Below are 136278 nucleotides of genomic sequence, written 5' to 3' on the forward strand. Positions count from 1 at the left end.
CAAGTGCATTTCAAATTCATTTCCCATCCCTGTGCTTGGACCTCAGTGGACTCTCAGACAGTGAGGGATCCATTGGATAACTGGGTTTTCTGGCAGCTGGAAAGTGAGGCAGAGATGCTGATGATCTCAGATGAATTCCAATTACACTGCTCGAGTGGTTTCTGCACCCGAGGCTGAGAGGCAAAAGCCATATGCTACATGTGGGACGGGTCATCATCCCACAGGAAACAATGGTGAGGGTGACGGAGAAGAGCTTAATGAAGGGCTGTTTACAGAGGTATGGCAGATTAAGCAGACCAGTACGGTGTGACGAAGTCCTTTGGGGCTAGTAATATGGAGGAGCTGTTTTTTATCAGCTGTGCACAAAAGATTCTGTCCCTCCCAAACCCAAAAGAACAAAAACAACCAAACAGAAAAAAGAGGGGTGGGGGAGGGAGGAGGGAGGGAAAGAGCTATTGCCCTGCCTGGGCCTGGGGCTGTGGCATGAGCAGAACTGTCACACTTAGAGGGAGCTGAATGGCCAAACAGTGCCAGCTCTTTCCTCCCACGTTTGTATCACATTTAGTGCCTCCTTTTGCTTGGTGCATTGGAATCCGGAAGAGGAAAGGGGCCTGCCGGGTTATGTGGTCCAAGGGCTTCAGACTCCAGGACATACAGTGGGGTAAAGGGGTGTGGTGTTATCATTTACAACATGAAACAGCTTCAGTCATTGTCCCTGTTCTTAGCATAGAACTCACCAAAACTTCAGGAATTTCTGAAGTTATCAGAGGGATAAAGATGAAAATAATAAACCTTTTGAACTCCCTTAAATTTATGCTAATAAGCTGTTTTGAAAAGTCCCGCAGGAAGAAGGTTGGTTGCCTGGGAGACGACCACTTGACCAGAGGTTCACCTTTCAACCTTCCCCTTAGAGGGATGAGAGGGGAAGGAGATGAACTGGATCAACACTAGCCCAGGATTCAGTTAGACCCATGCAAGGAAGCCTCAGAAACCAAGCGTCACAGAAGTGACCACAAGTAGGAGTCAGGAGGGAGCATACCTGGGCAGGAAGCAGAAGCTCTGAGCCACCTCTTTGCCACCCCCAAACTCTGTCACATCTTTCTTTGGAGGTTCAAAGAATGATACTCCTAAAACAAGGTGATTTCTTTTTCTTTTTGGAATGTTGAACGATTTTGTCAGACAGAAATGAAAAGTCTTTTGAAAAGTGTGAATCCAGATTCCTACCACTCTGGTATTCCCCATCCTAGCCCTGAGAGAAGCCTTCCTCAAATGACTCTCATCCTATCTGGATTCTCCCAGACAAGAACTGTGTGGCGACCAGTCTTCTTACTGCAATGTCATTATCTATAGAAAAAAAAAAAAAAGACTTGGTCTGTCAACACACCTGGACAAATGCTTGCCAGAGACATTTGCCCTCTGTTTCCATCCCACATTAAATAATGTGCAAACTGTTGTCTGTTTGATGGGCCAAATGTAGTCCGAGGCCATTATGTATTCTCTAACCCAGTTCAGCTTCTCCCTCCAGAATCATTCACTACTCCCTTGATGGTCCCCAACTCCTGCCTCTCCTACAGAAAAATGGCATCTACTGGGCAAGTGAGCTAACCACACTGCAATGGTCTCCAACAAAACAATATATGTCTGACTTTTCTCCAGGATTTGCTTTTTGTCATTTTTATGCCACTGGATCTTCTGAGGACAGAAGGAAATTTCCCTCTTATCTCTTCTGTTCTTTTTCCCTTCCTCTGGTCTTGTCTCTACCCCCTCCTCCCTCTTTCTTCTCACCCCTCCTCTCCCTCCCTCCCTTCTCCTCCTCCTCCTCCATTTTCCTCTTTCCTTTGTCTGTCTCTTACACTTTCTAAATAGCCATATGTCTCCAGGCCAACCTTGAACTCACTATGTAGCTAAAGTTGACCTTAAGTTTCTGATCATCTTCCACCTCCTGGTTGCTGGGGTTTGCACCATCTTGTGGTCTATGTGATGCTGGGGACTGACACTGAGCCACATTCCCAGCACACTCATCTTTCTACTTGATTGTGTGCTAGTTTTGCTTTTTTGTTTGTTTGTTTGGTTGCTTTGAAACAGGGTCTCGACATAACCCTGGCCGGCCTTGAACTCACAGAGATCCACCTGCCTCTGCCTCCCTAAGGTTAAAGATGTGGGCCGCCAAGCCTGGCTCATGTGCTACTTTTGTATTACTGTAACAAAATCTCATAATCAACTTGAGAAGGTTCACTTATCACAGTTTCAGAGGTTTCAGTCTGTGGTTCCTTAGCCCAGGCTTTGCCCACATTGTAAAGCCATGATGCATGGTGGGGGCAGTGGTGAAAGAAGCTGCTTCCCTGGTGGCATCTGGGAAGCAAAAAGAGGGGGATGTCTGGGGATGTGTGTTCTAGGTCCCAGTGTTCCTTTCTAGGGCGTATCCCCATATAACTAGGAAACTTCTAACTAGGCCCCATCTTTGAAGGATCCTCCTGTTAGTGCCAATGCTGGGGACCAAGCCTTCAACACGTGGGCCTTTTGGGAACATTCCAGATCTGAACTGTAGCAGGCTGCCCCTAGTCTTTGCCCTTCCATGATAAACTAGTGTTTTAATAGCCTGCTGTCCTGGGTTCTCAGGGTTGTTCTTACATATGGGCACACTTGGGAGGGACTCAGGCTCCTTGGTTTAGAGCCACCCAGTCAGAAGCAGAAACAGTCGGCTGGACTTCCTTGTGGTCCTGGAGTAGGGGATGATTTTGTGGGACTGGGACCTGGGAAACAATGAAATGGGGGTGGGTAGAGGGGGAAAGAGCTGTCTCTGGGCAGCAGAATTATCTCTGTGAAGCACAAAATTGAAAATTAAACCAAAATTTCTAGAGGGGAAAGAAAGCAGGGTTGGTAGTTGGGGCTGAGTTTGAAGTAGGCTCAGTATCATTTATTGAGTATCTACTGTGCACCAGACTCTGTGTTAAATGTATACATCATCACAAACCTGCCAGGAAACCTGCAATTTTCATCTAACTGGTCTAAATGAGGTCCAGAGATTCTCAACACCTTGCTAAACATAGAAATAGTACTGAAACTCAAGATCACCCAGCTGCAGAGGCCAAATACTTCGACTCCAGTGGCTGCCCTTTGGATGCTACAAACTCCTTTTGACACCAACCCCCCTCCAGAATTTCTAAAGAACCTTTAAGGCAGAGATTAACTTCCCCAGACAGCATGTTTACACATAAAATCCTAGCTATCTGACACCTGTGGAAAAACTGGAGGTTTGGAAATCTTGGCCAACATGCAGCTGTTGTCGGCAACTGAGTGATAGCTGCTCCAGTTATATGGGAGATTTGTTCTAACCCTTGCCGCAGACCCCACCACTCTCTATTGTTCCAAATACTAAGGATAAGTTGCCATTTCTTATCCGGTCTGAATGTGTGCTCCTGTATGTGTGTTCTTGGGTGCATGTGTACATGTGCCTATGAGTGTGGAGGGAACATGACAACCTCACTGTTGTTCCTCAGGAGTAGCCCACCTTAGATTTTGAAACAGAGTTTCTCTCTGAGTCCCAGAGCTCACTGACTAGACCAGCCTTGGCCAGTAGGCCTCAGGTTTCCTCTCGTCTCTGCCTGCCAGTTGCTAGGATTACAAGTGTGTGCCACTTTGGCTTCCATCTTTTCCCCATAGATCCTGAGGACTGAACTTAGATCCTCAGGCTTTCAAGGAAGGCACTTGACCTTTCAAACCATCTCCCTAGACCCATTTATTTATGTTGTCTTCTTGGTTTCAGGAGACGCTTGGCTCCAGTCTCCAACATATCTACTTCCCTAAAGTTATAAGATCATCTGTTGGAATTTGAGCATGCATTGGACCTTCATTTATGTATGGCTTCCTTCCCTTTCAATGTTTACTTTCGTGTTTTATAGTATTCTTACTATTGTGATACAACAGTCATGGTTAGAATTACAGGTAAATTGCGCATGCACCTTGGCCATGTACGCTCAGAAGCATTTCTCCCATAGGACTCTGAGACAGGCTTTGAAATCCCTATCTTTAAAATATCTGTGTAAATCTCTGAAAATATCTTCAGTTTTGCAGGCTTAGTCTACTGGAGATTGAACCCAATGGCTCATACACACTAAGCAAGCAAGCACTTTACTACCGAGTTCAATCCCAGCCCCTTTGATTCATATTTTCTATTTTAACATGAAGTCTCACCAAGTTGCCCTGAGTTGGCCTCAAACTCAATCAAGGCAGGCCTTGAATTGGAAATCCTCTTGCTCCACCCTCCCAAACCACTGGGATTACACATCTGTACCACTAGGACTAGATGAAGATTTTGGTGCTACTGTTGCTGTTGTTAGTGGTGGTGGTTTGTTTTGTTTTCTTTTATCTGGATGATGGAGGTATTGATATGATCTATAGGAAAATTATTTCAAAAATCGAAACCCGAGCAAACCATCAAGTGCCTCTCTGAGACAAGCCAAGGGGTACACTATGTGGTGGCTGGTCTTGAAGGGTGACTGGAGACTCCAGAGGGTGTAAAGCCATAAAGTCAGGGCTGCAGTGCCACACGATGCCACTCAACCAGCAATAATGATTGAATCTCGGGTTCACTACTACTGTGCATGTGTCCTAGGACAGTGGCAGCCTTGCTCTCATTAAAAGAGCAAGCATTAACCTTCCTCGTCTGCATTCATCTCCCTCCTTCCCTCAGCCTGCACCTGCTTTCCCAGAAGGAAGACTCTCCGGTCCTTCATCCCAAAGTTCTCTGTTGTCCATGGATTCCTTCTGGTCCAGGAGAGCCAGGATTGACTTAATGGAGATAAATTGAGGTGAGGGTGTCAGTGGAGTGCATACTCTAGTTATGGTCATGGCTTTCTTCCACCCCAAAGGGAAACAGGATCCCTGAGACCAGGCATTTGGCATCTTCTCAAGGAGGGGCTCATCATCCTCATGGTGAGAAGACCCACATGTGGGTAGGATCTCTGTGGTAGGATGTCCCATGTCTGCCCTTTTGCTATCCCAGTGGCCAAGCTTCTGTTGAGATGTCTCTCAAATCCTCAAGGTACAGGGGAGTCAAATCAGCCAGGAGTGAAGCCTGTGAGGGAGCAGAATGAAGATGAGCAAATGTCCTCTGCTCAGGACAAAGGACCTTCAGTGTTAAAGCTGGGACTATCAGGGCAAGGTTGGGTGACTAGGGATCCTGGATGGTGCTGAAATTCAGACTCAGTAAATACTGTCCAAAATACACTGTGAATTGGACTTAGGGTCTGTGGAAAGTCAGAGAGCCCCAGAGGAGGAATCTGGTGTGGGCAGAGTTCACTGTGCAGATGTTTCTCCCTGCGCTTTCTCTTATGGGACAGGAGAGACTAGAGAGATGGTGCTAGATCAGACTCCAGCAGAAGGGGCTATGGTGTGTGCTTCCTCAGAGGCATGCCTTCCGGAGCAACTTCACATATGACTCAAGTCCCTAACCCTAGTAGACTATGGTTTGAGAGGCTTGTGTCAGTGTCCCCCAGACAAAAAGTGCTAGAGCTTGCCCTTGACCTCTGATCTGTTTGCTTTCAGTGCCTATACGCTTGGCCACCATTTCTCCAGGTGGGCTTTCTTAACACAGAGATACTTTCAAATCATTATTGCTGAAACTCAGAACCTGGGCTTTGTTCAGTCTTTCTGTGCCGTTTGAATACTTGATTTTGCACTATTGGTTGGTTGGGGGTGTGACTGAATGTAGGGAGAGGGGGCCAAATGTCAGTGTCTTCTATTTCTAACTTATTAACACCAGCTCAGGAGAGAAGGTCAGAGCTGTCAGTGTAATTGAGGTATTTGTGAATTTCAATAATCTTATAGAACTCCCCACTCCCAGTGCAGACAGTCTATGGCTAAGTCTAGTCTAGAATCCAGGAGCAAGGCATTCTATCTGAAGCACATCTCAGCTTCTGTGTGTAGAGGGATGGCAGGTGATGTGCATAGTCTTAATTTTATCAAAATTAAAATATTACTTAAAATATTTGTGCATATAAGTCACTTACCTTGTTGCTGTGACAAATGCCTTGTCAACTTGTACACAAATGCCTTGTCAACTTGTACAAGTTGAAACAAAGCAACTCAAAGGAGAAAGGGTTTATTTTGACTCACAGTTCAGGGTACTGTCCATGATGGAGGGAAGTCTTGTGGCATGGGCCTGAAATGGCTGGTCTCACAGCCTCCACAGTGAGGAAGCAGAGTACTGAATTCTTAGTGCTCAGCCAACTTTCTCTTTTAAATGGTCCAGGATCCCCCAGTCCATTAAATGGCACTTCCCACATTTACTATGTGTTTTCCTATTTCAATTACCCTAAGTAATCAGATTATCCCTCACAAATATGCGAAGAGATGATGCTAGACCCTGGCAAGTTGATAAAATTAGCCATTGTAATGAGAGAGACTAGTAATCAGGTGAGACTTTGCTGACTGTGATCTATACTACATTGTTGGGAAATCCTTTGAGCAGAAGGTATTCTTACAACTAAAGGAAATCCATCTACCCATTCAGTCATTCTACAGGCAATTATCAGATGTCTCTTATGAGTCAGGCACCATGGTGGGTGGAACTGAGATGTGGAACTGAGACTAACTACAGCCTTTTCCTCATGCTGTTCCCAGGCCAGCTAGCAACTGATAGGTTATTGAAGAAGGGGTGCACATTCCAGGAAGATCACAACAGCCAAGATCTTGTATGTAAAATTGTGTGTGCTTGGGACTAGGGAGAGACTGGTTTGGCTCACAGAGCACAGAGAGAAACAAAGAAATACAGAAGAAATCTCCAGGAAGAAAAAAGAAGGAAGGAAGAAAGGAAGGCAGGGAGGTAGGGGGAGAAAAGGAGGGAGGGAGGAAAGGAAGAGGGGAGGGAGGGGGGGAGGGAAGAAGGAAGGAAGGAAGGATCCTTTGATGTACAGAATTAGACATTTGGAAGGTTTAAGGGTCAATGACAAGAGTTAAATGTTGTTAAAAGTCCCAAGAATGATGCAAATTTGGGAGTTGCCAAACCTAGGGCACCAATGATGAGTTCATAAGTTCATCCAAGAGCTTAGTATGTGCTATAGATAAAGTGCATTTCCTGGACAGAGATGGAATTCATCTAGAGATGGGCTTCAGAGAATGGGAAGAACTTCAGAGATTGTAGAGAAAAGCAAAGGATACTTCACTAGCTTTCCATGACTATAACAAATAACTAAGACAGTAACCTTATAAAAGGTCTATTCTGACTTGCAGTCTTGGAGGCGACAGTCCATGATTGGTTGCTTTGGGACCTGGGGTGAGGTAGCATATGTTGGCGGGAAAGTATGGCAGAGCAAAACTGCTTATCTCATGGCCAGGAACAAAACAATATGGGGCTAGGGTCTCACCATCCCATTTATGGCTGGACCTCAAATGACCCTAAGGCCCTCCCCTATGCTCCCCTAATGGCCCCACCTCCTATAGGATCCACTGATTCCTAAGAATGCTACTCTGAGGTCAGCCTTTAACACATGGACCTTTGTAGAACACTTAAGATCCAAAATGTATTCCAACAGTGGAACTTGCCTGAGATTGGCAGAGCAGTGGAAAACAGGCTAGCTTTAGGTAGGCAAGTCAACTTTGTGAGCTGTGTAAAGACAGAACTACAGAACAGAGCATGCTATATAGTCTCTTTTTCTCCAGACAAGGGTCAGATCAGTGAGACAAAAAACACATGAGGTTTGAGAGGCAAAGGGATCTGATACAGTTATTTATGGGTTATTTGTTCTCGACTTTCCTCTACTTTGGTTTCTTCATCTGCAGATAGGCCTCAGCCAGACTTCCCCAACAGAGCTGTGAGGGTTGGAGCTGGGGAGCTGTGCAAGCAGGCTGTACAGCTTTTTCTTTTGCAGCTATGGGGAGCACTTCCTCTTTAGGTGACAAAGTGGAAGGCAGGTACTATTTGGGGAAAGAAGAAAACTGGGCCCTATCACAGCTTTTTGGATGTGTGAGATTTTTACAGAAGCCCTCACAGGTCACATGCCTACTTCTAGAAGAACTACTCATGATAAAAGAGTTTCTTGACTTTCCTGAGACCAGTCAGGTAAGCCTCTGGAGCTGAGGAGTCTGGCTGTTGAGGTTATCAAGGTCCCTAGCAGGATGTTGCTTGAACCCAGTACTTGAGGAAGGAGCAGGTACCTGCTAAGCATCCCAAAGTGCCTGCTTTAGAGATGTTTCACAATATACTGGTGCACAGTGGATTCTCTGCCTGACGGAATTAACACTAGGGCTTTGGCAGATCATCACAACCAGGTCTGGTGTGAGTAGCCACAGCCAGCCAGGTTCAAGGTGCCTTTCTTTAATCCTATCTGGAGCCAATAAACTTCTAATAAAAAGGAGAGGAGAGAATGAAGTAAGATTTTTAAGGCAACAGGAGCAGCTCAGGGTGGCTGGCTGGTATCAAAATCATAGAGTCATCTACAAAGTTCGTTTGAATTTATATTGCATTTGACTTTTTAAAACCTGTAACATGAATCTCTGATTCTCCAGTGTGTAATGCCAAGCTCCATTTCATTTAGTGCCCACAACCATCCTGGATCCTAACACCGAAGGCATGGAGTTCTGACAGCTCCTTTGACAGCTTGAGGATATCTGCAGTCAGTGCCCACAGTGAGTGGGAACATGGTAAGGGAATCCTGAGAACCCTGGCAAGCTGGCCTCCCTCTCATCCAGAAGCAGCAGCACCTAGCTCTTTAGGTTGTTGTAATGATGAAGTTTGGTTTTCCCCATGAGACAAAAGATAGGGAGAGCTTTTGGAAGTGAGTAGATTGGATCCTTGCCACTTTCTGCGATCTCTCCAAAGAGCAGAACGTAGAGTGTGACTGTGTGAAGAGAAAGGATGAACCCTTCACAAAACTCAGGCACTCCACAATTTAAAGAGATGACAGCATTGCTGCTTAGCATGGCAACAAGATATAAATAGGTGCTAATAAGGAAAATCAGGCTAATTGCTGAAAAAAGTACATCTCATAATAAGCCTGCTTTACATAAATGTTTGCACACCCTAAAATCATTTAATACCTATAGACTCTATCTTATCAGCATGGAAAATTGCCAACTTTGCCACTATCAGTGATGGGATTTCAGGCAACTTTCTTCATTTGCCTGAGGCTCAATTTCATTTGCCATAAAATGAGACTAATAATTAACTTATAAAAATGGACCAGCTGAGGCAATGCGTAGGAAGGGCCTTTAAAAATCGGGAAGCTCTGTAGTGAGCTGTTTAGCAGTAATTGTTATAATAATTGAGCACTTCCCCCAAGAATAGTCTAGAATCACTATATATTAAACTCCTGTTTTTCTTTACAGTAGAGTCTATAATTTAGAGGCATCTAAATCTAATCTCTTTCTTTGCACACTGTCCTTTCACTACATCACCTTTGGTGCTTTGGTATCTTCAGACACCAACTCGTTTCTGAAAGAAACCTGGATGGTTCAAACTTGTAGGTTAAGATAGGTCTCCTTATGAATATATCTTCAGGGTAAATTTAAAAAATAGATCAAAACAAGCACTTCATTGTGGACAAAAATAATTGTTCTGTGGGATGGACTGAACTATTCAAAATCTAACAAACACGGATTCCTTATTTCCTTCTAGGAGTTCTGCTCTCTGAAGCCAGGCCCGTTAGTTCCCCATTCAAGTTCATTTTTTGGCTAAAAGCAACCAATGGCAGACCCCTGCTGGCCTAGAATGGTACTGTATAGGGGAACACTCCAATTCCTATTAATGGAGATGTCGGCTAGAGATGTTAGACATGAGATGTCAGATGTTTGGGGCTCCCCCACCTCTGTCTCTGTCTATGTGTGTGTACCTGTGAAGAATGGCAAGTATCTTCTCCAATTGTTCATTTTGAAGAAAATTAATCATTGTATGTGTACATATGTGTGGTGAGTGCATTCATGTGTACATGCATGTATAAGCCTGTAGAGTTCAGAAGAAGTTGGATCTGAGAAATTACGGGCAGTTATAGGGTCATGGGAATTAAACCTGTGTCTTCCACAAGAGTGTTCTTACCATGGCACTATCTCTGCAGCCCTCACCTTCTTTTTTGATACTGAGTCTTGCCACTAAATCTGAAGCTTGCTGTATCAGCTAGGTTGCCTGGCGAAGGAGGTCCAGGGATCGGTCCTCCTGTCTCTGCTCCCTTCCAGTGGCAGGGTCACAGATGAGTGACCTTGCTCAACATTTTATGTGGGTGCTTGGGATGCACATTTAGGTCGTTAGGCTTGCGTGACAAGCACTTTACCCACTGGGTCATCTCTCCAGCACTACCTCCATTTCTAAGTGCCTGTATTTGTCAAAAATATGCTAAAGTGGGGGCAAGAAGAAAAGGCTGGGATTTTTCTACAATGGAGGATGGCTCTTTAAGGGGAATTATGGATCTCAGTCTCCCAGTAGGGTAGTTAGGACTTGGATTTCTGTCCTCACAGCTTATGCTCTGTTGCTAACAATGGCTTATAGGCAGTGCTTGAGTTTTCAAATGTGTTCACACTCATTTGCTCAGTGCATATTCTAACCCTATCAGGCACAGCTTTCTCTCTCAAATGCAAGGAAGGGCACTATGGCGGGTCAAGGGCAAATGCAGTGTTCAAGGATACATGTAAGGGGGATCAAAATAGAAACTAGAGTCTGCAGGATAAGGAATGCCCAGGACTGCATTTTTTTCCTTTTTATAATCTCTATTTCTTCCTCTTTCATGGAACTGGAATAAAATGAGATCCACTCCAGTGAATCCCGGGGAAAGGAAGCACAAGGTAGGCCAAGAACAGGGAGAACCCAAGAACTTCTGAAGAGCATAGGTCTTATCTGGGGACATGGTTGTTGGATGCCCCTCTGGATGAAGGACACTGGAGGTAACAGTAATGAGGTTAAGACAGTACAGGCAGTCAACATCACTTGTTTCCATGGCCAACTTTGGTGTTAGTCTCCAGAAAACAGAGCCTGAAGAACAGACCAAAGCAGGAAGAGCAGAGCTGGAGGGAGGGGTCATGACCTGCCCCATCTCTGCTTGAGGTCTCACAGATGACCTTCTCTTTTTCCCCTCACAGTAGAACAGGCTAAGGAGGTTTGCCGATGACCAGAAGTCAGGACCTTCACTCGATTACCCCACCCAATACCATGTGTACCATGACCCAGGGTATCTTTTGCCCATGCCCCTTTCTCTTTTTCTCTGCAGGGCTTGGTGTCTCTGGTTTGGCTTGAATGACACAAACCCACTCTTCACAAGTCAACTCTTCAAAACTCAATCATCACTTCATTACAATTCCAGAGAAAGTTCTATGATTCCACAAAGGCAAGCTGTGATTGCCAATCCAGACAAAGAAGTGATTTTTGGAAGTGCTGTTGGCCAAGTCAGCAGGCAGAGGAAACCCACTCTGGTGTTCTGCAGTGCTCTTCCATACGGTGAACTCTAAGATTCATAGCCTACTCCCTGTTGAGAACAATTTCCATCATTATCACATTTTTTTGTCACTAGTAACAATGTTACATAAATATTCCTATGCAAAAAACTCTTGCACATGTTAAGTTTTTAAAGAGGTTTAAGTATTTGTTTTTAATCTTACTTTTGGTTTTTTGAGACAGGGTTTCTCTGTGTGTAGCCCTGGCTGTCTTGGAACTTGCTCTGTAGACCAGACTGACCTCAAATTCAGAGATACACCTGCTTCTTCCTTCCAAGTGCTGGGATTATAAACATGTGACACCACTACCCAGCAAGTATTTGTTTTTACTATCTTTAATTATGTTTGTTTCCTTGTGTGGTATGTATGAATCCCATGTGGAAGCCCTAAGTGTTACGTTTCCTGGACACACAGCTCGAAGTTTTCTGATGGAACAGGGAACAAATGGCAGGAGCAGAATGTGTTCTTAATCACTGAGACATTGTTCCAGCTCAGATAAACACATTTCCAGGAATACAATTGGCTATTTGCTGATTTTCTCTTCCAAAATACCTGCTTTTATACCTCACTAATAATTTACTAAAGTAATGCTATTATCCATAACTATCCAATTAACCTACAGATCATTTAACTTCTGTAGATTCTGCTTGAAATGTCTTTTCTGTCACAGCTTTGAAAAGCATCATGAAATGAAATGATGAGCTCATCCAATGTCAGGCCACATGTGCTGTGCATTCCTAAAACCAAGTCCCCATGTGTTCCTGCACAAACATGAATACAAGCATAAATGTACACATTCATACATATGTACATATACATACAAACACGTCAAGTCTCTTGAGAAGTGTGACCCCACATAAGTGAACATCACTCTGTCAACAGCTCTGCCTATGTGTTCCTATCATTTAAGAACTACAATGGGTAATGTTTGCCTGTCCCTGGAGACAAAGGGGAGGAGTGGTCCAAGGATACGGGTGAGAGAAAGGGAGCAGAGAAAAAGACAGCTGTCCCTGCAAGTGGGGCTATTTATTCTTTACCATTGCTAAATCCTCCCGTGACATTCCAGAGGGTCTTAATAATCTTCTAAGAAAATACCATCCTTGTGTCTCTTTTTACATGGAAGGGCATGAACTCTCTACTAGACAGCCTATAACTACATGGAGGGGGGGAGTTGTGATGTGTGTGTCACACGCATTTCTATAAGAGGAATGGTGTCCTGAATGACCAATCACAAACACACACACACACAAAACCATATTATACGATTTGTCTCTTGGTGTAAAAGAAAGGTGGTGCAAACACTTTACTTAAATTATAATGAGGTGGCAAGAATTATTTCCAAGAATGCCTTTCAGGGAAACAGTTGTATGAGGTTGCAAGAAATCCTTTGAGAGCCATTTGGAAGAGGGTGGGGTAAGACCCCAGGAAGGATAGGCTGGACTAACAACAGATGGCTGCTAAGTGGTCTTCTAAGAAGGGGTTAGAGCTTTTGGTTGAGTGTGGTGTGCAGGTGCAGCATAGCTCTAACAACAAACACCCCAACTCTTCATGCTGCCTCCACCCTCTCCTTTAAATAAACGTTGACCTAATGTTGAAAGAACAGCAGGTTGGAGGGGCACAGAGCCATTTCTCTTCCTGATGTGCACATATTTCCCTCTGGCGTTGAGTGCACACACTCTCCAGCACCTCCCACCCACATGCTGCTGCTTGTCATGCCAAAGCTTGTGTCTGAAGGTTCTCCTGTGGCCTCAAGAGTAACATATTAGTAAAGACATGGGAATGGTTAATGGCCAATTCTGTTAGAAGCAAGACAAAACCAGTTCCTCCTCCTCCTCCTACTTGTGGTATTGGGTCTGAATCCAAGTAGGACACTGCACATGCTTGGCAAACAACCACTGAGCCCCATGCCCAGTGCCAAATTCTCATCTTTGATAAGTTTGCACTTAGGCTTCTAGTCCAGAAAATGGATGTAAACTAAAATTGGGGTAAAGGAGGCCTGCTTGGAATATTCATAAGGTAGAACCCTTAAACAGGCCCATCTGGTATTTAGCTGACATAGAATAAGAGCCCTAGCTGAAGCCTGCGTAAGATTTACTAAGATTTTACAGTTGCAGAGCTGGAATAGAATGGAAAATCTTCATCTTAGAGGACTCCACCTTTATTTTAGGAGTATATTAGCACAGTGACTCATTATCAAAAGCTACCGGTTTTTGTTTTTTTAAGGCTCAGTGTGTGTTCCAGCCCTATACTAGGTCCTGAATATTATTGCTTGTTTTCTTCCTAAGTTAGGAAAGGACATACTACTAGAACCAAGACCATTTACTTCTGAAACCCAGGCTCAGGAGCAAGCCTCACTTCATGTTCCAAAGGCAGAAGACACATGGTATTTTTTCCCAGAGACATCACAGTAGCATTAAGCAGCAATTCCTGCTAACTGTCCTCTGCTCTGCCACAACCCCAAATATCTAGGTCTCAATTCTGTTTTTCGTTTCATTCCATCACTCTTTGTTCCATCCTCTGGAGACTCTCTTCTACTGACACACAAAACCAATTACATCACATTATCTAATGCTAGTTGTGTTTATAACATAGAAGGCGAAGAACATTTTTATGAGTAGAGATTTTGTCTATTGTTACTTCTCAAGGGAAACAAATACTTTCTCTGGATCTGGGCAATGTGTGTGGTTTGGGAGCTGAGTTGACAAAGGGTTGGGTCCACACCTTATTTTCTCTTCTGTGAAAGGATCTTAGCTATTCTACCCCACCCAAACCAAATCTTTTTTTTTTGTTTTTTTTTTGTTTTTTTTTTGTTTTTTTCGAGACAGGGTTTCTCTGTGTAGCTCTGGCTGTCCTGGAACTCACTCTGTAGACCAGGCTAGCCTCGAACTCTTGAACTCAGAAATCCGCCTGCCTCTGCCTCCCAAGTGCTGGGATTAAAGGCGTGCGCCACCACCGCCCGGCTCAAACCAAATCTTCTTACTACAAAACATTGACCCAAACTAAGAAATTTCCCAAACTTTTGAAACCTGAGAATGTGTCACGGGGGTCCTTGAAGTTCATGGTTTCCAGATGGAGAGACTGGAAGAAGGGGTAAAGGAGTGGAAGGAGGTAGGTGGGTATAAGATGGGGGAAGCCTGAACTCTGGCTCACTTCTGACTGCTGAGGTGTCTTCCAGCTGATGATGTACCAGGCGAGGCAGCAGTCCCTCTGAGACTCACCAATGACAAGGAGGAAGCAAGTCATTGTAAAATTGTCTTCCCCAGGGCACTGATGGCCTTCAGCAGCACAATGGAAAAGAATGCCCATGGCTTGACTCTCAAGAATGGAGTAAACATTCTGCTAAACAATCTGCATAGGCTTTCCCATAACCCCACAAGTGGTAGTCCCCAGGGTGAGTGGTTCTTTCTCCATGACTTGTCCCCTTGCCAGAGGTGGGGGAGGGCTTAGCAAGCAACTGTAGTAAATAACAGGCAAGTATATTTGGAAAAATGAGGGATAAGCATGATTTCAGTAGGAAATCCCTACTGGAAAGAACCCTTGTTCTTTGTTTGATTTTGTTTTTTGTCCTTGTTTTGCCTTGCTTCTGTAAGCCCAGTCTGGGCTTGACCTCAGAGTCACCCCCTCATCTTGCCATGAATGGATTTGGAAATGGAAAGTATGTAAAGTGAAATGCATTCAGAGAACTGTCTTTTCACTCGTAGGTACAAACTAAAGAAGTCAATCTTGTAGAAAAAGGGTGGGACAGAGGAAATACAAGTTAAAACTAAGAAATGAATCTTGTAGAAAAACAGTAGAATATAGGTAGAAATTAAAGAAATGAATCTGAGAGAGAGAGAGAGAGAGAGAGAGAGAGAGAGAGAGAGAGAGAGAGTGAGAGAGTAGAATAGAGGAACTAAAGGTAGAAACCAAAGAAGTGAATGTCATAGACAGAGTAGAATGTGGAAACTAAAGTCTGTAAGGGTAGAGAATACAGCTTGGGGACCAAAACAGTTATATTAGGAGCAGTAAGGTTTGGTCTTTTGTACCACAACAGGTAACTATAGTTTATAACAATCTGCTGCCCATTTTAACAGGAGAAAATGCCCACTTCATTGCTATTAGTGGTTTGTCATTTCTACCCAAAATCATCCCCCTCCCCTTGTCACCATGACTACTGTCTTAAGTATAGTCTCCTATGGTAGTTCTGGTCTCTTGGAATAGGTTGAATTTAATTCTAGAATAAAGCCTACACCTGGGTACAAAAGGTCTCTTAACAGGTGTAGAAAAAAAGTTACTTTCAGTTAACCCGACAGCTTGATGCTATAATAAATAGAATGTAGCCAACAGCTACATACTTGGACTTAATGTTCTCAAACTCTCAAGCCTCTTCTGAACCTGATATCCTGGCCTGGGACACAGGAATGTTTTAAAGTGCCCCGGTTTAGAGATGTAAACAATTTCCTGTAGTGACATGCCTGCAGACCCACCTTACCCTGAGGTCAAAGAAACCACCTCTGCAAGCTGAGTGGTGCCTAGACTTTTTTGGAGGATATGAATCTGTGACCTGGGACAGGCATTATCATTGGGAAAACATGGACATTTTCCACCTTTCTTCTTTCCTGTTGCTGACTGTATGGTTCTGATGTGAATCTCTTCTACAAAAGGTATATAGAATGTTGGTTGCAAAGAAACAATGAAAAATATTTAAGTAGAAGAAAGATGGTTGACATTACAGTAAAAGACAAAATTCTGATCATAACCAACAGCAAAACCTACGTATTGAAAAATCCTTGCTGGTGCACAAACAGTGTGAAACTGTTTAATACAACTCTTTCTATACATAACCAAGGCGAAACAGATTCTGTAACATGCCATATTCACTGGAAGGACAGACAGTTCCACTTGACTGTTTCTGAATTTGGAAAAAAAAAAGTTTGGGTCATCAGTTCAGGGCCAGGTTACTCCAAAGTCCCCAATGACCCACAAGAAATGAACTGAATCTTCATTCCATCTTAGAAGTCAACTACCTTTGGTTGATGGCTCTAACATAGGTCAGAATGGCTCTGCAGACAAAGTTCTATAGGAACGGAATGCTATCCGACTCCATGTTCTTTGCTTCTGAATTCTACAACTAGCCAACAGTTTTCTAGGCTGATATTATGTTGCATAGTTTGATTATTCTTGTAGCACAGACTTGGAGAAATAGAAGTGAAAATCTGTTATTACAGGTTAAATTGTGTTACACTCAATTTGCAGAGAGGGTCTGGCTTCTTTTTATTATACTTCTGATTTTGTTGTAATGACTATTGCCTAAAATAAATGGGCAATCGACAGAGGCTTAGGGATGCCTAAGTGATTTTTATAATAGCAGTATTTGTTGTTGCAGAATTTGACCTGTATTCTGGTTATTAGTTTTATTCATCACACTGAAATCTTGGCACTTCTATTGTTCATGCTATTATATGCAAAGCACTGTAGCATGAAAGTCACTTATGAAGCTAGAGAAAAAGCCTCACTGAACAGAAGAGTCTCACGGAACAATGAACCCTCAGCTAAGTGGATGTACATTTAGTTTAGCTAAATGTTCAGGATTGTCAAAGGTTTATTCCTTTTAATCCCAAGGTTTTCTTTCTTCTTTCCTTTTCTCTTTTTCTTTCTTTATAACCATCTGTGTTATAAGCATTTAAAAAACACTTGCTTTACAAATACCTTTGAATCTCTCTTTTTCTCTGTGTATTGCTCAGTCATTATTTTGAATGTGCTGAATTGGTACTTGCTTGGAACTAAGTGTCTTCTATAAATGAGATTTGAGATCCTTTGGCCCACCTGACATTTTGTCTATTGCTGTCACTTTTTTCCCCCTGACTTTGGTTTCTCTGGAAGTCTGTTCCCCTTCCTTAAACTCAATCTTCTGTAGACTTGAAAACTAGTCAAACATTTAGAATTGTGTAAGAAGTGAAAACAGAAGTTCTGGGAAGGTGCCTGATGGTTGGAGGTATGGCTTCATGCATGTTTGCTTCCTGGCATTTAGTTCCACTGGGCAGAAGGCTTGGCTGCTTATTCTGTACTTTTTAGTCACTTTTCAAAGAGTTGTACTTCTGCTAAGGTTTTCCTAGTTGTTTCAACAATTTATTTTCAAGCCATTTGTTTGGATTTTATGTTCAGCAACTATGAATGAAGTTATCAGATGGCTGAGATCAGGTAATGGGTAACAACTGAAACCTCACAGAGAATGAAGATGGTGGTCCACTTTCATATGGCAAATGGCATACAGTAGTCATCTCAGACAGGGAACTATGCCAGGTTCATGATATTTAATTAAACTATGGACTGAATCAGAACTGGCTGACCCTGGAGAGTCTAAGTCCGCAGTCAAAGCAGCACTGGGCATTCTCTCTAGGTGATCCCATTATTTATTGCCTTAAAATGAAGGCAGTAAAGCAAGTCTTCCAAAGTACAGCATTGGGCCAGAAAAGAATTGCACTGCTGCCTTTAGTCCTTCTATTGTCTTGTTTTCCAGGCTATACAAAGCAAGAGCCCAATATCTACCTCATGGCTGAACTGTTACGGACAGAGTGCCAGGGACAACATGTTATTTATCAAACCAGATGACTCAGTATGGCTAGGTATGAAGAGCAGACACCCTAGTCTGTTAGCCTTGATTTAAATCCTGGCTCTCTGCTTATTAAAATATCTCTGAGCTATAAAATGAGATGATAGTATTAGTGCTTTGAGAATTAAATAGGGCAATGTGAAAAGCACCAAGGAGAGTCCCTGGCCCAGACAAAGAGCTGACTAAATGGTAGCTATTACTGTTAACAAAAAAATAAATGTTTTAATGCAATATTTACTGAATTTAATGAAATTGCAATATTTAACAAACAGACATTTGGTGCAGCCACTGAATGACTCCAAATGGTCTTGTTTCTCATTTATTTGTTGAGCCATCGTTCCTTCTTATTGAAAGGCTGGTAGCCTGATTTCCTGTTGAGCATATTTCACTCTGGCGCCTTGTGAAGACCAGGAGAGATTCCAGACAAGTTGCAATGTCATGTTTTTATGAGTCTAAAGGAAATGAGGCTACATGTAAGTAGAATCGAGAAACATCAATTAAAAACAGGAGCTGTCTAAAGGAAATGCACTAAAACGAGAAGGGCGTGAGCAATATACAATGTGGTATTGAGGGACCAGCATAGGAAGCAGGGATGAAGAACCTGCTGATACACTGTAGTCTGAAATTCTGAAGACTACCAAGTGCTACAGTGCCTGGCAATGCCACCTACCCATCTCCCAGCAGAGGAGGTGCCCTCAGCAACTAGGGAGGAAGTGGGACATGATTGCTCCAGGAGACAGACAGTCTTCTGTCCTGGGGCTTTAATCAGCTTGGCTTACTGGGTGACCTTGAGTGACCCCATTGCCCTGTTTTGCAAAATTTTCTAACGTTCCTGTAATATCATGAAGAAAGGTCAAATTAAGACACATTTGATAGAAACAAATTAGAACAGGGTTCACAAACATACCTGCTCACAGATTTTAGGATTTTGAAGCACTACGTTTTGTGCTTTTCGGACAGGCTTGCATTTTCAGATTCCATAGGCCTAGCATTTCTAATCTTAATATTGGGGTACTGAAGTCCCGAGTATAGCCAGACTGAAATGAGTTTACTTACCACTTAATTCTTTCATCAATTATATTCAGATAGGTACCTTTAAAGTTCCACAGAAATGGTACTGCTAGCTTAAGTGTAATTTGCTCAAGGGTGTTAGACTTTATTTTAAAAGTTTTATTTTAAAACATTTGTCATACAAGTGAATCATAGGCAGAGTCATAGTGACCTGTCCCCTGAACCTTCACCCAGCTGACACCCTGTTCTGAAAGATATCTGTACTCCCCCTGAACACCCATGCTCCGGTGTCATCCCCTTCCCCACGTCCTGCCTTTTTGTGTTTATAACCCTGGTGTGAATAAGTAAAAATTACAATTTGATTTAAAAAAAATGAAATAAAACCATAAACTAAATTTTGACTTTCTTCCTAATCAAAGTTACAAAGCTGAAAAGATCCCAGGAGCAAACACTTACCTTATAATCTACCTACTTACCTAAGACTCTCTGGCCTACTCTTCAGCACCGTCCAGAAGTCTCCTACAGCCCTCTAAGAGGCCAAGAGTAACTCAGGTCTCTGCATCTAACCGTCATCTCCAGCATTATCACAGATATGTCTATGCATATGCATATGATCATGGTTATTTATACTTAGCAGGGTCCTTTGTGAACAACTCTGAGACAAATGGTATTTCCAGTAATAGTTTATTGATTTCCAAATGCACAGGGGCGCCAAGTCCGAACATCCTGGGATAGCAGTAAATCTCTCTTACAAAATAATTTACAGTATGAAAATGATATACTGAAACATCAACTCAGATATGTAATTCCCTTGAAAGATTGAGTGTTCCCTTGTTTAGTGTAAAGGGTGGAAGGGGAAGAAGACTAAGGAGGGATGTGACTGTGCTCACGAAAACAGGCAGAAGACAATGGATTTGTTGGTTCTACCCACTCACGCTCTGTGGCCTGTCACTGTAAAGACTGGTCAGGTTTAACTTCCATAAAGTATAAATGATTGGTCCCCTTAAAGCCACATCAAGCCCAGAATGGACACTGGCTATTTTCCCAACAGTACACTCCAAGTGTCTTCATTTATTTCACTTTCCTGCTCTGGTCCTTGTTCTAATGTTTCTGCTCAGCCTCAAATAATAATGGGAAACCAAGGGATCCAGATGATCTCTTGTATGAGCTGGGGAATACCTGGTTCCCATGCTCTCGCTCGGAATTCCATAGGACGGTGGGCCTCAGAAACACTGATGGGTGAAGGCAGCCTCAGTGAAATGTGCAATCTCTCTGTGGGCCTTTTCTCTTAGGGCAGGGCTGGACTTGATTTATAATGGGACTTTTGCCTTTAAACAAACAAAAAATCTAGATGTGCTTAGCACATAGTAAACATGCAACCAGTTTACTGAGAAGTGTGTACTGAACAGCTACTTCATAAGAGTAGAGTATCAGGAATCAGCAGGACATTTTCTCTGTGGGGAGAGAGGACCTCTTAGACCACTGACTACTACAAGGTCATAGATTCTCCAGCTCTACACTCCATCCCAGATGACAAGGCATCTGCATTTTCCATGTTTAATAACATGGAAGAGGGCTGGGGTGTCACCTTGGCTTAGTGCTGTAAGAGTTGACACCTACCACAGGGGGATTATTCTGGAAAGCCAGCAGCCACACTCCAGTTATCTGTTTATACTTTATACTTACATGGACCTAGAAGAAATCTTTGTGGTCGTATATAAGATCACCAGGGGCTGCTTTGAGCTTCAGTTAACTCTTAAATTATTAAGTGGTATAGTATATGTGGGTGTGTGCAAATCTTTCTCTCATTTACACACACATGCACGCACGTGCGTGCGCGCACACGCACACACACACATACACACACTCCAGGAAGGAAGTCCAAAGTTAGTGATTTAAATTGGCACCTTCTCACAGAGTACAGACATGGTAGCTAGGTTTCCTAAAACATGAAGATTTGCTTTTCTATAGCACTGAAGCAGGAGGTATTTAAATAAAGTTAGACTACCATCACCTCCAACTCTCTCTAAAAACTTTACACTCTTGAAGGCCTTTATTTTCCTTTGTGGGGATTTACCAAAAAGAAAGGCCTTCCCAGCTCCTGGAAGAAAGCTTAAGTTAACAATGAATACTACAACATCTACTAGAGCAGAGGACTAAGGCTATCTTGATGCTTTGAAAAAGAATTCATAGTATGAATGGGGAACTGGGAGAACCGAAAATACTGGGGGAACTGAAAGCCCCCTTCTCTCTCAATCTGTAGGTGAGCTGGTGTGGGACAGAGGGTTCCCACTGCAGTGGGAAACTGGTTTTGCTAGCAACTACAGACAAGTGACTTGTTCTCTGCACATCTACAGAGGCTCATAGCCTGTCCTAAGGTTACTTCCTTCTACTGACTGCCAGAGCTGAGAAGTCAAGGACTTCTTAAAACTGCCCCAGATATAGCGGTATCAAACCAATGAACAAATTACTCTCAGCACTCAGAAACGTAACAGTCAGAAGGTATCCAGGGCTTGGTCGGAGGACCCAACTTATTTTAGAGACATTCATTACCTGTATCATTTGATGATTTGGGTAAACCCTGCTGTCCACAGTTCATCAGGACACATACAACTCTGACACTCTTAACTCACACTGACACGGAAAAACAAGAAGCTTCGTTCACCCTGGGGCACAAGGCCAAGCAAGAGGTTATAGCTCTGAGGATGAAGCTGATACCAGTACAGAAAGCATCCTAATTCTTACATTGATAAATGCTGCTATTAGGAACTTAAGGATCTGGGCAGGGGCTGCTGTGCTGTGTTTAATGCTTTCCTGGTTAAAGTTTTATCAGGTGCTGAAGACATCAGGAGCCCATAAAGTGAACATGAAACCCTCTCTAAGTAAAGGAGGAATGCTTTCCTTGAGGAGTCCAGAGAGACGATAATTTATAGAGACAGGTTGGCCAATCTTCTTCTGTTTATAACCACTGCATAAATGCTTAGATTCCCCAAACACAAATTTAAAGTACCGGCATGATTAGGTGGAGAGGCAATGATCTGTTCATTGCTAATATAGGGTCAACACGTAAAGATCAATGATTACTGGGGAAAGACAATACAAAGCTTCCAAATTGTCAAGTCTTTTCAATCTTCTGATATTCTACACTCTTTCCAGAGTGGTCTATCTTTTAAAATTGTTAGAATAGGATATCATTAGAGGTTGTTAACTCAAGACAGATTAAATTCTCCAGTCTTTGCAGACAGATGGTAAAGCACCAAAAATGTCTAAGCCATCTCCTAGCCATCAGTTTGGGGAAAAGTATATATATCTTTTGATCTTATGCTCCTCTCTGACACAATATCCTTGTCTGTGTAGAGAGCTAGGGTAATCCTAGCCTAGAGCATAGACGCTTGGCAGTTTCCTAGCCTCAGAAGGATAAATCATTTTCTAGCATGCACAGGGTTGAATAATGACATAAATAGGACTCCTACAATAAGCATATGTTGTTTCTGCCTTATCCTGTACATACACATGTTAGCTGCCCCTAAACCTTTGTGATAAGTACACAGGCAAGCTGGCTGACAGGAAAAGGGAGATTTACTCCAAGGTGGACTCCTTGGATCTGGAAGTCTAGACCTTGGTCAACAGCAACTCCAAGGCTCAGAAAGAATCTCAAAGTGAACATGAAAATACCACACAATCAGAGAAGAGGGAATCACTGTCCACTTACAAGTAAGAGTGTTCTTCCAAGTCTCCTATTTTATCTTAGTAGTCTAGTGTATGAATATTCTCGTCTATAACCTAAGTGTTTGTTCTATTAAAAAATACAGTTATCCCCTGACTTCAAATCATTTAGAAAGAAAAACTGATTTCTCAAGAAGATATGGTGCTGTGAGCTTGCAGTTGGGTATCTCCCAGCACACTACTACTTCCTTGACTCTGAAAAGTATGGTTGTAAGAGACTGTGATCTGGGAGTGTGAGAAGGCTAGGAAATCCAGCTCTGGGGCATGCCTGGACATGCTACATAAAAGAGAAAACTGGGGTGTGTGAGGTGAACTGAAGGCCTGCTGCAGGGGAAGGGAGGATCCCAATTATAGTAAATAGAGGGAATGTTTGCTAGCAGCCAGGGAGTGGCAAGGACTCCCCTCACAGTGCACCGACCACCATAGACTAACCTTGGAGTGGTACTGCTAAGTTTTACAGTGACAATCTCCACCTGCCAATATACATGGCAGCCTTTTATATTGTGACAGGCCCGTTAATCCACGCAGCTGGCTCAAGAATTCAGGTTATTATCAGATGCTTTAGTGACCATTTTGGAAAATTTGGGCAATCTGAATTCTGAAACACTGATTTCAACTTTTAATCAGATTTCTTTACCTCACCCCGGTCCTTAAGGTCATTTCCTTTCCACCTATTCAATCATTTTTTCCATTTCCACAGCACTGAATTATGAATTTTAAGTCCTCGATAACTTCACATACTAAAAATATCTCCTTTCTAGCTCTGGACTCTTCTCCAACCCTATTTTAACCCTAGCTGCCCTAACACTTCTCACAGAGGCAGAACTGAACTATGATAGACTGCCTACTGAGTCAGTTTGGCCCCATTGGCCACATTTGCTTTAAGCTTCAGTACAAACAAAGTGGGTTTTCTGTTTGCAGGTAAGGAAAACTGATTTCCTTTTGAGATGTTCTAGAACCTTCCTAAGGAAGTGATACTGTTGACAATATTCCAGGGGCTGGCTTTCCTGAGTAAGTTCAAAGCAGCCATTGGGGGGTTGTCTGAAGAGCCCTCCAAGTTGATCAAAGGGGCTCTTCCCATGACCTACCACAAGAGAACAAGAAGCACACAGTCAGTATGCATACAACCCCTGGTCCCTTGGAAACATGTGTGCCTGCTGTGGTTCTGGGGACATATCCAGTGGAAGAAGTTTGTTGCCGGGCAGCTTTCACAGATATCAGAAGCCATTACATACACGCTGTCACATACACACGGGGAAGGGGTATTTTCTGCAGGGAATGGTAAGTCTTCATGTGTCCTCTTCTTCACTGGCACCACTACAAAGGAAAAGGAGAGGCAAGTGAGTTCAGACATCACAGAAAAGGAGGCAACACAGTACACAGGCTGACAGCCTCATGCTGCTTCTATCATGACTGAGTAGTAGGGCCAAAGGGAAGTGTTTTAGTTTCTTTGATTTCAGATTTCTAAATTTAACTACAGTGATCATAAAAAAAAAAGTACTTACACTCTTGGGTTCAGAGAGAATCAAGTAAGAACACATGTAAAATTCATAGTGCCCAGTATACAACTGGTAATTAAAGGAGGAGGAAGGTCATCAGACTGTGAATTTTAATTAACAAAATAAACTGCTGGTAGAAATCAGTTTTATTTCCTCTAGGTGTTAGGACACCTATTATTAGGTCAGAAAAACAAGCAGCAGCAGTTAATGGCACTTTGCATGGGCAGAGCCAGGGTCTCAACCATGCTGCAGTCAGTCTCCAGGAAGTGCTCTACCTCATCAGGTCACTGGGCCATTCTCTGTCTATCTTCCTTCCTTCTTTGTTCTTACCACATTCTAGAGTTTGAAATTTTTTCTCATTCCCCCTTCTCTTAAAATATATAAGGGTAGAATTAATACTATCTTACCAATGATGACACACCTAGTAGTTGTACAGTATAACAGAGAAGTGTTCAACAGTGACTTCTAAAAACAACAGAAAGAAAGGGTGGGAGGAACAGACAGGGTTGAAAATAGCCTCAGCCACTACTGAGATAAGCAGAGGATTCCTGGTGTCAGTGTTTCAGTGTCAAAACATAAGTTTACAGTCCCAAAGGCATGACTATTATTTTAGATGCTTGGTGTTAAAGTACCACTCACTGGTCTGGTCCTGGACAGCACACCATCACAGAAGACAGTGGCAAGGAGAAGACATGACCAGAGAAAGAAAGGCAACAGGGATGAGCACATTTACAAACAGGCAAATCCAGCAACCTGGCTAGGTACTCCTCATCCACTTCTAGAGGTCACCAATTCAACAATGAATAAGAGTCAACTCGATCTGCTTATTTAACCTTAACACAGAGATACACCATGACCCGGAATTTGGTGTTGTCTACCCAATTTTTCTATTACTCATTCCAATCCCAGGATATTGCAATTACTATTTTCTGCATTGCCCAGATGAAGAAAGTGAAGATCTCTGAGATGTAAGAACCTAGGGTCCCCTTAAGATCAAGGTTTAATTTTGACTTGAAGTCTAAAGTTTCAAGCTGGTAGAGACAGAAAAGGTTTACAGTATATTAGCTCCCAGCTATGACCTAGAAAAGTTCTCAGAAAAGGATTATCTTTGTCTACATAAATCTACATTCTTTGTTTCCTTCTGGGGAAACCATTAAGAGAAAAATATTCTAGCAGTGAGTTTCTAGTACTGCCAAGGTCGAAACACTTTAGACACAGACCTACAGAATAAGATGAGTGAGTACATTCTAGAAGAGCTACTTCAGTAATATGTCACACATCCAGAATTCTGCCTTATTTCTACTCTTTTCCTGTTGATTGTCCAGTCATGGGATAAAGAGTGTATGTAGGCAGGGCTGGCCAGAGGACTGCCATTGAGGCAGTATTTGGTGGCATCTGTCCCAAAGGAAATAAAGGGTCTTTTATAAAAAGCTTCTAGCCACAATCAAAGAACAGATAAAACTGGTACCATATTCTCCCCCTCATTATTATATTGAAGCAGGCTCTTTCTGTTTCTGTCAGTCTTACTTCTACTAAGAGAGGACTGATAGTAACTCTGCCCTTTCCTTAAGCTGCAGTTCACTTTTTAACATTCTTGAGATAAAGGGTTCATGAACCACTGAAATTGTATTCAAGGTTTTGTCTGTGTGTCTCTTTGTCTGAGAAAGGCCACGATTTTCACCACAGTTTTGAAGAGGTCAACAACTCCAACCCCAAAATGAGAATATCAAACATACACAATTTCTTTTCCAGTTTTCAGGTTTGTTACCATAAAACTTGGAGCAGCTTAGGGAGAAGGTTAGAGGTATTTACTGACAACATCTATTCTCATTACCCTAAGAAATATCTGTTACTGGGACTGAAAAGGTTTATCTCACCATTTATAGTATGAGACCCTGTGGCTCTGACATACCATTTATTGATTTCTTCTACTGCTAAATATTTATTCAGTTTCCTTTGTATTAAACTGGATGGGCACAGCACTCACCCATCAAGACATCACAGCTTAGGTGTGATGTGGGCTGGGGAGATATCTTGAGTTTCTGTTGGTTTTTTTAGAAACAAGAAAACATTTTCATAGTAATAATCTGTTTCTTATAATAATAATACAAAGAAAAAGATCTTTATCAAATTTGTAGCACAGCTTACCACAGCTGGAATATGGTCTTTTCTGATGGTTTATCCATAACTTATCAGTGGGGGCATCATCTCCCTCTATATTCTGCTTTCACTTATTATATAAGCCAGTACGTATTTGCATGTTCTTATCTGAAATGCCTTAAAGTCTTCATTTCTCCAAGTGAGGCAGCACAGCCTTTCTCTTTGGGCACTCACACTCTTCCATAGAAACACCCACCTGCCACACAGATCTACAACTGGATGGAGATGCATGTGACAGAGACCTTTTTGGTGCCCACTTAAGGAATGTATTAATTTCTAATGGACAAGAGCAGGGGCAACATTATATAATGATCCCAGATCATGAGACTAATGAAGCCTAAATTCTTGAGTGAATCTCAACTTCCTTTTAGTAGTGCTATATATCTTACAGTGTATAAATCAAAGTACAAATCAAAACTTTATATACTTTACCCAATACACATGATTTAAAAAAAAATGAAAAAAAATCAAAATTTGATTCCTTTTAACCTTCTTTTAATACGTTTTATTTTGGTGTCTTATATTCCAGATTAAACATGCTCTTTTCCAATTGCCTTCAGATACCTGAGATGAAAGGTTTTTTTTTTTGTTTTTGTTTTTTTTTTTGTTTTTTAAAACTGTGTATGTAGCTGAGCATGCACCTGTGTAACCACATGGCGGCCAGAGGTTGATGTTGGATGTCTACTCCCATCTCTACTTTACTTTTGAGACAGTCTTACACTGAACCTGAAGCTTGTCATTTCAACTAGAATAAATGTCAGCAAGCATGTGGCATCTGCCTGTCACTACTCTTCTCCAAGTACTCGGGTGACAGGCATGCAATGCCACACAGATCTTATGTGAGCTTCAAATACAGGTCTCCATACATTTGCAGCAAGCACTGTATGCATCAAACCATCTCCCCAGCCCTTTTATTTAATGACAACTTCAAAACTAAGGAATACAAGGATTGGACAGAAAGTTTCATGGTTCTAACAATCCTAAGGAAGTTTCTAGAAAAAAATTTCCCCTGTCAGTGCTGATAATAGTGGGTTATTGAGTGCTGTGGATTAGTCAAGTAACTTCTGCTCAGTCACTGACTAGGTTTGAAGGTAGTATATCTAGAAGTAGCAGTTTATTTCTAGAAAAAGCTGAAATGCACATTCCCTGGCTGGGTATACTTAATGACTTTCAGTGATGATTCGAACATGGGTAGTAATCTTAAGGAGAACCATTTACAAGTCCTTAATTTCTACATAGCTTCTCCCCTAGAAGTGATCATCTCAAGAACATGGGTATAGATAATATTTGTAGCCATGTGACTTTCAAAATCACCTTATTTCTACTTCAGAAAAGATATGTACATATTTCTTGACACTGCCTTACCTATGCAAAGGCTTTAAATCGGTTCCATAAGGGCAGGGTGAGAAGTAGTAAGACATCATTCCCTATTTTGTCCAGACAACGTAACATGCTTATCAATGTATTTCACTAAGATTTAAACTCAGAACACAGCTGCCAAAAAGTACCATACCAAAAAGTGTATCTATTTGAGTTGGATACAAATGAAATCAGATCTAACAGAAAGTGAGTGTGATAGTTTGGGTATAAGAAATGGATCTGTCAATAGGATTATATAGTGAATCTTGTCTGTCAATTTTAAAACTCTGTGATGCCAGTTTTGACAAAAACATATATAAAATGTCATGACAACTACATGTCAGCAGTCACATCCTTTCTACTTATCTAAACTTGACCCAAACCTTCAGGAGTTGATCTAAAGGTAGGTAAGGAGGCACATACTTTTTTTTTTTTTTTTTGTACATTCCTTTAAAGGATGTAAAATCAGAAAGTTTAGCTAAAAGAACTAGGAGTACCTAAATTCTGAACAGGATGGTGGTGTAAAATTTAGCACTTCTCTGGCTAGGGACAGGGTGTAGGGGAATAGAATGGGGCCAAGGAGTCCCAGGTAGTATAATAAATGCAATATCCTTTTCCTAGACTTAGACATATGAAGAAGATAGCCTTTCTTTCTGTGGCAATGTATTAATGAAAACTGGGAGAAGTATCTAAGGCCCAGTCACACTCTAACCCTGCTGACAGAGGAGTTATCATGCAGAAGGGATGCTCTGGCAATTCTTAAAGATGTGATCCACACAGACAGGTGGCTCAGCGTACCAGCTTGTGTACTCAAGAGCTGAAGGAATGGAAGAGGAATAAACATGTGAGGTGGCAGGCACTCTGAGTTCACAAACTTAGGAGCTTCTTTTCCTTTCCATACAATAGTACACTTAATTTGATTTGGCATTGTGTCTGATGAATTCATGGCTATTAATTAATCATTTTTCTAAAAGAATTATTCAACCCAAGAGAATAGGGAAATTAAAAGGTATCTAGCTAGAATTTAAAAAGACAGATTTAGAGTTCTTTTTTTAAAAAAATTAGGCCACATAGGCACTACACAAAATGATAACTGGGAAGCTTTGAGTCTCTGTGGAAGCAACTGCCTAGTTCTAGAAAGTATTTCAGCTGTGTGGGGGGATAGAGCATATTCTGATCAAGGAGCTTTTCTCTATGAGGCACACTCACCTACTCTACAGCTAGGCAGAAGGGGAATGAGCTGCTGTGCCATTAGGCATGGGAACTTACAAGAATTGAACTGTGGAACCAGGTAGGCATAACTATAAAACAAAGCAAATGTTCCTGGTTCCTGGGTCTAAGGAGACGAGCATGAGAAGGGTGACATTCCAGTCCAAGTTCTGCTATGTGATTCTAGAACACATTTTTCTCACTTGAGAAAGTGGGATAGTCTGAGCAATAAAAGTAGTTTAGGAAAAACTCCAAAGCAGACAAAGGCTAATGAGGTCCTCTCCAAATTAAACATGTATTGAGTCCAGTTCCAAAGGATCTAACACCGTTTCAGACCTCTGCCATCACCAGACAGGCATGTAGGACACAGGAATACATGCATGCAAAATACACACATAAAATAAAGGTCAATAAATCTTTAAAAAATAATTTGGATGCTTTTCTTTTTATATAGATCCTGGTAGGTATCATCTCCATTTTACAAAAGAGACAACTGAGGTCCAAGGAGGTTACATGATTTATTTGTTCAAGGTTCACAGCCTGTAGATGGTAGATGTATGGACAACAATCAGCTTCTGGAAACCATACCCAATTCAGCAAAGAGATGAGTTCTTAACCGTCTAACCCCTTGTTTCCAAGTCCTATAACAAGTAGCAGTTATTTATGATTTTTTTTTTAAACATCTGAAAAACAGGTCAGTAATGCCCACCATTTTTTTTTTTTTTTGGTAGTGGAATGAAGAAATGTGTATTGATTTTTTAAAACAAAAGGCCAGGTAAGAAGACCTATAGAGAAGGAAATGCGGAAATGAAGATCTTTGTTTCACAGGGTGCCTAGGTCTGCAGATCTAGTTAGAACCTATAGAGAGGCTGGTCTCTTGCATAGCTTTTGACCAAGTATTAAGTTTGATCTCTATGAACCCAGCAACCATTTTTACAGGTGGTGCTATTCACACTTACAAGTGTTCGTAAAGTCCTGCTTTTCTAGAAGATTACAGCCAGTGTCCTGCTATAGGGAAATAAATGGATTTTTTAAAAAAGGCGGGTTCCTTAGTCTGCCAATACCATATCTGCTTTAGAATTCTCTTTTTGAGGACTGAATCCTTTGTTGCTGTTAGATTAAGAACTGAAGTTACTTCTAGCCAAAACCAGCCAACCAACCAACCAACCAAACAAACAAACAAACAAAAAAACCCCAACCAAACAACCAAATAAAAAACAAACAAACAGACAACAACAACAACAAAAAACAAGACCCTACAACCAAAGTAATCTATTGAGTATCTTTTGCTTTCTATACTAAATGGACACTGTTTCTATGAAAAAGAAAGACAATTTGTTCTATAGCACACTACACCAGGGATAACCTCCATTAACAGGCTAAAATATATTTGCATCCATCTTTACTATGCATGCATAAAATACACCTAACTTTCACGAATGGTCTAGTACTTCCCAACTTCACTTTTAACCTACTTTTCCACTCAACCATCAGTCATGAATATTTTTTCTCATCAAGAAATGTATTTAAGATTATGACTCACGATTGAATTGTATATATTTAGAAGACCAAATACTGGATATTTCTACCTTTTTACTATTTTCTACATCTCTGTGACATATATCAATGTGTATGAATCATCTTAATTTCCAAAGGAAAAAAAGAAGGGAAACTCCTAGGTCAAAAGGCATATTTGTACTTTTAAAGTAGACTTTAAATTTTAGAAAGACTTTAGGTTAATAAAAAATATTATGCTTAGGTTTCCCTGTTTTTAACAAGAAATGATTCATATCTTGTTATTTTCTGTTTTGGGAAACCATATTTAATGGTCTTGATTCCTAGAGCTCCTGGTTTTTGCATGGCTACGCTTGATGGTATAGTACTGAGATATTTTGTAGGGATGTCCCTCAGTTAAGATGTGTTGAATATCTTGCTCATGATCATGGAGTTTTGGAAGGAAGACTTCAGAGTTAAAGTGCAACTAGCATCACATACTATAAAAGTTCAAGTTCAATATAACTTCATACTGTTAAAGTTGATCATGATCAATGGTTTCAATACTGATTGGTAAATATTCTTTTCCCATTTCACATAATGTACCATTTGGAATAAAGTTAACTATAGGAAGCCCAAATTGAAATGAGAAGCCATACTCCTGTCTCCTTGAAGAGTATTTACATAAACCATCTGGAATATTTTTGAACATAAGGCTTTGTTTCTTCTTTTACTCATCAATTCAATCATCTTTACCAGTATAGACTACTGGGCCTTGATTTTATACTTGGGATTATAATCTAAAACTATATTGTTGTTCAGCCTTGGCCTTTAGAGTGCTTTTAGTTAGTTCTTAGCTTCCCATGCCACTTCCTCATCGATGCGAACATTTTGGCTTGCCTTTGAGCTCTTCTTCACTTTATGGTATTAAAAACATTCCCCAGGCTTGTCTTATGTATTTCCTAGTTCTTAGAATCAGCTATTTCTCCAACAAGTCAAGGGTATGTCTGTCTGTCTCTCTCTCTCTCTCTCTCTCTCTCTCTCTCTCAACCAGAATATTTATTTTATGACTGACTGACTGAAATCCTCAAGATGAACTGGATGCTGCAACAGCTGCCTTCTTGGGTTTATGTGCTCTTCCTTCAAGGAATCCATGCCTGAATCTACAGTAGACAATATTTAGGTGCTTCATCCACGCAGTCCTGGTAGTGTTTCATTTCTTAGCTTTGGCATTCCAGTTATACTTTCTCTTGCGCTTGCCAGGGTAGCTATAATTGCTACAGGTCTACTTCTGAAGGTGGTAGGCCTCAGAGCCACGGCAGTGGCACAATATATGAATCTTACTGTGATGCTTTCCAAAGGATGATATTTCTTTTGTCATCTTGCTTCTGTTTAGGAGGCCAGAGAGACAGGAAGAGGGGGTATGCGTTTCTAAAGACTCTTGATACACTACTGTTAAATGTGTGGCAGAAAACATTGTGTGCTGATTTATAGTCATTACTCACACAGGGATGAGAATGTGAGAATTTTTCCTACACTCCTGCCACAAATATGATGCTTTTAAAGCATATGCAGAAAACTGTAGTAGCACTGGGGTGGAGAGGAAGAGGAGAAGGAAGAGAAGAAGAGGCATGTGTCTGTTAGCGGCAAATGGCAGGAGAACAGTAGGTTTTCCTTTTCTCTGACATTACATTGGCTGTTTGCAACCTTCCTTCTCCTAACACTTCTGGATCACACATCATTGCTGATCTTCCATGGTGAGAATTGAGAAGAATCTTTCCATAACCTCTATTAGGGTCCATGCAACTCAAGGGGATGGAAAATGAGAAGCAGAAAATAGCCCAAAGGTTTGCCTTTCCTGCTTCCTATACCTTCAGGAAATCACCTAACACAGTTTTCTCATTTTCTCTTGGCATATGAATAATAGAAACCAAATCTCAAGCAGTTTCTTTAAAATCAAAAACAAACAAACAAAAAAAACCTCCTTAAACCTAAATTTAATAAAATCTGGGCTTCAAAATTTCTGTTGCTCTAAGCTGCTAGATCTTACACGTTATCAAAGTAGAAGGGAAAAAGATCAATAAATAAATGTTTTTGACACTAATCTCATCTCTATGTGAAAAGTAGTGTGTGTATGTGTGAGTGTGTGTGCTTTGAGTTTCAGGATGACTGTGAGATAAGGTCTGAAATCTGTAGACCACTCTACATTGGAAGAACTACAACTTTTAAAAAACTAGAGCTACTTCTATGACTAAGAGTTATGAGTGTTGACCTAGGAGTTAAACATACCCGATTTGAGCTCTACCAGTTAGTAGATCTTTTGGGTTCTGTGCTTTTACTTGAAGATAGAGGACAAATTAGTAACTAGCTATTTTAAAGACTTGCTAAGATTAGCATATATATATATATATGTATATATATATATATATATATATGTATGTATGTATATGTATATGTATATATATATATTCTCTCCATCTAGAGCATATATTGATATAGAGTATACAAACATACACAAATATGTGTGTATGCGTGCATGTGAGTGAAGATGGTATATCTGTCACACATCTTATGAATGAATATGTAAATGACTGAAATTACCACATAAAGAATGAATATTCTGAAAAACAGTTGTTTTTAGAGGTAAACAGAGAGCCCATTTTCTTTTCTAGTTGTCACTGAAAAAATGAGGTCTATATAACCACTCCAATACGAAGTGTAGATTAAAATGCTATATCACAAACAATCACTGCTCTTATAAAAGAACAGCCTTGGTGGTAAAGGGTAGGTCTGGTCAATGGAGTGGTAAAACTCTTATCTTTGAGGGCGATTTAAGTTACTTTTCTATTGCTGTGATAGCATGATCAAACAACTTATAGAAGAAAGAATTTTGGAGGCTTACAATTTTGAAGGGTTTAGAGTCCATGACCATCATGGTGACGAACATGTCAGCAGGCAATAAGCAGGCATAACATTGAAGCAGTATCTGACAACTTTTATCTTTATAGCTAACTGGAAATGTCATGGACTTTTGAGACCTCCATTCCTACCAGTAATACACCTCCTCCAACAAGGTCACACACCCCTTACTCTTCACAAATACCTCTACCAATTGGGGACCACATATTCAAATATATAAGCCTATGGAGACTATTCTCATCCAAACAACCACAAGGACAAAAAAGAAGCAAGCTGATATCTAACATCTCCAATGAGAAAACCTCAAAAACCAATTTATATCCATAAAGGAAAGTTCTCATCTTGCTTCCATATTAAATATGTTTGAAATCTTCTGGTGCTCTGCAATCTAGCTGTGAGCTATTCTCAAGAGAGACCCAATTACAAGAGTTTGAATCATTCACCCCTTGCTTTAATGACCCATGGTAGCAGAGAGGTAAGCATGTCATTAACTCTTCCAGGCTAAAAGAGTAAACATTCTTCCAGGAAAGAGTGTTTAAGTCACTGTTCATTCAGATGAAATGTAATCTGAAGCTTGGATCCAGTAGTGGGAAAGCTACACTGGAATATAGTTGTGACCACTAGTAGAAAAAACACACACTAATCTTCAAGACTCTACTCTAGCACACATTAACAGTAAGTTTCCACACTGGTTAAAAGGATCCAGATACATCACAAGCACTCACTATAGGAATGTTATAACTATCTGTTAGATACTGAGGTAATCATTTTCCTCACATTTTTATACTCAGTTTTCACAGTAATTGTGTAGCAGCAGGGACACTTCATTCTATAGATGAAGAAAATGAAGAAAAAAGTAAGAGTCATCTCAAGGTCCCAGCGGTAGGCAGAAATGCAACTACAATCAAGGCCTGTCTGTTGTTTTTAACACTTGGCAGGAAAACTCAGTGATGGTTAGACAATCCATTAGAAGGCTTATGAAGTTAATCTCTTGGCATCTACTCAATTAGCTTCCAGCTAATGCCTCAATGCTAAAGATTTTCCAAGGCCCTGGCAGATTCAAAACTTCACTTTTTTACAACTGCTAGAAAACTTCTTCATGCTATGGAGAATCCCCAATAGACATGTCAAAAGGGGGTAAGACAAAAGCTAGATTAGTTTTCCCCTTCAGCTTTTACAACTATAGCATGTCTCAACTTTCCTGTTATAACCATGCTGAAAGCCTTTCCCCTCAGCTTCCAGTAAACAGTTATGCACAAGACCTACCACCAAGACACATGAGAAACAGAACTACTCAGGACACGTAGAACAGAGTCCCCCAGGTCAATTTTAGTTTTGTCTGTCCAGAGTCAAAAGCACCAAACTTGCTTTTTATTCAGTTCTACAACTTTTGGCTCATTTCCTTTTCTCTCCTCCGGAAAACTGACTCTAAATTAAGTTCAGATGATATATCCTCACATGCCCAGTGTTCAGTAACAGGCCTGGCACTTAGGACACATTCTCCTGGTAGCATATACCTCATTTGGCTGATGAGGTGAAGGTGGAGAAAGTGGATCTTCAAGGCAGAAACTACATCCACCAGAAAAGAAGACCTTCTGCTAGTGCTATTGTATTTGGAGAACTTTTAAGGAAGGTAGTACAAGATGTTAGCATTATCTACTTAAGAATATGACCAGTATTCCTGACTGGGCTTGTCATCTGAATTATGTGCCTCTGACAAAGCTATCTAACCTCATTATTCATTATTTTAGTGACCTGTGGAATAAAGTCGTCAAATCATTCAGTCTTTCAGTGAAAATATTTATTGAACATTTGCAATATATTAAGCACTTAATAAGTGCTGCCTTATAGCCCCGAGAATGACTGACAAGAGTTTGGCTCTCATGGAGCATGATTTCCAGTGAGGAGACAATAAGCAAACCGATTGTACTGAGTAGAAAGTACTATGAAGAAAGGGAAACAAGATGACAGGATAAAAAAATGATGGGTGCTTGGGTCAGGGCTATTTAGGGGAATTGAAAACATGAGGATTCCCCCTTACAGTTGAGTAAGTATTAAATAAATAAGAGATGGAAAGTGTTTAACATACTGCCTAATAATTAGTACTCAGTCACATTGAAATCTTTTTTGTAATTTCTATACTTGTCTTTTTCACCTCACAGTAGCTGAACCCCTTTTATGTGCAAATGAAAAAGGAATGAAATATAGTTAAGGACCTCACAATGTGCAAAAAATGTAAGTAGTCTACTACAAGAAAAAGAAGTGGTGACTCTCACATAACAAGTAAGAAATGGTTTTATCACTCCTTACTGACAGATGGATTACTGGTACTTTCCAGGAAGACAATGGGGTTAGGAGGGAGGCATACCAGGTGGAGGGAACAGCTTGAATAAACTCTGGAAGATGTGAAACAGCTTAGCATGGTCACAGGGCTGTGAAGAGTCCAGAATAGCTAGAGATAAAGCATGGGAGAGTAGGCTGAAAGTGACTCTTCAATAGCTCCCAGGCTTCTTTGGGTCATGCCTGAAATGTCTCTTAAGAAGATTGGGGATGTAGATAGAAAAGAATGGAAGACAAGAAGGGTGTCAGAGTTCCACATGGTGTCTACCACACTGCCAGCACTTCAAAATGTGAACAAGAATAATGTTTAAAATATTCAGCTACGTTCTGTGCAACATTCCCCCAAGACAGCACAAACAGATGTTTTAGAAAAAAAAGAAAAACAAATACCCAGTGGTAACTCAATAAGCTCTGTGAGGGGGAAGTAGGCAGGCATCAGGCTGCTGAAATGTAGTTATATGATCAGGATTGCTCTGAAACTCAGCATCAAAGAGTTTCAAGAGCCAGTCAACTAATGCTAAGGGTCTGGAATAAGAGACACTTGCTTCTAAGCAGAGCCTGGGGTTCCCTTTTGCCAGAACCAAATTAACTTGTCTGTCCTAAGGCCCATGCCAAGGACAGTAAGAAAACTCCCTTAATGGGGAAAGGAAACTCTGGGGAGACATAGATATCTTCTGCCAATAAGCCATAGGTCTCTGTGGAACTCCAGAATTCTGAGTAGATTATTTATAGAAGATAACTGGCTCTCGCTGTTCTGCCTGATTCCTATTCACTTATTTCCCCCTCTTGCAGTAGATATGTTTATTATATGTTTCTCTAGGAGATGGAAAAATGCTATGCAAACTCTCTCTACCTGTACCCTACACCAATATTAAAAAAGCAGAAGACAGACAGCAGGCATAGAACTCAGTTGAGTCTGTAAGATTTCTCTGTGCAGTCCTGGCTGTCCTAGAATTCACTCTGTAGACCAGGATGGCTTGCCTCTGCCTCCAAAGTGCTGGTATTAAAGGTGTGCACCATCACCCATAGAACAACTTCTATAAGAATTTTTTCTTAATGGCCTCTGCAGATCAATTTAAAATAATGAAGGCCTTATATGTTTCTCACATGCTCTCATACTCAGTATCTGTTACTTATAGAAGTAACAGGTTCCTACAGTCTTCTGAAAAGGTGACAACAACATTTACTTTCAGCCAATCTTACTAGAGGCTCTTTTCTGGATTGTATTCCAATGTTCTCTGATGAGAGACAGCACCAGTCTGGTCATTACTAGAAGACCCCCCCCCAAACCCATGACAACACCAAACAGGGGAGAGGGAGGAGTAAAAAGGGAAACACACAAAGAGGAAAGTGAACAAGGTAGCCTTCCATTTACTGCATGTCATCTAGTTTAAACTAGTTAAACTAAACAAAGCTAACTGCTCTGTACTGCTCTGTACTGCTCTGCTCTGTACTGCTCTGTACTGTTCTGCTCTGTACTGCTCTGTACTGCTCTGCACTGCTCTGTACTGCTCTGTACTGCTCTGCACTGCTCTGTACTGTTCTGCTCTGTACTGCTCTGTACTGCTCTTTACTGCTCTGTACTGTTCTGCTCTGTACTGCTCTGTACTGTTCTGCTCTGCTCTGTACTGCTCTGTACTGTTCTGCTCTGTACTGCTCTGTACTGCTCTGCTCTGTACTGCTCTGTACTGCTCTGCACTGCTCTGCTCTGTACTGCTCTGCACTGCTCTGTACTGCTCTGTACTGTTCTGCTCTGTACTGTTCTGCTCTGTACTGTTCTGCTCTGTACTGTTCTGCTCTGTACTGCTCTGCTCTGTACTGCTCTGCTCTGTACTGCTCTGTACTGCTCTGCACTGCTCTGTACTGTTCTGCTCTGTACTGCTCTGTACTGTTCTGCTCTGTACTGCTCTGTACTGCTCTGCACTGCTCTGTACTGCTCTGCTCTGTACTGCTCTGTACTGCTCTGCACTGCTCTGTACTGTTCTGCTCTGTACTGCTCTGTACTGCTCTTTACTGCTCTGTACTGTTCTGCTCTGTACTGCTCTGTACTGTTCTGCTCTGTACTGCTCTGTACTGCTCTGCTCTGTACTGCTCTGTACTGCTCTGCACTGCTCTGTACTGTTCTGCTCTGTATTGCTCTGTACTGCTCTGTACTGCTCTGTACTGTTCTGCTCTGCACTGCTCTGTACTGCTCTGCTCTGTACTGCTCTGCTCTGTACTGTTCTGCTCTGTACTGCTCTGTACTGTTCTGCTCTGTTCTGCTCTGTACTGTTCTGCTCTGTACTGCTCTGTACTGCTCTGTACTGCTCTGCTCTGTACTGCTTTGCATACTGGAGGAAGTAACAGATACTGAGTAAAAGAGCATGTGAGAAGCATCTAAGCCCTTCATTACTTTCAACAGCTTTGCAGAGGCCAGCAAGCAAAAATCTCTCTATAAAAGTTGCTCTTCACTTGGGAGGCAGAGGCAGACCAGCCCTGCACAGAGAAATATTCTTTTGAAAAAACAAAACAAAGGGGGAAAAGAGTTCTTAACTCTTCTTGTCATATATTTGAATTGTTCATCTGCTTGAGTCAAAAGTTGGCTGTTGGGACTACGATAACCCAGGTGAGTACCAATGAATTACTGGATGAGCCAGTTGTAATCACTGAGATGGTGGGATGAAGGTGGATGGTTAGGCTTTACTGGAGAAAGAATAATGCCCAGCTTTAAGGGGGCTAGGACTAGTATGTGTGAACAGGGTGCTAAACACAGGTAAGGATTATTAAAGACACATTTACTTTCCTCTCAGTTTTTCCTAAAGTCAATTTTCCTATATGACACAATTCTATATCTTCAGACTTCATCCAGACTCCATCCGGATCTGTTCATGTTTATTTCAACACAAATCTAGTGTCGTGGTATTTATTTATGATACTTATAAAACAGTCACTCTTTGCTGGCCCTACTATAAGGCTCTGCCAGGTAGAACAGTACAAATAACCAGAAGAACACCAGGGGACAATGCCCTGAGTAAAGCACCTACTAAGGCTGCTCAATTGAGGGTCATCTGTCAACAATCTGGATGACAGGGTTCCCTGCTGTGAAAACTTACAATCTTGCTTTTCAGACTGAAGAGGACTAGCAACCATGTCCAAGAGAAACAAGGGTTAGTCAATCTTTCCACTTAGTAACTCTCCTGCAAAACTGCCCCCTGCCCCCGGCCTCAGTTTTCTTGCTTCTGACTCTATGACTATAGCATAGAAAACACTGGTAAATGATCCACATTTCCATTAAATGTTATGAGGCCAATGTCTGCCTACAGCAGACATCTACAACATATTGCTCTGCTCCCTGCTTTCTTCAAGGATTACAAGAGTCTCAAGATTCTCACATTCTAAGCCCCGACAGTCTACACTAGCATGAGAAGTGAACATAAAACACATAGATTGCTTTGCTTTCCCAACCTGCTCTTAAAACATTCCCTGGCAATCTTCACTGAGGCCAGGATAAATGTGGAGGAATGGTTAACAAAATAAGAATTTCATGCATCACTTCTAGGAGAAGGGAATTCTTTTGGGGGTTATTTTTGTATTTAAGATCATTTGCCATGAGACAACAAAGACACTCCTTTATGAAACTATTTTAAGGACCTTTAGATAGATAGACAGATAGATAGATAGATAGATAGATAGATAGATAGATAGATAAAATGTATGTAACAACTCTCACAGTTTAAATAAAGCCCCTGGAAGTCCGTCTTGTTGTTAATTTGGAGAGATGGCTATTTCTCCACAAATTGATTCTCTAGGTATCTCTTCAGTCAAACTACTTACAGTAAGTACTAGGGGCCCTGTGGGCCTAGCCCACTGGTGGTTAGTCATAATCATTTGTTCATGAAGAGACTAGGCAGACAAGCCCTGGAAAATTAAATGCAAAGGAGGCTGGGAACCACTGGTGTATGTAAAAAGCAAGATGATCCCCTACTTGCCTTTTAATTATTTTAATTGGCATGGTTGGGTATGCTTTATATGTGTAAAGACCGAGGCTCAGGGAAGTTGGGGACATGGCCACAGATGGAGCCCATACTTGTCCAATTATAAAATCCATGGCATTCAAGAAATAGACAGTGGAGGCTAACTGGATTTTTGTCAGGCCTGCATCACTCAGGAGTGATTAATTAGGAGATGAATGGGTGCTCTGCAAAGCATAATAGAGGTTCCATGTACTCGATCAAAAGATGTTTCAACCTACTGGTCTCAAGTAGACTATAATACAATATCTGTGGTGGATCTTTCTTTGATCTTTTGGTTATCACTTACCAAAGAAAGGGGTATATAAAATAAAATAAACCAAGTAAACTTTGGGGGGCTATCTATCCCTCTGAATTCTAGTGCCCCCCACTGTTAAATGTGTCATAAATAACCTATGTAAAATCTGTCACATATAACCTGGGTAGGTGTGAGCCTAAATAGGAAACCTTACTAAGGGTCTAGCATAGGACAATATAGTTTTTAAATAAACTACTAATGTAGCTATTGTTTTATTTTAGATTAATAGTTTATAAAACCCATAGGCTGACATCAGCTTGTTCTCATTTAATAAGTAGTATTTATAGTTGAAAAAACAAAGTCATGAGATTTTTTCATAGCTAAATCAAACAAAAGAACTGCAGTGGAAGTACAGGGATTAAGAAATAGTCGAATTTTCTGTAGGGCTGGCCCTCTCCCATATGCATCAGTCATTTTAGAGCTGAAGAGATCTGCAGAAACTAGGTATCTGTGGATGGTCAGGAACATTGAGTGTTTAGAAGGTCAAAGACCTGTGGGATGAACTGATGCAAAGGCTTTGCTCTAGTTTAGAGTCTGCAAAGGTAGATTTGTTAGGAACTCTGTTCATGGGCATCTCAACAGAAGCAGTGTTCAGGCTGGAGAGAGAGCAGTGAAATGAGGGAGATTCATGCTGTTACAAAAGTATTCCTGCTTTTCCTTAGAATGGCTGAAGTCTGAGCCTAATAGGAGCACAGACCATCTTCCTGCAATTTTGATGTAAACTTGGTCTGGTGGTAAATTGCACTTGCCTCCTGTGTTCAGTCTACAAAAACCTGAAGCAGATGCTGCAGGAGGCAGTTTCCCTCTGTACCTTCATCTCCATGTCCTTTCAAAAGGGCTTTGTAGGCTGAAAAAAGACCAACCCTGCCCACAGCAAAAATAAAATGCTCTTCAAATCACTGCCCCGAGGAAATGGTGAACATTATGGCAGACTGCCCAGACACACAGGTCTCAATGTTTCTGTCCTCTTGATGTTTCTTTCTACAGATATACCAGTCACCCACTTTTTGAACCCACATATGGGGATCAGAGGTACAATTTACAGTTATTTATTTGCATTTTAATTAATCCCTTAAAACTAGGCATTTGATTCAACAGAATTTGTACAAAGTATTAGTAGGTTTCTAGGATAAGTAGGACAAGTATTAGTAGCTTTCTAGCATAAAGGGGCAGAAAATACCTTAACATTACTGCTTACTGGGTTTCATCTAGGCTTGTATTTCTGGACAGGCACAGGGAAACTAGTTCTTCCAGTTATTGACAAAAGAGTCAAGTGATAGTTTGTATAAAAATTAAATCTTGAAAGACTCAGAGAAGGAAAACACCCCCCCCCAATGCAACAGTAGAGGAGACACTGGAAGTTCAATAATGAATTTTGGGGTATATTTTCAGCTATAAGATTCTGGTAGGATTTACTATCACATAAAGATACAAAGAACATTTTAACTTTCCCTAATTTCTTGAAAAAGTCTTAGCGTTTTTCTTCTTCCCTTCCTCCCTCTCCTTTTTTGGGCAACATTTGTTTGAGGCAAATGAACATTTTCTGAACCCTTAACACGTATGTCTTTAGTATATATAGATAAACATAATTACACTTACATTCTAAGTTTAGTTTACAACCACTATCTTGTCTTGGATTTAATAAGTCTGTGATCTTAAATGAAGTAGTCAAGTTTTATTATGGGGGCATTCCTAGATACTTACAAAATTTAGCTGGTGTAATACAAACATGTACTATTCCTTTGGATATTATTATCTACTGTGAACTACAAGCCCTCTTCCCCTTTAATTTCTACAACTTGTGAATAAAGACTCATAATAAGGCTTTTTTTCCAGGCATTCTTTAACTGCTAAGCTCAGAAACAATGTTTGATAAACTGTGTATGTATATGTACATCACACATAATGCACCCCTATAGACAGGCTGAGTGGCCACACTAACATGCGTAGATACATTTTGCAAATAAAGGAGGTCATTTCTTAGATAAGAGAAGACTATATCCCCCTTCCACAAAGCTTCCAGAGCTTTATTTCCATACTTACCCTTTACTATATACCTCAACTCTTACCATAAAGATCAACTCACACAACTACTCCCAATCCCAGCATATTCTGCTTCCAAGTGCAATTCTCTCTCCCTATTCACCCCTAACACTGAAGGTTATGTCAATATAAGGCTGACGGTAGGTCCTGAGCATAACAGCAACCCCTGGTGGCTATGCACATAAGGATAAGATCTTAGAGGACTCCCTTTTCCCTTCCTTACAAACTCCAAGTACAGTTTATGCCTAAAAAGTAGCCCAAACATTCACAAAGAAATCTGCTTGCTTAGGTTTGCCAGTAAGCACTGAAATATTCTTCAATGTGCCCTTCCAGAAAAGACCTGGACTTTCATTTTAGGCACACAATTCATTTTGACTAAACCATTGTATCTGCTGCATGAATATGAAAACATATGCACACATATGGGGCGTCTCTCATTTCCTCTGGAGTAATGGGAGCCTGGGCAATACTTTAAGCATTCATTTTCTAACATAAATTAGAATGGAGTATTGAAAACACTAGTGACATCTGCATGAAAACAAAATGTAGTCATTAGAGTTGGTGCTATTACAATGAAAGGAAATGTATTCATAATGATAGAACATTTAAAATAATGTCTTGCTAGATTCTGTGTTCATAAAAACAATAATGAAGTAACAGGATAGGTTACATAAATTAAAAGGAGCACCGGGGCAGAATATTTCAAGGGCTCTGGGCAATGTCATTGGCATGGCATATTCCTAGATAGACAGGGACAAAGTCTTGATAGTGAACGGTAGAAGAGGCTTGACAGGCATCAGGCTGGTACTACTGAAGCCTGATTCTGTTTCTGCTCCATCCTATCCAGTTTTGTGATACAGGCAAATTACATTAATACTTGTTTATATATCTGTCACTCATATACATCTATAAAATAAGGAGAGCTGAATCTCCCCCCACCAGCCCCAGGAAGGGAGGAAAGGACAACACAGATAAAGTGCTTAGCGTGCAATGCATAGTAGGCATACAAATAATCAATACAATCCTTTTGTTTTTGTTATCCCTAAGTATGTGACACTTTGATTTCAGCATCACTTACTTCTACAAATGAAGTGGAATTAATAACCTCCCTCCACTTTCTAACACACATCTTATTATGAGCAGCAAATAATGCATATTTTTTAGATATTACATAGTCACTGATTTGGTAGTTGTACCCAGCTCATTCTACTAAAAAGTATTTGCATACATATCCTACACTGCAGTTAAGATTAGTTGTACAATCTTGCACAATGTGTATTATAGAAAAAAATCTGGTTTGGTAGTCGGGTTCTGAAGTATGCTCTTGGGGAAGTGTTTACTTCCCTGATTAACAGAGACATGGTCCTTTAATCATGCTTGAGACTGAGTACAGTCTCTCAAGCTGCAGCCTCTTTTCAGTCATAAAAAGGGAATCCCAGGGTCTGCTGATGACTGTGAGTAAAGGTGCTTGATGTCAGCTATGCCTGAGTCTGATCTAGGACCCACATGGTAGAAAGAAAGAACCAACTCTTGCAAGCTGCCTCTGACACAGGAAGTACTCAGAAGAATCAAAGGCATAGACTTGGGTATATCTTTTCTTTGCCAAGATTTTCCTTCCCTTGGTTTCAAACCTGCTGAGTCTGGCATGGCCTTGGTGGGGGTGGAATGACATAGCTCTTGCCCCTGGGACGGGGCAACAGAGCATGGGCCTCCACAAGTGTCGATGGCTACTGTGGGCATAGGGCTCATTTCTATAATAATGTACATATTTTCATATTCCTCTAAGGAAATGTCCTCCCTGTTAATGATTCCATGATAATTATAAATAGCACAAGTCCAGAAGTTGAGAGTGTGTCTAAGTCTTTAGCAAAATGGTAAACACCTTTAGGACCTTTAGGACAGTTCTTAAGGCTGTGGAAAAGAACTCTAAAACATGAGTTTGAAAATATATAATTTTTCAACTATGCAAAAATATAAGGATGCAATATGAATTATATAAGGAACAATGTAAACTCTCATGCCCTCACTCTCTCACAAACTAGCTTGTCTCTGGGACTCATATAATTGCCTCCTTGTTAAAGTAGGGTTATTAGCTTTCTTTCCAAAATATCCCCAAAATAATAACAACAAATAATCTAACACAGATTTGCATGCACAATGACATACTGGTCAATAGTGAACCATTATGTATACAGGTGGTATCTTTATACTGCTTAATGATGTCATAGCTGTTTAAAAGTTCATTCTAGACATTCACACAATGACTAGCAACACATTTCTCAGAATGGGTTCCTGTTGCTGATGTATGACTATATTTAATTAAGATGATATGTCAGAAACATGCTCCATAGTTATTAAACACATGACATCAGAAAAAAAACCCTCTAAAACAGGTAGTGGTCTCATGCAGGTCTGAAGCTCTGTGCTTTTTAACTGCAGCTCCATGTCCACCTCTTCTATTCAGTCTGGCTTGGCTAGCTCCTTGGTTTAGACAGCTTTCCACTCAAACAAACCTCCATCAATCTTTTGAACATTTCTCTGACCGTATCTATAGCAGCATGTTCTCCCAAGCTTCCAATTCACTTCTCCTTGTTTCAGTTTCTAACATTTCTATCTGAAATTAGTTTGTTACTTAGTGGTTAGTTTTGCTTTGCTTTTTGGGAACACTATCTTAGTTTGTAGTGCAGGCTGGCTCTAAACTTTATCCTGCCTCTACTTCTTTAGTCCTAGTATTACAGGTATGTGTCTCTATGATCAGCTTTAAGTTTTTCTTCCTTCCTTCCTTCCTTCCTTCCTTCCTTCCTTCCTTCCTTCCTTCCTTTCCTCCTCCTCCTCCTCCTCTTCCTCCTCCTTTTTTTTTTGTCTCTTTTTCTATTAGAGTAAAATTCTAATAAAGATATCTTACCTGGCATGTTGCCATAAAGGCTGTGTTCAAATGCCTAAAAAGTATGACTTGAAAACAAGAAAAAAAAAAGTACAGTGTGTATTCACTTAGTACACCTACTTGGATGATCTCAATCTCCTTTTAGGGGAGGGATTGAAGTTGATGAGTTGGTGTATGCTATGGGCAGTCACATAGACTCTGGAAGGGTATGTGGTGTTGAGAAGAAAGCAACAGTCCTGGTCCAGTTCTTACAAAATGCATAGGGACTAGAATAGTTCCCTTTTATCTCCCAGAGCTTCAGTTTCATAACCTCTATGTGGAAATTGGTTCAGAGGATCTGTCTACAACAACATGAAACAGGAATAGCAGTTGGCTAATTCTCTGCTTATTTCCTAAGGTTGTAAAAAGAGGAAGCAGTGCAGGACTCCCAGGAACGTGATCTAATATTTTCCCCATTTCAAGTCTCCTTAGTAAATGTCCTGATCCTTTAGAGCAGTGGTTTTCAACCTTCCTAATGCTGTGACCTTTAATATAGTTCATGTTGTGATGATCATTTAATTGCTACTTTATAACTATAATTTTGCTAGTGGCATAAATTGTAATATAAATATCAGATCTGCAATTCCAAAGGGGTCATGATCTACAGGTTGAGCAATAATCTCAAGTTGCTATGCCATGAAGTTGAGCCCACAGGCTAAGAATTGAGTACATTTTTAAGATCCTGAGCATGTGTCTACCCTAAAACATGAGAAATTTACTTTTCATGTCTTACGTGATACTCACTTATTTTAAATGGCTAAGGTACCCACAGAGGTGAGTACACAGATCTATTCTAGAGAACTTTGGGTATTGACGCTTCCAAAACATGAGTCCTTAGGTTTTATCAAACCAGAGCATTGAAAGCCACAAGGCCTGCTGGAGAGAATACTTGCTACAGCTGTTTGGAAAAACCCAATACCTTACATTCATTTCATTCTTTTTATTCATTTGTTCATCAATAAGCACTAATTAAAAGCCAATTGCTTATGTAGACCTAGCGATAAGTTACCAAACCCTGAGCAGTTATTAAATGGTACTCACTATTACTAAGAATATCTCCAGTTTATAGACAAGAAATCTTAGGCTGAAGAGTTTATATAAACTACCTTCTCTTTTGAAATATATTAAAATTTTTATTGCTTATTACATGATTAAAATTTGTAAATAAGCCTACACTGTCTTCTATCTAACAAATATTAAGATAAGTGCTTGCTCTCTCTCTTTCCCTCTCTCACTCCATCCCCCTCCCCAAGTCTTGCAGACTGGCTTCAAATTTCCAATTCTTCTGCCTTAATGACCATATTCTAGCAAGTAAGTTCTGAACACGCCTTGATACCTATAAGGGTACTATATACTTTCTTAAATTAACAATAATCAAGGCTAGATTAGGCTTTTCTTAGACTGAAATACTGCATCTCATTATATTCCCAGTCCTCTACACAATGCCAACAGTATTTGTTGAGTTACTTGATGAGAATGTGACTCCTCTTCTAAAAGACATAGCAGAATAAAAATTACAAGCTTATATGAGTAATTTAACATTTAAAAAAAGGAGCAAAGCACAAAACTACAAGGAGTCAGTGTGTACAGAGGGGGAGTACATGCAAAGACATGGTCTCTCCTCTGTCATTACTCAGTAGTCAGAGGAGGCTGGACTAACCTCAGTAACACAGACTCAAATCTTTCAAGGTATGACAGATAGAACAAGAAAATGAACTGGGCTGAAGAAAAACTGTGGTACAGTGAAACACACACACTCCAGTTCTAGCTGGTGAGCATCATGGAGAAAACAGTCACCCAATGTTGATGAAGTTATGTTGATAGAAGCTGGAAAATCTGCTCTTTAATGTGAAATATTTGGATTTTAAATATTGATCTGAAATTTAAAAACTATTCAAAGCAGACCAAACATACCTTTATGACAGACTTCATTGATGACTTAAGTTTACAGTCTTAAAATTCAATTAGTATCTCATAAATTTAAAAACATTTTCATGTTTATGTGAGTTCATGTGCATATACATACATGAGGGTGTTAGATACCTTGGAGTAGGAGGTACAGTTGATCAGCTGACCAATTCTAAGTGTGGGGCACAGAGCTCTGGTCCTCTGCAAGAGCAGCAAGTGCTGTCGACTGCTGAGCTTCCCCTTCAGCCCTATTCCATAATCCTTTCATATTCAAAGTCCCTCACTTACCCTCAACGGACTTCAGATTTTGAAATTCTTAGTTTTTTGTTTTGTTTTGGGAGGGGGAACAAGTTTATTTGGCGTACTGCAAAGAGAGCAACAGGCAAGGCATGACAGTCTTAATCTTCTAATAAAAGCATTTCAGGTAGTTCATTAGTTTCCATATAAGAATGAAATATAGTGACTATAAGTATAGAAATACATTTAATGAATAATTAAATATATTAATCAGGTCTTCATAGGAGAAAAATATTTATGCTCACTCTATCCTAAACAAATAAAAGTTGGCATTTTTGCTTATGAGTAGAGCTTACTGTTAAGAATTTTCCACTAAAGTTTTTAGATTACCGGAAATACATCATAGATTTTATTTCTATCTTGCAATTTGGAAATTATATTTATTGAATTATGCAAGTGGGCTCTATGATCTAATAGCAGTATAGTAGGAAAATATGTATTCTGAGATTTACATTCCAAGAAACAGTTTCAATCCTAGCCTTTACTAACCGTGTGACTGACTATTCTAGTTTGAATTCTGTGCTGTAAATAAAAACAATGACCAAAAGCACTTGTGTATGGTTGTGTGTCTGTGTCTGTGTAGGGAGGGCAGGTATGGGTATAGGGGTGAGAGGTGTTCCATCTTACAGTTACATCACTGAGAAAAGTCAGGGCAGGAACTTAGGCAGGAGCCAAAGTAGAAAGCATAGGAGGTTTCTACTGGCTCATAGCCTCTGGGCTTGGCTTAGCTTTTTAAAAATACAGCTCAGGCCTACCTGCCTAGGGATGTAATACTCACAGTGGGTTAGGCCCTCCTACATCAATTATCAATCAAGAAAATGCCACACAGATATGCCTACTGTCCAACCTGATGGAAGCAATTATTCAATGGAGTGTGTCAAAAGTTGACAACAAAGATTAGCCACCATAGTGACCTTCCGTAAATTATGCAGCTTCTTGAGCAATTTCAACTACATTGTAGGACTTTTCTGGGTAGTAAAATGAAATCAAGGAGACAAGCTACTTTGCAGGGTGCCTGTCATTATCAGGATATTAACTAGTAAGACTTTGTTAAATTCTGTTCTCTGCCTATGCTCAAAGCTTGAATCCATGTTAAATGCTCTCTTTGGGCCATCTAAAATGAATCACTGAGCTTTTAATCTTCATTGCTTACTCAGACTTCCTTTAAAGCACTGTTGTAGGCCTTAACAGGTCCCTTTTTGTCAGAACTCACAGACTATGGCCCAGAAAGTGCTACAGTGCAGCACAGTAAGTAATGTCTTAGACTGATTATAGTTTTAGAGACGTTTTCCTACTGTCAATTACTAAAATTTCCCAAGTTCTCAGGGCCAGGACCATTGGGAGCCGATATAATTCTAACTGTCTCCATCACTTACTGAATATATGAGTGCTGAGCCATGTTCCTGCACAGTACAGATAGAAAACCTGAAGGTCACAGGTTAACTCTGTTCCCAAGGTTATATCCATTAGAAAATGATTTGAGTTTTGACTTTTGAATCTCCATCTATCTTAATTTAATTTCAAAGGCCATGCTGTCTGGACTGTACTAAGTTGCCTCTCTTCAAGTAACAAATCTTGGGCATATGTATTTGTGTATTTGCATATGTATGTATGTGGTTTTGTGTACATATATGTATGTGTGTGTGTCCTTCTTTCACAAACACAGAACATTTTGAGAATGTTTCTCTATTATTCCCACCACAGTAGAGAAACAGAACCAGCAGTGCCTCCAAACCCCTTCCCGATTCTCCCTCCTAGAACCGAGAGTAACAGCATTGAGGATTAACAATTGTAAACAAAATCTGACTGACAGAGGCGGCAGCCTGTATGATGACAAGTCTTTTCTTTGCTCTTATCTACATTCAAGTAAATATTATCCTCAGTTAAATCACATTTGTGATCCATGCTTTTATTCCTCTCATCATAACTGAAAAAAGCACCTTGATAACACCCTGCTTAATATTACTCTTATCGTTAAAATAGTTCTGGCTCATAAATAAAATAAAAATTCTATGATCCACGGAACGATGGTGATGGGGAACATACCGCGCCTTCTATTACATCTTTATAGTAGTCCAGTGGTTGATGACAGCCTGAGTTAGAGCTGAAGAAGCAGAAACTTAGTTGTTGAGTCTCACCAAAAGTCATGCCTTATTAGGTGAGCAGGTATCAGAAATGTTCTTACCAGCTCATGTTGATAGACAGACCAAAACATCCAGAAACCAATGTTTCCATCTCTAATACAATTTACTAACAGTTAAATTCATAATATACTGCTTCAGTCTTCTCAAAGTCATCTGACATGCATTTATCATGAGTCCCTCATAACACATTACATAATACATTATAACAACATTAGTGAGGCATGAATCAATTCTGTTTTATGTATCAGAGAACAAGGCTCCCCCATTTAACTATAATATGCTGAACTGCCTATGACCATCTAACTCAGGAAAAGTTAACCAACAGACAAATGGTTTTGCTGGTCTTACTCTGAAGAGAACAGTAAAGCATTGCTAAATCCTACATCACAGAATTCCTGTAGAGCTGAAGCCAAAGTGGTACTTGGGCAATTTGAAAAAACAAAGGAAGATGAGAAACACAAGGAAACAGGGAGGACTGTTCTGTTCTGAGGACAATAAAGTAAAGTAGCAAAGCAAAAAGTGAAGAAAGCAAAAAAGTAAACTGAAAAAACAAACCAAACCAAAAAATCCCTGTCTCTTGTTCTAACAGGACCCCACTATCCTCAGCAAACATAAACACCTCTTTAGTTAGATGAATAACACTTTTCCATACTCCTCACATCACCCTGTGTTATGCAAACTATTTTAAGAGGGCATTTCTGGGTTTGTTTGTTTTTTTAACCATTAAATGGCTGCTGACTAACACAACAACAAACGGGAGACAATGAGAAAAACCAAAAGGATAGTTAAAAAGGAAACTATGTTTTTTTTTTTTCTATCAGATTCTACAGATAGTGTAGAGAAGAACAGATGAAATAGCTTCAAGATGGAGAAGGCCTCAGTGCAAATTATGACTTCTTAGAATACACCACATTTATTTCAATCATTTTGATGTTCTTTTTTAGAGTCAGAAAGATACTGGGGAACCTCTCTCCTTACACAGTAAAACCTGATGCCAACAAAGGACTTAGAATGGTAGTTCATATATACTTCTTCATTATGGGCCATAGTTCAAATTTCCCTTGTAACTAATGTATAAATTATGATGCCTATTCTTTACCTCCATCGATCAATGTATGTTGTTCAGTTAGTGATATAAAGAGGTCAACATAAGTGGAATTTTCAAGATTTGCTGAAATGAATAGTCATTTTTACTGTTTCCTGTTTAACACAATTGTGGATGTGGGTTCTGACACTAGCATGTTGTAACATTTTCTACAGTTGACTATGAGTGCCTAAAGAGCTGGGTTCAATGCTTAACTTTTATTTCTAATGTACTCTGTCCTGTCTAATACTCATTACTCATGCTTGTGTGGAAATAATAATTAAGGTTATTTTTTTATGTAACAAATCAACTAGGGTTGCAATTATATGTCTAAATGGTTTAACTATGTCATTTTTTTATCTTGTCATTATAAAAAAGAAGTAGCAATATCTTTCAGTATTATGTCAGAATTTGGGACCTGCCATTTAAAATACTGAATAGGATGGGAATAAAATTTAAGAACCAAAACAAACAAGCAAACAAAAATGAGTAACAAAATAAGGAACTAGTGAAATTGCTCATTGGGTAAAGACACCAAGGCTGATCACATGGTTAGAAACCTAGGTTCTACGTGGTAGAAAATGGAATGGACTCCCACAAGTTGTCCTCCGACGTCCACATGTGTCTGTGCCCAACCTCACCACATTAAGTAAATATAATTAAAAAAATAAACACTTTAATTGTTACATACAATACTACTCTCCTTTTAGGGAGCTCTAAAAGGCAAATCTAATATTGAATAGTCAAAGTCCTCATATGACTGAAAAAGTACCAAACTCAGCATTGTAACTAAAATGGTCAGAATATGATGATACAAAGATAGATTATAGTTTCTTGGAAACACAATCCATGAACCAAGCAGGCAGGCAGCTACTGAGCTATGTAAAATACTTCCTGACACCAAAATGGGCTTGTAGGGGTTGGGGGGGAGAGGCCTGAGTTTTCCTCTTTGGCAACTGTACTTTCCTACTGACTGCTGAGGAAGGAGACAGTGGAAGCCATTAAAAACTGTGATATGATGCTAAAAGATCTCACTTATTCACTGTATTCTCCAATTCAAAGAGGATCAGGTGAAACTTAAGGAACTAAATGTAATCAAGATACATTCAATGGAAAAAAGGAAAACCAATTAATGAAATACAGTGATGACTCAGATGTCTAACATCTGAAGCTACAGTGAAGCTTTTTGCCACCTCTCCCACTAAATCAATGTCATCTCTAAGTAACAGGTGAAGTACTGACTTATTGCTAAGCGAGAAACTAAAACAAAACCTTACCTGGGTCTAAGAGAGACAGTTTCTTCCTAATCATCTTACTGCAGAAGGCCAACTTTGCCTGGCTTAGGTGACTGAAGATAGCAAAAGTAAATAAAGATGCTTTGGTACTTTCTCAGTGCTGAGATTGTTAACACATGGGCCCTATACAATGATAAAGAGGAGCCAGATAATTGCTTCTCACTAATCAGGCAAATTGCTTCTTTTCTTAAGGAACAAATAAAGAATAAAAGACAAACAGAAGCATGCCCTTCAGAAGAAGGAAGACATGGCAGAGTTTCTGATTATGTAGAGATGTGGCAATAGGGAATAATAAGATTTCTCTGTAGACTTCTGGGCTGGCATTTATAAAGATGTTATGATACTGTAAAGTATACTGGTGGGAGCATATAATGACACCAGGATATCAAAAGATTCTGGGGAAATGTTGCACAGAAGGCTACACTAATTCATGACTTCATAATACTGTATGTTTCCAAAGATCTGACCTTACAGATAAAGGATCAATTCTATTTCCTTGCCCAGCAGAAAGTGGGGGAGAAAGCTGAGCAAAGCTGAAGGCCACACACACCAATGCACTCAGACAAATACAAAATGGAGCTGTTATTAACATCTTTTGTTTCCAAACTAAGCTTCCTTCCGAGGAGCAATACTTCTATTAGTCTGTGGTCCCCAGAAACAGACCTTTTAGGAATACATAGAGAGAGCTAGAAGGATTTTTTAGGGGCACATCAAATTCAGGACTCTCATTCTCTAAATGTTTTAACTCAGCCCTAAGGAATTTCAAGGACTTTCCTAAATGTATTTCACTAAACAGTGCCCCTGCCAAGCTTACTCAGGCCCACAATCTTCATTTAACTCCATCCTTCTTTTCATTGTTGCTGTAATGGCCATGCTCACCACTTTCTAAGAAACAGCCATGGACTGAGGAGTCCTTACCAGTCATTTTTCTATCAGGACCATGGCAAGAAGGGCTTACTCATCTTAAACAGAAAAACTGAAGGACTCCAGAGCTTGTGCATAGGAGCTTGTATGGCACACAGAGAATGTGACACTGACAATAAGTTAACAACAAAGATGAAAGTGGGGATCCAAAAAATAAATTAAAGAAGCAACAAAGTCCAACCTTGAAGGAAAGGCATGAAATGGACGGGTAAGGCACAGGTCTCCCAACAGCAGAGCTCTAGAGTAAGAATCTGCTAAAATGGCCACTGATGTTGTACTAGATCCAGAATAATGTTTTTTGGGTCATGTAAGGAAGCCAAGATTTCCCCTTTACATACAATAACTTCCCTTTAATTTAATTAAAATAATATTAGCATGCTTTTCTTTGACATAACACCAAAAATTAATAAGAACCAATAAAAAGAAAAACATCTTTAATTCAAAGTCTTAAGACTCAAGCAAGTCTTCACAGGTAAAGTTGTTGGCATTCACTAGACACTCAGTAGACCTCAATGAATAGACTGTTACAATTTTACTAATTATTACCACCAAAGGAATATAATGTTCGATTTCACTTCTCAATATTTTGATAGAGAATTAATGCCTGTAATTCGACTCAGTTCAGGAAAAAAGTTAAAATAGAGTACATATTTAAAAAATAAATTTTTTTTGACTTTTGCAAACATTTATCAGGATAAATTTTTATAAGGAAAATATAACACAAATGCAACTGAAAGAAAAAAGAACAATACATAATTTAATACTTTACATGTACTTATTAAATGCATAACGGTGGGCCCAGCTTATTAAGACATTACATTCTACTATATAAAACTTAAAAGTGACATAAAAGCAATTATTATAATTATTGGTATATATGATAATAAAAACAAGGTTATCTTTTCAACTAAGAGTTCATTTTTACTTAATTATTTTAAAAAATTTAGAAAAAAGTAAAACTACCACACACCAAGATTAACCATAACCAAAGAGTATGCAACTCAATGAGCTTACATACAATTAGAATTGGCCTTCAAAACAGAAGCTGTGAAACATTACCGTAGACTTTATACTTTCAGGCTAGAGAGATGGCTCAGCAAATTAGAGCACTGGCTGCTTTTCCAAAGGACCTAGGTTTAATTCCCAGAACCCATAAGACAGCTCACAACTGTCTATTATTCCAGTTCCAGGGGATCTGGCACCTCACAAAGTCATACAAATAAAAATAAATACATCATATAATACATTTTATGTACTTACTCTCAATGTTTTTCTAGCTCTAATTCTGTTGTGGAATTTTACTTGTTTTGGTTGTGGGAAAACTAATTTAATGAAGAGAAAGGAAGGAAGGAAAAAAGAAAGGAAGGAAAGAGGGAAGGAAGGAGTAACAACAGGATAAGATACAGATGTTCAGGCTTAAGCCTCAGAGCCACTTTATTGACATGCTTCTGCTACACTGACCTGTTTCATCTATTAGGCTATCTCTAGAAGCAGATAACAGTCCTTCCCCAATCTCTACCCACCAAGCTGAGAGGAGAGGAAGCAGCAGGCAAGGCTCTTGGAATGGTCCAGTCCTTTCACTTCATGAAGAAATCAGCCCTCTATCCTTGTTTAGTGTAAACCAGGGCAAATTTGTGATTAGGTCTTACTTATTTGTGGGGAGAACCTCATTGTAGCAAAAATCTATGCTACCAGTATCACACAATTTACAGAAGTCAGAACTTGTACTGCATTATCCACCAGTTTCTACTGACTGAGAATGAAGTGTTTCTAAATAAGTACATACATTAGTCAAAGAATAAACAGTTCGTTTCTTACATAAGGTATGAGAAAAAGAGGGACTGAATCCACTAAAACCACTACAGGGGATGGCAAAGGGCATATGTCTCTCTGTGAATGAAGTTTTACAATATCTGACACAGGGTGCTTACAACAGGAGGAACAATTTCTTCAAGTTAGTTTAGTAGCTACATGAGAACATATCTTTCCAAACTGCAATAGTGTAGATCTGATTTGAAGTAAAGGTAGTGTTATTTGTTCATATATGCACAATCTACGATTTATCTGAAACCAAAAACAAAGAACATACTCTACTATGATTAAGACTGTTCCTTCTGAAGTGAACAGTCCAAGATGTTTTAATATTATTTGTTTTTTTAGCAGTAACTATGGTGCATACGTGTTTCTTCCATTTGAATACCATTTGAATACCAACTATAGGGCAGAGACAGTTCTTGAGTTGCTACTCTAAGGATGAGTCAAGGCCCTAAGATGGAATTATGACAGTCTGACCAGAACCTTTGCCAGTTGGTTCCTCAGGTAATGACTAGAACATTGCTGATGAAATAGATTTGAGTGATTTTCCCTAACAATGCTTTCTAAAGGGAGTACAGGCTGAGTCATGTCAACGTATTCTCCTCCATATCTAGAACATCTTTCTATTTCCCCAAACCTCATACATTTACTCATTTAATTCCTTGTCCCTAACTTCTAGAACTTTGCAACCTAGACTTTTGGACAACAGAAGTAGGCTCATAATAACAGCTGAAGAGACACTGTGGGGCAGTGGGCTGTGAAAGACAGCTGGGTACTTGGTCTAGCACAGGCCTTGAACCTCCAATACTCTAAAGGGATGGTAGGTGTTCGGCCTTGCTCCTGGGCCCTGGTTCCTTTCACTTATCCACAGCCCCTCCCAAAGAAAGGTTTGTGCCCTTTGGTCAGGTAACACAGGTAGAGGGCGTGACTGCAGGCAGAGCGTCAAGAGATCTCCATATTAATGAGATATCTAAAGGTCAGAGAGCGTAGTCAATTAAGCATTCCTTCCCAGACCTTCCTCGTACTCATAAAAGGTATTTAACCTCAGGCCCACCCTGAGGACACGGGGTACAGCTTCATCCACTTTCTACCATGACAATAAACCTTTTAAAACCATGGACTTCCTCTTGTCTTTGGGGCCCACCATGGCGGAACTGTAGAGAGGGCCTTCAACCAATGCGACACCGCCTAATCTCCCGCCAGAGGACTTCTCTACGTTCCAGCTACAGAGGCCTATCAAGGCAAACAAGCTAGCCAAGGCAGCCATGACCCAGCCATGACTCAGCCATGACCCAGCCAAGTAAGTCGCCTCGACCAAGAGTTTCATCCACCCTGTGGGGCACCACCAGAGCCTTTTTCCCCATGCCCCTTTCAGCTACAGGGCGGTTCAGCCTGTATGCTGACACTCCCACCCCCAACCCCCCGTGGCACCTGGGTGCCCAAGGACTGAGACCAGCCGGTCTTCAGCCAGCTGCCTCGGCCTGGAGACCCCCAACCCAAAACCTCATGAAAGAAACCTAGAGATGGTGACAAGTTTTTAGATTTGACAGATACTTGAGGCCAGGGCCTATCAAGTAGGTAGATATAGGAGGCAAGGAAAACAGAGATGATAAGGATGACTGCTACCCTGAAACAGGATGTTACCATTTTCTAAGCAAAGAGAGTAAAGGATAAAAGCATTTGGGAAGAGAGAAGAAAACAGGGTCATGTTTTAAAGAAACCCAGCTCTGAGACCAAAGACATGTAAGATGGAATAAGAAGGCATCCTTTTAAGTTCTCTCCACTTGCACCTCCAGCTGAGCATCCCTGGACAAGCCACTCTTCATTCAATTAATCACCTGCCTACTACATGTAGAGCAAAAGCATCTCTCATGACTGAGATGTTTGTGGATATCCAGTAACTGTAAAAGTGATGTATCAAGGTCATTCCTTGTTTCTCCTTTTAGAATTCTCTTTGTTAATTCTGGTAAGTATTTGTTTAAATGACTTATCTTTGAATCTGAGGTTTTTAATATAATTATGTCTTTGAGAATACCATGACAAAAAGACTTGATAATAAACCTGTCAGGGCTTGTCAATTAGGCAGACAACTTGACTTACGATCATTCAATATTATTTCCTATTTATTAATTTACATTTAAAGGGTATAGTATATTGTTTCTGATGGTTTTCTCATATAAAACCTTTTACATGTATTATTATACTCAATTCTTAATATATACAAAGTAATCACTAATGCCTCTATATATGACAGATGAAAGGCAGGCAAGTTCTACTTAGGCCTTTCTGGTCTCACTGTCCCAACATTGGCTTGCAATTCAGAAAACTGAGATCATGGTATAAAAATCTATTTGTCATCGAAGCCTAGTCATATTAAGGAAATTTATGAGTCATTAAATGGTATTTTCATGACTTTAGTGAAAAAACAAACAAACAAACAAACAAAACCCAAGGCTATTTATCAGATGCAGCATTTGATAGTTTACAGAACACTTTTTTTGGCTCCTGCCCATGTGAGACACTCTTGGTATCTTCTAGACGTACAAGAGCACTATCATGTGACCAAAGGATAAGCCTATTTTAAAACACTGACTTTAAACTTAAAAAAATAAAATACCACAGCAGATTGCTGCTTTACATTCAGTAATGCGCCTTGATACTTTAGTGCATTGCATTCATTCATTTAACCGACATCTGAATACCTTTGTGCTAGCCAACATGCTATATGCCTGGGATTCAGTAGCATCAGAGCCATGCTTGTCAAAAACAAGAGAGGAGATCAGGTGTGGCAGGATACTCCTAGCATTTGGGAGGCTGTAGCAGAAGGATCCTGAATTCAAAGCCAGCCTGGGCTATTGCAGAGCAAGATCCCACCTTGCAACACCAAAAACCAAACCAAAACAAACAAATAGAAAAAATAGATTCCAATGTTAATTAAAATGGAGATGACAACGATGAACACTATTTGTGATATTTTAAAACAAACTTGTGAAAATTAATTCTTTTAAAAAATAAAGATCATTTTAATAAGAATTTATGGAAATTTAATTAGTCTTTTAAAAAAATAAAAAAATGGTTTTTTAAAAAGTCTCAGCAGTCCTTTCTAGGTCACCTTCTTCCAGGAATGTACAGTAGCATTACTATTTGTCCATTATATGTATATTTGATATTTACACCTTTATTTGTGGTGGAAAGAAATAATAATAGCAGTGAAGTAGTATGAAGTCCCAGTATTTTGAAGCAATGTGCAGTATAATTTCAATGTATGAAGGTACAGGTCATTAAATCTTTTACAGCCTCTTCCTGGATGGCAACTCAGCAACATGGCATAGAGAATGAGCAGAATGCCCACAGCTCATCTAGATGAACACTGTTTACCAAGAGTAGTTTGTGGGAAAGGCACCTTCTGATCACATAAGGAAATGCTAGGTTAAACAAAAGAAACACCTTATTACCACAGGACACTCTGTTTTAATCACATCATGGGGTTTGTGGAACTCCAAGAGTTAGGAAAATAGGCAACATTTGCCAAACTTAACATTGGCACATGGAACTGAGTTTAGAAGATCAAGTTAACAGCTCAATTGACATTCAGTTTCATTCTTGGGAAGTCCTATGCTAGAGGATTTCTACTTGTAGCTGCATGTGACACTGGTTTTTCTAGTAGTTTGATGCTTCTTTAGGCTTGCAGAGTTTTGAGCCAACAGAAGGAAAGAAATGTGGAGAAGACCCATAGGCTAATATAGTAAAGAGACCAATCACCACAAGGATTGTTTGTGGTTTTATTTTCTACTAAGATCCAATATCTAGCTAGCACTGTGTCACACAGGTTGGACATTTGATTAAATATGTTATACGGTCAGATAAACAAAGAATATGATAGAAAGCTCATTGAGATTTTAGAGTACAGTCACAACTTGCTTCTGCCTTTAATTACTTCAGTTTCTGTATCTATTGTGGTGGTTTAAATATACTTGGCCCATGAGAAGTAGCACTATTAGAAGGTGTGGTCTTGTTGGAAGTGTGTCACTGTGTAGGCAAGCTCCACACAGTATGGAAGAGAGAGTCTCTGCCTGGCTACATTTGGATCAAGAAGTAGACTTCTTAGCTCCTCCAGCATCATATCTGCCTGGATGCTGCCATGCTTCATGCCATGATAACAGACTGAACCTCTGAAACTGTAAGTCAGTCAGCCCCAATTAAATGTTATCCTTTGTAAGAGTTGCCTTGGTCATGGTGTCTCTTCACAGCAATGAAACCCTAACTAAGACAGAAGTTGGTACCAGGGATTGAGCTATTGCTGTGATAGGCCTGATTATGTTTTTGTTTGGAGGATTGTAGATATTGGGACTTTGGATTTTGAAAGCAGTGAAATGCTTTAAGTGGAGTTTTAATGGGCCGTGATAGTAGGAATATGGTAGACATGGTGCGGGAGGAGCCAAGAGTTCTACATCTTGATCCAGAAGATCAAGATGAGAGTTTCTCTTCCACATTGGGCAGAGCTTGAGCATAAGACTTCAAAGCTTGCCAACACAGTGACACACTCTGTCCAACCAGACCACACTTCCTAAGAGTGTCACTACACATGGGCCAAGAATATTCAAACCACCACATCACAACTTCCTTCTGCCTTTAATCATTTCGGTTTCCATATCTACACTTTCAGACTGTCCTTAATCAATTTATTTTTTGAACAAAGGACTGGGAGCAATTCCAATGGCCTTTCAGACCATGACCCTTATCACATTCAAAAGCACTTTTTGTTCATGATCAGCATATTAACAAAATGTCTTTAAAATAATCCTCTCTCTATTATACAGGATAATTACATTTTCCAGCATAATTACTGAGTCAACTAAACTAAATTCTGAGATTGTTTCATATGCACATTAATTTACTAGTTTGTGAAAGTTCTAGAAAATTGTGGGTAAGCTCAGAGTTTTCAGTAATGGTTATCACTCAATGTTCCACATTTTCCTGCCAGTGAGAAGGACTGAGAAAGCTTTGTTTTGTTAGATATTAAAAGGACAAACAGGTATCCTGAAAATGTTTTTTTAAAAATGCATACCATTTACATTCCTAAAACTGCACTTGAAATTCCAGAATATAAGTGTAGTGGGATATTTTTCCCATAAGTTGGGAGGAGTGAGGCAAGGAAGAGACAGAGATGTAGGAGGATGGAGAACCACGGTTGGACTGAGAGCAGTCCTGTGTAACAACTTATATCTGGTTAGTTAATTGGTTAACACTTCTAATAATGTGAGCATCTTGTTAATTGAGAAATCTCAAACATATAAAGCTTTGGTTAATCATTAAGCATTAGAGTCTCATTTCCTACTGGGTACCGCATGGATAGCAGGATGGTCTGGGCTCAGCCCAGCCTTGTGGAGACAGCATGGAAGATTGGCAGAGCCATTTCCCATGCTGGCATCTCGTGGGTGTCAAGGCCAGTGTTTCTGGCTGGCCATTTCTATCTGTGGAGCGCTTGGTTTCAGGCCTAGGTGCATGGGGGCCTGAGCTAGGCAGAGCCGCCTCCACATAGATAGTCGGCCTGTCCAGTGGCCTTCTTAAAATATCTAACACAACATATAAAGACTTAAATGTTATCATGTTCTCTTTATATCTGTCTCTATCTCTTCTCTCATATCTCTTCCTTTCCTTGCCTCCTTCTTTTTTTCCTCTCTGAGACAAGGTCACATGTAGCCCATGCTGGCTTACAACTCCCTATGGAGCAAAGGCTGAGACTGAACTTTGTATTTCTGTTCTTGCTGTCTCCATTTTTCTAGTGCAGGGATCATGTCATTTCTGTGGTGCTGGAGATTAAACCCATGGCTCCATATACCTGAGGTCAAGACTTTACTAACTAAGCAATATCCTCACTGGATTTAAATGTTTTGTTCATAATGTATGTCTAGTAACAAAGACAATATTAGAACAAAATAAATACTCCGTATAAACCTGAATTAATGATGTTTTGTTCCTTTTAATACTCTGCTGTTTGAAAATAAAATCTGCCTTTCCTTACATGCGTGCACTCATGTGCGCATGAACACACACACACACACACACACACACACACACGAAAAGGAAACTTGCTACATACATCTTTCTTATAAAAAACACATTCACTAAGGATGTTTGGTTAAGTAGATTATAAAGAATAGCTCTAGACCAGCATGAGCTACAGAAGTAAGTTAGGGAAAAAAGAAATCACAGCACTCGTACTTACAAGATCAGGAATTGAAATACTGAACTAACCTTGAGTTATAAATGACCCAAGCTTCAAGAATACAACATTCACCAATATTGCTTAAGTAGAAAATTTTATAACTTAAAAATACTATTTTCAGGGATGGGTAATGGCTAACTATAAAATGCTTCCTGCATAAGCATGAGAACCTGAGTTTGGATTCCCAGCATTGTTTTAAAAGAAAGGTATAGTGTGCACCTGTAGTATACAGAGGCAGATTACAAGACAGATTCTGTGGATTTGCTGGCCAAAAGTTTAACCCAAATGAAGAGCTCCAGATTAAGTGACAGACCAGTTTAAAGAGTAAGTTGGAAGGGCTAAAGAGATGTCTCAGTAGGTAAAGCTACCTCTGATAACCCTAGCTTGATCCCTGTAACCCAAAAAGAAGAGAACCAACTCACGCAAGTTGTCTGACCTCCACTTGTACACTATGGTACATGTACACATACACACATACTAAATTAATATGCCCTTTCCCTGAGGACCAGCTCTTATAGTATCAGAAGTTGCTATGCAAGATGCCAAGAAAGAAAAGCAAACAGCAGTTCTACCTAACTATAAAGCCACAACAATTACCAGCCCACCAGACACCCCAAATGGTGTAATAGTGGCAGTTTTATTTTGGAGGTAACTGAAAGCTGACTACTTAGACTTAAGGTTAGCTCAGTAGGAAAGAATCCATGTCTGGTGGTCTAAACCTAACCAACTACCTGTGCCTGGAGAGGTTATAAAACCTAGGGAAGAACCTACTACTGTCACTTTCCTAAGCAACTATGATACCTAATTGTATTCTAAATACTCATGCCCATAGATAAACGTAGCTCCTAGCCCTCATCTTTCTGCAGACTATTAACAGAGACACACAACTGGTCAAGATGTAAAGATCAAGTGGTTGTGGGGCGCCCAATCCCAATTGGTACATCTATAATGTCATCTCTACATCTAAGTCTCAGGGAATATTATAGAAGCGGGGACAGAAAGAGTCTATGAGCCAGAGGACCAATTGCATCCATAAGATCTCAAAAACATGGTTGCTAAACATGACCTTTAAAATGACCATACCAGTGGGCATGCCAACAGGAATGGAAGAAATTCTGAAGGCCCACCCTTGATGAAGAGCTACAGGCCATGGCTGCTGAGAAAGAATCAGATTTCTCCAGAGATAAGCTCCCTAGTAAGTTATCCAGTCTCAAGTGGTTCACTCTAAATGCCATGTACTTAACACGTACATATGAGCACACACATGCAACAATACGAAAGAAGAGGTGATGAGTTTGAGAGGGAGTAGATGGAAGGGGTTGGAGGAGGGAGTAGGAAGGGTGGAAATGATGTCCTGTAGTAACAAGGAACTTATACTTTCTCAAGGAAAGCTTTTTACCATCAAAATGCCCGAGTCTGATATATTTGTCTTTTCATGGAGCTAGTCTGTATAACTGCAACACACAATAAACATTTTTATTCCTCTTTTAAAAATAAAGAAATAAAAAACCTAGAGTCTTGAGAATAGTAAGAAGAATGATAGAGGAAGATAGCTGATGTCAACTGCTTGAATCTACACATGTACATGCAGATAAACATGCACACACATACCTTTTATTATAGATTGTTTATGTATACTTAAGGCTGGTTTTGTTTTTTTGTTTGTTTGTTTTTAGATTTGGACATGATCTCCCAACATAATAGTTTAAGTAACTTACTAGGACAACAGGATTCAGTACAAGGACCTACAAATTCGATGGCTTGCTTTAAAGTACTCAGCATTTCTGGGTCTGCTATGAGGATGATACTGTCTTTTTCCTAGGTTGTAAGGTTAAACAAGACAAATACTGGGTCATGTGTGTGATACTGTGCTTTCATTAATACAGCCTCTAAAGCACTGATAAAATAATGCTATTATCAAGTATCTAAGTTGATGACTTCTACAAGTCCCCCCCCCTTTTTTTTTTTCTAAAAAAAATTTCTCCTTCCTAACTACAGAGGGACATGCTTTGTGGCTTCCATCCTTCAAAGTTTTAAACAGTATTTCTGAATTGCTTCTGGCCGGGGGTGTCTCTGAAGTACTCATTCATATGCCCTCCTGAGTTTGTTTTCTCAGCCTATGTAACATTCTTCTTTGCTTATGTTCCTTAAGGAGACTCAGATGTCTATGAGAACTTGACCCTTCATTTTTTGTATACCAAAATTCCCAAGCAGAAGGGATGAATGCTAAATGTTAGGGGAATGCTAGGCTGAAGCATTTGTGCCTGGCCTTTGCATATATACAGCCTGCCAGTAATTGCTAAGTTTTCTCTCTGACAACAATTATTCCCCCAATTTCTTCACCACTCCTACTCCCCCCACCCCCAGTTAATTATCAGTTCTGGAATTAAACTGCTTGCTTTTCCTGCAGTTGTCATGGCAACAGTTGGCCTGCACCTGCCACTGGGTGAACAGTGGCTCTTTCAGAAGAGGCAATAGCAGTTGCTGGCTCCACAAAAGCCAGGGAGTAAACTAATGTTTACCTGTCTGGGGACTGAAGTTCCTGTTTATTTATTCTCCCTCAGATTCTTTCTTGGCAAGCCTAGTCTCAACTTTTTTTTTTTTCAAACAGTGTGTTTATATTTGACAAAAAAAAAAAAAAGGAAAATGGTGGTAAAGGGCTGAATCTATCTTGACTGTTATAATCTTACTCATCAACTTTACTTATTTCTGGTGAGTACATTGCAAGATCTAAATCATCTGTCTCCTGACAAATGGACTGTAGTATAAAGGCTGAACACAGAATTTTAAGACTGCTAGATCTGGGTTCTAAATCCTAGTGATACTGCTTGCTAACTGTATGGCCACAGGTGAATCACTCAGCTAGGTTCTTATAGTATCAATTTTATCATATACATAGGGGTGGTCAGCACAACTATAATTCTAATAGTTACTTTAAAAGCTCTGACATTACTTTGGTCCAGCTCCCATTCAATATCCATGGTATCAGTAATTCTTACTGCTATTGCTGGTTAACTACCAATCCTGTACATCTCTTAAAGATAGGACAAAGCTGCCATCTTGGTCACTTTATACTTGTGTGAATGACAGTATCTCTGGACAGATAAAATACATTGTGCCACAACATCTAGATCAAGATGCATCTAAAGCCAGAACAGAGAATACCGAGAAGTGATGCCTTCCCTGCCTTACTTCCTTGCAGTTCTGTCAGCAACTCCCTCTCTGTGCTGTTTTTTTTTCCATGCTTAATCTCAACTTCCTTTAAATAGAATTGATGGAACCAGAGTGTAAGGAGACATGTAGTCACCAAGGAAACAAAATCTTTTCATTTTACAATCACATTTCAACCTACATAAATGGTATTGAGGATTTCAGGAAGAGGCACTTATACAAAAAGGAGCTTTTCACACAAAGGGAGGGACTCATGCACCTGTATAGGGAATTGAGGGTGATCTTGTTAGACTTCAGTGAAAGTGGAGGGCCATGGTCTCCGAAAGTTTGGATCCCCTACTGTGTGGGAATTGGAGAGCAGGGAGATGGGACTAGGAGGATGTTTGGAGCACACCCTCACAAAAATTAGGAGGAGGGGGTATGGGATAAGGGGTTTTTGGGGAGAATGGGAGAGGAGATAACATTGAAAGGTAAATTCGTATAATACCCAATAAAAAAAACACACAGATAAAGGGTCTAAAAAAAAAAAGAGAGGGAGAGAGTTTACTTATTTTAAATTAATTTCAAAAGTTTCTAGGAGTTGCTAATTGGCTAAGATCCTATTTTAAGCTCTCCACAAAATAATTTAAGTCTCTGTTCAATATTCTCAAGAGAGAGGTAAACCCTAATTTTCCTCAACAATTAATTGACAAAAGAGAGATAATCTCACAAAAAGTAGAAGAAGCTATTACTAATCGATATATTATATAGTCTGATTAGTTGTCAGCAGTGCTATAACAGTCCTTTGACAAAGATTATTAATATAGATTTATATATCCTTAAATAGGGTCTTCATGACTCTCTGAGTGTGGAAGGAGCGACTGTTGGCGCTTCTGCCCTGACTTTACAAGAACTCTGAAAAATTGGCTTTAAAAACAATAGAGGGGGAACGGTACCCCCTCAGAAGGAGTCCCCCTGAAATACTCTCCATCATGCCTTGTTCACTTTTATCTCTCTAAAGCTGAAAGCTCATGGCAAATCTGCTGCTGTCTGCCTCTGGCACCACCAAGACCAACAAAACTTTGCCACAGATATGGGGAAGGACCCTCTTACCCTTAAAGGGAATGGCCCAGACCCAGTTCCTTATGGGGCTGAGGACTGATATGCCTGTCCGATACCACAGAAGGCACAGCTAACTGGCTACCAAAAAGATTAATGAAAAAAATAGATACCCCCACAAAGCCAGGCCCAACCATAAATACGATGAATAACAATTTACATCCAGGGAAAGGAAATCTCCCTGAGAATCCCCTTCTTTTTCCTTTCCAGGTAAAAATGAATCACCTGTGATATCTGCGGTTAGAAGTTCTAATCCAGATGCTGGCCTCCGAACTTATACTACTCAGACCTTTGAAGGGCCACTGACAAGAACATCAAACAGCTAGAGATTGACATCACTAATCTGAAGAAATCCCTCGTTTCGAAGTCTGAAGAGACCTCCTAAAATCGCAAAGATCCTTATTGGACTTGATTTACTCTAGTACAATAGAAAAGACTGTATACAGCTCTTGACTGTGTACAACCCTCAAAGAAGAAGGTTGTCTTTACATAGACAAGACAAGGAGGGTTAAAGAGAGCATGAAATAGGTAGTGAAGGCCCTAAGAAAAATCAGAGAGAGAAAGAGACAGTTGAATGCTGGTACAAGAATTGGTTTGCAGCCTCTCCAAGGTTGTCAACCCTATTTCCTTCCATCTTGGGACCATTATTTGGGTTCTTTTTGCTTTTTTCTGCTGGTCCCTGGCCCTCAAATAGGCGGACTAACTCTGTGAATCAACAGATAAATAATTTGGTAGCAAAACCTACTCAGATACGTTATCATAAGTTAGCTACGGAGCATGAGACTCAAGATGAGGTTGTTACTTTATACAGGGTGTTTCCAAAGCCCATCTCCACCCAAACTAAAAGGGGGGACTTCTGTCCCTAGACCAAGCAGAGAGAGGCCACCCAGAACCCCCTCTGACAGGCGATCTGAATTCTTGCTTAGGCTGTGAGGCTAAGCACTGCAAGGGAATATAAATAAAAGATAAAAATATCTATCTGGGTTCCCTGAGGGACAAGCCTGACTGCATAGGGGTTGATATCAAAAGCATCCCCTCTCCAGGAAAACGACATCGGGACGGGTATGGCCCTCATGCCTCACTGGACAATGACAGGGGGACTGGAGCCATTACAAGGTCCCTTTCAAATACTGGAGGTCAGGCCTCTATCCCCGCCTTCGCAAGTTTAGAATTGCCACAGCCCTTCTATACTTAGAGAAGGGAGGAGATGTCGGGGCAGCCCTGCTTACACATTGAAGGCCTAAAATCAACCATAGGCCTAAAATCATCAATAGGCCTGTCATACATATATACTAACACCAAGTCTTGGGTCTCAGTGGAAAAACATTGAAACAGATGGCTATAAGCTAATGTCAACAGGCAGCTTTTGTGGAAATTTATAAGCCTGAGTAGTCATAGACCTTGTAAATAGGTAGCCTTGGCAGATGATACCAACTTAGATAAGGACAAGCGAGTCATAGGCAGAGTCATAGTGAATTGTCCCCTGAACCTTCACCCAGCCGATACCCTGTTCTGAAAGATATCTGTATCCCCCCTGAACACCCACACTCCAGTGTCATTCCCTTCCCCACATCCAGACTTTCTGTGTTTATAACCCCTGTGTGAATTAATTATGATTTGAGAAAAAAAATAAAGAAAAATAAAGAAAAAAAGAAAAGAAAAAAAAAGGAAAGAAAAAGAAAAAAGAAAAAGAAAAGAAAAAAAAGAAGCTTTTCTTCCCAGAAACAACTGCATATAGATAAAGTTTATCTTTCATGAACCTTTAACTACTTATGTTTAGGGTGTCTAAACAAGTACATCTTGATCCACGGTAAAAAAACACCTCACTATTTGAGATGCCACAGTGTATGTATATAGATACACATCATATATATATCATATACATACGTAAGTTCTATCTTTTCTTAAAGATTTGAAATCACTTCCTTGAAGTTCTAAGGTTAAGGAAACTTCTACTTAGTGACTATAAAACTTACAACACCTCAAAAAAAAAAAGAAAGGAAAAAAGAAAACCAAAACAAAACCTACTAATATGTGTTCCCAGCATGTTGTATGGATATCTCCTGAAAGTTTCCATTGCTCTTACCTCCCAACTGCCACAAAAAAAAAAAAAAGAAAAGAAAGAAGGGAAGAAAGAAAGAAGGAAAAGAAAAGGGAAGAAAGAAAGGAATGGAGAAAGAGGAAATTAGAAGGTAGGACAATATGCTGCTACCTCTTGCCTATCTCTCACTGGGAAGAAGGAGGAAGAAAAAGGAACTTGAGACTAACCAGCAGGCTTTTTGTAAAATAAAACAGACTCAATAAACAATTTTGTTGTGGCTACCCACATGTGAGAGGTACATAACAAGGCTATCAAATATAGTTATTCTTTAAAAAAGAATAGAGTTTTGACTTCCTAAAAGTTATTCTGCTAAGAATCAGGCCATAATGGTTAGGGAGACAAACAAGAAAGAAGAGAGTAAGGCTACAACCAGACTCCTTAGCATCACTTGTAACTGAACAGCAAACACAGCATCAGTTCACACCATTTCTTTGACTAGTTTTTAAGTAAAACATCTATGTCCTCCATTTGGAAAATGTTGGTGCATTAAGATTGCCTTTCTTCATCTATTTGAAAGGAATTAGGTAATTATTTTCTAAACTTTAAATTAGAGGAAGGTAGAACTGTAAACATAAGAATATAAATAGAATGAAAATTAAATGAAATCCTTCCAAACATTTTACCTCATTTCTTATTTTTACATGTAAAAAATAAAAAGGAATGCTTCCTGTGCTTCATGGTGTTTGTTAAATATAATCAGATGTCAGGTTTTTAAAAATTACATGTATGTTTTGTGTGTATGCATGTGGCCTGTGCATTAGATCATGCATGTGGAGGTCATAGAACAACCTGTAAAAGTTGGTTCTCTACTTTTATCACGTGAGTCTCCAGAATTGAATTCAGGTCATTATGCTTGGCAACAAGTCTTTTTACTGGCTGAGCCATCTCACTGGCCCAGTTGTCAGATTGATGGAAAAATAGTGGAATTAAAAACAAACTAACAATTTACAATGTATAACAAACTATGAGAAGTTTTTGGAGGAATAACAGAAAATCTTGGCTTCAAGAAGTAGTGTGTAACAGGAAATGCCTAAACCTTTTGATGTCTCAATGCAGCATCCCAGTCACTTTACAAGCTGAACTCTATTTATCTTCTGGAATCAGTCATTGGCTAGTCCCTACTGGCACATGTATCCTCAGACCTCTGAACCTTTATATTTGTTGACTTCTCTGCTTGGATGACTTTCCTATTATTTCCATCAGAAAATTCCTAGCTCCATCCATCTGTCAAGATCCAGAAGAATTCTTTGAGTTATCAGTGTAGTACTCTACACGCAATAGATTTACTTTATAGGATTATTATCATGCAATAGTGTAGTTTACACTCTGGAATCAAACTACTTGAGCTTGAAGGCTGCCTTTTTTTTTAAAACTCCATGATCTCATAAATGTTCATCTCTAAATGAAAATGAAAATAATACATAAACCATCTATTAGGGCTACTGTGAGCAATGAATGATTTAATATATCTAAATATTTAAAATATATCTACATACTTGGTACTTCATTAAAGTTTCTTTAAATATCTTAATAATTATCATATTGCAATTAAATATGATAACAAACTTGTCTATTTAGCTAGACTGAGATCTTTGTAAATGCAACAACACACATCTTTGTTCTTATATCCCCAAGGCCCATGGCCTCCTCTTCCTTAACATTGTGGCTACTAAAGAAACAAAACTGAGATTTACAATTTTTAAAATTACTAATTAAAACATACTAAGTTAAAATTAATAAATATCTCCCCCCAAGACTCTGCGCTAGAGGCTGGTCTACCAACTCTGGTACTGCTGGGTGGTAGTGTGTGAGGCTTCCTGAAGAACCATAGAAGTATGCCTTGAAGAGCCACTGAGATTCTGGCTCTTATATTTTGACTCCTAGCCACCTTTACTATCTACTACTTTCCATGATGAAGCTGTCATAGGTCCAAAGACTAGACAGGCAATAGGTTAAAGTGTCTGAAACTATGAATGAGGAAAAAATAATTTTCTTCATATGTAAGTTAGAGGAAATAGACCAAAGTGATCCTTTGAGGACTGTGTGTGAATTCTCTAGGCTTTCACAAACTTTATCTCAGGTATTTTGTTGCAGCAATGGAAAACTGACTAACAAAAATCTTGGTAAAAGTGCAGCAGGGAGGCTGGTATTTACATAGAAATAACAGTACACAAGGTTAAATAACTTGACCAAGGTCACACCACAAACAAGGTCACAGGCACAAACGAGAAGAGAAGAGGTAGGTCAATGCCCTTTGTTCTTATACCTTCCAAACATGCTTTCTGCTTGATCACACAAGCAGCACGGGTTACATTCATAATGATCTCAACAGGCGCTTTATGCTCCAGTAACAGCCAACTCTGAAGATGAAAATTCTACAGAAGTTCCCTGTATAGTTGATATTATTAAAAAGTCATTTTTCTCTTAAAGAGAAAAAAAATCTCAAAAAACTCCAAAAGAAAATCAAAATTTAATCCCGATCTTGCTCCTTTTTCTCGAAGCACAAGAGTTTAAGAGTCTTTTTCTCTCTCATTGCCTCCCACAAAACAATTGCTTTCACACCAGCAGATCATACTGCCACCCCCTCTCCTCGAGTACATATTACTTCTCAGCAGGCTTCAACAGGGGTAGAGAAGGAGCCAATCTGTGAGGCAGTGAACACATATCTCCCATAATAGTACAGAGAAGACAGAAAATTGCTGCTGAAAGTGTAAATTGCTTTTTTGCTTGAAGAAGAAATAATCATTCTGGGTTTCAAGAGATCATCTTACAAAATGACTCCACAGTAGTTAATATTCACATTCTACATATTAAAACTTTTGCTCTACCATACCCACTGAAGATCCTTGCCAGCCATGACTGGTGTATCATGATTTGAGGGTAAGTCACTACATAGCAAGCAACAAGCAACTATCCTGTAATGTGAAACAAAGGTTTGCTTGGCTCCCTAGAGAGTTCTCATGGTGTTGGTACTTAGGAGATATTGTGTGAGGATTAAATAGATAGCCTTGGATAAGCACAGTAGCTAAGGAGAAATCACTTTCAGAAAATAGGCCAGAGCAATTACATGTTAGTGAGTCACAATGCAGGTTAGAGGAAGTAGACCAAGGTGAGCCTGTGAGGACTGTGTGAGAATTCTCTTGGCTTTCACACAGGGTCACAAACTTGCCTCCTGCAGATAGTCCAAATGAGCCCTGAAAACAGATCAGACTCATTTCTTAGATCTGCTACTTACTACTACTAACTAACCTGGGATGTCTCTATAAATTTATTGATAAGTCCTCATTTGACAAATAAGGCAACTATATCATAGGCCTTGCATGAGGTTAAATGAAAATGGACAGAAAGCACTTTGGACATATGTCTTTAGAATAGAGTATCTACAATTACTACTGTTGTTGTTAATTTGCTAGACAACTATACAATAAAACGTGGTGAGGAACAGGCATAAGCAAAAGCACAACATCTGGCTAACTCATATCAAACAGCCCAGAAAGTCAAAGCTCAAAAGCAAAGAGACTCCAGCAGGTAGACAGAAGAGAAAGTCTATCCCACAGGATATAGGATTTTTGTTGTTTCTTCCACGGTAGAGGACAACTGAGTATGGGACCTAGTCTCCTAGCCATTCTTTGTGCAGGGAGAAAGAAGTACATATCCTTTACACATCAAACCTCACTTAATCTCTCAGCAACACAGAAAACTTTGGAACAAAATTCTCTTTGGCTTGTTGAAATGGCAAAGTGTATATCATAAATGAGAGAAATTTTAGATCAAAGGCAATCTGCCCTGAAGTGGTAACTGGACTAGACTGAGCTAAATGGTAGTTTAACACAAGCTGAATGGAACCAACAAACATGGATTTAAAGGTTAAGAAGAAAATATGAATCCTCTTCCCTCTTTTTGCCAACTTAGAACATGCTCTCAAGTGCACAGAATACTGAAAATGATTTTGTAAAGTCGTGGTCAAAGAGAATCCTGCTGACATCCATGGCAGCCTGGCTTGAGGGAGACAGCCTGACATCTCAGATAAAGAAACTCTATGCCTTGTCAAAATGACACTCAGGTATCTCCAGTTAAACTTGAAAGCGAGTCTCTCACACTTCTCTGCAAGCATCCTCACACTTTTCTAATCAATGTGACTTTGGAATTCGGCCATAACAAAATGGAAATGTTCAGCCTAATCAAGCTGTCAGGATAGAAATTTCATGTGCTAAGCCATGGAACCTTCCTATTACTTCTGCTAAGCTCTTATCTTTTAGCATGGTCTTGTTTCAACTCTTTTTGGCAGAAAGAAGGTCTATAGCTGTGACTGTCCTTGATTTCAAGGAGCTAGAGAATAAAGGGGCAATCTGGTGTTCAAATCAAATGCCTAGGCAAAATGGTGAAAATGTGGTTAATAATTAGAGAAAACATTGATTCAGAATCCTATCATTACAAGTCTTGCGCTATAGCTTAGACATGATCTATTCTTAAAAAGTTCACATGGTGAATTTGTTTCCAGTGTGGCCATATCCAGAAGTAATATAATAACCTTGAAAGAGTGAGGCTTTCTACAATGTGACTGGGCCACTGGGTCACTGGGCCACCACCCTGGGAAGAAATCAATTTAGGTCTATGAAACTAGGTTAGTTCTAAGAAAACGGGAGCCTAAAACCTCTTCTTTTGTGAGCCTTTCTTCTGTACATATTCAAGCTACCACCATGTCATGCACAATGAGGTCCTCGTGAGAGCTAATCAGACAGCGCCATGGCCCAGAACCTTCAAAACTGCAAGCTAATCAATTTCCATATATAGTACTCACCCTCATGTGTTCTGTGGAAGAACACAAGAGAAAAAAAAAAACACCTAATTTAATCAATTTACCTGGGCTTCTTATGATTGCCTCCAGTTAGTTTTCCACTCTGAGGACAGCAGACACAAAAAGGCAAACCTGCTGAGGTCAATTTTTGTTTAAATTGCTGTTTTTGCTTTTTAAGAAGTGTCTCATATAGTACAGGCTAACAAGGCTGACCTTAAACCCTTAGTCCTTCTGCCTCTACTTCCTGAATGCTGGGATTACAGGACTGTGGTTTCAAATTCTTTAATGGCTTGCCACTGACTCCAGGATAGTGCAAATACTCCAAGAAGGCTTTTAAGGTCAAAATTATCACAGTACTTCTTATCTTCCACTTTCTCTGGTCTAGCACTTTTACATAAGAAATTCCCTTACCTGCAACAATGAAACCATGCTCAGCCTTTGTGTGCTCTCTCATCTTCCAGACCTCTGTCTATATAGAACTTTTTCTGTTAGGCTTCCTCTATCATTTTCTTTCTTTTTCTCTTCTTTCCTTTCTCCTTTTCTTCCTTTCTTTCTCCCAACATCCCCTGACTTTCCTTCCTTTTTTTTAAACAATGTTTTAACCCTTTCCTCAAGCAGCCTAATTTCTTTTATCAGCATTTCTTCCATACTGCTGCTTTGTATGCTCACCTCTCTCTGTCTAGACTCTAAATGTACAAAGGTAGGTGCCATGTTTGCCTCAGTCACCATTATGTATAGTACATGCCTGATACACAGCAGGGTCACACACACATTATGTTAAGTGCTTGCTTGAATTCATGTATATCCCTGGCCCACAAAGGCCAGAAAGAGGGCATTAGAGCCCTAGGAATTAGAATTACAGATGGTTGTAACCTGGTACTTGGGAACAGTTATTTCTCTTAACTGTTGAGGCATCTCTTCAGCTCCCACAAAATCATGGTAATGGAATAAAAAAATGAAACGGATCTAGGGAGGGAAGAAGCCATATATAGAATAAGCTTGTTCCTGAAAACATTTGGAAGGTAGAATCTGAAGGGATTCTCTGAGGCCATATAAAAGCATGATCTTGCTGGCTTGAACCACAGCTGACCAGAGCTGGATATGTCCCTGTAGTTCTAAAGTGGAAGCTGGGGAACACAGTTCTCAAGAGAAGGAAATACCAAAAGATGCACGTTCAGGATATCACTTGGAACATCTTAAGAAAGGGGTTCAACAGTTCGAGGTATGGGTTACTTTCTGTTGATCAGTATGGTCCCATACATGACAGGTTACTGCCATTGTTCTTGGTTATCCTCCAGAATTTGATGGTTGAAGATACCACATATTTGAGTCAGTAGACATGGAGAATTTGATCTGATACTAACCTAGAAGCTTCATTTCTACTGGCTAGCTTCCACAACAGTGGAAAGTACCATGTAGGTTCAGGATCAGGAAGGGAGTGTCAATAATCTAACTCAGGTGTACATCTTGTAGATATGCCCATGGGGGAAGAGAAGGACTAATGACATGGGAGTAACTGATAACTTTTCTGGTTAGATTTAAGGCCCAATCCACAAGACAGAATTCATGCCTGGTACTAACCAGAGCAAGAATCCATAGCTGGGTAGGTCATGAGCCCTAGGGGAGAACCTACAATTATTCAGCTTAATCAACATCATTTTAAATTACTCCCTAAATATGTATCTTTATATCCATAAATACTATTTCAACACCTATCAGAGAAGCTTCTTTTTGTAGTAAGTGGTGGTTAATACAGAGACTCACATCTGATCAATATGCAGAGAACAAGATACCAAAGACTGTTCTGCCCTTAATGGGACACCCGTATCATACCCTTCCTCTACAAATGTCCCCAGAGGATCACTAGAGAAGAGGGCAAAAAGATTGTTAAGAGCCAGAGTTAGTGGAGAGCTACTGCAAAACTGTTTACAGGATATGACAGGCTACTATACATACGGACTCAGTGGCTGTGACTAAATGCACAAGGCCTGCACAAAATCAAGCCATCCCAAATCCCAGAATCGATGAGGAAGATGCTCACAATGTTCTACTCCTAGATGAGGACCTACTGGCAACTGATGGCTGCTGGGGGAAGAAAAATGTCAATTTTCTTCAGGGATATAACCTTCCATAGGTTGTTCCTGTTCCAGTAGAGGGTCCTACACCCATGGCATACTGGTGGTACTAAAGGGTTTAAAAAGAAATACATAGAGTTGGGAGGTAAAAGTGATTGTGGGGATACAGCAAGGGTTAAAGGGGAGGGAACAAGGGATAGATTTATCAAGGCACATATTCATGTATGAAATTCTCAAACAATACATTTAAAGGGGATCATTCAGATGAGGTAATTAGTTTTACCAGTCAATTTGAGAGGATTTTGGTAGATGTGCCTCCATATATACCTGGAAAAGATCATCTAGGTTAGATTGGCCTCTGGGCATGGTTGTAGTGAATTATCTTTATTAGTTTAACTGAGGTGATAAGGCTTTCCCAATGTGAGTGACATCATTCCCTAGGTGGGATCTTAGAATGAATACATATTTGAAAAACTGGGGTAAACACAAGCATTTATTGCTCTTTCATCTGTTGTAAATGCAATGTGACCTGCTGCCTCAAGTTCCTATTGCCTTGACTTTCTAACCATAATGGATTATATCTTGGGCTGTGAGTAAAACAACCCCTTCTCTCTTAAGTTGTTTTTGCCAGGGTATATTTCATCACAGCAAAAGGAAAAACAAAAGAACAAAACCTGAGACATGAGGAAAAAGGAATGACATTTGTTAGTCACAAATAAAATCAGAGTCAAATACTGGCTCCATGGGAAATCTTGGACAGTTGTTTTTTAGGTTCTTTTAAGAAGGAATTAACTACATTAGTGAATTTTGCAGTGAGATCTGAGGAACTCTGTCTCTGCAAAAGCCACTCAGGCTCTATTGGGATGAAGAAGAAGGTTCACCAAGGGATACAGTCTTCACTCTACATAAAGACAAAGATTTTCTATTCACTGAGGTTCTACTTAAAATCCACTAGAAAGGGTAGAAGTACTTGAACAAATAAAGTTTGAACAGCAGAGACGCAGACATCCTTTCTGATAGCTCCCTGTCATAAGTCCTTTAGTCTCCATGACAGATGGGGTCCGTCTACACATTATAATTTGCTTGATAGCACAGCTGCAGAATTTCCTATAGTCTTTTCTCACTACTCAAGCAGATGAAGAGGAAAGAGAGTAAAGTCCAAGTTTACTATAAGGCTGAGGTAATAAAAATACCCTGTTAAATTTCTTCCAACTATTGATATAGAAAAGTATAAAAGTCTTCCCCATTTAAATAATTTTTTATACCTATTACCTAGTATTCATTGTGATATTCATTGTGACAGAAATAATACAGTCTAGAGCACATTCACAAAAGCCAAAAAGAACAAAAAAGAACACTGTAAGTTTAGTAGGTCCATCTGATAGTCTAATTACCATTCAAATATAGAGCCTGCTCCTTTTAACAAGGTATTCTGAATGTGCTAAAGAACAAAGCAAAGTCTTTGTCACTATACACTTTCAAGTCTACCTTTATCTGAAGTTTACAGGCAGAGAATAACACAGATGAAGAAGGAGATGGGAGTCATACAAAATAAAAGCCATAAAAAGCCCTGAATTAAGACAGATATCCCTTTTCTATGCTATCCTTTGTTTGTCTGTATCTCAGGAGGCAATAGCAGGTTACAAATGTCACTCCACTTCTAAGAACAGACAAGCAGCAATAATGTAATCTTACCTGGGTCCTTCCTCGTCACCCTGAAAAACAAAGAAGAAACAGTATTAGAATTCATTGTTGGTAAAACCTGGTCTAGATTTCTTTAATTTCCCTCTTCATGCCAAACCAAAAGCAAGGCTGTCTATTTTAACAAAAACAAACAAGAAGATAACTAACACAATGGTTCTCAACCTTCTTAATGCTGTAATCCTTTATTTCAGTTCATGTAATGGTGACCCCCCAACCATAAAATTATTTTGTTGCTACTTCATGACTATAATCTTGCTACTGCTATGAATTGTAATGTAAATATTTGATAAGCAATCCCTGTGAAAGGATTGGTTGACCTCCCAGAAGGGTCACAACCCACAGGTTGAGAACAGCTGGTCTAAGGGCTAAGACAAAGACTATTATATCCCTACGTTCAAACTGCCCAGCAGAAATGAATTGATAATTTGCCCTTGTAAGCATGGATTGTGAACTTACAGACCTAGGAGGTCTAAATAACAGCCTTTTGTTTAGTTTTCATTTCTATCGCTGGCAGTATTCTGAGTAAACTGAGAATCCCAAAATAGCAGTTGGTCTTAGGCAAAGCTGACCAGCTTCAAAAACAACAAACTGGTTTCTTCAAAAACTCATTTCTATCTTGGTCTAGCACTTTTACTTGAAATATGAACACAGTGTTCTACTACACAGCATATTAAGATGGAAAGGCTTCTGAACTGGCACTCAGGAAACAGTGATTCTGCTTGAAGTTTTGAGAGTCATGAGTATGTGCCACTGGGGCATGCTAATTAGTTAAAATGGCCTTTGGTTCTCCCTCTGTAAATGGGTAGTTTGGGCACTTGGTAATCTACCTCATTCATTACCCAAATAATACCTTTTCTCTTTTTCTTATTTATTCTGCAAAAATCAAGTGTATTATTTCTCTAGGTATTTTCTTCTCTTGACCTAACTTTATCAGTAACCATCATAGCAGATTATTTGGCTTCCCCTTTGAAACAAAATGAGAGCTTTCAAATGACTCTGAAGCCTTTCTCATGGTAGCATATTTATTATTCTGGTGACAAATTATCTGTCACACTCCCCTCTTCAGTCATTCAAGGTTGATTTTAATAGACATTATACTTTCTGGTTGTACTCCCCAGAGAATCAATAAATGAATGATTACAACTTGTAATAATCTGGAACCAGGTACTCTGGGTTCAAATCTTGACTTACTTGTTATGTTACTCTAGCTAAGGTATTCTGTCTCATTGAACTTCAACCCCCTAGTTTATAAAGTGGGATAATAGCTGTCTCTGTATCATAGGATCAACGTGAGGATCAATAGGATTAATATTAATTAATGTTCATAATTGTTAAACATAGTGCTTGAGAGGACACTGTTAATAAAGATTACTGATTAATATCAGTAGTAATTCGGTATGAATCATAAAAAAAGCAGTATGGAGGAAAATGATCTAACTTTCTATGAGCTCTCAACAAGGTGGTTCATGCACACAGAAAATAAACTAAGTATTCTACAGACTCTATAAAAGGCATAAACAGAGTGACCTCAGCGACAAAAAGGGAAGAGAAGGTGACATGTATATTGACACTTTGGATAGGCAGGATTTGCTCAGGCTGACAACACTAAAACGTAGGAAGAAAACTGGAATAACAAGAACAAAGACGATGGATGGATGGATGGATGGATGGATGGATGGATGGATGGATGGTTAGACGGACGGACAGACAAGACAAACAGATGATTGGTAGGAGGGTAGGAAGAATACTGGTATAACAAGAGCAAAGACATGATAGTTTAATTAACAGTTAGATGATAAGATACATAAAAGAAAGTGAGGGAGAGAGGGACAGTTTGGGTTCTGTGGAGTGGGGCTAAGGGCAGTGTGGGGTCAAGAATGCAAGTGAGATAAAGGCAGATTACCAAAGATACCAACTCATTACTACAGGGCAAAAATGTAACACAAATTCACATATACTGATCCTGGAGTAGAAGGGCAATGGCTTGTTAACATAGGGTAAGAGGAAATAGAGGTCTGGAAACAGTCTCCACAGGGAATGCTATTAGTACTTCCTTACTGATAAAGCAGGCAGAAAGAAAGTTAGAGTTTCACCTACAGGTGCATGTCAAATGAGCCTTTTACTGAGAAGAGAAAGGGCAAAACCAGTAAGTAATGTTTTGCCTAAAGGCTCAGTGAAAAGATAACTTGTTAGTGTAGGGTAGTGTAGAGAACAGAAATTCAGCCCACTAGCTCAACTGCAATAGTGCCAACTGGGACTGATGAGCAGTTAGCTCTTTATGTATTCATTCTAGACTAGGCAGATATGGCCAAAAGCTTACTCTCTAACTGGATAGCAAATTTCCAAGTTCTTTAGTTACAGACAGTAGATTTTTCTTGGGAATTTTCTTTTTGTTTGTATCTATTAGGGTTTCTAAGTTTACAGAATACCCAAGCCTGGAAATACTAGAAGGAAGTAAATCTTGTTAACTCTCTGCCTTGTACATCTTTAAGTCCAATGTTCCCGGGTAGTACTAAATCTTTTCCACTCTATCAAGTTGTTGTGGTAAATCTCCAACCCAAATAAGACCAGTCAAAGAAAACACTACTCAAATATTATGAATACAAACTGCACGTCTAGATTGGGCAGATTCATCACTACACTACTCTATTCCCCATCTATGAGATCCCTTGTAACTTGCTGTTTTCCCATGCCACATGCTGTGCTTCTCCTCCACTGTCCTTCCACCTCTTCCTCCTCTATCATCTTCCTCTCTCCCAAAACCTTTTCGCTCCACCTCCCTTCTTCCTACTGCCCAATCACTGGCTCTAGCCTTTATTTTACAAATTAAGGTGGACAGAAGGTTCACAAGAAGTTGTCTGTATACTGATTCACTTCTAGTTTGCAGCCCCTCCCAGGAAAGCGGAATTAGCATCAAAATACAAGGCCAGGGCTATCCACAACATCAACTGGCTTTCATCAAGGGATTAGAGAAAAAAGTAAAACAAAACAAGTTCATGATTCCTTGCAGAACCAGAAGCTCTGTTCTGTTTCTTTGCTTTGCTAGGTAGGCTCTCATGTATCCCAGACTGGTCTCAAACTTCTTATATAGCAAAGGATGAACTTGAGCTTCTGATCCTGTTCCACCTTCTGAATGTTGGTGTGTGACCCAACACACCAATTTTATATGGTACTAGGATCAAAACCAGGAATTTATGAATGTTAGGCAAGTGCTTTACCAACAAAGTGACATCCCCAGACCCTCTATTCTGCTTTTAGCATTAAAAATGGATTGATAAGTCAAAGGTTGGAAAGATGACTAGAAATATAGATAAGTAACTATTCAAATGTCAATGAATTAGAACTTAAGTAATATGTTATTAAGGTGTAATCCTTAAAATACTTCCAATTTTCCTGTATATTTGAACATACTCTTAAAAATGTTGAAAAGGAAGTCTTTTGACTAAATTTAAAATACAAGTAACTTTTTTCCTAATTTGTGTTATACAAAGGAAGCAAAAGAATTCCTCAGTGGAGTGAGAGATAACGGATATTTACTCTAACTAATAAATTTCCAAATGAATTGGAATGAGATGCTATTAATGACAAAAATTCTGTGGAAACGGTCTACATAACAGAATACTTTTTATTCTTAATAGTGTCATTGTGTCCACAGCCTAGTTATTTTTGAAAGTATAACTTAATACGAGGGCTCAAATCGAGGGGATCTGAATTAGTTATTGCTGTTGACCCTTTGAGTCAAAGTGACTAACTCACCTTAAAAGGTGTTAGGTATGCAAGAACTGAATTCTCTTGATTTCTCTCACAGGTACAACAGGATACTTAGCATACAAGATTGAAAGTATCCAGTAGAAAAAGACAAACTGAATTCTAAATCCTGGTCCCATTTTCTACTAACTAAATGATACCAAGTTAGTGTTTCTGTAGTTCTCTGCATCTCAACATAGCATCTATAAATGGAGCTGACAAACACAGACCTTAGTTAAATAAAATGATGACTATAAAGTATTCTCTTGTACATCAAGAAACTTAGGCACACACTTTTCTAATTCTAGGAAGGACGAAATGAAAAGAACATCTATTCTTTCCACACATTAATGAAAACCAATCAAGAATCTTGGATGGGTAGAATGTTTTCTTTTGTACCTGTCAAACTGACTTAGCAAGACCTGAATCTGGTGTTACACCCTGACTCCCTCACTGGCCAGTATATTCTGTGGTCTGGGCAAGACTGTCAATTAAGGCTGAACTCACCAACTCAGCAGCAGTCCTGGAATGCCCACACTGAGATTGACTATCTTATGTTTTCTCATAGAACAAACTATCTCAACCTACCTGGCATGTATTTAACCAGAAGTTTCACCTACCAATATGAGAACACTAGCTTTTCCCTGACACAGATGCTTTAAAAGCTGGTTTTGCCTTGGCTGTCCTGCCTGCTTGCCTGCCTACCTGCAGGCCTACCCTTTCATCCTTCTTTTGTATATGTACTTGGGTGTATGTCTGTGCAACATGTACATGCAGAAACTTACAGAGGTCAGATGAAGCAAGGAATCTCCTGAAACTAAAGAGACAGATACTATGTATATGCTGGGAACCAAACCTGAATCCCCAGCAAAAGCAGTTACATGATCTTAACTGCTGAACTATCTTTCCAGATCTTCTTCCCCCACTTTTTAGACAAGGTCTCTATATTCCTGGCTGCCTTAGAATTAGCTATGTAGACCAAGGCCTGCTTCAAACTTATGGGGCTCTGCCTGCCTCTGCCTCCTGAGTACTGAAATTAAAGTCAGTCACCATTATGCCTAGCTTTTGCCTCAGTATATACGCAACAGAAATGTTCAAGAACGTTGTTTGAACAACACTTTATTGTTATAAAACGGCAATGCATATACTAAAGGAATACCGCTTCACATTTATCTTGTGTTTTTTGTTTATGTTATTCTCTTTTTACAATATGCTACTCTTTGCTTTGTTGTAGTTTTCTTAGGAATTTTAGGTTTCTTTTGGAAACAGGATCTCACTATATAGGCCAAAGTGATCCTCCCTTCTCTGCTTCAACCATGTGTTGCTCTAAGTTCAGCAAATATGCCCTCAATGTAAACAGATGAATCTATAAAATACCCAATGGGAAGTACTCATTTTGCTAGTCACAAAGTTAAATCACAATTTCTCACTCTGTACTGCTTTAGGCTTTACTCCCTGATTCATTCTAACTCAGCCCTGTTCTCATCTCTAAAGTGATTCAGCATTTTCTTGTTAATTTGACAGCTTGAGATGGGAATGCATCAGTCACTTGTTCTCTTCTCTGGTTTGGATTTCTGGTTTCTTAACTGTGATTAGTATCTGCCTCATTGACTACATTCCTTTAAGTTATGTTGGACAATACTTTGCCAGACCTAAAAGCCAGGAATAGACCTTAGTAGCCAATACTTTCACTCTAGTTTCCACACTAGTTGAAATCCTCCCCAGGTTTTCATTTCATTTATGTTTAGAGATCATAACCAGGCATTTTCAAAGCTAACAAATATGGCAGTCCCATTCCCCACAGCTCTGCTACAAATCAGCAACATTTTTATTTACCTCCGCCTTTGGCTCAGCTGATTCATTAGAGGTATCAAGTTGTTCCTTGGCCTGGGCCATCTGAGTCATCAACCTATCCATGTGAGATTGGATGTCCGCCAATATCTCAGTCACATGAGCCGTGGCCATTGCTTCTTGGATGTCCACTAAATGAAGGGCCTTCTGCTCCTCATCAGCAATCACTTTCTGAACTTTCTTAAATTCTTGCTGTATAAATACCTTCATCTGGTCTCGAGTTACCTGTAGAACAGACAAATAAGAAGTGTAGATTGAACATAACAAAGAAATGAAAAGGTAGAAATTTTTAATAGTGTTAGGCAGCTCTGTTCAAAATACAAACTAAACTATGGTTGCTGTCTCATTTTGAAGTCTTAGAAGTATGCTCTCAATATTTCTTCAACATCTTTCATAAATTTTCTGATAACCATCTCTATTGTTCAGGAACTAATTCCTTATCCTCTTTTTTCCTTTGGGTTTTATTGATTTACCAGTAATATATAACTACTTTAAAAATTATAATAGATGAATACATAAAATAAAAAGTGCAACTTCTAGCCCGATATGGTGTTTCATGCCTGTAATCCCAGCATGCTAGAGGCTTAGACAGACGAATGCCAAGAGTTCAAAGCCAGCATTATCTACTAGTGAGTTCCACAATAGCTGGGCTATAGATGGCTGTTTTAAAACAAACAAACAAACAAACAAACAAACAAACAGAGGAGGAGAAAGTCTGAAGCAGGAATAGCTGTATATGCCTGTAACATCAACACCCAGGAGGCAGAGCTAGGAACATCAAGGAGGTTTGAGTCCGTGTTCCTCAGTATAATAAGACTGTCTTGAAAAGTAAAACAGGAGGAACAAAAAACTTATACAAACAAACAACCAGTTCAATAGATGGTTTACTTCTATATGGTTCTCATACATATATTAACTGGGTAATGTTTCTATAAATGGATTACAATAAACATATGGTTCTGTTCTTGCTTTTCCACTTAAAAGTTAGTGACTACAGACTGTATCTTCATTTTCTTTTGTATTACTTTTTACCACTTGCAGGATAAAAGATATATCCCATTTATTCCTCTCTTAAGAGTAATGTACAATTTTTGTATTTTTACTATTACAGACAACACAGAAATGAACATCTGAGGAATTACTCTTAATATTTACATGAGTGTCTTCAGAGACCTCTTAAGTCACTAAGCCATTTTATATATACTCTAAAATTATTGAGTGATGCTGCTAAACTACTTTCTGCAAAGGATGTAGCAATTATACAATGTATGAAAGGAAGCATTTCTCTATAACCTTATCAATACCAGTTAATATCACAGTTTTACATTTTTCAACATAGTAAGTAAAAAAGTTATTATCTAATTTTACTACAACTATACACCAAGTACACATGCACACATCTGTAGCTGAAGCTGTATTAAAAACCTACAAAAGTAAGAACTTTTAAATACTCCAAATCTTGACAGTAACTATATATTGTAAGCATATTATTTTAAAAACTGTATTTTCTTGTTTTGCTTTGCCTTTTTTTTTTTTTTTTGTGCTGAGGTGCTGAGGATCAAACCAAGAGCCTTCCACATGCAGGGCAAATGTTCTACTATTAAGCTACATCCCCAGTATCATGAGAGTTTTAAAATAACTATTCCTATTATGCATACTTGAGAGAAGAACAGGAAAGAGGATAGGGGATGGCTTATTTGGTAAAGTGTTTGCTGTATAAGTTCAAGGACCTGGATTGTTATCTCCAGCACTCACATAAAAAAAATGGGTGTAGTGGTGTGCATGGGCAACCCTAGTGCTGGGGCAGAAGCAGAGGTGGCACAGGGAAGACAGACAGATCCTGGAGCTCATTGGCCAATCAGTCTAAGAGAAAGGATGAGCTCCAGGTTCAGTAAAAGATAGCACAGCAGCCCATCTATAATCAAAAAGACTGGAAGGTGGAAACAGAACAACTGTATCTGTTAGCTCTGAGTTTAATTGAGAGACCTTGCTTCAATGAATAAAGGAGACTGAAAAAGAATTCTCAACACTGAGCCTCCATTTGCATACATATGTGTCTATATACATGCAAACATGTACATACACAAGTTTGCACATTATATACAATACTCATAAAAATTAAATTGAAAAGATGAAGAAAAATTAAAAGACACATTGCACATCCACCTTTAGTAGCTGCACAACTGCACATACATACACACAACACCAATGCGCACATACACATGTAAAACACACACACACACACACACACACACACACACACACACGGCATAATGAAGAAGTTGAACTACAGATAACAGGAAAAAGGACTATCAAAAAAAAAAAGGGTGTGGGAAGAACAGGCAGTTATCAACTAAGTGAACTTCTTTTATAGATAAGGAAACAGACACTTATAGGAGAGGAACAGAGTCCAAACTTGTTGGACTCGGCCTGGTACTTTCTTTCATAAAATTCTATTGGGGGAGAAATAGAACTGGGGCAAAAATAAAAGAAAGGAAACTGAGGAACAAAAAGCCTAAAAGTAGGTGAGGCCATTTTAAATTAGTTTATTAGAAAGTGAATAAAGACTAGTGAGGTTTTTTGGTTTTTTTTGTTTGTTTGGTTTTTTGAGACAGGGTTCCTCTGTGTAGCCCTGGCTGTCCTGGAACTCACTCTGTAGACTAGGCTGGCCTGGAACTCAGAAATCCACCTGCCTCTGCCTCCCAAGTGCTGGGATTAAAGGCGTGCGCCACCACTGCCCGGCGACTAGTGAGTTCTTAAGTAGCCTTTGTAACAATTCTATAAGGATGCCAAAGCAAAAGAATGCCTTTATGCCAAGTAGCCAGAGATATATCAACCAGTTAAGTGATCTAAGCCCTCCAGAATTCAAAATGTCACTATAGGTACTCTCCCTGGTGCTGGAGAAAAGAGGAGGGGAAATGTTAAATGATATAATGTCCCTAATGAATTTACCAGATTGGGAACTAGGATTTGTGGTTATATGATTCTTTTATATTTCTATTTTAATATGTTAATGCTGCTATAATGAGCATTATCAGTACATTTGTACTGTTAAAGTAAACTGTTAACTGACCTTGGCGTTTCTCTTAGAAACCAAATCTACAAAGTTTCACTAAGGGATGACTGGTACTCTCTGTAAGTATTTTTTAACTTCAAGTGACTGAAAATGGCAATTATGATATAAATTGTAATCTATTTGACTAGACCTCACATACACATGTGGTTCAAAGTTAAGAAGCTGGCATCACAAGCAGGAAAACTGGATCAGAGGAAAGGCAAATTAATCCTAAGCTTTAATAATTAAATTCCTCATTTCCTATTTCTTTAAATACTTTTTTCAACAAGACACTTCATCTTATAGAAGGCAAGTAAAAGATAAGAGGAGAAAGCAGAATAGTCTATCAAGCCTTTATACTATCCTTCTACTTCCATTTATATCAAGTAACAGACAGATATTCTTCATCCTAGTTCAAAGTTCTGAGAAATAACTTCTGAGTCATGACTCGAGAGCCTACCCTGGGAGAGGGCATGTGGAAGAATAAGCGTTCTGTACAAGACCTCCTCCTGCTTTCTAAACCTCCTTCCAGTTCTATTTCATCTTGTCATTGAAACTATCCTGCTAAAACCACAGTTCTCAAAAAGCAATAAGCCCTTCATGCTGGTTCCTATTACCTGGAAACCTCAGGTATTATTTCTGCATATGTTTATGGTACTTTTTCAGCCAGTCCTAAAGTTCTCCAGAAATGCCAGTAATAGTCTCAGTATATGTGATATCAATAAAAAGAGAAAATTCTACAAAGTCAGAGAAGAAAGGTATAGAATGGTGAAAATGAAATCAGGAAGCTTCTTTGTAGATAGTATCTACTAAACAATCAAGCCTTACTCCAAACAAAATCTTAGTGTGGAATCTCAGAGGCTAAATAAACAAAGATGGAACTACTTAATTAAGAGAACACTAGGCCTCCCTCCTTTGAAGTGCATACTTATTAGGGCATTGATTGCCTCCAGGAAATGTCACCTGAGAGACTTGGTCCTTAACACAATGGAAACTGTAAAAGGAGTATCCTCTCTTTGGTCATCTGGTTACCAATTTGCCAAAACCCTTAGTGCTTACTTTAAGAACATAATCTTCTATCTGGTTACAGCTTCATTAGGGTGCAATGTTAATATTTGAAAACAACATTGTCTATAATTTAGAACCATTGGTGGTTAAATTGTGTATGGTCAGAACACAACAGTGAATTTCTACAGGCAACCTTGTTTTATAGGCTAATAAGAGGAGCTCTGGGGAAGAACATTCATAATGTCAAGTTTGGTCCAGTACCATATGTTTTCTGCTATAATATCTGTCTCTATTAATCACTTCTGGGCTGCTTAGGTCCTTTCAGATTATTTATTTGAGGCAGGTCTCTCAAAGTAGACCTGGCTGTTCTGGAACTCAAAGAAATCCGCCTGCTTCTACCTCCTGAGTGCTGGGATTAAAGACATGAGCCGTCACACCAAGCAATGGAGTTAATTTTTACCGAGTTATTTCCATATTTAATAGGACAATTCTCTTACAGTCCCTACCAGGATAAAGATTTTACATCTTAAAGAGTTAAATCTTATCCCATATTATATATGTCTTATATTTAATATTTCTGAGCTAGACTAGACCCAAGAAGGTGTACACTGACACACTGACACTTTACACATACATAATCGAACACATAAAATCTTGAATTAAGAAGCTTGTAGTTAAAAACAATATCCACTCAAAGTATCTGACATGAACTAGAAGCTATTAACTCCTTGTTAGCTGAACTATTGAAGAGTAAGATTTTATTTCTTTTTACTAATTGGAGGTAGCTTGAAAAGAACAAGAATAATAGCTAGAATGCATCATGGCTTAATAAAGATATATTCCAGAGAAGTAGGCCTCTTTCAATGTCAAGATCACACAAGTCCATATTTCATATATGACTGAAAAAGCTAGTTTATGAATTAACACAGCATTTCTCAGGCTAGGAAAAGCATCGAACAGTTTAGAAACACAGCAGATGTGAATTCTGAACTACATTCCATCATCAACATTATTAGTAAGGTCATTCCATAACCTAGTGAGAAACCTGACTTTCTTGGGTTTTACACCAGGGTGTTGAGAATGTTTGAGATGACACTAAGGACAGTGATGTTTCAAGTCTTCCTGCTGGGAAAGAATTAGAGTGCTTGTCTCTAATATGCAATATCCTTGGCTTTGATCCTCAGTAGCATAAACAAACAAACAAACAAACAAACACCCAATCTTCTTTAAACCAGCATTCTCATCTCCCTTGCATGCTTCAGAGAAAAGCAGTCATGTGTCTGGTCTTCCCTTCCCTTCATAATCCCAGTTATGTTAACAAGCTCCAAGTTAACATCTTTGGAATCCAATTATCACAACCTTGGAGAAGGCCCTTTATGCCTGGATTTTCTCTCCTGGCAACCCATCTTAGTGTTCCTCTCTGGGTACTTTACTAATACTTAAAGTCTCATGCTTCAAGCTGAATCACTACCAACTCCTCCTTACCAACCCTATGTTTTGTTTTCTCCCCAGTATTTCTTGTGCTAAGGACTATCAAGAAGCTCTATGTGTGATTTTCTTCAGTTAGCCATCACAGTAGGTAACTCACTGTGAGGAAGCTATCATATTTAGTTTACAGATGAAGAAACTGAGGTGAGAAAAGAACTCTGCCCCAAGTAAATGGCTGATTGGAGTTCAAATTTGCATAGTCTGAGAACATAATTTGCCTTCTAACTATCTTGTTTTTCCATAAAACACTAATGTACTCTCTCCCACCTCTGTTTAAAGTAAGGGCATTTAGGCAGGCATCCAGGATACCAGCTCCAGTCAGCTTTATTTTCCTCTCCTCCCTCCCAATCTCTGGGTCTTACATACAGTGGTAGACAACTTGTTCTGAATGAAGCCACACTACCCTTACCTTCTACAGTATATCTGGGGTTTCTCCTCTCTATGAAAACCCCCTTCCCTCCTTAGCATGCTCTCCACTGCTCTTCAGTAGACACCCAGACCCACACTTCAGCTCTCAAGTTCAGCCCTTCCTGCCCATTGTATTATAGCCCTTTAACCTACTCTCATCCCTCCCCACCATCAACTTTCTAAGAGTTATAAGTCACAAGGCATTTGATATGAGCCTATGTTTAGAATCCTACTGTACTTTCAACCACGTCTTAAATACTGTTCTCATTTCTCCTTGGCTCTGTATTCTTAGCTTTCTGATCTTGACTTTAAACGCCACCTTTGATCCTTTCATTCTTAGTGACTATATATAGTTCCCGATCTCTCCACATTGGAAGGAAAACCTTAGCTTTGATAGTTTTTCACCTGGTTTATATCTCTAACTTTTCAAATCACAGTTTCATGGACAATAATCCAAAAATTGAATCAAAAATATTCCATCCTTCCTCTAGTATTTATTTCTTCCCTAAACTGTGAATTTTGGTTTTTGAGCCCTAAGTTTTACAACTTCCTACATATGGCGCTATGCTTCTTCCTCTCTTTCCCCCACAGTTCCCCTTCCTCAACATAAACATACATGCCCTGTGTCTTGGAGGTTCCGGTACTTGAGAAGGCCTGAGAAGCACATGAATGAATCTGCTAATGAAACTGAGAAGTGAAGAGCACTGTTCACCCCAGGCAGCTGAGAGACAGTCACTGTCAAAGCAGCCTTTAGTGAGAGACATGAACATCTAACCACTACGGATGCAGCATTTCTGCCAAGTATTTTCTCCTTTTGGGACTGCTTGTCCTGTTGTCAGCTGCTGTGACTTTATTATCTTGACAACTTGATGTGTAACCCAGTGACATGCACTGAAATGGATGCAACACCAAACAGTTCACTGGAAATGCTGTGTTCGCATTGACTTGACATTGACAGTTGCTCTTAAGATGCTTCCCTCTTTGCCTGACTCCAGAATAGTTAAGAGGCCACAATCACAAACTTCTGAGCATCACTTCTGAGGATGACCTGCACTATGGGAATATAAAAGTAGAAGATCTCGAGGGACATGCAGGACTTAGAAAAACTAAAAAGAGTGCTTCTAGTCCATCTTGTTCTCCTGTTTCCTCTCCACCTGAACACAACATAAACTAGAAAGACAGCTACTGGTAATGAAGTGAGAGGTAGAAAATGATACTAAAAGTTTATGAGGGCAACAGCACAAAATTTATACTATTTTTGAGCGTGTTACATATGCACTGAGAAAGAAGGCCTATTCTATTTGCTGAAGACTAAAAAGGACTCAGCTCTTAACCCAGGTCCAGAAAGACAAACAGATCACGTTCTCTCTCATATGTGGATCTTATCTTGACTTTTTAGTTGTGTGTATATAATTTACGAATATCTATGGAGTGCAGGAAACTAAAAGGATTCCATGAGAGCAAGAGGGGGAAATAAAGAGATCTTTATGGGTGAGGAGAGAAGAGAGTACATATGAGAGTAGGTGGAGAAATACTGGAAATTAAAGCTTTACACAGGGAGAGGGTGGGGAAATAGGGGACAGGATGGAGTGGTGATTTGATTAAGCCAAACTAAGGATGTATGAAAAACAATATAGAAACTCACTACTCTGTAAGCTAATTTAAAATATATAATTAAAGAACAGAGAGAGACTTGCTTCTCCACCTCCATTCTAGTTGTTTTTTGACCAAAACAATTTCCCTTCAAAACCAATTACTTGTCTATTAGGGAAATTCTAACCCCAAAATAACTGCATATCACCAGGAACATTCAGAAAAGACACTGGATATGTAACTTTCCTTTGCCAGGCCTTTGTTCCTGGCAAGGGCTCGCTCACAATGGTAGAGCCAGGTAGCCTGATGTACTAGAAAAGGGGCTTTCAGGACTGGCTCTGCTAAGCCACTTTTTAAAGCTCAAGCAAATAAAAGTTTATTTGTAAAGTAGGATAACAGTGTTCTCATAGATATATTTAAGAATTTAGCATAAAATACCACATGGAAAGAGCTATGTGTTACTCCAGGCATACAGGCCAATGAGTAATCTGCTGTTGAGAGATAACAGTATCTGAACAGTTACTGAGGGCTTCTGTGTGATACTCACAGAGCTCCCATAAGCAGTTCCTAGCAAGCTTTCTTAAAGACAGACTCCACACTTGGGAACTGAAAATCTAGTGTCTTGAAAGCACACAGGAAGAACATTCTTAGAAGTGGGAATTGCAACATTTTGCCTCAGGAGTTCCACATTATTAAAAAGCAATAGCAATCTTCTCTAGTTTGACAAGACCTCACTGAGCTTCATCCCAGATAGCCTAGAATACAAATATCCGGCAAAGTAGAATATGTAGGAAGGACAGGTCACATTCTGTTCTGTGACACCTATATAGAGTCTGGACACAGTAGTCTTCTTGTCAATCTGACAACTTGACTCTTATCCTACGATCTTTTCTGTGCAGATGTAAACTCTATTCCTCTCATATGAGAAGTACACACCCTGTTTTGTGTGAGACAGCCTCAAGACTAAACTACCACTATCTTCAAGAATTGAGCTGGACATGCTCATCAGAGCTGGGCTTGCAGTTTGTTGGCGTTCTCTTGAAAGGAGATAATCGGGAGGATCATGCAACCCATGCCTGAGTATCTAGTCAGCTCTCCTATGTAATTCTGTCCTAAGTACATATGGTCTTTGGGTCTCTGGGAAGGACTAGATTATAAAGGTGGGGAATGATGTGGGGAAGAGGTTCCATTTATGCAGCTATAGGGAAGCTATCATCCTTCTTGGGTGCTACTGTAAGATCTTCTATGCTCCTGGTCCATAATCCTTCACCTACTGCTCTGTAAGTATAAACTAATTGGTTCCCCTGGGTGAGCCTTGGTGGAATTATAACTTAGTTTGTCCTTGGACCCAAGGAGGAGGGGTAGACACTGTTCATGTCTCTCTGCAAGGGAAGAGATTTTAGCAACACCTGTATATCCAAAAATAAAGAACCACAGTGCTTATTAACTAACATGCTTTTCAGGTCCCCAAAGGCTGAGAGAGTAAATGTTCATTCATTGTTTTATATTTCCTCAAAACTCTCCAATTTGAGGCCTATGTTTGTAATTCAGTGATACGGTGCTGGCCTAGCATATACAAAGTTCCCAGTTCACTCTCTGGCACAAAAATAAAAATTTCCATCTTCAAAATATTAATTACAACACAATACAATTAATTCTATTCTAAAGACAAAACTGAAGGCTCTAGAATATAAAATGACAAATAACAGGTGCTGTGCCAAGTGGAGAAATACACACCCTTCTGACACTTTTACCATAAGTGGAAAGAAAAGCATATAATGCTTGATATAATATTTTACCTTGAAAGTCTGAATAAACTCTGCATTGGTATTTATTCCTATTGTGCTGGTATAGGTAAAATGTCAATAATGTCCTACAGATACTACATAAAAATCACAGAAAGAAGCTGGGTATGGTGGTGCATGCCTTTAATCCCAGCACTCAGGGAACAGATAGACCTCTTTGAGTTTGAGGCCTGTGTGGTCTACAAATCAAGTCCAGGACAGCCAGTGCTACACAGAGAAAACCTATCTTGAAAAATAAACAAAGAACCCAACCAAACAAAAAGATCATGGAAAGAAAATTCATCAGCATCAAAAGCTCTATGATCTTATATAAGCTACTTTATTTCCTCAATTTTTGTTTATTTTAGCCCTCTACCTAGATGTTGAGACAATTAAAGAGGCATTATTCTCAAATTTTGTATTTACATAGTCTTAAAAGCATCCACATACAGACCACAGAAGACTGAGAGTTGCACTTTGAAGATTCAGTTTTAAGTTATCAAAGAAAACATCTTTTTGCTGAGTATACTATAATTTTATTTCTTGAAAGATTTAACTTATCAGGAAAAGGGGAGAAGAGTAGGGGGATGCCGGCTCTTAAATAAAAGTCTAGCTGATCTTATCACCACTGTCATTGTAGAGTTTTCTATCTAGGTTCCCAGGCTCCTAAATTAAATGTCAAATACAATCTTGCACTCCAAACATGAAGCGTGACTGCTATGGAGGAATCGGACAGCTCAGCTCCCATCTCCCTATTAGCCATGTAATCAGCCTCTGCAAGCATTCAGCAGAGTAGATTATCAAGTCTTCTGTCAGTATAGAAAGGAGCAAGGGCAGACATCACAGTGAATTAGTTTTATTAAGCTATTTAGTGTTCAGTCCCTTTACTTTCTAATAATATTCCAGCTCACCTAGTGACTCAAAATACATTGCCACTTCACTTTTACACTGCCTATAGTCAATGTATGCAGAAGTTCATTATGATTTGAGGGCCCCAGTAAAACAGAGTACAGTTAAAGGCTAAAGATTCGGGGGAAATAAGAGGGAGTAGAGGGAAAATGAAGAATCTTCCTGGCATTTACTTTAACGTGGAGATACAAGTGGTGTGACTCTTAAATGAAACATTTCTTTTAAATTGGCACCAGGCAATAATGCTGAGTTTAGAGAACAGCACAACAGATGCTATGCAGATTTTTGTTTCTATCAGAAATACCTACATACAACTGCACATACCCGTGATGGACATATCTGTCTTGACTTGCATGAGCAGAGAGCTACAGCCAAACTAGGCCCATAAACTGAGTCTGCCAACCACACCAAGAGATCCCAACTGGGAGAATTTAACTCAATCTATTTGCATATCATTATTACTCAAAGATATATTGATGGTCCTATGAGAAGTGTTAATTGATCCAATGTAGGATCTAGTTACATATAAGTGGGTGGCTCAATTTTTTTCAGAAAGGATTGTAAGGATCTCCTCAATTTTGTAAGGAAATAGCTATCCCCAAGTCCACTTGTCCCCCTTTTGAAAAGGTTTCTCAGGATTAGAAGAAAACTAAAAGTGGCCATCATTAATAAGATGTCATTCTAAGCACTTTATCTTATACAGTCTTCCATACAATTTATGAAGTATTCTATTACTCACCCTGCTTTTTACAGACAAAAACCGAAAATACAAAAGTTGAGCAAGCACAGGATTTGCCCAAGCTTTACTCTTGAGGTAGGAGCTGATTCCAGAAGCTTGAGTTCTTAAAAACTGTAGTCTATATACTGCTTCTCTGTATTAGAAGTGAACCTTGAGTTCCTAACCCTCATTCACGTCTAAAGAAGAAAAAGAAAGACACTGCTCGTGGATAACATTTGATGTGAAGAACTTTATTGAGATATAATCCACAGGTCTTATAATTCATTCATTAAAGTGTGCTGGGCCTGGTGGCATATGCCTTTAATCCCAACGCTCTGGAGGCAGAGGCATAAGGATCTCTGTGAGGTGAAGGCCAGCCTGGTCTATATGGTGGAGTTGCAGGACAGCCAGGGCTATGTACAAAGACCCTGTCTCTAAATTTAAACAAGTGTACTGTCAGCTCCTTTTTATTCAGTTTATTCGCAGCATCCAGGGCTACAGAATAGCACTACGACCCATCACAGCCCTTTCATCATCCCGCAGAGAAACACCAGACTGTGCAAATAGCACCAATGCCTGGCCTTCCCCTTGGTCCTTGAAAACACCAAGTCTACTTTCTATTCCTACAAATTTGCCAATCTCAGCTTTTATATAAGTAGAATCATACAATATTTGGTACTCTGTGAATAACTTTTCAAAAACTTATGTAAGGGATTATGTCCCCAAATGTCAGGGATACAATACTCAAAAATATAACTGTTGGAGAATGGGACAGGTTACCCCAAAATACAATTCATTTTTAGATTATTTTGAGTTGACTTTGTTGTTACTGTTATTTTGTCTTATAGATAAGATCTCACTATGTATCACAAGCTGATCTTGAATTCACAGCAATCCTCCTAGCTCAGTCTCCCAAGTACTGAAATGACAAGCATGTTTTACCATTCCCAGCACTGGTCTGCAGTTATTTAACACAAGAAAACTTACCTTCTCATGAGAGACATTTACAAAGAAACTCTAAGTGTTTCTCGCTCTCTGTACAGAAAGTGAAGGTGCCTCTGAATCACCAATGCATATGTACCACGTATAGCCTCTCCCTCTTTGTTTACTAATCTGTTTTGGACATCTCCCATACCTGGCCTATTTCAATGGTATTCACAACTCAATTCAAACCTATTCACTAGGTTATACTAGCTAGTAAATTTATATTCTCTTTTCTCCCTTTTATCTCTTTCTGTTAAAAGTTTCTTAATTAAGAACTCAGACTATGGGCTGGAGAAATGGTTCATCAGTTAAAAATACTGACTGTTCTTCCAGAGGTTGTCCTAAGCTCAATTCCCAGCAACCACATGGTAGCTCACAACCATCTGTAATGAGGTCTGATGTCCTCTTCTGATGTGGCTGAAAATAGCTATAGTGTACTTGTATACATTGAAAAAAGGAAGGAAGGATGAACTCTGACTAATATAGAAAAGTTATTTTCCACTACATGATATTTCCAAGGGTACTTGATAGTATGTCCTGTATTACTACTTCAGTTTTCATTGCTAAATAGTATCTCACTGTATATGTACCACACTTTATCCATTTGTCAGTGAAGGACAAAGGGTTTGTTTCTACTTTCTGGACAGAATGACTAATGCTGCCGTCAAGATGAGTGTATATATTTTTATGTTTACCTGCTTTCATCTCTCTTAAATATTTTTGAGTACCCATCAATCGAACTGTCGGGTAATATAATAACTCAATGATCAGAGCCATTAAAGGGACTGAGACTACTGACCAATGTGGCTGCACTATTATCCATCCCAGTCATAAATGCATGAGGGTTGTGATTTCTTTATACTCAACATACTAAAGAAAACTGCAGAGCTGGGGTTCTGAGAGTAGTCAGCCTCCCAGTCTGTTATACTTGGCTTGGTAAGTCTTTAACTTCTTGGTTCTGGTTTTTCATCATGAAGTACTGAGAGGATGGAGCAGGTGGTCATCTTTACAAGTGAGCATTAGTCAGCCACCATATATATGGCATATCGACCGGTAAGGACACTGATGTAATGAAGTCGGTGGCATATGACTAGAAGCCCAACTTTGCATTATACTTTCACTTTCCTGAGTAACTGTAGAGTACAACTGTCATGTTTATCAAAATACAAGGAAGAAAAAACAACAAAAATAAAAAAAATGATGCACAGAATCTTTTCATGCTATGAAAATGCCTAAGGACCCTACTAAGCAAAATTTCTATTTGGCAATAAAGGCAAACTGACTTTCATGACTCTAGTACCCTCAAGCTAGGGTTCAAGGATCAAAGTGTATTCAAATGACACAAATATATGCATTCAAAAAGCCTATTAGGTATAAAGTTAGAAAACAAAATTACATATATAGTATAGGCTTATATATACACGAGGGTGGGGGGTGGAGGGGAGGGAAGAGCCTGAAAGGCAAAGCATAGAAACATAGTAGTTTTCTACACTTTAACATCTCTCATTTAATGTCACTGACTTGTACCTTGTAATGGTCTATGCAGATCTCAGAACTACCATGTAATCATGTGAAGTAGCTGAGATTCAAGAATGAGCACTAACAAACCCCCAAATTTTATAAAAGACTATGGGCAATTGAATGATTTGAGTGATTTCTTTTCTCTCTCTCTCTCTCTCTCTCTCTCTCTCTCTCTCTCTCTCTCCTTCCCTCCCTCCCTCCCTCCCTCCCTCCCTCCCTCCCTCCCTTTCTTCCTCCCTCTCTTTCTTGTATTGTTTAGTATTTTTCAAAATGTTTACAGAGACCTCACATTATTTTTCCAGTAGAGGAGAAATCAAGAAGGAAGAGGTTTTCTTTCACAAGGATATAAAGAAGAAGTGAAAGAGACTCATTTTCCCCTTTGTGCTCTCTGAGTGTCTACAAAAGATGAAAGAGACCACAACTGTTTCTTAGTGGTTCCTATGCCAGAAGCTAGAGATGGCCTGAGAAAGGAATGGTTTTCCCAACTGCTGTCCTCCACCAATCAAGTCAATCACCTGAAGCTCTTTCCTTAGCCAGAGCTAGATGTACTGGCTCTCTGCCATCTTTCCACTTTGTCCTTTAGAAAAGGTTACCGACCAATTCTGGTGCTCTGGGACTGTGGTCACTTTGGCTGAAGAATCCCAATAAGGGAAGGGAAAACAAGATGTGAGGAAAAAATAATCTAAGAATAACCGTCTACATGCACTATGGCGTATATCTGCTTGTTTACAGAGTCAACACAGAGTGGAGGTATAGAACATGAAATAAAACAACCCGAAAGTTAAGTCTTTACCCATGCATGGTGGTACATGCCATTAGTCCCAGCACTTGGGGACAGAGGCAGGAGGATTTCTATGAGTTTGAACCCTGGTCTACACATCATTGAGTTCCAAGCCAGTCAGGGCTACATAAAGAGAACCTGTCTTAATAAAAAAATGTTCAGTTAGTCCTGGTCCATCATTGACTAGCAAGCTATTTAACTCCTAGAAATCTCCAACTGCTCATTCATAAAAATGAGACAAATTGTTTTATTTCCTTGTGATTCAGTTTTTTCACTTCATCCCTCATGGTATCAGGTGTCATACACCAAGCAGGGAAGGATGGAACAGAGCCGAGTAGAGTTCCCCTTGGTGTGCCAGGACTGCAAAGCACACCAGGTAGGAAAGGATGAAGTGAAGTCTGGAATTGGTGGGTCAGCAGGATCTCAGTTGGCAGTGAGTGCCAGCAGGGAGGAAGTCTCCTCCAGAGATGTTCAATGAAGTAGCTCTCTCAGACAGTACTCAACAAAACCACTTATATGCATATACTTTATTCAGGGTGAACAAGGACTATATAAACTGTGGAAAGTAGGAAGGGGTTCTTCTTAGGGTGAAGTTTCACTGGTTGAGGTTTAAAGTGCTGGGGATACCTCATTTGCATGGAGAGGCATCTCAGGATGTTGAACCTGTAATTTCCATCAAGGATTAAGTGGCATTCCTCAGGTAGTGTGTAATGGGGGGGAGGGGCTTCCCAGAAATGTAGCCCTCCATTTTGCACCAAGCTCAGGGGAGTTATGCGGACATAGTAGACGTCAACCTTAATTAGCAGGGTTTCCTAATATTTCATAGGTATTGTAATAGATGATATATATGAATTACTGTGTTTCAAGATCCACACCGTAAGTGTTGAGGTTACAAAACAAAATAAACATGACTTATACCATCCAGTAGTCCTACTTACAGCTTTGTAAATAAAAGATGCAGAAATGGCTAAAGGTACTGGCTGCTTTTTCTGAGGATATGGAATCAATTTCCAGTACCCACCAGGTTACTCACAATCACCTACCCCCCCAGGGGATTTGATGCCCTCTTCTGGTCTCTGTGGGTTCCAGGTGAACAGACAAAACACACATAAAGACTATTTTACTCAAACTTCTAGCTAGAGCAATCAGACAACAAAAGGAGGTCAAAGGGATACTAATCAGAAGGGAAGAAGTCAAGGTATCACTATTTGCAGATGATAATCTGGTTATCACCAGATAACCTGGTGTGCTATGCATAAGCGACTCCAAAAATTCCACAAGAGAACTCCTACACCTGATAAACAACTTCAGCAAAGTGGCTGAATATAAAATTAACTTAAATCAGTAGCCTTCCTCTACACAAAGGATAAACAATCTGAGAAAGAAATTAGGGAAACAACACCACTCACAAAGGTCATAAATAATATAAAATATCTTGGTGTGACTCTAACTAAGCAAGTGAACTGTGTGACAAGAACTTCAAGTCTCTGAAGAAAGAAATTTAAGAAGACCTCCAAAGATGGAAAGATCTCCCACCGTCATGGATCATTAGGATTAACAGTAAAAATGGCCATCTTGCCAAAAGCAATCTACAGACTCAATGCAATCCTCATCAAAATTCCAACTCAATTCTTCACAGAGATAGAAAGAGCAATTCTCAATGTCATATGGAATAACACAAAACTCAGGATAGGGAAAACAATTCTAAACAATAGAAGAACTGGGAGAATCACCATCCCTGACCTCAAGCTGTACTACAGAACAATAATTATAAAAACTGCACGGTACAGAGACAGACAGGTCGATCAATGGAATAGAATTGAAGACCCAGAAATAAACCCACACACCTATGGTCACTTGATCTTTGACAAAGAAGCCAAAACCATACAGTGGGGGGAAAAATTTGTTTTTCAACAAATGGTGCTGGCTTAACTGAAGGTCAGCATGTAGAAGAATGCAAATTGATTCATTTTTATCTCCTTGTACAAAACTCAAGTCCAAGTAGATCAAGGACCTCCACATAAAACCAGATACACTGAATCCAATAGAAGAGAAAGTGGGAAAGAGCCTTGAACACATCGGTACAGGGGAAATTTCCTGAACAGAACACCAAATGGCTTATGTTCTAAAATCAGCAATTGACAAATGGGACCTCATGAAACTGAAAAGCAAAGGACAATGTCAATAAGACAAAATGACAACCCACAGATTGGGAAAAGATCTTTACCAATCCTACATCTGATAGAGGGCTAATATCCAAAATATACAAAGAACTCAAGAAGTTAAACTCCAGAAAATCAAATAGCCCAATTAAAAAATGGGATACATGGCTAAACAAAAACTTTTCAACTGAGGAATCTCAAACGGCCAAGAAGCACCTAAAGAAATGTTCAACATCCTTAGTCATCAGGAAAATGTAAATCAAAATGACTCTGAGATTCTACCTCACACCAAACAAAATGGCTACGAACAAAAACTCAGGCGATGCTAGCGAGGATGTGGAGAAAGAAGAACACTCCTCCATTGTTAGTGGGATTGAAAACTGGTACAACCACTTTAGAAATCAATCTGGCTTTTCCTCAGAAAATTGGAAATAGTTCTACCTGAAGACCCAGCTACACTACTACTTGGCATATACCCAAAAGATACTCCAACATATAACAAGGACACATGCTCTACTATGTCCTCAACAGCCTTATTTATAAGAGCCAGAAGCTAGAAACAACCCAAATGTCCCTCAACAAGATAATGGATACAGAAAATGTGGTACATTTACACAATGGAATACTACTCAGTAACAATATCACAAATTTTGTAGTCAAATAAATGGAACTAGAAAATATCACCTTGAGTGAAGTAACCCAGACCCAAAAAGACATGCATGGTATGTACTCACTGATAAGTGGATATTAACCCCAAACCTCAGAATATCTACAATACAACTCACAGACTATATGAAGGAAGACAAGGAAGGCTGGCCAAAGTGCGGATGCTTCAATCCCACTTAGAAGGGGGAACAAAATAAACACTGGAGGCAGAGGGAGGGACCCAAGTGGGAGAAGGGAAGTGGAAGGAAAAAGGGGCGGGGCAGGGCCAGGTATGGGAAGAGACAGGAGAGAAGTCCAGAGGGCCAGGAGAATGAATATAAGTATCAGTTGGGGTGGGGAATGAGAGAAACCACTAGAAAGTCCCAGAATCTAGGGATGTGAGAGGCTTTCAGGACCCAAAGGAGACGACATTAGCCGAAATACCCAACAGAGGAGAGGTAGAATCTGAAGAGACCACCTCCAGTAAATAGACATGGCCTCCAGTGGAGGGATGAGACCACCCACCCATCTCAAAAATTTTAACTCAGAATTGTTCCTGTCTAAAGGAAATGCAGGGACAAAAAATGGAGCAGAGACTGAAGGAAAGGCCATGCAGAGACCGCCCCACCTTGGTATCCATCCTATCTGCAGACACCAAGTCCCGACACTATTACTGATAGTGCAAGAAGTGCTTGCAGACAGAAGCCTGGTATGGTTGTCCTCTGAGAGGTTCTGCCAGCACCTAAGACAGACTCAGATACTCACAGCCAACCATTGGATTGAGCCTGGGAACCCCAATGGAAGAGTTGGGGGAAGGACTGAAGGAGCTGAAGGAGCTCCACAGGAAGAACAACAATATCAACTAACGAAACCCAACAGTGCTCCCAGGGACTAAACCACCAACCAAAGATTATACATGGGTGGGTCTATGGCTCCATATGGCTACATATGTCGCAGAGAACTGCCTTATCTGACATCAATGGGAGGGGAGCTTGGTCCTGTGGAGGCTTGCTGCCTCAGCAAAGGGGGATGTTAGATGGGTGAGGAGGTAGTGGGTAGGTGAGCACCATTTTAGAGGCAAAGGGAAGGGAGAGAGGATGAGGGTTTCTGCAGGGGAGACAGAGAAGGGGGACAACATTAAAAATGTAAATAAATAAAACAATAAAAAAATTTCAAAAAAGTGTAACATTAAATGTCCCATGGTCTTTTAATCAAAATATAAATGCTTAAGAAACCCAATTTTAAAAATTAAAAAAAAGATTATGATGAATGAGAAAACTACTCTGTTTATTAATGTTTGCTTTAAGTACACTATTTAAAGGAAGGTTTGAAAAGAATTATTTTGAAGATAAGAAATTAACACAAAATAGAGACTGTACCTGTTGCTACTGGCATAAAGAGTTAGTTTGAGATTAGTATGTTATGCTTTTGGTTCAGTGCTTTCTCAGATAAACTATGAACGGCCACCCAAGAAAGCCGTTAATATAAAAGAACTTGGTTTTAACTTTCTTACATGTCTAGGGCTCCCCCATTCTGCCACAGGCAAGCACCTATATGACTATATATTTTTGTTTGTTTTGTTTTATTCATTATTTGAAACACAGTTTCACTGTGTAACCCATTAGAACTCAGGGTAGGCCTGCTTCAGCCTTAGAAGTACTGAGATAACAGGCCTAAGGCATCACTCTCAGATGGACATCTCTTATTTCATTAAAGCTGAGCAAAAGTATAAGAAATGTACATGCAAACAAACAAACAAAAGACAAAAAAGAAAGCAAAAACCAAAAACCAAACCTCTGTTTTGTGTAGCATGTTACTGAAAGTTTGACTAAGAAAAGAAATTTTTACAAATTGGATCATATCAAATGTTTCTGGACAGTTAATTATTTAAAAGGCAACTTCCCAGTAACCGTTTTTTTGTTATTATTGTTTTTACAAATTAAAGGTTGTTATTAAAAGCAAGCTTTATCCACAACATAGGAGATGGTAGATACCTGGAGGAATGTAACCTTTAAAACAAGACCCACCAAAGCAACACACACACACATGATTCCTCCAGTCTCCTGGACTTTTTTACTGATCACTGGCTCTGTGTCCTGTTCTCAAGGTCACTGCTAGCAGCATGAGCTGTTTCCTATGTTTCCTCTAGTTTTAGAACTAAGCCTATTCTTAGACCCATGGCAGTCTTTACTTACCCTCCTGCTGTTTTGACTCAGCTCCTCTGTTCACATTCCTCTTAGAGCCCTTCCCTTCTTCCTGACTTGGCCCTTTCTCTATTAGGAATAAGACTGTGAACCCACCCCACCTTCTCACGCAGACAGAATTGACTTTCCATTTCCCTCTCTCGTCCCTATTTCTTTGTTACTTCTGTTCAATTCCTTTGTCTCCTAAGCTTAGATTTATATATATTTCATTTACTTTTTCAAAATTAAAAAAATATTTAAATTATGTTTTTATGTGCCCTTCTATTTGAAGAAATCAGAAAAACAAAACAAACAAATGAACAAAAAGAGCAAAAGAAAACCAGCCCAAAGTTCAGCACAGTGGTTCTCACATAGTCTGGGGCTCTGTCAGCCCATATCAACCAAATCAAAACTCTGGGGGTAGGCCCAGAACTCGATATTTTAATAAATCTTCTGGGTGATTTTTATGAACAATAAAATTTAAGAACACTTGATCTAGAAAAAAGTGTGTGACATGCTTTGAATAAAATGAAGTGTTCTCGTTTCCCTCTTCTTGTATGACAAGCTTATATTTACATATCACAGTCTTCATGCCTACAGGAGGGAAGTCAGAGCTGGAACTCAAGAAAGAACTTGAAGCAGAGACCATGGAGGACTGCTACTTGCTGGCTTCCTCACAGCTTCATGCTTAGCTAGCCTTCTTACACAGGACCACCTCCCTGGGTAATGTGGTACCCACATGTAGGCTGGACCTTCCAACATCAATTAGCAATTAAGCCAATTCCCCCACAGACAGGTTCAAAGGCCAATTTGATCCAAGCAATTCTCTAATGAAAACTTTCCTCCCAGATGTCACTAGGCTATGTTAAGTTGACATTTAAAGTGAACTAGGATCCAATTGTATCAATAAGAGTAACTAATATTCTATTGTCAATACAAAAGAATGTCTCGAATATTTTGCATAATGAAAAAGACAACATAAAACCATAGGTACAATATAATTTTTGCAAAAAAATGTAAAATCCAAAAAAATATCTACAAGTTATATACCAAACTGTCAATTGTAAATAATTTGAGGGGCATTCATTCCACTTTCCTTTATGAGTACTTTCCTTTATTAATAAGCACATATTGTTTTATAATTATAAAACATATGATTAGTTATAATTATGTGTGCTAGGCATCTTCCATTGCTCTTTAGCAAAACACACAGCTAAAAGTGAACTCAGAGGCTGGAAAGATGGCTCAGTTACTAAGAGCACTGGCTGATTCCTAGCACCCATATGGTGGGTTACAACTCACTCCAGTTCCTCCATGGGCATAGCATTCATAAAATGCACAGACATACAAGTAGACAGAATCCCACAGTCAATCAATCAATCAATCAATCAATCAGTGAGTGAATGAGTAAGTAAATAAATAAATAATAAAAAATTTTGAGTAAATTCAGTCTGCAATAGACTTATCCTTTGGACTAACCAAGCTTTGTGATGCTTTAGTTCTAGAAGAAATGAGACAGAGATAGTACTCTGTATCCCATGATTCAATCACTGTATATAAAGCAACCAAATCCCAAAATGACAGGTCATAAAGCCGGAGCTAGTCTGTTTTCAAACAGGTCAATCCAAAAAGGGGATGGTAGAGCACTGCATGTTAACAGGACAGACAGAAAACTTAAGGGTACTTTTGGAAGATAACAACTGATTTCTGAGAACATTTTTACAAAAAGTTTATATTAAAAGTGGCCTGTTTTTATTCCCCCTTACTGGTTGGTTGTTCTCTCTCACTTACACTCACCCTTTCTCAAGCCAGCTCCATGTACGTGCAAGCCAAGTCTTGGAGCAATGAAAAGGAGACATGAAGGTGAAAGTGTGGACAGGGTATGTCCACACACCTAAGAACAAGTCAGGCCCTTACAATCATCTCTTAGCTTACATTAAAGCAGTGGTTCTCAACTCTCCTAATGCTGTAACCCTTTAATGCAGTTCTTTATGTTGTGGAGACCCCAACCACAAAATTATTTTCGCTACTACTTCATAGCTGTAACTTTACTACTATTATAAATTGAAAATATCTGATATGAAGCTCCAATGAAAGAGTCATTTGACCTCCAAAAAGGTTGCAACCCACAGATTGAGAAATGATCCATTAGAGAACCCTTTTGTTGGATTCTTCTCGTCCCTGGCAAGTTTCTAAAAGAAGTACTGTCTGTATTCATAATGAGGTCAAAGCTCTTTACCTATAACATAAATCCCTCTTCACTACTTTGCTAATCACAAACACACAGGTATGGCAGAGACAGAAAATATAGTTTGGTTTCCTGTAGCACACCTACTACCCACAAAACCAAAGAAACCTCTCAAAGTGCTTTTCAATTTCCTTTAGTACTTAATTGGTTCAGCTTTATCAATGGAAAAATTATACTAGGAGTCCTCCCTCCTATTCTACATAGAAGAGTTATTAAAAGTTACACAATGGTTCTTTCTCTGTCTAGATGTTGACTACCACTAGAATCTTACTTATTCAAAAAAAGAGATAGCACTAATGTCAATATTTTCAGCATGATATGAGAAGCAGATTTCTGATGGCTTCCGTTACCTTTTAAAGAGCCCATTGCTGTCAATGGCTACAGCTTAGAAAACATGATTAAGAGCACGAGATGAGCCTTGATGCTTGGTTTGCAGTGTGAGTTGAAGACAAGAGTAAAGGCACTACTGACTTTGCCTCCACAATATACCAGATTTGGAGAAAATAGCTCTATTCTTTTAAGCCTCGTTGTCCTTAAAACAAATTAATCTGCAATAATGAACAACTTCCCAGGAGTTTGCAATAATCAAAAATACAGAAAGAGAGAGAGAATTGAAGAGTCGTGTTTAATAGGGACAGAGTTTTAGTTTGAAACAATGCAAACATGCCTGAGATGGACAGTGATGACGGCTGTGTAGCACTGTAAATGAACTTAATGCCTCTGAAATACACATTTAAAATGGTTAAAATTTTGTCATATATTTTATCACAGGCCTAGCTTCTTAGGTACTCCTATTTGATAAAGAATTTGTGAGGAAAAAGAAAAAGGAGAGACATAAAAATAAAAGCATGTTCCTTTCCCTACTTAATTGTGAAAGGCTCTGAATTTCCAACACAGCTAGTTTGGTCCCAATACCAGGTAGTGAGTGGTACGGGTAAGTGTCTTCGTAAGAAAAGAAGTTAATCCATTAGTCATAATCCTCCCTGCACAGTCAGATCCCAGCCCACCACCTCCACCCTCACCCCATTCTGGTTTGACATCTCCCAGAGTATCAATTTTCCAGCTCCCCAAATCTTGCAAAGAATCTAAGATGCTCAAGTCATTTCCTAGATCAGATTCTAGGTAATGAAGATGAGGACATGCGCAGGGGCAGCTGCCTCCTGTAAGCCAGGGACAGACAAGCTATGTCAGTACCAACTGGCTGGGTGTCCAGGGCCCAGAATTACGCTGATTGGTATCTCAGATACCTTTGGCTACATCTAACGAACACAGAGGACAAGATTCTCAAAGGTCTGATAAGGAAAGATTTAAAAATACACTTCTTTGTAATTCAGAAAAAAAATATTGATGATTATGTGTTATAAATCATAAAATGGAGAAAGGGGAAAAATAGATGACTTTTCTCCAGGCATATGAGAATACTGCTTTTGATGAGAGGCTTAATTAGATCTAAATAGAAAGTACAGATAGATGATCATTAATACTGCCTGGACTCAGACTAAGGAGAACAAATACTTAAGGTACCAATACCCAGTTAATTGCAAAACAATACTTACTTTAGGATCTGAGCTCTTGAACTTTAACCTCTCCACCAACTCTATCATAGCCGCCTTCAGTCCACCAGAATCTTTGCTCTAGGAGAAAAAACATTCAGAGTCATTAGGTAGCATATCATTGCTCTCTCAAACACAATATTTCAGGGGACAGAGGACAGTGACACAGAAAGCAAACTTGTCTTATCAGATAAGAGGACTAAACAACTAAGGAAGGTATATGGCCCCATTCTCCCTCTCAATGGACAAGGAGAGTCAAAGCACAAATGGTTGAGATGAAAACTAAACACAAGTTGTGGCTGGGTGTGGTAGCGCTTTCCTTTAATCCCAGCACCCAGGAGGATCTCTGTGAGTTTGAAACCAACCTAGATTACATAGTGAGTTCTAAGCCAGCCAGGCTATGAAAGGAAGGAAGGGAGAAAGGAAGAGGAAGGGAAGAAGGGAGGGAGGGACAAAGAGGAAAGAGGCATGGGAGGGAGAGAAGGAAAATTAAATAAACACAATTTGCACAGGATGATTTCACTCCCTCATCTCAGACTCAATTATGTCAAGGTACTGCAAGATTTCTATCTTATGCACTACTGATTTTTATTTTGAAACTTTATGTATTTGATATAGATGTATGCATATTATATACTTATTAAAACGGCTGAGGTATAAATTCAAATTGAACTACTATACTCTAGTTAAGAAAACAAGTTTTTGAGTCAGACACATGGTTCTGAAGTTGTCATTATATTAGTTGACTCACCTAGGACAAATTATTGGATTTCTAGAAATCGTCTCTCTTGCCTACAAAACATTACAAGGGCAATATGAGTAAATGAGCAGGTATGGGTAAAATGAGGCTTATTTGAAATGTTTGCAGAAGTATTAGCAGAGTGTACAACACACAGTAAGTGTTCCAAAATGACACTTGCCTGTCATTTATAATACAATCCCAAAAAATGTAATGTGAGCCCCCACAGAGGCAAGCCTCTATGAATGTTAAGTTTGCGATTACAATCCAACAAAAATGTAATGTGAACCCCCACAGAGGTAAGCCTCTACATAATCTTAAGTTTTAGAGTAGCTATAATAAGAAAGCAAGACCACCTTTAATACATTTTGCTTAAATCATTATATCTAAAATATCAGCAACATATAATTTCAATATGAAGTCTTACCTATTAAGTCTCTGATCTTTGTCTGCTCTGGCCCATTTCTTCTCTTGGGATCCTTTCTTTCCTAATAAATTGCCACCACCACCCCTACACACAAACCAGCACACACATACACACACACAGAGTGCACTCGAGGTGGGGGGAGGAGGAGACAGGAGGAGGGAGGGAAGGAGGGAGAAAGAGAGACAGAGAGAGAGAAAGAGGGAGGGAAAGAGAGAGAGACAGAGAGAGACAGACAGACAGGCAGGCAGACAGACAGACAGAGACTGACTTATGCTTCCTACCCATCCCCAACTAGGTCTTTGAAATGTAGCTCTTTGTCATACAGCCTAATCTCAGCTGGACTAGACACATTTCTGTCCATGTGGCTAGTGAGCACAGTGAAGGTCAGCACAGAATGTTGGCTTCAAATGCTAACTCTTATCACCAGCTGTGTGATGTTAGGCAAGTCATCTTCCCTCCTGCACCTCTACTTCTTTGTCTATAAAATGAAGCTAGCCATAATAGTACATGTTGCATACAGCTGAGACAGATAACTGTGCTCTTGTATGCCAGGATAGTTAGAACAGGACCTAGCACTGGATAAAAAGAATGAAATATGTACTTAATTATTATTTTTGTCTGTTTTCTTTGTGATGTTTTGAGTTCCTTAAAGGCTAGTACTATTGTTTAATGTCTGTATCTCTTATAACCCACTTCAAGAAGTTGTTACTTTACCAGGGCCAGAATAATGGCTCAGTAGGTAAAGTGCTGCCACTCTAATGGTTTCAAGCCCAATGACCTGAGCTCAGTTCCCGAAACCCACACAAAGGTGGCAGGAGAAAACTGATTTCACAAATTTGTTCCCTGACCTTCACAATCCACTGTGCCGTACAAATATTCTCTAAAAATTTTAGGACAAACAAGGTGGTGTTTAAAACAAAGGTGTAAAATGTCCACTGAAAGAAATGAATAACGAATATAAAATCTTAAGAAAAATGTTCTTGCTGTAATTTATGCATATAGCAAAATCTAATGTCACAAGAACTAATTTATTTTCTTATCTCAGAAATTCTGAGATAGGACAAGACCACTTATTGTTCAGTAAGGATCAAGCATAAAGACAATTACTGTCATTTTTTATTAGAGAAGGGTCAATTAAGGAGTGTAAGGATAAACGTATTGCAAAAATCACTTACTCAAAATCAGCCTCAAGAGCAATTGTAGGACCATCTCCAAATCTACAAAGTCAATTCAATTCCTCCCAAACAAAATACTCTGTAAGAGTTCATTCCATATATTAAAATACACTAAACGCTGTCTTCTCCCACTAACCTCCTTCCCCTCCCAAGACTACAAGTAGAAGGTCTAGGATCATGTGACCATGTCCAGCATTTGCTTTAGATGTGCTCTTTGAACACAACTCGGATCACATTTCCATCTAGCCATGGTTCTAAAGTTTAGTAATTTCTATTTTGTAAAACAGCTTCTCCATTCATTTAAGCTTTTAATCTCTATGGTTTTGCAAGTGACAGTTGGGAACGGGAATCTAGAAGTCATACACCAGGGAGGGTGAAACCTTAGTATCTTAAAAAGGGTTAGGTTGCCAGATACAATCCTGCTTTTTATAAGATAATCAGACAAAAAAAAAAAAAAAAAGCCGGTCTGGTGATCATTCCTCTAACCTATTCTCATTGGCTGAACAAGCAGGTCACTTGTCCCTGGAAAGCTTTCCCCATCCCCCAACACACACACACACACACACACACACACACACACACACACACACACACACACTTCAGCTGCCAGGGCTCATTTTTAAGCTATTCAGCAAGAACACTAATGGATTATGACTTTCCCCCTGGCTGTAGAAAAAAGAAAGGAATGCACCAAGCCATGTCTTAAGGGCTTCAGAAAACAATGAAGGAATCTCTAAGCAGCCTACAGACTGAAGGCAGCTGTGCCTTGCTAGTATAGAGATGAGGAAACCCTTTGTCTTTTCCTAAAAATGAATTCCACCAGCAGAGTCCTTCCTTCTGCCCATAAAGCATTAAAAGCATCACCTACCCAGGGGAGACACAGAGAGAGCCTCCCTTCAGGAAGTCCTACATTCTCCATTTCCAGCCAACTCAGAGTTATTCTCATTCATTGGGTTTTATATTGAGCCTGCTATGTTTAGCCTCAAAACAAGTATGAAGAAAAGCTTCCCTAATACAACCACCCCCAAACAAAAATGAAAATGAAGGTCTTCGGCAGATCTGTCTCTAACAAGTTCTAGAACTGATGCAAAACTACAAAAGGAAGATCCTGGTGCAAGTTCACCCATCCACAGCCTGTATTCCCCACACCTATTCCTTCCCTGTACTCGATGGAGTCTTACGCATAGCTGTTTACTGAGTATGCAAACACTCTCAGTTTCCATGGCCACTATATATCTAGTCCCATAAATGAAGAGATTCTACTATGTCATCTTAGAGCAAGTAACATGGTTGGAGAAGAGAATATATTATGGGCTGCATCCCATAATACATTCCAAGATACTGGTCAGCATAAGCACACCTTGCTTTATGCACTTTTTCCTCCACCAAGAGTGCAAAATAAACAAGTGCTGTACTGTGACACCTAAAGCTCAGAATCTGATCAATCCTCACAGAAGACAGTTTGTAGGGATAAATCACAGTAAAACTAACGGACAAAGTGACTCCCATCTCTTAGGCAAAGCTCCAAAACATTTTCATATACTCTTTTTCTGGTATTCCTCAATAAACTTAAAAGTGATGTATTCTCATGTTATAGCTAAGAAAAATAGCTGGTGAAGACCCAATGAGGAACAAAGGGCTTGAACAACCTTTCACTAGCAGTTCAGTAAAACAACGACCAAAGATAATGAGTTCACACTTCACAGTGTATAAAAATGGTGTTGTGGAAATTAAATCATGCATCCCAAATCACAGAATCAATCAGGGGCAAACCAGGAACAGAAAGATGGAAATAGAGATTTATAAAATGCATGAAGAAATTAGTATCAACAATATATAAAAAATGTTTAAGAAATTTCTATAAATCAGCACAAAAAAGCCAAGTGAGCTCCCAAAAACTGTGAATGGTGGATATGAACAGGAAATGTGAGATGACTGACAAATACGTCAGAAGACACAAAGGATGTTCCGGGTTACTCATAATTAGATGTTATTTCTTACCCATCAGGATGAAAAGGATGTTTTAATCTGATAATAGTATTAAGTGGCTTTGGGGAAATTCCATACATATGTCACTTGCTTTTGGATCTGTAACATGGAAATGTTACTCTGAAATGACATGTCTATCATGTACACTCTCATCTTCCTCTTAAGGAAAGATATGTCAAAGGGGCATGCACAAAAAATATTTGTAACATTTTCAGTAGTGAAAAGCTAGATACCATAAGCATACAGTAGTGAATGGATAAGAAACTATGGAACTGAAAACTATGAAATATGATGTAACAAAGAAAATAGAGTAGACCTGTATAAATCTTGATTTATGACAGATGTACTATATTTCTTTTAAATTTGCAAAATAATTCACATAGTATATATTTTATGGGCAATAAAAATATAAATATATTTATATTATATATAATTACATATATACTTTTAAAAATAGGCCTTAGTATTTAAATTTAAGGAAACTAATAGGAAAGGCATTAGAAGTAGGAGCCCTGAGCTTTCCTTTCTTTGGTCTATCCCTCCCTTTCACTGTCTTATTACTGTTATTTTGCAGTAAATACATGAACCATTAGGAATGAGAGGATTTTATCTAGTGTTCTTGTACAGATTTCAAGTGGCCTAAAATCCTCAAAACACTATACATGCACTTTTTAAACAAAAGCAACAGTGGCTTCTCTTAAGAGTTAGCATAAGAAAAAATAGTCTATTTCAAAGAGTGAGAGGAAGAATCTCAAAATTTCAAACTTAGTGATAGAGGAGCAGGAAAGTTCAGAGAAGTGGAGCCAATAACAACCTCAGCACAAAACATAGCTCCCCAGCAGGAGGAGGGGAAGCAGAAGCCTTACCAAAGAGATAAGCCAGCAGTGCTGATAAAATGAGACCATCAGCCCTAGCCATCAGACAAGTCCACAGCTAAATTGGGGAAACAGTGATTACTCTGACAATAGCCAGCAATCGGTAGGCTATACTAGGAGAACAGTGCTCAGGCACCAAGTAGAGGGGGAAAGATACTGTTTCAAACTGAGCTACCCTGGAGGCCTAAGAAAAGAAAACTGCTACAAGTCAGAAAGCCAGAACTCAACCACCAAAGCCCAGAGTGAGAAACTGCCCTGAAAGAGAACTGGACACTAAAAAGCAGACGCATACAAGGGGAAGAGGGGCTCAGTGAGATGATGTCCTGGGAGAAGGAACCCTGCTTTCTAGTAGATATCATCAACTGACACTAACTATGAGGTCTGGTATTCCTGAGACTGAGGTTAGCAAGCATATCAGACTGCTAGAGCCACCATCTGCCATACTTTGCTATAGAGGCAAGTACTCTGAACAAAGAACTACTTGGCACCTACAGTGGGACAGTTAATACTTTCCAGGTTTTGAAAGGACAAAGACAGGTCCTTTACAAATCTCAACTCTGTTTTGCCACCCTCTCCCCCAATACACTTGGGAGACATACATCCTCCAAATCTACCCCTGACAGACCATTAACCACCCTAGGGGACAGAGTCTGGGAAGTCTCCAAAAAGAAAAGAGCATGCTCAGCCTATAAACTACAAAGCTACATATGGACAGCAGAAGTCTTTGATATGCAAAAGGAAGCTACTAAAGTGAAGAGTGACTGAGACTTGTAGGGTTCAGGCTCAGCACCAGCATAAATCATCTGACAGACAAAAGTCTTCAGACTCAATTTACCCTTTCTAAACCAGGTACAAAAGTCATTCTACAATTTTTGAGACCCAGGAAGAGACTGCTCTAACTTCTCATTCCTATTTTTCTATACCTTTATGCTTTGCCTTTTGATATCAAAACTAAGGACAAAACAACAACAGACTAGAGATGCAAAAGTTCTCAACAAAACACTTGAGAACCAAATTCAAGAAAACGCTAAGATCATCATATCATGATGAAGTTGGTTACCCCAGGGATATAAGGTTGGCTCAAAATAAGAAAAGTTAAAAAGAGGGAGAGGAGATACTAATAGGTAAGGAAAAGTCAGACCTGCAAATATTTTTATTTTCAGATGATATAATCATGTACTTAAAAGACTTAAAACTCTACAAGGAAGTTTTTAGATGTAAGTACCTTCAGCAAAGAAACAGGATATAAAGATTAAAAAAAATTATGTACCACCAACAAACTTTCCATGAATTAGCAAAACTATCCCATTTATAATAGCTTAAAAACAAAACAAAATCTTGAGCCTAAACCAAGTGATAGAATTAAAAGACCTCTATAATGAAAACCTAAAGACATTAAAAAAAAAAAAAAAGAACACTGAAGACTCTAGATAATGGAAAGACCTCCCATGCTCAAAGATTGACAGAATTAATATTGTTTGAAATGATGGTATCATCAAAAGTAGTCTATATATTTAACAATCCACATCAGAATTTAAATGGCATTGTTCACAAACATAGAAAAACATTATGGATAACACCCCCAAATAGCCAAAATAATCCAAGCAGGAAAAAAAAATCAATGAAGGAATAATCACAATATTTAATCTTGGCTTATATTACAGAATCATAGCAATAAAACTTTATGGGACTGTACAAAACAGAAATGTAGACTGAGAGAATAGAATACAGGACCCAGGAACCACACAGCTATGGTCACCTAATTTTTGACAAAGCTGTCAAATACATACCAGGAAAAATGTCCTTGGAAAATGAGGCAACCACCTGTAGAAGGAATTAGATTGGTAGTTCTTTTCCTACACGAAAACCAAATGGCAATAAATCAAAGGCCTTAATCTGAAATCTGAACCATGGAGGCTCTTAGGCTCTAGGAGCTCTCCTCTAGAACCTGGAGGAAAACACAGCCAACACATCTAGATAAAGATACAGGAGGCGGTTGTGCTGGTGCACGTTTTTAATCCCAGCACTTAGGAGGCAGAAAGGCAGAGACAGTGGCAGAGACAGTGACAGAGAGAGGGGCAGAGAGAGGGGCAGTGAGAGGGGCAGTGAGGCAGTGAGGCAGAGAGGCAGAGAGAGGCAGGTTGACTCCTGTGTATTCAGGACCAGCCTAGTTTACACAGTGAGTTCCATCCCAGCCAGGGCTACATAACAAGACCAAGTCTCAAAACACAAATAACCAAAAGCCAGGTTGTGATGGCATACATCTTTCATCCTAGCAGAGGCAGGTGAATCTCTTGAGTTGGGAGGCCAACCTAGTCTACAGAGCTAGTTTGTGGACAGCTAGGCCTCTCTCAAAGGGGACAAAAAGATACAGAGGTAGATGTTTAATGTAACACTATTCACAACAGCTAACTTATGGAACCAACATAGGAATGAAAAAGTATGATATATACGTTCACACAATGAAAATATTTTCAAAAAAAAATGAAATTATGGCAATGGTAACAGTTGGAAATACTCATATTAATAAGCCAATTAAGACAATGGCAAAATGCTAAATAGCATATGTGTTTTCTTATTTGTATTTGTTCTTAGATGTATTTGTGCATGTACTTGTGACTTGAAAGCAGAAGTAATGTTAAAGGGACCAAGGAGAAGACAAGCGTTGGGAAAAGGGAGATTATAAGGGGAAATATGTTCAACATACACTAATGTACAAAAGTTTAAACATATTAAAAGAATTTTTTAGAAGTTTGAAAAGAGGACTCAGTGAGTGGACCCAGAAACCATAAAGTTATTAAATGAAAATTCCAGTTGGAGAGATGGGCTATTTTCCTTTGAGTTACCAGCCAGGGAAGTCCCAGAGACCCTCAAAAGGATATGGCTATTAGCTATTGCTGTTGGATTCTCCCCACAACTATATGTTAAGACCATAGTACTGAAGATACAACATACTTCGGTTGCAGGATATAAAGTAATCAAGTAGGAACTGAGCTGAAAGTTTCCTCCATGCTGACTAGCTTTCACAGTGCCAGAAGGTTCCATGCAGGTTGCTGCAGGAGAGATTCCATTAACAGTTTTACTCAGCTATGGATCCTGTGAAGTTATAGGCAGTAATGTGAACACTAGTGCAACAATGGCATAAAATTTTAGAAGTACCCAACTCCTTTCTGTTTGGATGCTTCCACAAGAGCAAATTCGTGTCTGGTACTGAAACCTGACTAAATGCCCATGGCCAGTGAGGTCACAGGCCCTAGTGGAGAAGTTACAGCATCAGCATCCACATTTAGCTAAATGGACATCATGTGCCCATCAACTTGTTTTATAAATATTTGTGCTTATGCCAATAAGTTAGTGCTGTCATCAGTTTTGGTCGGAGAAGCTTCTTTTTCCAGTGGACAAGTTACTAGAGAGAGGCATAAGCAGTGAAAATCCTAAGTATAAGTGCTTATTTCATGCTTAGCCCTCAATGAGACTTATTCACTCCAAGGTTTACAGAAATTGTGGAATGGGAGTCTGAAAGGATGTAAGACTAAAGGAAGTAACTGGGTGAAAGATTGTGGATGCTGTCTTCTAGGCAGGACACAATTAAAAGTCTCAGGAGTTGTGATTATCTGCACAAGACTGGCCAATCAACATTCCACTGTGGAGAGGGAAGGGTTTAACAGATGGCATCTCTCCCCAGATCAACAACAACTGATGGTGACAATAAGACACTTTCTTCAGGAAAGTGGCCTCTGAAGTTGCCCATGTTCCTATAAATAACTCTTCACCCATGTTTCTGTACATACGATGTGGTACACATACCAATGGAATTTCTATTCATTCATAATGAAAATGAAATAATTTTTTGGGAAAATGAATGGAACTGGAAATTATATTAATCAAAGCAACCTAGACTCAGAAAAACAATGCACGTTTTCTCATATGTGGATCCTAGAATTTAATTTTTCTGTTAAGCTTATGTAGAAGATATGTAGGTCATGAAACTAGAACCATGAGTGGAAGGGGAGAGATATGAAGGGGAGACAGAATACATGTGACATGAAAATGGAACACAGGTCACCCAAAGAAAGAAAGAGACCAGCAGGAGGAAGGAAAGGGGACAAAGGTGGGAGTTGAGGCAAGGAATCAACAAAAACAAAGTATACATGAAAATGCCATAGTGGAACTCATTACTTTAAAGGCTAGGATTAAAATTTAACAATTAAACATTTTTGTTAAAAATAAATGAAATGAAAAGAAAAATTAATATTACCATCCCACAAGTAAAAATATTTACCACTTTCTGCATTTTATTTAATTTCCAACTTGAAACCCACTCTCATACTGGGCAACCATCTTTGGTTCCTTAGACTCAAAATCACTCTTGGATCTGAAATCTATTACCAAGTGTTTTTTGTTGTTACTGTTGTTTTTAAAGAGTTTATTTTTTAATTTATGTTTCTCTGTGTACGTGTCTATGTATGCCACACAGGTACAGGTGCCACAAAGGTCAGAGGAGAGTGTTGGATCCCCTAGAGCTATAGTTATAGGTGGTTCTTGAGCCACTCAACTCTGGAAACTGAACTCTGGTTCTCTAGAAGAGCAGTAAGCATCCTTAACAGCCGAGACACCTCTCTAGTCCCTCAGGTGCTTTAAACCTATCTCTAAAATGTACGTTAAATCTGTATGTTCTTCACTATCCTCTACTCCCCACACTGGGCAAGCGGTAATACTCCTCGCACTCTTGCTACCTTATAATTTCATTTTCTCCATAAAAAAGCTAAGTCAAGTTTTGTTTTGTTTTGTGAGGATGAGTTTTTGCTTCTTTGTTCTGATCTTGTTTTTGTTGAGGCAGGGCCTCATGATGTAGGAACTTACTTGCCATTCTCCCACCTTAGTCTCCCATGTGTAAGATTAAAGATGTACACGACCATGAAAGCTGAGTAAAGACTTAAGAACAGAAATCAGACTCTCTCCCTTGCTTAAGTAGAACAAGGTCACTCAGAAGAAAATACAAACGCTTTATAATGGCCTACTTGGTAGCTTGACTGTTTTACTCCTCACCACTGTTCCAAGCCTGCCGTTACTCCTTATTCGCCAGCATTCTTTCAACCATTTCAGCAAGTCTGTTTCATCCTACACCCTTTACACCCATTCCCTCCACTTGAACTGCTAAAGTCCCCAGAGCCTTCCATGACTGACCTTAGCGATGATAAAATGAGAGGCTCTCTGTAGCTGATGTCCATAAACTCTTGCTCAGGAACTCCCTAAAAGTTTGGAAAAGTGTGCTTCCTCCTACACATTTAAATTGACAGGTAAACTGGGGATGCATGGTGGCACACACCTATAATCAATCTCAGAACTTGGAGGCCTGAGACGGGAGATGTCTCAAGTATGAAGCTAGACTACATACATGCAAGGACTCCATAAAAAGACCCTGTTTTAAAATTTCAAAAATAAAGATATAAACACAAATTGATAGCTAAAATATTTCAACATAAACTTTCACCTAGAAAATTTTAGAATTTCAACAAATATGTGCTGAATGAATGAAGAGATCTAAAAAAAAACCTTTCTTCAGATAACACAATTAATTTCAAATAACATAAATGCAGCTTAATAATTTATGTTATAAAATTGTGGAAAAAGTTAAATGACAAGGGTGTATGAAGTTTACAGTACTGACCGTAGGACATAGACAGTTCTCCACACATTTTTGTCACCACTGTAATTGTTACTAACTGAATACACAGCAACAGCTAAAATATCAGATAATAAACTAAAAAACTGCTGAAGAGAAAGAAAATCGAGAAAGCTACTTGTTCTGCAGATTAGAAAATCTGAGGGATGAGAAAATAGTTTGAAAGTATTTATTTATGCATCAAGTAACTAATCAACAGAAAAATGTGAAATGTAGAACTCATAAATGAGTGGAAGAATAACTGAGAATTCACATAGAATAAAATAGGAAATAAAACAGGAAAAGTATACATTCTGGTGTCAGAATTGAATTCATACTCTTTTTACTTACTACTATGAAATGAAACAGACAAACAAAACCACTAAAAAACCTTCAACTCTGTTAAATACCCTACGAGGCTGATGTCTCATTAGAACTTCTGAGATGATGGAAAACGTGAATGTTGCTATTTTCAAGCCAAATTATTTTGTGCTATCTTCAGCCCCTTAAATAACTATTTATTGCCCACCTCTCTGTTTAAACTAGCGTCTTTGTGACTATCAGGGAAGATCTTTTTTGGAATTTACAAACTCTAATTTCTACAAATCCAAAGGCTAAGAATATTATCAAATAGCACCTGAGGTCTATAGTGGAAATGTCCCCACTTTGCTGTAACCTGTGCACCTTATATCCCCATCAATGGATTTTTAAGACACCTTTATCTATGGCCTTCTTTGTTCTGTTACTATAAAATTTCATGGAACTGTTACCATGTTAGAATAAGGTAACCTGAATAGGGTAACCAAATCTGTGTTCCTGAGCAATGGTTACTCATACTTGGCTCTGGAATAAACTCTTATTTTCTTTGCAGTGAAAATTGTGATTTTCACTTATTACTCTAAGTGAGTATTGAGTCAAAATCTGAAACTCAACACAACTTACACCCTATCAGGGTTCATAAAGATCCAACGTCCTGCCAGGGCACAGCAGCACACACCATGCTCATGTTAGAAGAAACCAAGACTCAGAGAAGCTGACTGAATTAGCCAATATGACATAGGTAGCACTGTACAGATAAGCAGGGCAAAGACTTTGTGATTCACCCTATCATTCCTCCTTAATAACAAAGTGTCACCTTTTAGCTTGTCATATTATAGCTTGGAGAAATCATTTCTCATCCACTCCTGCAACTAGATAAACCATGGGATTAAGGTCTGCCCCATGAAACCTAAACCAGAATAAACACTTCAGGAGAGAAAATAGATGAGTGTATCTTTCACTTCAATGTCTGTTATCTTAGAAGTCAGAACTGCTGGCTAGACCTTCAGAGGCCATCTCGGTTTGTAACAAAGATATCAGAGAGGAGCTGGTAAGCACCAAGATACAACTTCATGCTTCCTCTAACCCTACACTGCCTACATCTAGACTTCGCTTACACCAGGAAGAAATTTGCATCCATGCTATATGAAGGCTGCTAAGGTTATTCCATTATTTTATGTACAGTTGAACTTAGTCCCAGTATAAATATTGATACACTACAACACAATCTCCTTATCACTTCTTCAGCAATGCCCTGGAATTAGATAAAATTATTATACTTCATAGCATACATTTAACAAGTATTTCATGTATGTTTATTATCCGATAGGCCTGGTGTTAGGTGCTGGGAATACGATGATGACTAATACATACTACTAGACTTGTAAGCGTTTACAGCATAGAGGGAATAGATCTAACACTGACATGAAACCCAGTATTTTGTGATACAATAAATGTATACATATTGTTGCTATGGCAGGATAGAGAAAGCTCATCTAACATCGTACCTACCTACTCAACCCTTTCCATCTTTCAAAACATGTCTCAAATACCACTTTCTCAAACAAACCAATCCTGGTCATGCCTCTGGCTAAAACCACTTTCTTTCTCTAAATTCCCACATGGTGTCAGACTGTTAACTCTCCTCTACACCTCATCTTATCCAAAAGACTAAGAAACAACCCTTCACAGTGCTCCTCTAAATACTCAAAAAAAGTATACTAAAAAAAAAAAACCCACAAAAAGCAAAACTACATTTTAATTAAAATCAGTTTTATTTTCCCACTTAAGATGTTGTCTGTCCATCTGTGAGCATCTGCCTCCTTAGGCCAGGTTTTTGCATTTCTCATCTCTACACCACATACCAGAACTACAAAGCTTTGTTCCTTGACTAGACTCTGCCTCTCTGTCTCAGAGAGGTCTCTGAGTATCAGTGCTCATTCCTCACCCAACAGTTTAGTTGCAAGTTAAAGATATTCAAGCAGCCAACAGGAAGAAGTACATGAAAATAAGCTGCCATCCCAGACTGAATAACAAAAAATCTTCAAGTTGAGGCTGAAGCGGAACTCCCAGGGTTGAGACCTTGGAGAATTTTTGCACAGAACCACTTAAGGGAGGTTCTGACTAGATACCAAGCCCTCCCCTTTACCTTCAGCTTTATCAACGTCTGATAAATATACTTACTGACTTTCTGTGCAGTAGCTTCGTGGTACTATTCATATATTAGAAAAGGAAATCCATGAAACAAAAGATATTCAAAATAAATATAAACACTAAAGAAACACACACACACATGTGTATGTGTATATATATAAGTTAGTGAGAAAAAAGATACCCTAACTCTGAGTTTGTTCTTTTGACCTGATGGTACTTTACAAAAAAGGAATACAAAAGATACTTAGAAACCAAAGGAATGCAATTAAAACCACAATATACCATCTTACATAATTACCATGTTGAGAAAAATTAAAAATATTATTAATACCAAGTGGTGATGAATACTCAGGACAACAAGAAGTGTCTTCATAATCATGCATACTAGAACCACCACTTGGAAAGCAGACAGTACTATTTCCAGTTAAGTATAGAAAAATGGGCATCAGGAGGCATGACCAAGAATATTTACACCTGCACTATTTTTTGAGGGGGTGTGGCATTTTGTTTCTGAGACAGGAATCTCACATAATAGGCTGGCTTCAAACTCACTAGAGAACTGAGAGTGAACCTGAACTCTGATCCTACTACATTCACCTCTGGAATGCTGGAATTATAGACATAAGCCATGTTGCTAAGTAACTGTTTATAAAAGCAATAAATTCCAGAAGCTAAAAACAAGTCAGATTTCATGTACACAGTGAGTTTTGGCATATCTATAAAATGGAATTCAATACACCAATGAAAAATATATCAGTCAGTCAATGGATGAATCACACAAATGTCTTCACTCAAAATTCAAAACATTGCACGTCAATAATGTAAATAACGCCAATTCAAGTTTAGATCTGCATACAGATGCTGTAGACACAACGATAACCAAGAAAACAGTTAGCCCTAAAGGCAGGAAAATGGCCACCAAGACACAGGTAAAACTGGAAAAAGTTATGAAGTATCAATATTACTAATAATAGTTAATACTACTACTAATAATACAATTAGTAATAATAAATGATAACGATTTCTGATCTGGATGGAGGTCTCATGAGTGTTTGCTTTGTGGTTATTTGTTAAACTATTTGTTAAATGTGTTTTGTACATTTCTGAATGTGTACTTCACATAATAAAAGTAGGAATAAAGGAAATATTAATACGGAGTTTTTTCACTATCAAAATAGTAGTTATTTTGAGACTGGCAGTTATAAGACTGCATAGGAAAACAAAAGCCATAAGACATTTGTTTACCAACATTCAATGAACACAGAAAAACTATTCTTATCAATGTAGCCGTTCACTGTATACATAAAAGGCAACCCAAATGCAATCAATATTTACTAAATGTCTACTGCTGGCCAAAAACAGGTCCAAGCTCAATACATCAAAGTTTAGCCAGGGAACATAAAAACCTCCATCTCCATACCAACTAGGCTTCCAGCTATACTTGTTTCCTACTAAGTTTCAAAAAACAAGAAACCCAAGGCAACTCAAGGCACACACGAAAACAACTGTACCATCACCTTCAGAGTCTTTGGAACAAGCTACCTGGTTTTGTCAAAAATCATGGTTTCTAACGTTTACGGGTGGGCAGAGTTGCCATAGCAAGAGCCCTAAGTCGAAACACTTATCCTAACAGTGGTGATGATGTAGAAATTGGCCTAAACGGCGCCACAATTCTCAAGGAATGGTCTGAGATCCAGGGAGAAGTAATTTGCAAATTGCCAGAACGTATACCCAAGATTTTTTATGTACTTGTATTTTCACAGATGAGAACCGACAACTTGCCAACTTCAACCAAAATGGTAGACTAGACACTGCTCCCAACATGGCGACTCATTTTGTTGATACATGAAAATGAATGTGGTCACAGCTATGGTATCCGAAATTGGGGGGGGGGGTCCTATTCCCTTTAGACATGTTTGAATGCCCAATACTCACTCTCAGTTCTTCGAAGGCTTCATCTAGCGTAGACAGCTGGTGGCCCCGGTGAGCCCCAATGACTGGACACAGGACACAGATGAGCTGCCTATCTTCCTGGCAATAGGTGCTCAAATCCAGCCCATGGTCTGGACACTTCCTCTTGGCCACTCTCTCCGCTTCCATCTCTATTTCGGGGTCAAATTCGCTTTCTGCCTCAGTTTCTCCTTCTGCCTCAGATTCTCCTTCTTGGTTGTCTTCCTCTGCCTCACTTTCCTGCTCATCTTCCATCTCTTCTTCGCTGTCTTCTTCGCTCTCATCACTCTCATCCTCACTGTCTTCCTCTGTCTCGCTCTCTTCTTCAGACTCACTGTCTACCTCCGACTCGCTCTCTTCTTCCCCCACCTCGCTCTCTACCTCGCCCTCGGCCTCCCCTTTGGCCTCGACGTCTTCGGGGAGCGCGTCGTCACCGCTGGCTGGCGGAGTCCAGGCCTGGGCGCCATGGACGTACGCGGCCAGGCGGTGGCTGAGGAACTTCTGGCGATGGGCTTCAGCGTGGCGGCGGCAGTAACAGAAGCCGCAGTCGCGGCACACCTCCTCCGCCCCGGGCGCCTCGTCGGGTTCGCACTCGTCACACGTGCCGTCGGGAGGCAGCTCCTCGCAGGCCGCGCCCACTCCGGAGGCCATGTGGCTGCAGGGACGAGGCCGAGGCCTAGCGGCTTGCGCGCTCTCCGCCTTCACCGCGGGGCCTCCTCACGCAGGCCCGCCTCCCCGGGGACTGGCCGGCCGCCCGCTCCGCTGGGCTGCACCGCAAGTCTGCAGCTGCTGAGGCCTGAGGGCCCGGCCAGCCGTCAGCGCTGGGCCTGGCGCCCACTCGGTCTCTCCGCTGCGCGCCGCGCCGCGCCGCGTCCCTCACGCGCCACTTCCGGCGCGGCAGCCCGCGCCCCGTCGGCCCCTGCGCCGCGCAACTCGGCCTCCGTTGCCCGGCAAGATCGCGGCCGCCGCGGGCCCACGCCACCCCGGTTCCACTTTGCCCACGCAGTCAGCGGCCTCCTTTCACTTCCTGAGTCACTTAAAGCGGCAAGGACCTTTTTCTGTGTTTTCCCGCGGGGCTGAGCATCCCCCCCGGAAGGAGAAACTCGAACGTAGTCTCCCCTCACTGAGCAGGCAACGGGCCCCGCCTCCCCCACGCCCTCCCTGGAGGTGTCAACCTGACCGAAAACCACTAGCCTGAGGTCCCTGCGGACTGTCACTCTAGAGACATTGTCCCCGCCCCATTACAACCCCAGGATTTTCTAGGGGCCAAGACCCAAGGCTCTTTATCACACTGAACCTGCCCTCCTGGGATTTCCATAAGGCCCCCCAAAAGGGCTGTGATGGTTCTTCTAGGCTCCTGGGGTCTCAGTCTGGCTGAGCAAACAGGCAACATTTTTCGATCCAAAGCAATACTCTGCCTGGTGTGTTTGCAAAGTCTATTTGCATCCCGGCCTCCCAGGGATTCAGAATCTCTGGGTAATAGTTGTGTCAGGTGAAGGGAAGTGCAGGGAGATCATATTTTTGAAGTGGGATTCCAACTCCCAGTCACTAACCAGTCACTCTAGATTCATTCAAATTCAGACTCCAAGGGAAAGGAAAGTGGCTGATAGACATTAAGCAATGTTAAAATGCCCCAGACCGTGCTAGATCTTTTTGTGGTGTTTTCAAAGCCTGTTTTTAGAACTTTATCCACTAGAATCCCCAAATCCTAAGGCCACCGCTAAATTTTGTAATCATGGACAAATTAATTCATCTTTCTGTTTTTCTACTTTAAAAACAAACCAAAAACACTATGTAAAATAGAAATAATAGCAATATCTCCTTTGTGAGGATTTGTAGGTTAAATGTAAAGGAGTCAGTACTGTAGTGATCACCAAGCTTTATTAATTTTAGCACAATTTGTAGTTAATGCTGACAATGACCCTTAGAAGGTCATTTTGTATCTTAAACGTAAGAGATTTTTGGTGGGTTGCTGGTAATATAGGCGTTTCCCTTCTCTGCCTTCTATCATTGTCTTTCCAGTAACAGAAAGAAATTGTATTTGAGACAGGAAAGGGGGCATTCTGGTCTAGTAGGGCAGAGGGAAAGTGAGTTACAGAATGGAAAATACGTGGGCACGTGATGCACGCTTTCCAGCACTTGGGAGGCAGAGACCAGTGAATCTCTGAGTTTGAGTCTAGTACCTTCTACTTAGGGGTTCCAGGACAACCAGGGCTACATAGATCCTATCTTTGAGAGAAGTGGAGGCAGGGAGGAGGAAAGGAGAAAGAGATGGGTTGTTTCTTTAAATAAGAGTGCTAGGATTTCCAGATCTCCACAAAAACATCAAGGGATGTAGATTTTAAATAATGTTTGATGTCTCTTAATGTATATTTAATCTCTGTGCAGCTTTTGTTAAGTATAATTTTTTAGAAAGTTGGGAGTTTTGTTTGTTTTTTTCTTTTTAACTTCAGAACAATTCTATAGAATGCTGGGAAAATAATTTTTGTTCCAATTCTGTGTACATTTCTGTTTTCCTTCCATTTATTTCTCAAGAAATGACTTCTATGCTGGGCGGTGGTGGCACATGCCTTTAATCCCAGCACTCTGGAGGCAGAGGCAGGTGGATTTCTGAGTTCAAGGCCAGCCTAGTCTACAGAGTGAGTTCTAGGACAGCCAGGGCTATACAGAGAAACCCTGTCTCGAAAAACAAAACAAAACAAAACAAAAAAAAAAAGAAATGACTTCTATGCTTCTATGTCTTCACTCAAAACAGGGATTGATACCCTATTCTGGAAAAAGAAATTGACCAATGGCAACCCAGACTCCAGCACTAGTGGATCTGTGAGCAGTGGTTGTTGCTTGGTTATTTCTATCTGGGCTGAAAATAAAACTATTTAGGCTTTAGGAACACAGTGGCATTGTATTTATGAGATCTTTGAAGTGAAAACACATCTTTAAAAGCATTTTTGACTGCATGGTGACATACACCTTTAGTTCCAGGTAATTGGAAGTCTGAAGCAGGAGAATTTCATGTTTGAAGCCAACCTGGTCAACCTAATAAGATACTGTCTCAAAACAAAATTAAGAAAAATTGTAGAGAGTGTAGCTCAGTGGTAGAGTACTTACCTAGCATACAGAGGCCTGGGGTTCAATACCTGGTACAACATTCCCTAAAAAAGACATTTATGGGTCGTGAAGTCTTTGGTAAGAGGAAGTAACTTGCTTATAATTATTATTCTTGGTTCTTCTAAATTCTAACTTAACAAAACTCAGTGCTGTGATGTTCAATTTGTGATCCTTTACAATCTTCTGAGCCTTCTGTAGAAAAGTCTTAGTGAAGTAGATGAAATATTGAAAGGGGACTTTTTATAAAGTCTAGTGACCTAGTTAGTAGATTCAGTAAGGTAATCAGATTCCCTACTCCTCTCCATTGAAAGTAGAACCATCCAACTCTCTGAGCACAGTAGTCTTTGGGAACATCTAGAGATAGCCTTAGCATACTAACCTATTACTTCTTGAGAAATTACCTTAAAATGTAGAACCTTGATATAACAAACATAAGTTGTCTCACTTCATTTCCATGAGTAAAGAATCCAAGAGTGACCTAACTACGTATGGCTCTGGCTTAGAAATATAAGCAAGGACATTGTACTATAGGCATTTAAAGGCTGATCTGCAAATATCATATTTGCTTGCAAGTGAGCTCGCTCATGTGGCCATTGAGAGGACCTAATTTTTATAGGGGCATTTGACTCTCTTAGTAAGCTGTAGTTCCCTAAAGCAAGAGAGAAGATGGTGGAAGACATAATATCTTGTATGACATAAGCCATACATCATCATTTCCAACATAGATTGTTGGTCACAGAGATAATATTGTCCTACCAAGTGTAGGAACTGACCAAAGGCATAAATACCAAAAGATCTGAGTTTTGAGAATCATCTTAAAGATGACCCTAGTTTGCCTTTCAGCAGTCTCCAATGATCTACGCGTCTCCCAAAAGTAAAATACTTTCACTTTCTCCTATAGTAGGAGACTCAACCCAGGTACCATCACTCCAGAGTCAGATCATCTAAACCTATTGTAAATGTGGATAAAGCTCCCAGGTATGTTTTAAGGTAAGCCTCTCAAGTGTAATTCCTGTTCATTTTCACATCAGTGATTTTTGGACTCCCAGAAACACTGGTGGGATCGGCTCAGCATAGCTGAAATAATCAGTTAAAAAGGAAGTTAGGAAGCTCTGAATGGGAGGGCCCATCGGGATCCTTCAGCCCAGTTAGATACATGCTGGCACTTCTTTGGTTAGGGCTTTCAGGTCTATTCCTGTGTGAAAGGACTTTCTATAGTTCTTGAGTTCACCTGTTGGACTCTTAATTCCTTTTCCATTTAAAGCAATACATGTTTGGAATTGTATACTTTGTCACTTTGATTTCTAACAATAGACTCTAGCAAGTCTGAATGCCACTTTAAGTTATACTTTCTCCATCTCTGTTTGTAATACTTTTAAAATTCAGTTTATTCTGTTACACAAAATTTATACCTACAAATCTGTTAAAAAATGAACTGTTCTCTACTGAAACTGCCCCTCTGCTGAAGCTGCTGAAGCACACATGGTGCATCTCTGAAGTACTATTTTTGTCTAAGTGATTTTTTTGATTCCTTGCAATGGGCAGTTTTGAGTTCTAAATAAAGGATTGTATTATAGTCATACTCTCAGTCCATCACTGGTATTTGCAACATCTTGGAATTGTCCTTGTATGGAAGCCATTTCTTTATTTTAGCATTATCTGCACATTTAGCTGGAAATTTTCAAACTAGACTCTCTTTTTGTAGCATTCTTTCTTTCCCATTTGAAAAGGTATCAGGCAATACCTTCAACACTCTTCAGGGAAATGACTATGGCTACAACATCCAGTTGATTATGCACACTTTCTATTTTCTACATTACTATAGGTGGCAGTGCCACTAACCTTCTGTCTCTAACAAATGCCACTTCTAGTTTCCAATAACATTTTATCTTTAAGTTCTCACCTATAGCTATCTTGCAGAGAGAATATCCTTATGTCTATATGGATGTGGCACTTGCCAATAATAAATCTGATGGCCTATGGCTTAGGCAGGAAATAGGAAGCAGAACATCCAGGAGGCAGAAAGAATGGGGATAGAGCCAGGTGCTAGAAGACTTTCCCAGGAAAATGTGACGAGATGGAAGCATGGTACCTGAGCACAGGTAATCAGCCAAATGGCAGAAAATAGGTTAAAATAAATGGGATAATTTAAGTTATGATCTAGTAAGAGAAAAAGCCTAGCTATATGGGCAAAGTATTTGTATATATATTTTGAGTCTGAGTCTTATTTCTGGGGAACATGGGACTGACAGGAAGAACCAAGCCAAATGTCTACATTATCTCAAAGACCATTAAAATTCAACTACTAGTTTCTTTGAGTTTCTTTATTCTTTTTTTTTCCTTTCTTCGCTAATATTCACCTCAAAATCCTCTAGCTTATTCCTGGTGCCCAAGTCCAAAGCCTTTCCAATTTTAGAGTTTTATTACAGAAGAGCATCTCAAAAATAAAATCTGTACTTGTGATCTATTGCTGCATAACAGTTACTTCAAACCTTTGAATTATCTTCAGGCTGCTCAGCACACTTGGCACCGGCATTGTCTTCTCACTGTGGTTAACAGCAGCTGTGAGGCATCTATCTCTAAGATGCTCAGCAGGCAGATGTGGAGGACAGAGCATTTTGCAGCTGTGACTCTTGTGAATGCATGTGAGAGTCTCAGAAATAAATGATATATTTCTAAAAGGCAAGTGTGTGTTATTATGTGGCTATTAGGTCTTTAGCCTTTAAACATTCTGTCCCTGAGACTCTCTCTTTGACTCCCTGTGACTTTCTGGCCCTGGGAACCTCCATTAAAAAAAATTCAGACAAGACACACAGAGCATAGTGTAGAAGAGATGTGGAGTTTATTACAGAGTACAGTAGAGCCTTCTCAAGGGTTGAGAGTGGACAGGGGCCAAGAGGACCATTCTAAAGCAATGCTCACTCTTAAGGGGTGACTGTTGGACAACAGCCAAAGAGAACATTATGCTGATCTCGAATTTTGGCAGTTTTAGCCTGTTTCTAAACTCTCTAGAACAGACAGCTTTTCCTGTGGTGTGGGTTTCTATCCAGGTGATTGACAAGTCCACTTGGATTGATTCTTACAGGAGGGAACAATGATAAGTACCAGAAAGCCTGCTGCTAAACATTAATTTCACAAAACTTGGTTATCTATTAATGACCTCCCAGTAAGTTTAGAATAACAATGTCTCTAACTAGGGCCAGAGATAGGGCTCAGATCTCATTCTTTGGCTCTCTAATCAGAGACTTGCAGTTTGGGTTCTGTTTTTACAAGGTGCTGACAATGAGGTAGAGGTTCATTCCTTCTAAACCTGCTAATATCTAACTAGCTACCTGACAATTTGAACTCCATACAAATGAGGAAATGGAAATTCTTGAAAAACAAAACAAAAGTGTGTGCTCATGCACCTGCGTGCGCACGTGCATACACACACACACACACACACACACACACACACACACACACAGAGCAAAACAACAACTTAATAAAGGCTACCCAACCAGAGTGTATCTGAGCTGAAATTCTGGCTACTTCCTACTAGTTCTCTCTAATCCCATCTTTCCCACCCCTCACCCTAACTCCAGCTGTGATAGCAATGTGTATCTTCTTCCACTGCACCAAATAAGGAGAGGTAAGGTTAGCATGATTCATCTTGTAGCACAATTAATTTCAGAAAAGCCTTTCGAAATTTAAAAAGAGAGCAAGAAGAACTTCAAAGTCTACTAGTGCTGAAAAGTGGATGGGCCCCCTTCCACTGGTCCAATTTCTACCTAATTAGACTGTCATCTCAGCGCCTGGTTTCATTTTCTCCAACAAGCCCCTGAGATCACCTAAATCTCATCTCTTCCTGTTATCATATTAGCTACCATCTTATCCTATTATGTCAGTACAGTGAAATATTATACCTTCCAGCCCAGCCCAGCCCAGCCCCACCACAATATAAAGCATGAAGTCTTTGGGGTGGGGCTGACTCTGTTCCTCAAAAGGCTGTTGATGATGGATATACAAAATACTGAGTGGCTTGCTGCAACATTTTCCTGGACACTTCATTTCGTTCAGTCCTCACACGTGAACGGTTGAATGGTTCGCTGCTGCTTAGTATAATACTTAGTTCCACCTTTAAAGCAAATATCTGCAAAAATAATCCTGGATAGATAAACTATAAGCCCTGATCAAGATACTTGATGACATTCACTAAGTATCTTATTTGCTCAGCAGACCTCATTTTCCTGATCATCATTTCACTCACCTCAAGAACTCAAAAACATTGCCCTGACACTTACGTCACTCGTGTTTTCAAATGCCTTCTATAAATCACTTCCTAGTGGGTGCCTCCATTGTGTCAGTGTGGAAACTGCAGGCTGGGGGAATTACATGAAAGAACATCCAGTCAATTGTGAGTTAATCTCTGACTTCCTCCTTGGTCTCAAGCCAGCTCCCTAAACCCAGGCTGATACTAATTCTTTTTGTCAAAATAATGTTTTCAAGCTCTTCTTCTAGGAAATGCTTTCCTGGGGGGTGGCCTTGGCTTTTATCTGCATGGACTGCTAAGAGGGAAGACAGACACTTAATCATCTGTGAGATCGGCACTCTGGGAATGAGGAGGGGGGAAGAAAGTCCCTGTATTTGCCTTCCATTTCTCCACTTGGAAAAGCAGTCACCTCTGGACTGGAACTAATTAAAGACTTTGTATTTCGGAGGCTGGTACACTGCACTTGTAAATCAATGATTATGAGGGCAAATCTCTCCAAGACCTGCTCCCTCTGTTTATTATTTATTTTGGAACTTGAGTGTAGGTAAACCAGTTAGTCACACCACTGAGATCCTAGTCTGACCTTAGTTGATGAAAGGCAACTTTCTTATTTCGTTTCATTTTAATTTAACCTTACTCTTTCTTTATTTTCAAACTCTACTTGCATTCCCCTAAGTTTTTCCCAAAAGTTTTCCGCAAAAAGTCTCTTCACTGTGTTAGATAAATGCCATTGCCTATGTATGCATTTTTAAAAAACTGTATTGTTTTGTTTAATGCATATATTAAATTTTTTGTTTTTGTTTTTTTCGAGACAGGGTTTCTCTGTGTAGCCCTGGCTGTCCTGGAACTCACTCTGTAGACCAGGCTAGCCTTGAACTCTCGAACTCAGAAATCCACCTGCCTCTGCCTCCCAAGTGCTGGGATTAAAGGTGTGCGCAACCACTGCCCAGCATATATTAAATTTTACATAAGCATAGAATTGAAGTTTTTTGTCTCATTAATTTACACCATGCTGTGTTGTTAAAGACTTTTAATATAGGGGCTGAAGAGATGACTTAGCAGGTAAGAATACTTGCTGCTTTTTCACAGAACCTCATTTGTGTTCCCAGCACGCATGTTGGTCAGCTCACAATTACCTACAACCCAAGTTCCGGTGGCTCTGACTCCCTTTTCTGGCTTTCACATGGACAGACACACATGATGCTCCTACATACACTTGGGCCTACAGGGTTGTGTGTGTGTGTATCTTAAATATTGGGTTAGAGAGAAGGCTAGGGCTTAAGAGTTCTTGCTGCTCTTTCAGAGGTTTGCAAACTCCTGCCCTGCTCCTAGGAATCTGACACTGTTGAGTATCCACATGAATTCATACACACACATACACACGCACACACATGAGCGTGTGCACATAATCTCATGAAAACTCATCACAATACTATTTTTAGCATCTTAGTTTTTTTTAATATAAATGAATAGTTCTTTGTGGTGAGTAATTCATAACTTTTGTATTTCATTTCCCTCTATTTTACTATTTCCTTTGGATGATTTCCTTGGACTTTCTAGACAATAATTCTGGTCAGTTTAAACACTGAAAACATCATCTTCTGATCTACTACCTGTCCACTAACACTGATAGTAAGGGTGTGATGCTGAAAAGACACCTTATGTAGTAATATGGTCAGATCCATTTGTGTTCAAAAAGTCTTTCTTTGCTCTGTGATCAAAAATATATTGACTGTTGGAGTAAAGCACAGCTTTTGCCTCAAAAGAAATGAGATGGTTCATTCTCAGAAAAATATGTGACATTAGTTAAGGGATATGGATTACCCACATGGAAGTAGTTGCATAGTTTGTTTTATTGTCATATGATTCTAAAGGGTCATAAATCAGATGTTTTCTGAGTATACTGGTGGTAAGATCAGGAAGGTAAGTAATATCAGCCTCAGACACTTGCTGTTGTCTCCTTGGCTTTGGAGTTAGTGGAAGCTAGCGGTCTGGTAACTTTATACATTCCAAGTGTTGTACCTGACAGTCAAAGGGATGTTTATTTGGATGTACTGGTAGCCTATGAATGACTTCTTTTTAAATATTTGTTTATTTATTTTATGTTTATGAGGACACTGTCACTGTCTTCAGATATACCAGAAGAGAGCATTGGATCCTATCACAGATAGTTGTGAGCCACCATGTGCTTGCTGGGAATTGAACTCAGGACCTCTGGAAGGGCAGTCAGTGCTCTTAGCCACTAAGCCATCTCTCCAGCCCCTGCGAATGACTTCTTAAGGGAATTAAAGATAGCCCAAGTTAATTTTGACTCTGATTCTGCAGTTCCAACTCAACACAACTACTATTTTAAGCAGTCAGTCAACTCTGTAGATCTTTAGCATTGAGCATAGCTATTTGGTTTTTTTTACCCTCCCCCCAACCTCAATTTACAACTCCAACATCTTTCATTGATATCCTTTAACTTTCACAGTAAAGTCCATCTTTAGGTCACTTTTGTGCATGGCTGCGTAGCTTAGAGTAGGAATCTATATTTTCCTTGTAGAATGAGACACCTTTCTTAACAGCCTAGTTCACTTTTGAATCTAACTATTACTGTAGCATCTTGTGTGACTAAGGGATAAAATGAGAAGTGGCTGTCGGCTAACTTGCTCTCTCTTTCATGCTCACTAAATATTTTATGTCTTCAAAAACAAATTTTAACATGATATGTTGCCCTAATAGTTGCTTCAAGTTTAGACTATAATGACCAGGCGTTACAGGAATTGAATGCAAGTAAGTTGAGGCTTCAGTTCAGGAAGGGCACATAGGCCAGAGGAGTCATAGACGTGGTCAGCGGTGGAAGAGCCATGATAACAGGCTCACATCCACCTCTTCTAGTGACATGTGATAAGGGTTAAGAACAAGGAGTTTCATCAGAGTCAGTCATTGGTTCATTCACTCACTCAGTGAGAGTTGGCTGGTTTCCATGGCTCAGATATTAAGCTCAGAGGAGTATGGGGAGTGAAGAAAGGACAGACACATGCAGAAAAGCTGGGGTGGGGGTGGGGGGCTATGCTCTCTGATGGAGATGTACTAGAAGCAGCCAGAGAATTCACATTGTTTATTACAAGCAGCATAAAGGAGGAGTGGGAGGATTAGCTAAGCTCAGTAAGGGGCCTCTGCAGGGCAGCAGCTCAGACTTCAGTCTTCCAGGCAGTGGGAAGCTGTGGTTGATACCCTCTGAACACACTATCAACATCTACACTCAGTCCCTCAAGGGCCTTTGAATTCCCACGGATCTGAGGCATTGTGATCTTTGACATGGCACTGCTCATGTCAATAATACGCGCTTACTCAAGACTTCATCACCTCTCCACAGCCTGACAGTAATGACATTATACAATCTGCCTTCTCTACCTTCTATGATAGTAGCTTGTGAGATGATCAGCTCTTTTCATTTTGTATTTTGTTTTGTTTTTCAAGGCAGGGTTTCTCTGTGTAGCCCTGGCTAGCCTGGAACTCACTCTGGGGACCAGGCTGACCTCAAACTCAGAGATCTGTTTGTCTCTGCCTACTGAATGCTGGGATTAAAGGTGTTTGTCACCACTGCCCAGCAGATGATCAGTTCTTAAGAGGCCTCATCTCATGCCTGAGACGAGAGGATGCTGCTCAGAGAGGCCAAGAAGCAATTGAATGGACAGGTGTTTACAATTTTATTTTATTTACAATTTTCTGTGGGTTTCTTTTTTACTCTATTAATCACAGTTACACTGTTGGCCTTAGTCCAATCATACCTGTGCATTAAAGTCTCCATGAAGAAAAGGATGGGCTTCAGAGAATTCCTGCAGAGTTTCACATGGATGTTCCCGGGGAGTGGCATACCCAGAAAGGACACAGAAGCTTCTTTTGTCTACGCCTACTGTAGGGAGCCAGACCAATCCAAGACTTTCTCAGAGGCCATGTTGAAAGAAGAAAGGAAACTTGAGTTTGGTGTTCCTGCACAGGAATGAACTTGGCAAGGCAAGTCTGAGGTTGGGACATGTGCCTAGAAGGAGTTAAGTAGTTTCTGGGGACCCAACTCTTCCCCTGGGCTGTGGTTGTCAGTCCTAAGGTAGCTGATAGACTCTTTGCCAATGTTGTCTGATTTAGCTCTCTGATGACCTTGGTCATTTCCCCCTGAAATAGTATACAGGAGGCTGAACTTGATAAACATATCATGTGCCAGTCCTCCTGACCCCAGCTTTCATCTTTCTTCTCTATCTTTCTCATCCTCTGGTACCTCCCCCTTCAGGGTCTCTAGCACTGAAGAATGATCCACTGGTCCAGGTCACCATATATGCCTTACCCTATTCGTCATTTCATCTGTTTTGGTTTGTTTTGTTGTTTCATTTTATTTATTTTTCAGGCAGGGCATTGTGATGTAGCCCAGGCTAGACTGCAACTTGAGAGACTCTTCCTGTGTTAGCCTCCTGGGATTATACACCTTGCTTTTCTCCACTCAGGACCTTTGAATTAGTATCCTTTATCATAAAATTGTAAATGTGTCTGCCTGAGTTCTGTGAACCACTCTAGCACATTAATCAAACTGACAGGAAGGTTGTGAGAAACAGGATTTATAGCCAGTAAGCCAGAAGCACAGGCAAAACAACCTGCAGCATTGTGATTGGCATCTGAATAGGGATGGTAGTCCTAGGGACTGAGTCCCTTGGCCCGTGGAATTGGATGTGATCTTCAGAAAGGTATCAGCAGTATATTGAAGGACCCAGAGCCGGTGCCCACTGCAGAACTAAGCATTTTCTTAGTGTATGAAGAAAGTGCCCCCATTCTTCAAATACACACTACTGATCTCAGACATGATCTGGATTGCACAACAGCCATAAGAAAAATTGAGTAAGTTTCTGCTCTGTACTGCCCTCCATAATGCCACTGGAATAACTTTCCTGAAACTCAGATTTATTTACAGTAGCCTTATCTTCTGAACACACATAGATCACACCATTGTCAGCCCTGAACTGGGTGTGACATCCAAGTCCTCTGACTGGACCACCTAACTTCTTTCCAACGGCATCTCTCTTTCTACTTCCTCAGCTGTAGACCCTGGTGCCCCAGAGACCAAGTCATAGGATGTTGTTGAGTATCAGATAATTGCCCAGATAAGGCAATTTCCTCATTTTCTCATGACAATCTCCCGCTCACATTTTATAGTCAGTTTAAATGTACAGCAGTATGAAGTAAAAGTGGAAATTTGCAATATCTACATTAATATTTAATATATTTCATTAAGTATAGTTTAAATGAACTATTACATGAAATATTTGAAAACTGGCTTTTGTCATTGTTAGCTAGACAGTATTATGTATTTGTGCTCAGATTGAACTCAGGGCTTCAAATATGCTAATTTCATCCTCTACATTGAACTAGGCTCTTAGCCCTTAAATACTGACTGTTTTGTTCTATTTTGCTTACAAGTTTGGGAAATGGATTATTCCCGTCTTCATTAGTGACTCAGACTCTTCAACACCACTCCAGCCACTTTCCCTTCCTTGCTAAGTAGCTTAAACTGACTGAAAGCCACCAACTTTCTGCCCTAGCCTCCCTAGTCCTGGGATTACAGGGAACCCACCACACCTGGCTTAGGGCCATTTTTTAAATCACTGAGTGCAATTATCCAGAGCATATCATTGTCACTGTTCGATATAATATTTTCCATAGCAAGCTTTTTGAGAGTCAAATGATAAAGCCACAGGCAAAGAACAATACTAAGTCTCCTCTCTCTCTCTCTCTCTCTCTCTCCCTCTCTCTCTCTCTCTCTTTCCTTCTCTCCTGCCCCCTCCCCCCACATCTTACCTTCTTCCACTTTGTTTTTCATTTAAAATAAAGTTAGCTAGGAGATTCATCTCATAGAATGAGGTCACATGGAAGCTGTGTGTGGCAGCTCATGCTTCTAATTCCAGCACTTGGGAGGGGATTGCTATAAGGCCAGCCTAGGCTACATAGTGAGTTCCAAGCTAGCCTGGGCTACAGAATAATGCCCTGTCTCAAAAACATAAACAATACTGGAAATAAAAGATTGCTGTTGTTTATTTGTTTTTTTTTTTCATTTTAAATCAGATACTTGGGAAAATTCCAACATAAGATGTGTCTTGCATTACACATGGCTATTGGAAGTGGTTGAACGCTTCCTAGGTGTGCCATTGCCTCTCTACTTCTGCCCTCCTGCCTTTGAGTTTGCCATTCCTCTCCTGATATCTCTGCTTCATCTCCTCCTCCAGATGCTGCCCAGCACTGTGCTCCGTGGAGCTTGCTATTGTGCTTAGTTTTTTTGGAAAGCTATTAATGTGTCTTCACTTCTGTGTCATAATCTCTTCCAACACAAAGGATAGCGAGGGGCTCAGCACCAGCGACCGTGTCTAATATCTACCTCTTTCTAAAACTCTGGAGTGCTGGGCTTGGAGTTCACATGACTGACAGGGTCAGGATACCCTGAGCTATCAATGGAGCCTATCAACAGTCATGTCAGGTATAGATCAGAGTGGCCCAGGACAAACTATCACACACAGTCATTGTACACAGTGACAGGCAGCGGTGACTTGGGTTGCTAGTATCTACATACTCCTAGACCATAGTTTATCTTCATTGGTCCAATGTTCCTTCCTGCTTATCTCTTCTTTCCTATCCACCCCTCCCCCCTCCCCCAGCAAGACTGTACAGTTTCTAAACCAGAATTCATGGCTCATCCTTTACCTCACAAGAAGTTTAAGGATGAGAAGAGGCCAGGAATCTTAATGCAGAGTAAGAAAACAGGGCGGGAGAGGAATGAGAAGTGTCACAAATATAACTCATCCGAGGGATGAAAATTCAAGGTGTTTTATATTTCCACCCTGTAGAAGGAGTTCTAGTGATGATGCCCAGCAAATGTTCAGTAATGCAAAACTCTTTGAAGATTCCAAACAGATCCACTCCAGCTTAATCCTGAAATCTATACTTACCCTAAGGCACAGTTAAGACACGACAAGAGTTGTGCTGAATGCAAGCGCTGCATCACACAAGAAAGAAAAGCCTCATCTGTGGGGAGGATGCCTCTGAGAGTCAGTGAGGCTGTTTATCATGGTGGTTAATGCTCAGATGTCTCAGAGTCTAGCACACTGGGATGCGAATCCAGGACTACTACTACTTAGCCAGCAGACTTGCAACTCATTACTTAACTCATTATTTAGCCTTGAACTCCAGTCCTACTCCAACAGCCTCCCAAATGCTCAGGCTATTGTTTTCTCCTCACCCCAACCTCCACTATTGAAAATTGAAAATTTCTATTACGTATAAAATTCAGGAGCATATCAAACCTGAGCTAATATATTTAGGATTGTGCCAATCACATAATAAGCAATCACTTAATGGGAGTCACTACTTTACGCCTACCGACAGAAGTTAATAGTGCACCCATTGTGTACACTGAAACAATTATGCCAGAGGACTGAGGATGCTGGACTATGAGATTTCACTATTGTTTTGAAACAGGGTCTCATGTAAACCATGATGACTGTAACCTGACTGTGCAGTCACAGACAGCCTTAAGCATCTGATCTTTTTGCTTCCTCCTAAGTGTTTGGTTTATGTGGTACTTCGGATCAAACCCAGGTCTCCATACAGGTCTTCATACACACCATCAAACATTGTATTTACTGAGCTACATGTTCCACCTTAATTTCTGATTTTTTGAAACAGGGCTGCATACAGGGTCAGCTTGGGCTTCCTATTAAGTTTGAGACAAAATGAGCTACACCAGCTCCTTATCTCATCATCATCAACAACAACAAAGTCAGTAAACTCCCAACAACAGGTGAAAGTGTAAGAAACCAGAATTCTCACCAAGTTTTGCCTCTACTAACCCCGGATGTTCTGAGCAAGCCTTATGTTTCACAGGCAGCTGGAAGTGAGTGGTGTAGAGGGCTTCTGCTTCCCCTATTTCCATACCGCACGGGCCTCTAAAGTCTCATGATTTAAAACAATAATGGTCAAGGTTTTCTTGGGACCTCATGAACCAGCAGGACTCAGCTGAGTTGTTTTGCTCCATCTGGTGTTGTCTGAGGCCGCTCATGCAGCTACGGGCAGCTGGAGGCTCAGTTGGGGCTGGCACGCCCAAGAGCCTGTCCTGCACATGCTTGGCAGCTGTTCGGCAGCCTCGGTTCTCTTCTGTGTTCATTCTGGTTTTCTGGGGCCATTTCCCCGCTGCACGTCCCCTCCAGTAGGATAACCTCTATATGTGGAATCTGGATCCCCAGAAAACAAAAATGGAAGCTTTAAAGCTCCTTAAAGCCTAGGCCAGATGTCACACATACTTTCAACTGTAACAGCATGTCAAGGCAAGGGAGAGGCCAGCCAAGAGTCAAGAAGACAAGAAAACTTCTTCCCGAATCTGTTCAAAGTTACTTTATAGGAGGGCGTGCCCGGTGGGAGGGATTGAAAGGAAGAGTTTTGGAAACAATTACCCCAGTTCACATGTGGGAAGGTTAATTTTCACTGTCAAGTTGACTCGATTTAGCATCATTAGACTTAATGATGCAGACCTCTGGGTGAGACTATTTACAGAGAAGATCGGCTGACGGAGAAAGACTCATTCTGAAAGTGGGTGGAACCGTCCCAGGGACTGGGTCCTCAAACGAATGAAATCGGGATAGGTGGAAGCCAAGTGCTATGGTACTTCCTGACCTGAGGTAATGTGAGCTGTCCTGCTCACCATGCCTCCCCAGCATGAGAAACTGAACCGTCTGAACCTGTAAGCTAAAACAGATCCTTCTTCCATTAAATTATACGTGTCAGGTCTTTTGTTCCAATGACACAAGAGTGACTAAAGCAATGTGGCCATGCTGGTTCTGGTGGTCCATAGTTTTGCTTAAATCTCTGAGGGATTTATTGCGAATCCTACTGTGAATTCCCTAAGAGAGTATCTAATATGGTCTAGGCCTTGAACCCTTCTCTGTCTTTGGTTCTGCTCCAATAGACATCCTTTGTATAATATTCACGGAGACCTTCTCTGCCTCTTTCTCTTAACCAGTATAACCAACATCCCTCCAGATGTAGCTGGCTACAATTCCATTGCTATCCTCCTAAATTATTCCTTACAAACCATACAAGGCAAGTCTTTTGGGAAGCTTCTGGAAAATATTTTCTCCTTGAACAAAAAGGAAAGAGCATATAAGAAGTCTATCCATTCTTCCTTTTTTCCCTCCCTCCTTCCCTCCCTTCCTTCCTCCTTCCCTCCCTCCCTCCCTTCTTCCCTTCCTTCCTTTCTTCTTTCTTCCCTTCCTTCTTTTTTTCCTTCCTTCCTTCCTTCCTTCCTTCCTTCCTTCCTTCCTTCCTTC

General features: G+C 39.8%; 1 protein-coding gene across 1 annotated transcript; it reads right to left on the minus strand.

Moving 5' to 3' along the window:
* Positions 1–19688: 19688 nt before the first annotated feature.
* Trim44 (tripartite motif containing 44) lies at positions 19689–120421 on the minus strand. Its single transcript, XM_028767100.1, has 5 exons — positions 119560–120421; positions 104286–104363; positions 81228–81467; positions 75636–75655; positions 19689–24064 (listed from the first exon to the last, which is right to left on the minus strand). The coding sequence occupies exons 1-5, from the start codon at positions 120223–120225 to the stop codon at positions 24037–24039; spliced, it is 1032 nt and encodes a 343-aa protein (XP_028622933.1). The 5' UTR covers positions 120226–120421; the 3' UTR covers positions 19689–24036.
* Positions 120422–136278: the final 15857 nt, after the last annotated feature.

This window comes from Grammomys surdaster, unplaced genomic scaffold (assembly GCF_004785775.1).
Source record: "Grammomys surdaster isolate TR1022 unplaced genomic scaffold, NIH_TR_1.0 170, whole genome shotgun sequence".
NCBI classification, from domain to species: Eukaryota; Metazoa; Chordata; class Mammalia; order Rodentia; family Muridae; genus Grammomys; species Grammomys surdaster.

What these genes read in the sequence shown, in the direction of transcription:
- Trim44 (XM_028767100.1), bottom strand. Translation starts at nt 120,225, where the DNA reads ATGGCCTCCGGAGTGGGCGCGGCCTGCGAGGAGCTGCCTCCCGACGGC. An exon ending in TCAAGAGCTCAGATCCTAAA is followed by an intron (nt 81,468 to 104,285) that starts GTAAGTATTGTT and finishes TCTGTTCTACAG; the next exon opens with GTAACTCGAGACCAGATGAA. An exon ending in GGTGACGAGGAAGGACCCAG is followed by an intron (nt 24,065 to 75,635) that starts GTAAGATTACAT and finishes TTTCCTTTGTAG; the next exon opens with TGGTGCCAGTGAAGAAGAGG.